General features: G+C 46.0%; 5 protein-coding genes across 7 annotated transcripts; 1 reads left to right on the top strand and 4 right to left on the bottom strand.

Annotated features, from left to right (window-relative positions):
• Positions 1 to 23879: 23879 nt before the first annotated feature.
• LOC103187980 (coiled-coil domain-containing protein 39) lies at positions 23880 to 49800 on the top strand. Its single transcript, XM_042339021.1, has 20 exons — positions 23880 to 24114; positions 26817 to 26936; positions 27653 to 27799; positions 28843 to 29001; positions 29653 to 29745; positions 30471 to 30599; positions 32471 to 32662; positions 33761 to 33864; positions 35908 to 36040; positions 37189 to 37383; positions 37776 to 37940; positions 38649 to 38786; positions 40194 to 40402; positions 41372 to 41495; positions 44172 to 44331; positions 45315 to 45421; positions 45887 to 46027; positions 46601 to 46780; positions 48862 to 48950; positions 49439 to 49800. The coding sequence occupies exons 1-20, from the start codon at positions 24025 to 24027 to the stop codon at positions 49602 to 49604; spliced, it is 2841 nt and encodes a 946-aa protein (XP_042194955.1). The 5' UTR covers positions 23880 to 24024; the 3' UTR covers positions 49605 to 49800.
• A 516-nt stretch (positions 49801 to 50316) lies between these two features.
• On the bottom strand, positions 50317 to 66027 carry ttc14 (tetratricopeptide repeat domain 14). Its single transcript, XM_042339022.1, is given in 13 exon segments — positions 50317 to 52327; positions 52330 to 52375; positions 53830 to 53930; positions 55659 to 55776; positions 56156 to 56278; positions 57080 to 57199; positions 58275 to 58346; positions 58938 to 59093; positions 60180 to 60309; positions 60876 to 60960; positions 61534 to 61733; positions 62872 to 62993; positions 65855 to 66027. Coding segments are annotated over 13 exon segments (2379 nt in total). The 5' UTR covers positions 65992 to 66027; the 3' UTR covers positions 50317 to 51358.
• Positions 66028 to 68498: 2471 nt separating this feature from the next.
• On the bottom strand, positions 68499 to 77839 carry LOC103187978 (matrix metalloproteinase-23-like). Its single transcript, XM_007907757.2, has 7 exons — positions 77535 to 77839; positions 74580 to 74722; positions 73528 to 73664; positions 72580 to 72747; positions 71072 to 71236; positions 69542 to 69652; positions 68499 to 68678 (listed from the first exon to the last, which is right to left on the bottom strand). Exons 1-6 carry the CDS (start codon positions 77670 to 77672, stop codon positions 69543 to 69545), a joined length of 861 nt encoding a protein of 286 aa, XP_007905948.1. The 5' UTR covers positions 77673 to 77839; the 3' UTR covers positions 68499 to 68678; position 69542.
• Positions 77840 to 81480: 3641 nt separating this feature from the next.
• ap2m1 (adaptor related protein complex 2 subunit mu 1) lies at positions 81481 to 111454 on the bottom strand. Of its 3 annotated transcripts, XM_007907759.2 has the most exons (13): positions 111369 to 111454; positions 109638 to 109754; positions 103592 to 103702; positions 98608 to 98873; positions 97822 to 97904; positions 93958 to 93963; positions 93428 to 93563; positions 92344 to 92485; positions 90993 to 91112; positions 90299 to 90434; positions 86117 to 86214; positions 85159 to 85270; positions 81481 to 82918 (listed from the first exon to the last, which is right to left on the bottom strand). In XM_007907759.2, the coding sequence occupies exons 3-13, from the start codon at positions 103663 to 103665 to the stop codon at positions 82784 to 82786; spliced, it is 1308 nt and encodes a 435-aa protein (XP_007905950.1). In that variant the 5' UTR covers positions 103666 to 103702; positions 109638 to 109754; positions 111369 to 111454; the 3' UTR covers positions 81481 to 82783.
• Positions 111455 to 114734: 3280 nt separating this feature from the next.
• Positions 114735 to 133381, bottom strand: LOC103187995 (segment polarity protein dishevelled homolog DVL-3). Its single transcript, XM_042339177.1, has 14 exons — positions 133216 to 133381; positions 130431 to 130552; positions 129334 to 129440; positions 127106 to 127241; positions 126661 to 126754; positions 125925 to 125994; positions 124789 to 124928; positions 124228 to 124304; positions 122247 to 122314; positions 121418 to 121567; positions 120267 to 120398; positions 119192 to 119359; positions 118026 to 118244; positions 114735 to 117576 (listed from the first exon to the last, which is right to left on the bottom strand). Exons 1-14 carry the CDS (start codon positions 133321 to 133323, stop codon positions 117128 to 117130), a joined length of 2040 nt encoding a protein of 679 aa, XP_042195111.1. The 5' UTR covers positions 133324 to 133381; the 3' UTR covers positions 114735 to 117127.
• Between the last annotated feature and the right edge of the window lie 10798 nt (positions 133382 to 144179).

Below are 144179 nucleotides of genomic sequence, written 5' to 3'. Positions count from 1 at the left end.
GGAGTTCGAAAGTGTGGGGGCAAAGAGGCTGAAAGCCCGACCACCGATGGTAGGGCAGGTTGGATGGGAGACATGGAGCAGGCCAGAGCCTGCTGAGCGGAGGGACCGGACAGGTTGACAGCAGGGGTTAACAGGTCAGAGAGGTAGAAGGGGGCAAGTCCGTGAAGGGGCTTGAAAGTGAGGACGAGGATTTTGAATTCTATCCTCTGAGGGATGGGGAGCCAGTGGAACTGGGGGTGAGGGTGATGGGGTCACGGAGCCTGGTGCAGGAGAGGACACAAGCCGCAGAGTTCTGGATGATCTGCAGCTTGTGAGGGAAGAGTTGGGGAGGCCGACAAGCAGGGAGAAAGATGAATTGACTGTATATTTGTGGGCGAACGCGGCAGCCAATTGCGCACAGCAATGTCCCACAAACAGTCGTGGATTGAAGATGACCAATTTATTATTGTTTTTTTTTTTGGAGGGATTATTATTAGGCTCTGTGTGGAGTAAGGAAACTTGCCCAAGGTTTCGCCCCTGCCGGGAATTGAACTCAGGTCTCTCGCTTAAATAGCGATAGATAGCGAGAGAGACGGAAACATTAACATATCACTCCATCTCTTGAACCTTTCTCTTTACTTTCCCATCTCATCTCTCCTCATCAAAAGAAAAATGGAATAAATACTTCCCGGGAGGTAAATGTATTAGTGGACACGAGAAAGAGCTTTATCTCAGAAAAGCATGATGTAAGCTCTCCGGGTCGCTAGCCCGCATGAAGGGCACTATATAAATGCAAGTTGTTGGTGTTGTTGTAACACTGATAGCACGGGCCGAGTGGCCTCCTTCCAGCTGAAAATTTCTAGGTTTAAAAAAACACACAATAGTAATCCTTATATTTGATGTTGCACAGTTCATGCCACGAGGATGTTTCAAAGCACTTCACAGGAAACATTGCAAAGAGTCGTGAGCGAAGACAGGGGAACCTGCTCTCCATTCACTCTGACAAGAGGCAAGGCAACAGCCCCTGTTAATTACTGCAGTAATTAGCTGCTAAATGGTAATTGCAATTAAGATACCGAGTTGCATTAGCAGAGGGATGGAGTCCAAAATAAAGTGGTTATCTTGTTACTGAGCAAACTCATCTGGAGCACTGTGCACAGCTTCTGGTTGCCTTATTACTCTCGAGGCGAGCGACCTAGAGCATTTGGTCGCCATGAATTTAAGTCACGTTGTGAGATAATAATAATAATAATCCTCGCGGTTGATATAGCACCTTATCACTCTATTCAGACGTCTCAAAGCGCTTCACAGATGACATTGTAAAGTGAATTGACTGTATATTTTGTGGGCGAAACGCAGCAGCCAATTGCACACAGCAGCGTCCCACAAATAGTCGTGGATTGAGTGACCAAATGATCATGTTTTTTGAAGGGATTATTACCCCCGGAAAGCGATCCTAACAACCAGGTTCCTGCTTGCTGTTAGGTAAACAGAGGCATGTGGGTAAGGAAATTTGCCTAGGGTTAGCCCCACCTGGGAATCAATCCTCGATCCTTTCGCTTGTGAGGCGAGTGCTCTAACTCCTACGCTACAGGACTCCAGTGGAGATAAGTGAACTCGACTCCGGGATGGAGACAAGAAAAAATAACTCATTGTAATAGCGTGTCAAAGCACTTCACAGGTCAAATTATAGTGGATCTGAAACATCTGTGTGAGAACAGTCAGACATGATATACAGTACATAAATAATTTGAGACGCGAGTCTCAAAGTGTAGTATGGCTTGGAAGAAACAGGCTACTTTGGATCTAAGGTTCCCAAAGCTTTCTACTCTGTTATAGACTAATCCGCACAGAATTAATTGCTATCAACATCTCCATTATTGTAGCAAGCGACTACCAGGATGGTAGGAGGTGAAAGAGATAGACCTTGGTCTTCTTTCGTCCAGCAATTCCCATGATCTTGTTTCGGAACTCTCTTCCAAAACGGCCAACCCGTTGAATACAAACAGTTACTACATTGACAGCAATTGCTTGTGAAATGCCTCGAGATGTTCCAGCATCATAAGGCACTAATATCAATTGCAAGGACTGAAATATGGTCCCACTTGGACCGTGGGCTGTACATCCTTGGGTTTTCTTTCATGTAACCTCGGTACCTTGATCTTTTACAGTCAAAGACTCCATATGAAATACTCAGCCATGCGTGGTTAAACTATACTACATGTCGCTGGCTGAAGGAAATTCACTGATTTGTTAGCTGATGGCAGTGACTAAAAATACATTTATTTTTCTCTCCTAATGACAGGCAATGTATAATTACCCACTGAGTCATGCTCCAATGTTCCACAATGCCTTTCTTGCACACCAGACTGCCTTTCATCTGATCATTTACCAATTGAGACAAAAGGAGCGATAAATCTCAAATCAGCTTCGGCTCCCACTCAGTCTTTGCCGAGCGCTTTGAGTGATTCTCCCTACAAGGAAAAAATGCAAGTTTGATGCTGCTCTGCTGGCTGGCAATGAGAACTGGAATTAAAAAGTCACTTTTATTCGCTTGTGTATTTTCTTTCTGTTTAGGTTTATTCTATTATTCAGGTTGATAATAATCCTTACATTTGATATTATTCCTTCAGGATATCTCAAAGCGTTTCAACAATAACTTCGATGACAACTTGCATTTATATAGCGTCTTTCACATGGGGTAGAGTCCTGATATGCTGTAAAGATATGCATACATGATACTCTATAAAGTTTAGTGACTGTATTTTGTAGGCAGACGTTGGAGCCAATTTGTGCACAGCAATGTCCCACAAATAGCCAATTAAGTGAATTACAAAATATAATATAATTCAGCCACAAAATACACAGTCAATTCACTTTACAATATATTCTGAGAAACACTTTGAGTCGTCTTAACGTGATAAGGCGCAATATCAAATGCAAGGATTATTATTATTATTACCAATTATATCTGGGGGATTGTTGGGCAGGTCACCAGGAGAAAATCCCTTCTTTTTCAGATAGCACTACCAAATCTTTAACATCCACCTTAACAGGCACAGTAAGGACCTTGGTTTAAACATCTCATCTGAAGGACAGCACCTCTGACAATGCCTTGATTCTACTCTTTTTATTGAGAGAGTGTTTGGTTGTGCTAACCATGTGCTGCCCTCATTTATATAATTAATCACAGAATATAATTACAGAATCATGAATGCTAATCACATAATTAAGAGTACCTGTAAGTTACTCTTTACACACAGTTTTCACATGGTTGGAAGGATCAATTGATTGGTAAATAAAAGAGCCAACAGTGGAGTGACCTTGTTAATTCTACGATATTTCAGTCTGTTCACCCTAGACTATTACATGTAGAATCATAGAATTACAGCACAGAACGAGGCCATTTGGCCCATCGTGCCTGTGCCAGCTCTTTGGAAGAGCTACCCAATCAGTCCCACTCCCCACTCTTTCCCCATATCCTTGCAAATGTTTCCTTTTCAAGTCCCTATCCAATTCCCTTTTGAAAGTTGTTACTGAATTTGTTTCCACCGACTTTCAGACTGTGCGTTCCAGACCGTCACAACTCTCTGTGTAAAAGAAATTGTCTCCTCATCTCCCCTCTAGTTGTTTTGCCAATTATCTTAAATCTATGTGCCCTGGTTAGCAGTTTCTCCATATCTATTCTGTCAAAACACCTCATAATTTTGAACACCTCTTTTAAATCTCCCCTTAACCTTCTCTGCTCTAAGGAGAATAATCCTTAATAATATTTTTTAAAAAACATTACACAGAAAATAAACTGATTTCACTATCAGCATCAAAAAACTGATTATCTCAGGCGACAATCTGGCTCAGTCGATAGGGTTCTGGGCTCTGGGTCAGAAGGTTGTGGTTCAAACCAGTGACACAGAGCTCACACTGCAGGGGAGTGCTGGGGGAAAACAGCCCGTGCTCCATCTATGGATGAGATGTAAAACCAAGGTCACCATCTGCCTGTTCAGGTGGACATTAAAGATCAGCTGACAATTGGAAATAGAGAACATAGTCCATTCAGCCCTTCGAGCCTGTTCCGCCATTCTATTAGATCATGGTTGATTTGTACCTCAATTGTATTTACCCATCTTTGCTCCATCCCTCGATAATCATATCAAACACAACTCTCCCTCAATCCCTCCGCCTTGCCCCCTCTCTCCCCTTTTTCAAGTCCTGCCTGAAAACCTTCCTTTTCGACCTTCCCCACCCCAACCCCCAGCTCGGAGTCACCCTCTACCATTGTTAAGCGCTCTGAGACCTTACACTGTGTGGAGGGCGCTGTCCCGTATAAGAGAAAGCTGTTATTGCTGTTGTATCTATTGGTCGTTACCTAACAAAAAGGTGAGAAAGGAAGTCTCCTCGACGCAAAATGACTGCTGTATTTGCCTATGTGTACACAGTCACTGCACTGTGCCGGCAATTAGCTGTAAAGAGTTTAAGTGTTATAATTGAAAGCAAAGCATGGCTGTGCTCAACCTAAACCATTGGATATAATAATAATCCTTGCATTTGATACAGCGCCTTATTCCATCATTGAGACGTCTCAAAGCGCTTCACAGAATATACTGTAAAGTGGAGTGACTGTACATTTTTGTGGACGAAACACAGCAGCTAATTGCGCACAGCAGCGTCCCACAAACAGTCATGGATTGAGTGACCAAATCATTATTTTATTCTTGTGTTTTTTTTAAGGTATTATTACGCCCGAAAGCAATGGAGGGAATGTGTGTATGGGGGTGTGTATGACTGTTTTGTGTGTGTGTATGGAGGGAGAGTGTGTGTGTGTATGTGTGTGGAGGGAGAGTTGGATAACAGAGATAAGTAAATCTGTTGAAATGGAACATATTTAAGGGACACTGAAAATTTCACGGGGAAGATCCTAGCAAGCCTATAAAGATCATCATGACATTTGCATTATGAGCCATGAAATGTAAGCCCGTCTTCTCGACAGGAAATAAAAATAGCAATGTAATTCAGAACGCTGAGAAACAGAGCCACCAAACACTCTGTCCTACCACGCTCAACAACATTTACCAGAGTATTTGTCTTATTCACAAGTAAATTTCATAACATACAGCCAACCTGCTTAACAAAGCACACCCATCATCTCTCTGGACACTCATCTGGAGAACTATTTACTCCCTAGATGATTGCTTCAGTTAAGCAATTAAAAGAAAACATTTATTATTATTTCAAAAACATTTCCCTCCTTTCCCTCCCTCCTCATCTTCCCCCGAGAGTGAGAACTCCACATACATTTCCCTCGCCAGCCTTGTATTGTAGTGGTTAGCACACTCGCCTCGCAAGCGAGAGGACCTGGGTTCGATTCCCAGGCGGTGCAAACCATTAGGTAAGTTTTCTTACTCCGCACACCTCTGTTTACCTAGCGTAGGTAGGAACCCGCTTATTAGTCGATTGGCGGATCGCTTTTCTTGGGATAATAATCGCTTCAAAAATAATAAATTTAAATTTGGTCATTCAATCCATGACTGTTTGTGGGACACACTGCTATGCGCAATTGGCTGTGCATTTCTCCCACAAAATATATATACAGCCAATTCAATCTATAGTATATTCTGTGAAGCGCTTTGAGACGTCTCGAAGACGTGATAAGGCGCTATATCCAATGCACGGATTATTATTATTATTTCTGGGAGCACTGGATAATTGTGCAAGATATAATGCGAGAATCAACAATAACTGCGAGAAGGTGCCACTGGCCTATATTTACACAGCCCGTATGAAGCCACGGAAAATTCTAATCTCGGGTTATTATTTTGACATAATGCGAAAGTGCGAGCCCCACTCCTGAGAGGATTAATTCAATGAATAAATATGTAGAAGCGGCTGCTATTATTACCCAAGTTCCTACTACTTATCTCGGGTTGTGAATTTCCATACTAAAATGCCTCGCAACGCTTCCTAACTTTGTAACCTAGCTGTGTTTATGAAAATGATGATGCTCGACCTCCCGCCTTCACCCCACGCCACTCTTTTCCCCTAAATTTATATTGCATTTTGTGGGTAATGTAAAAGAAACCTATGGGTCAGCCTGGCTCAGTCGGTAGCACTTTTTCCTCTTGAGTCAGAAGTTTGTGGGTTCAAGCCCCCACGTCGGGTCTTTGAACTTGCATAGTCTGGTCTGACAATGCATTGCTTGATCCTTTGGATGAGAGGTTAAACTGAGGCCCCTTCTGTGCCTGTACATGTGGACCATAAAGATTCCACCGCGCTATTGGAAAAGATAAGGGAGTTTCTGTCTCCTGGTGTCCTGACCGACAATCCCCAGATAAAATAAAATACCATTCATATGATAAGGTGCTATATCAAAGGCAAGGATTATTATTGTTGTTGCTTTTATTAAACGCCTGCTATCTTCTCCCTCATTTTTCTTCTGACAACCCTGAGATTGTGTCCCATCTCCCCGTCACCAATTAAAGGAAATCATTTTTTCCTCCTTATGAGCCTTTAGAATCTTTTCTTGGCTCCCAGTGCGGTGAGGGAAATTCTGATATTATGGATTACATAGACTTACGGAAACAGGTCATTCAGTCCAACTAATCCACGGTGGTGTTTATAGGTTGTAGGTCCCGAGGCATAGTGGTTAGAGCGCTCGCCTCAAGTGAGAGGACACGGGTTCGATTCCTGGACAGGGTGAAACCTTAGGCAGGTTTCCTTACTCCACACACATGTCTCTGTTTACCGAGCAGTAACTAGGAACCCGGTTGTTAGTCGACTGGCAGATTGCTTTCTGGGGGTAATAATCCCTTCAAAAGAAAATATGGTCACTCAATCCACAACTGTTTGTGGGACACTGCTGTGTGCAATTGGTTGCCGCGTTTTGCCCAGAAAATACACAGTCAATCCACCTTTAGAATATATACTGTGAAGCACTTTGAGACGTCTCTAATATCTAATAATATTAATAATAATCTTTGCATTTGATACGGCACCTTATCACGTCATTGAGACATCTCAAAGCGCTGTATTTTGTGGGCAAAACGGGCAACCAAGGCACTATATCAAATGCAAGGATTATTATTACTATATTACCACCCCTCCTAATCCCGCTCCTAAACCCCTCTATTCCCCTCTCCTGCATGTTTGTATCACATTTCCTCTCAAACACTTTGATGCTTTCTGCTCTGACCCCACCTTCCGGCACCGAGTTCCACACTCTCACCACCCTCTGGGTGAAGAACCTCGGTTATACACCCTACATACAATGCAATTGAACATTATTATCATTATCTTATTTATTATTTTTTAAGACAATCGGTATCGCAATTTCATTTAGTGAACGTCTCCAATGAAAAAAGAACGATTTGTTGGTTCGCTATACCGGAGTTTATCAAGTGCATTATTTTACCCAAAAGACACATTTCGATAATAATAATAATAATAGTCCTTGCATTTGATACAGCGCCTTATCACATCATCAAGACATCTCAAAATGCTTCACAGTATATACGGTAAAGTGGATTGACTGTGTATTTTGTGGGCGAAACACGGCAGCTAATTGCGCACAGCAGCGTCCCACAAACAGTAACCAAATTATTATTATTGCTTTTATATTTTTGAAAAGATTATTAGCCCCCCCACCCCAGAAAAGCACTCCCCAGGCAATTTGAACTCACATTTTGTACTCTGGGGTGTGTCGAGTGCTTTGTGCCACGTTTCAAGGCTTGTGGCAGCAGAATACACAGTGTCACTGCTGCCATCTACGGAGATGTTTTAGAATTGGTTTCAAAAGAAACCTGATTTGTACAGTGAGCGGGTTTCCGAATGCAGAGTCGATCTCACAACATTTTACTTCGGGAAATCTGGCTTGCTACATACGGAGACAAACCTCACTCTGATCACTGTGCGCGCTTCAACATCTGTAGATAAAACATTTCAGATGAAGGTATTATTAATGTTGTTGCCGAGATATTTTTGACGTTTCTTATAGGCTAAAAAAGTAGAGTTAAGTTAGCCCTCTTAAGACTGACCCCAAATATTACTTACACCTCCTGCAATCGTTATATCACATTCTATTCAATGTCTGTCAAAACTGTAATTATAATAATAATCCTTGCATTTGATACAGCGCCTTATCACGTGGTTGAGATGTCTCAAAGCGCTTCACAGGGTATACTGTAAAGTGGAGTGACTGTGTCTTTTGTGGGCGAATAATATTACTTACACCCATTGGATTTGTTATATCACAATCTATTAAATTATAAAATTATAATAGCATTTTAAAAGGATTTTTTTTAACCAGAGGATTAATAATCTTTACATTTAGACTATGGAAATGCTTCCCCACAATGATTGTTGAAGCCAAATTTATAGTGATATTTGAAAGGAAATTAGGTCAATAAATAATTATTAGCTAAAAGACAGAAGAAAAATAATAACCCATACATTTTGATTTAGGTCTTTCACGTCAGGAGGACGTCTCAAAGTGCTTCACAAGATATACTATAAAATGTAGTGACTGCGTATTTTGTAGGCGTACTTTGTATTAAAGTGTACGGGGAAGGGCTGGGGAAGGGGAATAGAGAATTCCAGTGGGGTAATGAGTACCTACATAGAAACCCCATTGTTTCTGTTTACTTAGCAGTAGGTAGGAACTCGGTTGTTAATCGATTTCCGGGGGTAATAATCTCTTTAAAAAAAATAACAGTTTGGTCACTCAATTTTTTGCCCACAACATATACAGTCACTCCACTTTACAGTGTGCATTTTTCTAGAAACGAAATGGCAATTTTTTGTGGAATCGGTTACGAAGAGAAAGCGACACGAAGATTGAGAAAAGGTGAAGGTGAAATGATTCACCAGCAACAAGAATGTTGTTAAGAACAACAATAATAATGATAATGATGAGAATAATAATCTGTGTGACTGACACAGCACCCTGTAAAGTTGAAACGTCCCACCGCGCGCTCTTCATGGGGAAATCGCCATCAAGTGTAGTGACTGTGTATTTGCGGTCGAGTTGACTTTCCTCTTTGTATGATCCAGCGGGAGCCAGGCTTACTCCCTCTCCTCCCCTCCCCTGGCCTCCCCAAGTTCCATCAACGCCCCCCCCCCCCGCACCCCCATTAGAAAGAGCATCACTTAAGGCAGGCAGGCAGGTAGCGAAGAAATTTCATTAAAATAAACTCTCCACATATCAAAAATTATGCGTTTCGAGCTGTTAGCGCGGCCCACAAAAAAAAATGACAGTCTCCTCTCATTACAGGAGGCGAAATAGTGGAATTAGCAAGAATCTAATTACAAGCCCCTCTATCTAACGTAAAAACATGTCCGTTTTTTTCTTCTCTCGCTCTCATTCATTTTGACTAGTAATTAGTTTTGGCCTGTAAAATGCCACCCTTTAATCATCCAAACACAGATGTGATTTTGCTGTGCAATTTAATCTGGCTTTAATGAAGGACTAATAATGGACGCTGTGCAAATTACTTTCCTCTGTTGGGGAGGGGAAGGTTGGGGGGCGGGCGGGTGCGGGGGTGGGGTTGCGGAATTCTATTTCCCGCTTTTCAAATAAAAAAAAAGATCAAGAGTATCTTTGATAATAACACGAGCGGCTCTGGCAGCTTTGTCGAGCCAAGCGAATGCGTTCTCATTCTCGCTCCGCTCACAATTCAATAGAAAGAGGCTACAATTAGCGACAAAGCAGCAGAAACCCACCAACACAGCAGAAGTACTTTCCGTGTCGCAAAGCAAGCAAGCATAGCCTTGTTAGCGTCAAGGCTTAAGTGTCAGCGATGAACAATGCGCTGTGATAAATTACTCTCCGAAACAGCTGTACCGCTAATTTTCAATTATACCCTATAAATGGCTTGTAGATTGGGGAGGGGGTGAAAATGGAGTGTGTGTGATGCAGGGGCTGGGGGTGTCTGTGGGTAGTGTTGAATTCAGACCAGCATGGTTTTTTTTTGTGACACTGTGTTGGAAGTGACAGCTAACTGGCACCGTTAATCTCACCGAAGCTCGCTTCACATTTTATGAAGATTGAGACTAATTCTAAACTGGAACCATTCTGCTAATTGTCCACCTGCCTGCCTGACTTCAGCAGTTCCGTTTAATGGGATTCCTGGCTAACTCTTAAGTCCTTTTCTGTAAGGAAAGGGACGCGGGTTTTTGAGACAATAATAGCGAGATGTGGCAAAGGTTCTTTCATTTAAACTCTCTCATTTTTTTTTATTCTTCTTGGCTTTCTTGTAGCCCCTGTGTCAAGCAGGTTTGCCATCAATTATAGTAATAATTCAATTGACCACTTGGATTAACTATTACCACAAGAGTTGGGGGGAAAAAAATAGAATGAACGCTCAGAAAATATACTTAACAACCATAAATGCTTTTTCATCATAAGTCTTGCAAATTAATAATAATAATAATTCTTGCATTTGATAGAGCGCCTTATCACGCCGTTCAGACGTCTCAAAGCGCTTCACTGTAAAGTAGATTGACTGAGTATTTTGTAGCTGAAACGCAGCAGCCAATTGCGCACAGCAGTGGCCCACAAACAGTCGTGGATTGAGTGATCAATTTTTTTGAGAGATTATTACCCCCGGAAAGCAATTTGCCAATCGACTAACAACCAGATTCCAATTTACTGCATAAACAGAGGCATGTAGAGTAAGGAAAATTGCTTACGGTTTCACCCTGCCTGGGAATCGAACCCAGGTCCACTCGCTTGCAAGGCAAGTGCTCTAACCAATTCACTACAGGACTCCTCAATCACAATAATAAATACTGCAGGACAGCAGTTTAATTAACATTAATAATAATAATAGTCCTGCTCAATAATACAGAGAATTAAAATGACTGCAGTCCAGTTTTTTTTGGTAACCAATGCCTTTGTGTCTGACATTTTGTGGAGGGGAGGGGAGAGGGGAAATAACATACTTCTGACACAATTATACATGAAAAAATGAACTGCCTTTTGTTATTCTCTGTTTGCAGGGCTCTGGTTGCCAATGACCCCAGTTAAATGTCAGCACCTACTTTGTCTGCTCTTAAAATAAAGGTAACAGCATAATTAGCAATGATTCAGAAACGCACCCACTCGGCAAGTCCTGACCTGGTACAAACCAGGTGAACGTGAAGTTAATGCTGAACCCCCTCCTCTTCCTTCAACCCTCCCCACCCCCCACCCACCTGGTAAACTGTGTCTGCATCTTATTTACTGTGCTAAAATTGGCTGCTGCGTTTCGCCCATAAAATACACAGCTAATCCCCTTTCCAGTATGTTCCGTGAAGCGTTTGAGACATCTCAATGACGTGATAAGGCGCTGTATCAAATGCAAGGATTACTATTATAGTTTGGCATGACGAGGGCTGAAAAGTTTCAACCCGAAGTGTAACAAATGTCGGGCTCTCCCCACCTCCTCCTCTCTCGCTCACTCTCTGCTGACACCCCACCTCCCCAGGTATTGCACTGGGCTGCCAGACCAAGTCCCGGCCACAGTGCTCTAACCCGCTACCTTCCGACTCGCAGACCTTTCCGACAAAGCAGTGAGAAATGCAGATGGTTTTGCACTCCCGGTGGTGTTAAGATACCAGCAGCAAATCTGGTTCAGGGTAATTTGTCTTCCCGTCTTAATCTGTTGCCTCGCAGTGACCACGTTTCGATATGTTATACAATTCTATTGTGACTGATGGTTTGGCATGTATATATCCCTTAGATCCTTTGCCTTATAAATACTGAGTATGATTTGCTGAGGAGCCTTTAGATAGGAATATCACTGCCAGCCATTGTTGGCAGGAACTTTCAATGAATTTCTTGTTGTCGACCCAATAAGACACATTGTCTGTTGTCCATTAATATACAAACCAGACGTCACTGTCTACCTATAGTGTGGTGACAATGATCATTCTTAAATCAATTTGGTCTAAAGATACAATAAACCAAATGATGGGGTCAATTTAGCACTCCAACAATTTGCCCTTAAACATTGCCCCAGTGGAGCTCTCTACTCTAACCCCATTCCCTGCACTCTCTCCCCCCATGGTGTCTGTGCTGGGGCTCGCTCCCCCACTGGAGCTCTCTACTCTAACCCCATTCCCTGCGCTCTCTCTCCCCATGGTGTCTGTGCTGGGGCTGGCTCCCCCACTGGAGCTCTCTACTCTAACCTCATTCCCTGCGCTCTCTCTCCCCATGGTGTCTGTGCTGGGGCTCGCTCCCCCACTGAAGCTTTCTACTGTAATACCGTTCTTTTAAATGTAAATTAAGAAATTATTATGTTTATTTTAATTAAAATAAATGTAATAATTTAATAATTAATGTATTGATTAATTAATGTATGTATTAAGTAATGTATTTATTCACCAATGTATTAATTAATACATATATTAATTAAATCTTTATATTTTCCAAACTGTATATGCTGCGAAGGTGAGGATTTCTTGGCCTGCAAACCCCCGCAAGTAAAATTGGCCGTTCATTTCATGGCTGTTTGTAAGATGCAGCTTAGGGCAAATTGGCTGCCGTGTTCGCCTACAAAACACGTTTAAAATAAATTAAAATAAATAATACATTTTAAATAAATGTATTTTAAATTTAATGTAATTTATTTTTAAAATAGATTTAACCCCTTTTGTATCCTTCTTGGAGTCCTGTAGCAAAGTGGTTAGGTTGGGTGGAGAGTAGGGCAAGTTTCCTTACTCCACACACCTCTGTTTACCAGCAGTAAGTAGGAACCCAGTTGTTAGTCGATTAGCAGATCGCTTTTCCAGGGGTAATAATCCCTTCAAAAAAAAATAATAATTTGGTCAACCAATCCACAATTGGCTGCCGTGTTTCGACCACAAAATATACAATCAATTCACTTTACAGTATATTCTGTGAAGCGCTTTGAGACGTCTCAAAGACGTGATGAGGCGCTATATCAAATGCAAGATGTCCCCACTTGTGCAAGTGCTCCATCAAATGGAAGGATGATTGTTATTATTAATAATAATCTCTGGTCTGCGTGTCGTTCACTCCTAGTGAAATTGCTCACCACGTATGGGAGGAGAGCAGTTGCCTCGGTCCATTATTTCAGAGTTTATTATCTCATCATGAACTGGGGGAAAATGTGCGACTTCCTGGTATTGGGTTACTGTTTATGCTTTCTTTTAGTCAGCGACGCCACTTCCTGCGTATAGTGTACATGTGCAACATGCAGGAAGTGAGGTCAGCAGTGATCTGCTAAGCAGGAAATCAGCCTTTCTGTAAGGGATAGAAGCCGTCTTTCAGTACCAGAAGCCAGTTGTACCGCACCTCAGATATAGCACAGGTCCACCATAGACCCACGCTCTATGCAGAGCCATTCTCCCTTTTTAACTACTTAGGTGCTTATGGAGCCCTATGGTTCAGTGGTTAGAGCGCTCGCCTCGCAAGCGAGAGGACCCAGGTTTGATTCCCAGTCGGGGCGAAACCTTAGGCAAGTTTCCTTACTCCACATGCCTCTGTTTACCCAGTAACTGGGAACCCATTTGTTAGTCGATTGGCGGATCACTTTCCGGTTGTAATTATATCCCTCCTCCACCAACAAAAAAAAATTGGTCACTCAATCCACGAGTGTTTGTGGGACGCTGCTGTGCATAATTGGCTGCCACGTTTCGCCCACAAAATACGCAGTCAATCCACTTTACAGTATATTCCGTGAAGCGCTTTGCGACATCTCAACAACATGATAAGGCGCTGTATCAAATGCAAGGATTATTATTATTGTAGTATATTATTATTATCTAATTCCCTTTTGAACCATTCTATCAATCCAGACTCAATCGTCACTTGTGATAATGAACCTCACGCCCAGACATTCTGATTGCCGAAAACATTAAACTACATGATTTTCAGCCTTGTTCGATGTGGCCACTTTGATATTTCAGAGCACCTTACAATTATTAAATGTCTTTTTCTTTGATGCGCTAGAAAAAATGACCTCCTTCCCCACTCCTCCCCCCCCCCCCCGACCCCCAACTCCCCCCCCCCCCACACCTCCGCCTCATCCTCACAAGTTCTAGCTATGAAGTTTACTCGCCTTTTCAAGGAAAAGAAGTCCATTAAAAAAATTGCATAAAAATATTCCGCACTGCACAAAGTAAATTGGATACCCACGGTGAGAGGTTTAAGTGAAGCAGAGAAACTTGAAGGAGTTTTACCATGAGGTGACCTGCAACATTTACACAGCAATGCTGTATCAGTCTCTGGGTTATGTATACCTTGACTTCTATGCTTGTTACAGCAAATTGCACAGGCAAATTCCAGCAAAATTGATACAGCAGTATTAAAGTTTTATGATTAGAGACACTACATTTTTTGCTGAATTAGGATTTCTCTTTGCAGTTTACGATCGCTGCAGAAATTCAAACCTCATCCCGTTTCAACCAAAGCTTATAATAAGCTTGTTAGCATTTCTTGATGCTTCTGGTGATAGTGATACCGTATTACCATAAATCAGCGGAATTAGCTGGAATCTTGCACAGCGCGCTTAAAAGTGGGCAACAGAAGTCCAGAATTTTCCGCACTGAATATTACGATAACATTCCTAAATAATTTTTTTTCTAATCTACTAAAAGCTGACGTAAAGCTACTTCACATATTTATATGCCATACACCCTTGCACCCTGCAAGCAATGTGTTGCTTCGTCAAGCCACTGAGCAGAATTATTATTAATAATAATAATAATCCTTGCATTTGATATAGCGCCTTATCACGTCTTCGAGACGTCTCAAAGCGCTTCACAGAATACACTGTGAAGTGAATTGACTGTGTATTTTGTGGGGCAAAGCGAATTATTTTTCATGTTTAATATTAATTCCAAATTCTGTAGATAAATATCATATATATATACATAAAGAGCCTTCACGCAGGTTAGAAATAATATAAAACAGGAGATGTTTAAATTGAAGTAAAGTAATGACTTGCATTTCACTGCACTGGGCTCAGATTAGAAAATGTGATACTTTTAAGTATTTGTGTTAAGCGTTTTTTTAAGGGGGGCGGGAGAGGAAGAGAGAGAGAGAGATTTTCTGTTAGTTCAGCAGAGGCAGGGATAAAAAAAAGGAGCACGAATATTAAGGGAAACATGTAAAATAATTACTGCCTCTGAGATAAACTTTGCTGCCTCGCTTGGCAAAAAAAAGTGTAATCTGTTCATTTTTTAACCTCAGAGAGAAAAAAAGGAGTAGTTAGGAATGAATTCCAATGGCACATTTAATGGTAATGGAAAAAAAAAGTATCTGCTGACCATTAAAAAGTGAGAAATCTCTTGAGTACACTGGAAAATAATATTAAATAGAACAGAATTTACATCTGAGTTGATAGGTAGGCAGCATGCCTTGGGATATTGGCCGCCACGCTAATGATATTAAAGACTGCAACTGGGTTTCAGAATGTGTGTTAGTAAGATTCCTAATGTCACTTATGTCAGTCTCTAATGCAAACGAAATGAGACTTGCTTGTAATAAGAGGCTTCACGGAATTAGTTTCCGTTCGCAGAAAATTGCAAAAAAAAAAGCAGACACTTTTATCTAAAAAATTCATTCGCGTATAAGCAAAACCTCATATATTATTTGGTTACATTCCATCAGAAGCAAGGAATAACATTGTGTGAATTCTATGCATGTTAATGATGTATAGAATCGGACTTGCTTTCAGATAAAAATGAGTTTAATTTTCCGTTGCCCATTGCCTGCTTGGCCTTTTGAAAAAAAAATTACTTATGCACAGCTATTATTAAAAGAGAGAGAGGGGAAAAAACCAAATTAGAAAACTCTTCATATCTCTTCGCTGGATTTAGGCAACCCGTTGCTTTGGTTGCTGTAGTCAGCATTAAGGGGAGGTGTGTGTGTGTGTGAAAACCTTTCTTGCATTACTATGTGTGTTTTTTTTCCTATTCCCACCTCCCCCCCCACCACCACCACCACTTTATTGTTATGAATTTGCCTACCCGAATTTCTATAAAATTATCTTCGCTCGTCTCTCTGAGGTTGACGAGGAAAATCAGGCGGTCGATTGTATTAGATTTGGATTTTTAAAAAAATATATTTTAGTGTTTTGTTTCACATAGAGAGAGAGGGGAGGGGAACGGGGGATTGTTACACTTAAATTCTCATGTTTTAGTGCATTATAATAGTAAGAAGAATCGTTTGATACAGTGCCTTATGACATCTTCTAGACGTCTCAAAGCGCTTCACAGAATATACTGTAAAGTGAATTAACTGTATGTTTTGTGGGCGAAATGCGGCAACCAATTGCACACAGCAGCGTCCCACAAACAGTTGTGGATTAAAGGACCAAATTATTATTTATTTATCTATTTTGAAGGGATTATTACCCCCAGAAAAGCAATCTGCCAAACGACTAATAACCGGGTTCCTACTTACTGCTAGATAAGCAGAGGCATGTGGAGTAAGGGAACTTGCCTAACGTTTCGCCCTGTCTGGGAATCAAACCCAGGTCCTTCCGCTTGTGAGGCGAGTGCTCTAACCACTGAGATACAGGACTCCATTATACTGTGTTGCCCTCTGGAGACTTTGCTCTTGTGATAGCTAAGGCTTAGAGAAATGAATCAACATTTATTCACCATTAAATAAGATCCTTGGGTGCTTGATTAAATACACCAAAGCCGCTGCTTAATATATTTGACCTTATGGTTAAACAAATTCCTGATTGTCCGATTTTTTTTCTTTTGTGCGCGCGTGTGTGTGTGGTGGGGTGGGGGGAGGGGGATATCATGTGTTACAGTTATTATTTTTGCTTAATCAATGGGCCGAGTTCATCTCGTTTCTTTGTGCTTTAATATCATTGTGATTAAATTTTGAAAATAAAAGGGCTTTCATCCTTCTCCTCCCTCCCATACAAAGCAACAGGAGTAGGTCATTCAGCTCCTCGAGCCTGTTCCACTATTTTATTATCAGGGCTGATCTAATAATAATAATAATAATCCTTGCATTTGACATAGCGCTTTTCACGTCGGGAGGACGTCCCAAAGCGCTTCACAGAACACACTGTAAAGTGAATTGACTGTATATTTGTGGGTGAACGCGGCAGCCAATTATGCACAGCAATGTCCCACAAACAGTCATGGATTGAAAATGACCAATTTATTGTTGTTTTTAGTTTTTGGAGGGATTATTATTAGGCGTGTGGAGAAAGGAAACTTGCCCAAGGTTTACCCTGCCCTGCCTGGAATTGAACTCATGTCTCTCGCTTGCAAAGCGACTAACCACTGAGCTACAGGACTCCATCTGTACCTCAACTCCAATTACCTGCCTTTTCCCCATACCCCCTGACCTAACAAACAGTTATCACCTCAGGCTTGTGAATGTGAATGGATCTAGCCATAATCCACAGCCTTTTGGGGGTGAGAGTTCCACATTCCCACTACCCTTTGGGTGAAAAAATGCTCCCTGATTTATCTCCTAAACGGCCTAGCTCTAATTTTAAGCTCATGTCCCCTTGTTCATACACATACACAGACCACTAGCCCAAGGTTTTGCATTAACGAGAAACCAAGTATTTTGTGCGTGAAAGAACAGTTTGTGAGTCACAAAAAGAGCACCTGGGTTCAGAATAGTGAAGCTCAGACACCAGGAAGTATTTTTTTGCACAGAGGTGAATCAAATGCTGGAAGGTGGGGAGTGGGGGGGTAAATAATAATAATAATAATAATCTTGCATTTGATAAAGTGCCTTATCATGTCTTCGAGACGTCTCAAAACGCTTCACAGAATATATTGTAAAGTGGATTGACTGTATATTTTGTGGGCGAAACGCGGCAGCCAATTGCACACAGCAGCGTCCCACAAACAGTCGTGGATTGAGTGACCACATTATTATTATTATTTTTTTAAAGGAATTATTACCCCCGAAAAAGCGATCCGCCAATCAACTAACAACTGGGTTTCTACCTACTGCTAGGTAAACATTGGCGTGTGGATTAAGGAAACTTGTCCAACATTTCGCCCTGCCCGGGAATCGAACCCATGTCTCTGGCTTGTGAGGCGAGTGCTCTAACCACTGAGCTACAGGACTCCACTGAAGGAAGGCCGATGTCAGGTTTCTGATTTGTTTAAGAAACGCAGGTTAGTTTTGATGGTGCAAAGGGAAGATAATAATAATAATAATAATAATCCTTGTGTCTGTTATAGCGTCTTATCACGTCTTCGAGACGTCTCAAAGCGCTCCACAGGATATACTGTAAAGTGAATTAACTGTATATTTTGCGGGAAAAATGGTGGTTGCGTTCGGTTGGGATTCTGGAAGGATGGGGTAAGATTAAGATGAAATCTTCACCTCAACCTCTGATGTGATCTTTCGAGACTAAAAACATCCTTTTTTCCATCATTTGACTCGCTGATGCCAGTCCAGTGCACCCTCTGGTGGCCAGATACAGAATGACCTTGACCAAAGTTTGGGGGAAAATGGTCATGTTTTTAAGCGGGAAATAATAATAATAAATTATAATATTCCTTGCATTTGATGCCTCACCTCATCATGTCATCGAGGCGTCTCAAAGCGCTTCGCAGAATATACTGACTGTGTGTTTTGTGGATGAAACGCGGCAGCCAATTGCGCACAGGAGCGTCCCGCAAGTCCTGGGTGGATTGAGTGACCGGATCTTTCTTTAGGAATGGTTTGAAGGGAACCTGAAACCTTCATCTTGTGAATGTATGGGCAAAGTGAGAAATGAATCAAATTTAAGGGCATATCAGCAAGGAAAGCAATTAAATTATTTGGATTAAAAATTGCAAACAGCTATAAACGTCTGTTTTACTTTTATGAATTTTTACAACGACAACCTGCATTTACATAGTGCCCTTGAGGCTGGGTCACTGAGCACTTGACAGCGGCGGAGCCTGACACCGAATCAGTTAGAGAGGAGGGGAGGTGGCCGTTGCCACAGTCAAAGAGCAAGGTCTTTAGGTGTGATGTGAACATGGGCAAGGAGGGGGCAAGAGCAGAGGGATTCTAGGGATTCGATTGAAAAGGACGATTTTCTTTTTCCTCATTTGCAATGCAGAATCAGCTCCCTATATTTGGCAGAGGCATTTACAGGCAGCTAGAGAGGCAGAACTGAGGGGAAATTGAATGAATTGTCAGTCGATTATAAAACGTCAAATCGTTCTTACACATCATAAAATTGGAGAAAATAATTTATATCAAATCGTTTCATTCTGACTCTGACCCATTATTTAATGTGAAGTGTCTTCAACAGGACGGACACATTTGCTCAGAGTGACTGGTTGATAAACCTATTTGTTTAATGATGGATTATAATCCATTAAAATGCACTCGCTCTTCATCAGCCACAGCACTTGAAGAGCAAACAGCAGGCTTTCCGTGCACCGATGTAAAGGATACGGTACAAAGAACAACTAAAGAGAATTTCATCTGCGTATCTGATAATATTTGGCAACAGGCCAAGGAGAGCTATCGTGAGGTCTGGGAATAAGGCAGAATAATTCACGAAATGGCTCAACACTATAATACTATGATGAAGTCCCACGTAGCGTAATGGTTAGAGTGCTCGCCTTGCAAGCAAGAGGACCCAGATTTGATTCCCAGGCAGGGTGAAACCTTACTCCAAATTTCCTTACTCCGCGTGCCCCTGTTTACCTAGCAGTAAGTAGGAACCCACTTGTTAGTCATTTAGTGGATCGCTTTCCAGGGGTAATAAAAATCCCTCCAAACAAACAGACAAAACAATGTGGTCACTGAACCCACGAGTGTTTGTGGGACACTACTGTGCGCAATTGGCTGCTGCGTTTTACCCACAAAATACACAGTCAATACACTTTACAGGTTAATCTGTGAAGCGTTTTGAGATGTCTCAATAACGTGATAAGGCGCTATATTAAATGCAAGGATTGTTATTTTTATTTTATTGTATAGATGATAGAGTGGGGAGTCTGGAAGGATGAGATCAAATGGGTCAATTTGCCCTCTCTTGCCTTCTGCGGGTTGAAGCCCCCACGTTGGGATTTTGAACTCACAGTCCAGGCTGATACTCCAATTCAGTGCTGGGGGGAGAGGGTTGCTTTGACAGTGGTGCCAGCCTTTGGACAAGACTGGAAACCGAGAACCCGTCTGTGCCCTGTTCAGGTGGATGTTAAAGATCCCGCAGTTCTATTCAAAAAGAGAAGGTACTTTACTCCTGGTGTCCTGGCCAACAATCCCCCAGATAAAATCCCTCGCCATTCATTTTGTGGTTGTTTGTGGACGTTCCAAATTGCTACATAAATAGAGTAAAATCTGGACCCCCGATGGCATTTCGGCCAGAAAATACACAGTCACTACACTTTACGGTATATTCTGTGAAGGCTTTGAGACGTTATAAGGCGCTACATCCAACGCAAGGATTATTATTAATTTCTTCCCCAATAATCTGTAGTAATTAATTATCCAGTTGTCTCAGAACACCAGCGATGTTATTCATTTAGCGACAGGAGACTGTCAGCAGCTTGTTGTGAGTAAGTGCCAGATAAATTATAATGGATGTCACCTTGCTTGCGTGAGTCAACTCGCTATTGGATTGTAATTGTCTCTCTCTGCCATTGTTTCATCGCCAGCCAATAAAACAATCAATGTAAACTTTTGTGTCAATGACTTTCAGTCAAACTCATGAGCAATCTTTGGTCAGCAACAACGCCACTTGCTGTCTGTAACCAAGGAACTGTTCACAAGAGTTACTCAAGTACCTTATGTGGGTTCCTCTGGTTTACTGCCATAACCACCTACAGATCATCATGTAATTTTGTGATTCATGTCCAATGGTTACATAGAGTGATACAGCAGGGAACCAGGGTGTTTAGCCCAACTGGTCCATGCCGTGAATGACCCGTCACTTTGGGTGCTCATTTCCACTGTGTGACCCCTTTCAGTTATCCTCCTGACCTGATAAGGTGCTCTATAATAATAATCGTTGCCTTATCATGTTATTGAGACGTCTCAAAACGCTTCACGGAACATACTTTCAAGTGGTTTGTCTGTATGTTTTATGGGCGAAACAAGACAGCCAATTGCACACAGCAGATTCCCACAAACAGTGGTTGAGTAACCAAATTTATTTGGAGGGGGGAAAGTGATCCGCCAATTGACTGACAACAGGGTTCCTACTTACTACTAGGTAAACAGAGGCGTGTGGAGTAAGGAAACATGTCCAACATTCTGCCCTGCCCGGGAATCAAACCTGGGTCCTCGTTTGCGAGACGAGTGCTCCAACCAATACAGGTGTCTACTTGTGTTTACAAAGAGCCATTCACATCTCGGAGCACTTCACAAAGTGTTGTTTGGGTTTGGTGTAGTGCATAGAGGAAAGCAGTGAGTGGGTAGAGGGAGGGGAGGAGATACACAGTCACTACACTTTACAGTATATTCCGTGAAGCGATTTCAGACGTCTGAACGATGTGATAAGGCGCTATATCAATTGCAAGGATTATTATTATTACCATAGGCACGGTCAAAGAGGTTTTAAGGTGGGATTTAAAGACAGTTGGAGAGAAAAAGGAAGGAAAAAAATAATACTTTTACAAAATTTGTTTGGCTTCAATATTGTTACAGCAACTTTGCTTTCAAAGTCAAACATTTTTACAACCAAAGGTCAGGACTTTCATCAAGGTGTTTCAGAACTCTTTTTCTTTTCGCGGGGGGGATTACATTTATTCAGAAAAGGGAGACAAAAACAGTAAGTGGCTGCAGTTTGTCACGTAAAGCCCAACAACAATGGTACTGTATGCAACGGAGCTTTCAAGCATTCAGAGGCCACACACACTGACATCCATCGATTGAAACCCCCCTTTTGTGTCCGACTTAATGGGATTTTTTTTAAAAAAAGAGAAACCTTTTGTCTTTATTAGTGAGAAAAATACCCAATAATGTGGCCTGATCCCTGGGGAAGCTTGTTCTCTTAATGCTTTGAAGATGCTTGACCTTTGGACTTGTGAAAAATGAGGGAGACAGAGGGGGGGGCAGCAATTGTTGTGGAATTATTTACATTGATCAGAACATCTTTGTCGCAAGCCAAACACTCACTTGTGTGTGCAGGTGTTGAGGGGGAGGCTGCTGTGATTATTTGGGGCTGGTAGGGTTTGCGGCCGGTTGGGGGTGTGTGTGGGGTTTGGTGTTTGGGGAGCTTGCGATTGGGGTTGGATGGTGAGACTGGGGGGGTTGGGTTGGTTGAGGTAGGGGGATGTGTGGTTGGGATTGGGGTGGGTTGGGGGTGTGTGGTTGGGGGATGGGTTGGTTAGGGTGGAGTGTGTATGTGTGGTTGGGGATTTGGGGTGTGGTTGGAGAGGGTATGGTGGGGGGGTGGGGTAGGGTGTGTGCGGTTGGGGTAGGGTGTGTGTGTGTGGTTGGGGGGATGGGTTGGTTGGGGTACGTGTGTGTGTGGGGGGGATTTGGGGGGTGGCGTAGGGTGTGTGAGTGGGGTTTGGGGTAGGGTGTGTGTATGGGGGGTTGGGTAGGGCATGTGTGGAGTTGGGAGGGTTGGGGTAGGGTGTGTGTGTTGGGGTAGGGTGTGTGTTGGGGGGTTGGGGTAGGGTGTGTGTGGTTGGGGGATGGGATAGGGTGTGTGTGTGTGGTGGGGGGTTGGAGGGGTTGTGGTAGGGTGTGTGGGATTGGGGTTGGGGGATGGGTTGGTTGGGGGAGGTGTGTGTGGTTGGGGGATTTGAGGGGTGTGTGAGTGGAGTTTGGGGGTTTGGGGTAGGGTGTGTGTATGGAGGGGATTGGGGTAGGGTTTGTGTGTGGGGGTTGGGTAGGGGGTGTGTGGGGTTGTGGGAGTTGCGTTAGGGTGTGTGTGGGTGTGTGGGGGGAGGGGTTGGAGTAGGGTGTGTGTGGAGTTGGTGTGTGGGGCGAAGGAGTTTGGGGGTTGAAGTGTGTGGGGTTGTTGTGGTGGTGGGAGGAGTTTGGGGAGTGGGGGTGTGTGGGGTTGTGATGAGTGGCGAGGGGTTGGGGGTGTAGGGTTTCGTGGGAGGGGTGTGGGGTTGGGGTGTGTGGGGTTGGTGTTGGGGGTGTGGAGAGGATGGGGTTGGTGTGGGGGGAGGGATATGTGGTGTGGGAAGGGGTATGTGGTGGGGGAGGGGTTTGGTGTGTGGGGTGAGGTGTTTGGAGTGTGGTTGGGGAATGGGGTTGGTGTGGGGGGGGAGGGGTTGGTGTGGGGAGGCACGGTTTGGGGGGTTGGTTTGGGAGGTTGGTGTTTGGTGGGGGGTTGGGGTGTGGGGTTGGTGTTTGGGGGTGTGGGGGGTTGGTGTTGGGGTGTTGGGGTTGGTGTTGGGGTGTGGGGGTGTGGGGTTGGTGTTGGGGTGTGGGGGGTTGGTGTGTGGGGTGGAGGTGTGGGGGTGTTGGTGTGTGGGGTTGGGGTGTGGGGGTGTTGGTGTGGGGTTGGGGTGTGGGGGGTTGGTGTGGGGGGTTTGGTGTTGGGGTGTGGAGGTTTGGGGTGTGGGGTTGGTGTTGGGGTGTGGGGGGTTGGTGTGTGGGGTGGAGGTGTGGGGGGTTGGTGTGTGGGGGATTGGTGTGTGGGGTTGGGGTGTGGGGGGGTTGGTGTTGGGGTGGTGTTTGGGGTGTGTGGGGGTTGGAGTTGGGGTGGTGTTTGGGGTGTGGGGGGGGGTGGGGGGGGTGGGGGGTTGGGGTGTGGGTGTGGGGGTGTGTGTGGGGGTGGGGGTGTGTGGGGTGTGGGGGGTTGGGGTGTGGGTGTGGGGGTGTGTGTGGGGTGTGGGGGGTTGGGGTGTGGGTGTGGGGGTGTGTGTGGGGGGTGGGGGGTTGGGGTGTGGGTGTGGGGGTGTGTGTGGGGGGTGGGGGTGTGTGGGGTGTGGGGGGTTGGGGTGTGGGTGTGGGGTGTGTGTGGGGTGTGGGGGTTGGGGTGTGGGTGTGGGGGTGTGTGTGGGGGGTGGGGGTTGCTGTGGGGGTCGGAGCTGTGGTTGGAGGCGGCGTTACCGGAAGCGCGGTTGCGGGCCCGGAAGCGCGCGTTGCCAGGGTGGTTGCTAAGGCCGCGGCAGCAGAGCAGAGCAGAGCAGCCCCGAGCCCGAGCCATGGCCCGGGGAATCCTGTGCGACATCAACTGGGACAATGGCTTCGCCATCCCCGTGGCCAACACTGAGAACAAGGACCTGGAGGCGAATGTGAGTGACCCCGGGGGGGGAGTGAGGGGGGAGGGGTGTGTGAGGGGAGGAGCGAGGGAGTGAGGAGGAGGTGGGGGGGGAGAGTGAGGGGGCGAGGGGGAGAGGGAGGGGAGGGGGGAGAGGGAGGGGAGGGGGGCGAGGGGGGGGGGGGGGCGAGGGGGAGAGGGAGGGAGTGGGGTGGTGTGGAGGGTGGAGAGCGAGGGGATTGAGTGAAGGGGTGGAGTGAACCGGGAGAGGGGAGGGGAGGGAGCGAGACGGGGAGGGAGGGAGGGAGGGAGGGGGGGTTAGTGTGGAGTGAGAGTGAGTAGAGTGAGGGGCGGTGTGTGAGTGGGGTGGCAGTGTGTGTGTGTGCGGGCGGGTATATAGGGGGGCAGCGAGTGGTGGGGGGGAGTGAGTGGGTGGAGGGCGCAGTGAGTGGGTGTGTGGGGGCAGGTGTGTAGGAGGGCATTGAGTGGTGGGGGAGTGTGTGTGGGGGTTGCAGTGTATGTGGGGGAGGGCAGTGTGTCTGGGGGTGGGGGGGGGCAGTGAGTGGTGGAGGAGTGAGTGGGGGTGGGGTTCAACTTGGGTCCTGATGAAAGCTCATCGACCTGAAACGTTAACTCATTTTCCTCTCTCCATAAGTGCTGCAGTGCCTTCTGTCTTTAATACTGTAAAGTGAATTGTTGGCGAATGGTGGCAGCCGGTTGCGCACAGCGGTGTCCCACAAACCGCCGTGGATTGAGTGACCAAATTAATGTTATTATTTTGTTTTTTGAAGGGATCATTACCCCCAGGAAAGCTGTCCGCCAGTTGACTAACAAACGGGTTCCTAAACGAACTCTCCAACCACTAAGCTACAGGGCAACAGCTAATATCCATTGAACTATTTGGCTGTTTAGGAGGGGAGAGAGCAAGAGAGCCACCATTCTGTGTAAGCCTCATCGCGGGGGTGGGGGGATGCAGTTAGGAGGTTAGCAGAAATAATCAGTTATGTGACAATTTTTTCATTTGTCCCCAAGAATGGATTTTATCACTTGGGAAAAGTATTTATGGGTTTTGAATAAGGCGACTTCAGCTTAATTTATGCACCTATCCAATTTATTTAACAATCAAGCAACATTATTTGAAAAGATAAGTACACCGTGGAGACAATTTGCGAACACGTCATGCTAAAACCTACGGATTGAAAATAAATTGTAAAGAACTACAGTATTGAGCAAGTACAGTGCCCACCTTATCTGTAGTAATAAATCAGTCGAAGATAAATTTATTTCAGTTGTGCAATGGCTTCCAGGCACTTGTATGTGGAGCCATTTGCATTGAAATCTGTTTCTGTTCAGCCCTTTGAGAAACTTGAAATCCCTCTGTAAACCTGCAAGGACGGCAGCGGAATCTGTCTGGTAGTATTTTTACAACGTTATTCACAGCTGCAAAGCACCACGTAGATAGGGAGGACTGAGGTACTAAATTGAAGGGTAGGAAAGCTGTAACCTCACACATTGACAGATACACAGGATGGCAGTGCAGAAGGGCCATGGATCAGGGTGGCGAACGGGCAATGGAGTCCTGTATCTTCTTGGTTAGAGCACTTGCCTCGCAAGCGAGAAGACCTAGGTTCGATTCCTGGGCAGTTTCCTTACTCCACAGGCCTATGGTTACCTAGCAGTAAGTAGGAACCTGGCTGTTAGTGGATTGACGGATCGCTTTTCCGGAGGTAATAATCTCTTCAAAACAATTTTGATAAAAATAATAATTTGGTCACTCAATCCACGATTATTTGTGGGACGCTGCTATGTGCAATTGGCTGCCGTGTTTTGTCCCATAAAATATACAGTCAATTCACTTTACACTATATTTTGTGAAGTAATTTGAGATGTCTCAAAGATGTAATAAGGATTAAGATTAGGACAGGTGCCAGGAAGTACGTTTTTACATAGAGCCATGTATGTAATGAACAGCTAGAATGAGATTACAGGCAATGGGGGTTGATGCAAAGCCACCGGATTAATTTAAGAAACTGATAGACATTGCACTGGGATTGGTATTCTATTAGAATTAAATCAAATGGGTCACAGGGCTTCATTGTCCGAATCTCTCCTGTGATGAATAAACTAATTACAACCGGTTTGGGAACTATTTAATTGGTTGAAAAGTACCTAGTGTGATTGGGAAAGAAGTAATAATATTAATCCTCGCATTTGATTTAGCGCCTTGTCACGTCTTCTAGACGTCACCTTCAAAGCCCTCCACAGTCTTGCTTCTCTCTGCCTCTTTGACCTCCTAAACCCCTAACAACCTATCTGTTCCCTCCGCTCAGACATCCCCCGCACTGCCCGCCCCACCAATGACGGATGGGCCTTCAGCCTCTCTGCCCCCACCCTCTTAATCTCTATCCAGTCGTGGATTGGGCGACCAGATTATTTTGTTTTTGGAGGGTTTATTATCCCCGGACTTTCAACTCGATATTTAAAATATTTTAAAATAAAATAGATTTGAAAAATGATTAATAATAAAAATTGGTCAAATTGGACTGTTTGTGAAACACTGCTGTGTTTCACCCATAAAATATACAGTCAATTCATTTTATAGTATATTGTGTGAAGCGCTTTGAGACGTCTTGAAGATGTGATAAGGCACTGTATGAAATGCAAGGATTATTATTTATTATTATAAAATTGAAAATATTGTACAGTACAAAACAACCCAGTCCTTTCCCAATTTAGGTACAAAAGATGGAGAAGGAGAAAATTCATCTGCAGAACAAGCTGGCTGAATTTAAGGATCGCATCCACGCTCTGACACAGCATCTGAAGAATGTAAAGCAGGAGTTAAATTATACCCAGGTACCTGTTACTGATGAGAGAAGTTGATTCTTTGCTATGCATCCAACAACAACAACAACTTGGATTTATATAGTGCCCCTCATGCAGGGTAGCATCTCCGAGCGGTTCACATCAGGAGGGAATCTCAAACTGCTCACTGAACCTGATTGGGAGCCCAACCTGAGGCAGGATGAGGATGAGGATGGGAGGAGTGAGGAGGTGGCTGATCTTGCAGGTGAAAAGATAGGTCTTACAGTGGGTTTTAAAGGGGGCTTGGGGAGAGGGAGAGTGGGGGGTAAGGCAGAGAGACATGAATAAATACTGATACTAGGGTCCTAAGACACGTGTGTAAATAACATGATTAAAGATGTAAAATCAAATTATGCTGAGAGTTAAGAGAGAGAGAATTCTAAGTGGAATTGGTCACACAGAGCAGAACAGCCCCAGTGTGTTCAAAAACAAATCCATGAGGTAAACTGAGTCACGTTTCTAATGTAATTTAGCGTCCTGTAACTATGGCAGTGGCCGAGACGTTACACACAGACCTGCTCTTCCAAGTGTATAAACATTATATCTGGAGCACGTAGAACCTGTCATCTTATCCTGCCATTAAATTATGGGACGTCCTCCTGATGTGGAAGGCGCTATACAAATGTAATCTTGTCGTTGTTGTTGCTAAAGGGGGAAATTGATCTTGAAACAGAAGCAAAACAACCACTGGTTAATTTTCCTCACAGTCTCTACAACAGGCACGGGAAAAAGAGATTGAAAGTGAGACACACTTTAAGATCCTGGCAGAGCGGGAGATCGAACGCCTGAACCAGGAGATGCTGCGGCTGGAGAATGAGCTCGTTGGACTGAAGGAGAGGAAGAATATCATGGAGGTAAGGTCAACGGCTGATCACTAACGCACAGTCTGACAATTAAACAGCGATGTTTTCTGAGTATTTGTAGACACTGTAGGTGAAATCTGAGGCATTATGTGACGGCTAAATTAGAACTGTGGTCACGATGAGCCGGGCGAGAGATTTGCAAACTGCACTATGTTGAATCGTCGAGGGGAATATATTGGAGAGTATGGGGGTATCATCTGGATTCCGACTGAGGTGCCATCAAATCAACATCTGCAATGCCACAACAAAGGCACTTAAGAAAAGAGCATCTAATGTCAAATTATCTCGAGTAATTCTAGTCAAATGCAGTTTTTGTGACTTTTTAAAGACAAATATGATAGCCATTTTGTGGTCCGACAAACAAATATGAGGAGAATGATTCATTAATCTGGATAATTGTTTGTTAGGACACCAAGAAAAAGTACCTTTCTTTTCTAATAGTGTCACGGGATCTCTAACATCCACCTGAATGGGCATAAATAGGAGATAGAGTTACACAGATACAGTGTTTTGAAGTCTCACCTGAATAGAATCCAGTAGATTATTGGTTAGCATGCTTACCTCACAAGCGAGAGGACTCAGGTTTGATTCCTGGGCGGGTCGAAACCTTAGGCTAGTTTTCCGAGTTTGATTCCTCTGTTTACCCAGCGGTAAGTGGGAACCCAGTTATCAGTTGATTGGCAGATCCCTTTATGCGGGTAATAATTTTTTTAAAAAAAATTAGTCACTCAATTCACGACTGTTTGTGAGACAATGCTGTTCACAATTATCAGATAAAGCACAAAACATACAATCAATTCACTTCACAGTATATTCTGTGACGTGCTTTGAGGCGTCTCAAAGACTTGATAAAGCGCTATATCAAATTATTATTATTAGAAATACGGCACGACCGACAATGTAGCTGCGCCTGAGTACTGTGTTAGAGTATCGACCTAGACTGCGAGCTCAAGTCCCAGTTTACAAATGAGCCTGTTGGTCATTACATAACGACACCACGTATTTGTATTCCCATTTATTTTGCCTCTCATTAGAATAACATCTTCAGGTCCACCCAGAGGATTGAGGGCTTGAAGTGCCAGCTGAATTGGGACAAGCAAGCCCTGGAGGCCTGGCTGGAGGAATCAGCCAGAACTGATGAGGATGCGATCACCATTGAAAAGTACTCGCAGAGAGACGAAGGCAAGATAAGGGTATGTTTCGCCTTCAAAGCCCTCCACAGGTTGCTCCTTCCTACCTGCTAACCCCATATCAATCTGTCCGCTCCCTCTGCTCAGCAGGCTCCAAACTGCTCTATCAGGTCTTCAATCTCTCTGTCCCCACCCTTTGGAACTCCATCGTACAGTTCCTTTGCCTCGCAACCTCCCTTGTCTCCTTCAAGACCGTGCCACTCTCTTTTGGCCACTCTCATTCCCCGACCCTCCCTGCCTCCCACCCCTCCTGATCCCAACACCCTTCTCGGCTTCAAATCTCTGGCTGTACAGTGCTTTGAGATGTCCTCCTGACGTGAAAGGCCCTGTGTAATTGTAATGTCTTTCAAAGAACAGGCACAGGCACGATGGCCCAAATGCCCTTCTTCTGTGCTGTAAGATTCTATAAAATGGTTTTAGAGGTTGAGACTGGGTAGAATTGTGAGGCCCAAATGTGTTGCCTCTCCTGGTTGAGGCAAGTCCACCATTGTTCATTCTCTCGGCGGAACGGGGACGTGGTGGGTGGGTTCAGTGATTGCTGACATCCCTGAGACGGTCCTGAGCTGCTCATTGACAGGAGAAAGAAGAAAGTTGAAGAAGGGGACCCAGATTCTATCACTACATATATACCTAGTTAGCTTCCTTTCATCGCAGGATCTTATGATTCGAATGGAGAGGATGACTGACGATGCCAACAAGAAGAGGAAGCAACTTGACAACGAAATGACTGAGACTATTGCAGCCCAGGTAATGGACACTGCTCCTTGCATTTGATATGGTGCCTTATGATGTCGTTGAGATATCTCAAAGTGCTTCGCAGAATACACGGAAGTTACACAGCAGCTGTAAGGTGAATTAACTGAGTAACCAATTTTTTTTTTTCGGCGGAGCGATTATTACCCCAGGAAAGCAATCCACCAATTAACTATTCAGCACAGAAAGAGACCATTCGGCCCGCCCTGTCTACACCACTGCCACCTGCACTTTCTGCTTCAATAAGTCCCACTTCCCAGCTTTTCCCTTTAGCCTTCAATATTTTTCCATCTCTGTGCTCGGCATCCCAAATATCAAGTGTCCTGGTTAAGCACGGCTCTGCTAAGAGTGTGGGAATACCCTGCGGACCCGTGCTGTGTCATAGGTACAGTCCACCCAGACTGTGGGTCCAGCACTGCCTGTCAGGTGGCTTTCTCACTGATTTCACTTAATGTCGCTTTCAATCTCCTCAGCCCAACCTTGTTCCGTCGAAGACCTTCCTCTTCGACTGTGCCTAAGTTCACCTCCCAAATTTTCGGTGTCGTGCACCATGACTGTCAAGGGCTCTGGGATGCTACCCTGCCTGAGGGGCCCTATATAAATGCAACTTGTTGTTGTTGCAATCTTTGAAGTGCTATCATAATAATCCTTGCATTTAATATAGAGCCTTTTACTTACAGAAGAGCAAAATAATAATGTTCCATTTCTCCTCTTGTTAGATGGAATTGGATAAAACAGCGCAAGACTTCCGCAGAGCCCAGAGAGAGAGACAGGATCTGATCAAGCAATGGCAGAATACGATTGAACAGATGCAGAAGCGAGATCAAGACATGGATCAGTGTGCTCTGGTGAGTGGCTTCATAGGAACATAGGAATTGCTAGACAAAAAAAGACCAAGGCCCATCTAGTTCACCCTCTACCATCCTAGTAGTCGCATGCTACAATAATGGACATCTTGATAGAAATTCTATACGGATTGGTGTACCATCACAGCGGAAATCTTTGAGAACCGTTGATCCAAAGTTGCCTGTTTCTTCCAAGCTTAACTACACTTACTATATGTTATAGTATATAGTAAATCCAAGAGCTCTGGGACGCTACCATGCGTGAGGAGTGCTATATAAATGCAAGCTTTTGTTGTAGTATGTCTCAAATTACTCATATACTGTATCCCCAAATATTATTTTCTAAAATAAATCTATCTAATTTGTATTTGAATGAATCGACAAGTCACAGCGGTGGTCAGACTCTCAGTATTACCAGGAAGGAAATTGGACGTACATCACATACACCCCTTCCTTGCACAAAATCACAAGAGAGCTTTGAGTAAAGACGACCCTTCAGAACATGTAATGTCTTCCAGAATATCCACCCTACACTCTCTCTCTCAATCTCTCCCTTTTTTTCAAGTCCCGCCTGAAAACCTTCCTCTTCGACCGCGCTTACAGCCACCACTCCCTCCCCACACCCCACCGGCTCCAAGTCAGGCTCCGCCACTTTCAAGTGCTCTGAGACACTACTCCTGCGTGGAGGGAGCTACATAAGTGCAAAATGTTGTTGATGCTGTTCCTGTTACAGCATTGAGCTGCTTCTTAAATAAATTCCCAGGTCCTGACCTCAACCACCCTTTTTCATACCCTGTTCCAGCTGTTGACTAACCTCTGTGTAAAGAAACACTTCCCTGGTTTCTGTGCTCTTTCCTCCCCTCACTTTCTGCAGAACCCAAAAAGAACTGCTTCCATAAAAAAATCAGTTCCAAATTAAGGCTTAACCTTGTTTTACAAAATTCTACACAATCTTACATTTTAAGACAATAACCTAAAGCAACTGGGGGATCTTTGGTAGAATTAATGAACCGTGTGTTGTGCAAGGTGTGTTTGCTTTCTGCATCTCCGCATTACAAAGTGCAATAAGTTACTTTGGCCAGATGATGGTGCAAAGTTCTCTCATTCTTTTTGAGGCGCAGTTTGTGATAGAGTTTAGCAAACGCAAGTGATGTTTAACTCCTATTATTGTTAAATTTTGGAATGTTTGTAAGGATCCGTAAATGATAAAAGAGGAAAAAATACTCGTTTGGCACACGTAAGGAGTTCATTTTCAAGAAATTATGTTACATTTTATATTTTTGTTGGAACAAATCTCTGCAATAACTGTTTTATGAGATGAGTGCAGAATACAACACATTACAATTTCAAGGAGTTTTTCAGCTAAAATTAATAAATACTTTCCTGTGAGCTGCACACAACGGGTCCATTATGCACTGTTTTCTTCTTCTTTCGTCAGGCAAGAGGAGTGATTAGCAATGATAATAATAATCCTGATATAGTAATTTGATATAGCGCTTCATCAAAAGTGTTTCGCAGAATATATTGAAAGTGAATTGACTGTAATTTGTGGGCGAAATGCTGCAGCCAATTGTGATTGCGTGATTTATTTATTTCGGGGGGATTATTACTCCCGGAAAGCGATCCGCCAATCGACTAATCTGCTAATCCGCAATTTAACAAATGAATCTGCGCTGGGACAGCGTCTTACACAATGATGAGACGAATGACCACATTTTTTTGTCACGGGTGGGTGGGGGGCAGTTATAGTGACTTAAAGCTACATGTCTAGGGAAAATTTGTATGATTTTATCATGAATTTAATTTGTGAAACACGTCGTTCATTACATCGCTCGGGATCCCAAAATAACTAACTCACTGCTTCTGCCTACCAGCAAATGGCCGAACTGAAACAACAGATCCGGGAGAGGGAGGCGGTCATCAAGGAGAAAGCTCAATTTCTTAAGAACGAGGCTGACAACAACAATGAGTTTGAGAAGAAGATCTCCAGCAGTGAGCGGCAGGCCGCTAAATTGAGGTCGGAGTACCAAACTTACGAGACCAACCGCATTCAACTGGAAAATGAGGTAACGCCACACACACACTGAGTTAAGCCAATATTGGACAAGTCTGAGTTAAGCCAGTATTGGACAAACCAACACTGAAATTCAAGCAGCCTTTGGGCCAAACTATTTTCATGAAGCCCAGAGGGGGTCTTCACCAGTCATTGGCTGGGACAGAAATTCTGACCTCTTGCCATATCCAAAGTCACATTTTTCTGTTACCTAATTCCGGAGAATATTAAGCGCAGGTTGGCAAGAGCCAAGGCTTGCGGATCCCAGGGTATGCTTGGCGTAACTGCTGGCGTCTAACCAGCTGAAACCACATAGCTTGCCATTGATATCGCTCTCTGGCAAGCTTTACCACTGCTTATCCAATTAGGACCACCATACCCGTTAGGGTTTCTGCAGTGTTAACAGGAGCTGAGTGGGAGGATTCCGAGCCCCCAGTGGCAGGTCTGCCATTCCAGCTCCTGTCGATGAGCCAGGCTGTCTGGGATCACCCAGTGGTCAAATAGCCTGCTGTCACTCACTGTCTAGGCTTCCATATAAACAATAACTGCTTGGGAGAGGTACCAAAAGGTGCCACACACCTGTATCTAGTGAAAATTTATCTAAATTGTATTTTGGATACAATATAAATATACATTGCATGTTTAATTATTTGTAGTGTTGCACATTGAAGGATTATTTGTAAAGAGCTTGACAGTTTGTTACACACAAGAGTTTTAGAGTTTTTAAGGCCAAATAAAGAATCTGGGTTAGAATGTAGGAAGATTCTCTCAACTCTGTTTGACCTGGTATCTGCACTTCAAATAGCTGTTGAGATAGAAACGTAGGAACAGGAGGAGGCCATTCAGCCCCTCAAGCCTGTTCTGCCATTCTATAAGATAATGGGTGATCTGTACTACAACTCCAATTACCCACCTTTGCCCCATATCCCTTGATACCTTGACCTAACAAAATCCTATCCACCTCAGTCTTGAAATTGTGAATGGATCCAGCATTCACAGCCTTCTATGAGAGAGAGTTCCAGATTTCCACTACCCTTTGGGTGAAAAACTGCCTCTTGATTTTACTCCTTTTGATGAAATTTTGTATAGGTTCTCCTTTTGACATTTACAGTTTGAGAACTTGAAAAAACGAGTGAACAGGACTGCTTTCGCTCTGGAGTCGTTAAGGACCGAATTGAAGAATATCAAGAAGGAAATCCAGCTCAAGAACCAAGGGTGAGGTTTGAAACCAAACTTTATATTTGGAGCTGGTAGTGGTTTTATCTCTGGTTCAACCAAAAGAAACCGATTCAATAACAACTTTCAAAAGAGAATTGGATAAGGAAAAATAAAAAGTTGCAAGGATATTTGCGCTCCATGACTGTTTTTGAACACTGCTGTGTGCAATTGTCTGCCATGTTTAGCCCACAACATGCAATCATAGAATTATACAGCATAGAAGGAGGCCGTTTGGCCCATTGTGTCTGTGCGGCTCTTTGAAAAGAGCTTCCAAATGAACCCTACTCCCCCACTCTCTCCCCATAGCCCTGATCAACCCCACTCCCCTGCTCTCCCCATAGCCCTGCAAACTTGTCCTTCCCAAATAATTATCTACTCTCTTAAAATTTGTTATCGAATCAGCTTCCACCAACTTTTCAAGCAATGCTTTCCTGATCTGAACAACTCGCTATGTGAAAACATTTCTCCTCACCTCCCATCTGTTTCTTTTAACAACTATGTTAAATCGGTGTCCTCGGGTTACCGACCAACCCGCCAGTGGAAGTAGTTTCTCCTTGTTCACCCTATCAAATCCCCTCACAATTTTCAAAACTTCTATTAAGTCTCCTTTTAACCTTCTCTGCTCAAAGAAGAATAATCCCAGCTTCTCTCGCCTCTCCTGATAACTGAAGTCCCTCATTCCTGGTACCATCCTGGTAAATCTCCTTTGCACCCTCTCCAATGCCTTGACATCCTTCCTAAAATGTGGGGCCCAGAACTGAACACAGTCTCTCGCTGAGCCCTAACCAGTGTTTTATATAAAGGTTCATCATAACTTCCTGACTTTTGTATTCTACGTTCCTATTTATAAAGCCAGTATCCCATATGCTTTTTTAACAGCTTTATCTACCTGTCCGGCCACCTTCAAAGATTTACTTATATGAACCCCCAGGTCTCTCTGTTCCTTCACCCCCTTTAAGATTGTACCATCAGTGTATATTGTCTCTCCTCATTCTTCCTCCCAAAATGCATCACTTTGCATTTCTTCACATTAAACTTCATCTGCCACGTGTCTGCCCATGTTACCAGTCTGTCAATGACCTCTTGCAGTCTGTTACTATCCTCCTCACCATTTACTACTTTTCCAAGCTTAATATCATCCTCAAACTTGGAAATTGTACGCCCTATACCCAAGTCCAGGTCATTTATACAGATCAAAAAGCAGTGGTCCCAATACCAACACCACTGCACACTTCCCTCCAGTCAGAAAAATAACCGTTCACCACCATCTCTGCTTTCTGTCTCCCAGCCAGTTCTGTGCAACAACAATAACAATTTGGATTTATATAACGCCCTCCACGCTGGAGAGCGTCTCAGAGCGCTTCACAGTAACGGATCCCAGGGGCCATGCTGTATCCATGCTGCCACTGTCCCTTTAATACCGTAGGCTTCTATCCTGCTTACAAGTCTCTTATGTGGCACTTTATCAAACGCCTTTTGAAAATCCATATAAACTGCATCAACTGCACTACCTTCATTCACCCTCTCTGTTACTTCATCAAAAAACTCTTTATCAAGTTTGTTAGACATGATTTGCCTTTAACAAATCCATGTTGCCTGTCCTTTATTAACCCATATTTTTCTAAGTGAAAATTTATTTTCATACACTGTCACTTTACAATATATTCTGTGAAGTGAGTGAGTAGTAAACGAGCTCTTAGGGAGACTGTGGAAGCAGAAAATGTCATTTATTTCAAGAACAAATTAGATAGATTTCTGCTAGAAAATAATATCTCGGGATATAGTATATAGTTTGGAATATAAAATGTCAAGCGACTGTCAGGATGGTGGAAGGCGAACTAGATGGACTTTATGGTCTTAAGCGCTTTGAGATGTCTCAATGACGTGATAAAGCACTATATCAAATGCAAGGATTATTATTATTACAACTGGCTATCCCTGCTTGATGGTGGATTATTGAGTCATGCTTAGACAGAGCAGTGGAAATGCACTTTATTGATCAGAATTTTAATTTTCCCATTAATTCCTCGCCGAACTCAGTCTGACCCACAGTAAAAACATCCACGACTCTCTCACCCAAAAACTGAAAGATATGACAGAGAACCTGCTGAGCTCTGAGGAACAGGCCACACGAATGGAGAAGATGCTAAAAGACGAGGAGAAAAATATGAAGGTGAGATACCAGTAGGTAAAGTGAAGGGAATGTTAAAACTCCATTATATTTTTTGGGTCAGCCGGATGTCTGACACATGTGGAAACCCATCACCGTGCTTCAGAGTCTCCAAACCAAATTGAGAATTCCACACTTCCCACCTACACATGGAAATCTCAGAGGTAGATTGTTGGAATGGAATGCTCACACTCTCTTACTGGAGGGACCAATCTTGCTTACTTAAGTGTTAGGCGCAGGTTGGCAAGAATCAAGGCTTGTGGACCCCAGAGTGTGCGTTGGGGTAATTGCTAGAGTCCATTGCTATAAAATGGGATCTCATTGTGAGTGTGTGCAGGTTTCTAAATGTCAAGCACTACATGTCCTGGGATGTGTTTTACAATAAAACGTCAATCTCTTTACAACGAGGCCAGTGAATCTGAACAGAATGGAATCCAATCTGTAGCCCGATTATCAGCTGCTCACTGTATCTCTCTTTATCCTTTGCCCGGAGCTAAAATGTATATTTTATACAACCCTCCTATATATGGAGCTATAATGCTGAATCTTTGCATTTTCAAATGCAAGAATTATATCCTTATTATACTTCATTCACTTTGGCTTTGGGAGGATATAGAATCATAGAATCTTGCAGCACAGGAGGAGGCCATTTGGCCCATTTTGCCTGTGCTAGGTCTTTGAAAGAGCTATCCAAATAGTCCCACTCCCCCGCTCTTACTCCCTAGCCCTTACAGCATATTATTGTATGTTGTAATAGGAGTTTAACAGTGGGTCTTCTGGCTGGATCTTTATTGTGAAATAGAATGACTATTTTTCATGTATACATTAAAAAAAAGGTCCAAAGTTTAAAGGATCTGTTTTTATTATTAAGGCAAAAAATCCCTTCAGAGAGAACAGATGTGTGTAGAAGCTGCATCATTCTTCAATTAACTTAAATTTAATTAAAAAATAATAATAATTTGGTCACTCAATCCATGCCTGTTTGTGGTTGTTTGTGGTTTGTGGGCCACTGCTGTGCGCAATTGGCTGCTGTGTTTCGCCCACAAAATATACAATCAATTCACTTTGCAGTATATTCTGTGAAGTGTTTTGAAAAATTTCAAAGATGTCGTAAAGCACAATATCAAATACAAGGATTGTTATTACTTTAGGAAATTGAGGCACAAATGAAGTACCTGGGAGACCTGAAGTTCAGGAAGACCGAGGAGTTGACCATTTTGGAAAACACAGAGAAGACAGTTTTGGGCCAGCTGTCGGGGAACAGGGCCACCCTCCGAAACCTCAACAGCCAAATCACCAAACTGGACCACGAGGCTCTCAAGCAACAGGAAGTGATATACAATCAGGTGGGAAACGGGCATCCATTCTTCTTTGTTTCATAGTGCGAATCGGAAGTCAACAACAACAAATTACATCTGTATAGCGCCTTGTATAGTTTCATTACTCCACATACCTTTGTTTACCTAGCAGTTAGTAGGAATCTGGTTGTCAGTCGATTGGTGGATCGCTTTTTCAGGGTTAATAATCCTTCAAATCCATAAAATAAAAATTTCGTCACTCAATCCACGACTGTTTGTGGCACACTGCTGGCTGCCATGTTTTGCCCACAAAATACACAGTTACTGCACTTTACAGTATATTCTGTGAGGCTCTTTGAGACGTCTCGACGACGTGAAAGGCTGCTATATCAAATGCAAGGATTATTATTAAAATATAATGTCACTTGTGCGTTGGGCAGGACTTTCAGATTATGCGGCTGGAGAGGAAGCTGGCGAAGCTGGAAGGAGATTTGAACAGCAATGAGAAGGATGTGCTGGAGCTGAGGGTAGCGGAGCTCACAAAGAACTTGGAGGAGAAGAAAATGACCAAAAATCTGCTGGAAGGGCAGCTGAAAAAACTGCAGGTAAAGAGGCCCCAGTGAATCAGCAAAGCCAAGTACATCCGTTAGTAAAGCCGATAGAATCTCGGTTTATCCAGCCTGTTCCCAATTGAGAGGAGAAACTGAGGAGAGTTTTGCTTACGCTAAAGTAGTAATAATAGTAAATAACATTGCATTTGCCTCTAACATTGAAGAGGCGACCTCTAACGTTGTTTACCTAGCAGTAAGTAGGAACCCAGTTGTTAGTCGATTGCCAGATCACTTTCCGGGGGTAATAATCCCTCCCAAAAAAATTTGGTCACTCAATTCTTGACTGTTTGTAGGACACTGCTGTGTGCAATTGGCTGTCGCATTTTGCCCACAAAATACATAGTCAATCCACTTTCAGTATGTTCTGTGAAGAGCTTTGAGACGTCTCAACGACGTGATAAGCGCAATATCAAATGCAAGGATTGTTATGATTACAATAATAACATTTTAAAATATTTCATTCTTGGGCTGTTTATCAGCCATTCAAGAACCTTCAGAGCTTCCCTGACGTTACAAAACTGAGACCCAGATTCTGACAGTCGCATGTTCGATGTCTGGCCTGTACTCTTGTTAGTTGATCTCAGTCGGAGATTGGGGTGGGTGGAGGGGGAAAATAAACATTGTCGATCACATGATCCACATTCTGACCAGGGATGAAGTGGAGGACATTCTGATCAATTCTGTGTGTTTCTTCTTCTGCAGAACGATCTCCGGCATTTGGTGAAACACCTGGACAAGGGCAACGAGGAGAAAGCTGACCTGAATCATAAAATAGAAGACATCCACCATTACCTCGACTCCTCAGAGAAGGAGCTGAAAAGGAAGAGATTTGAGAAACAGGTAAGACACGAGTGGACTCAAAGTATTGTCCCAGCGCTTTGGGACATCCTTCCAACAAGAAAGGGGCTACACAAAATGTAACGTGGAGTCCTGTAGCTCAGTGGTTAGAGCACTCGCCTTGCAAGCGAAACACCTGGGTTCAATTCCAGGCAGAGGGCGAAACCTTGGGCAAGTTTCCTTACTCCACACAGAGCCTAATAATAATCCCTCCAAAAACAAAACAATAATAAATTGGTCATTTTCAATCCATGACTGTTTGTGGGACACTGCTGTGCGCAATTGGTTGCCGCGTTTCGCCCACAAATATACAATCAATTCACTTCACAGTATATTCTGTGAAGCGCTTTGAGACGTCTCGAAGATGTGAAAAGCGTTATATCAATTGCGAGGATTATTATTATTATTATTTGTTGTTACTGTTGTTAATGTTGCATTGTGTCACCCTGTGGTATAAGGTCACAAGAGAGGTTTGGATGAAGAAGACCTTTTGGCCCATTTGATCTCATCCTTAACTCCTGGTAGTCAACCCAGGCTAAGTTGCAGTGTATAAGCCAGGGTATAACTAGGCTTCCCAGGTCTCATCAATATACTGAGATGATAAGTGCTGAAAGATGATTCCTGCTCGTTGGTAAATCGAGAGAGAGGGGACATGATATCATGGTTGTTACTGGATGAGCGAAGGGCAGGCTGGAAAAAGATTTTTCTTGTCCAGGGTTATTAGAACATGGAAATGTTCTACAGATGTTTATTGGGACTGGGGAGAAGAACACTTGGATGGGAATTGGATGAGTATTTGAAAAGAAGAATATACTGTAAAAGGGGACTGTGAAAGAAGAGGCAATAAGGTGTAGATGGCTCCAGTGGAAGTGCTAGCACCAGCATAGGCTTGACGGCCTGAGTGGTGTCCTACTGTGCTGTCGTTCCTCTGATTCGACACAGCTTTTCACAGCTGTTCTGACCTTTCTTTTGCTCTCATGTCGTGGAGTCCTGTAGGTAGTGGTTAATGCGCTCACCTCACAAGCGAGTAGACCCAGGCTAGCTTCCTGGGCGGGACGAAACCTTAAGCAAGTTTCCTTACTCTACTTGCCTCTGTTTACCTAGCAGTAAGTGGGAATCTGGTTGTTGGGCGATTGCTAGATCGCTTTCTGGGGGTAATAATCCCTTCAAAAAAAATTAAATAAATAATAATAATTTGGTCATTCAATCTGCTACTGTTAGTGGGAGGCTGCTGTGCGCAATTGGCTGCTGCGTTTCGCCCACAAAATACACAGTGAATCCTCTCTACAATATATTCTGCAAAGCGCTGAGACATCTCAACAATGTGGTAAGGCGCAATATCAAATGCAAAGATTATTCAAATGAGTTTTTCACAGCAGTTTTGTCCTTTCTTTCACTCTCGCGTTGTAGGAATTAATGATAGAGGATAACCTGCTGAAGCTGTCTGTGAAGCGCCTAAGGGACATGCTACACCATAAAGCGGACAATGTGCTATCCCTGGAGAAACGCAAACTTCAGCTGCAGACTGCCATGAAAGAGCGGACAGAAGAAATCAAGCTTCACATGGACATGCTGCACATTCAACTCAAGCAAACTGAGCAGGAACGGCAGGCCATCAGGTCAGTGTCCTTACAATCACCTCAGAGTCTGAACCCTGGTGCCTCGTCAGGCTCAGACACTTTTCAGCGCTCCGAGACACTGCCTCAAGTGAAGAACGCTATATAAATGCGTGATGTTGGGTTGTACATGCGTACGAAATACGCAATTTTGGTGTGACGTGTGTGGCCACTAAATCGGCAGATCACATTTGGATGAGGAAGAGTAGGAGGAAGCAGCAGATACTGGAAACCTGAAAGAAAAGCACTGGGAATCCACATCAAGTCAATAATGTTGGCATTTCAGGTGTTAGCTCTTTGTCAGAACTGAAACACTGGGCTGAACCATGCCCCCAAATCTTGCCCTGCTCTATCCCATGAGGAAGAACTCCCTCTCACCCTGTTGTTTGTTCTGATGAAGGGGTGTCATGATTCCCAATGAGGGCTCACGTTTCGCACTGAGACTTTGGTTGAACTTCAGCCTTAACTATTGGTCTGTTTCACCATCACGGGCACAGTGACTGCCCCAAGTCAGACAGAGAATGCACTGATACACGGCACTCGAGAAACCCATTTGTGGAGTCTCGTAGCTCAGTGGTTAGAGCACTCGCCTCGCAAGTGAGAGAACCCAGAACCCGAGTTTGATTCCTGGGCAGGGCAAAACGTTAGGCAAGTTTCCTTATTCCACACGTTTCAGCTTACCGAACAGTCAGTAGGAACCCAGTTGTTAGTTGATTGGTGGATCGCTTTTACGGGGGTAATAAACCCTTCAAAAAATAGATAAATAAATAATTTGGTCATTCAATCCACAACTGTTTGTGGGACGTTTCTGTGCGCAATTGACTTCTGTGTTACTCCCACAAAATATATAGTCAATTTATTTTACAGTATATTCTGTGAAGCACTTTGAGACGTCTCAATGACGTAATGAGGCGCCGTTTCAAATGCAAGGATTATTATTATTATCACATGAGTTTATATGTTTTGAATCAGTGCTGAATTGCATGAACGGTTGTCAAAGATTGACAAGTTGAAGAAGAGATACGAGCTGCTGATGGTTTCCATGGCACCACCTGAGGGGCAGGAGGACCGATCTCAAGCTTACTATGTCATCAAGGTAACGGCCACTGATTCTCCTCTACGTGTTACTTTGAGGAGGAAAAACAACAACGCAAATGACATTTATATAGCACCTTTTACAGCCGAAGGACGTCCTAAGGTGCAAAAGCGGAGTTCATTAAAAGCCACGATATTTTCAGTGTTATCACCCAACTCTGACACTCTGGTTTAAATGCTCTGTGACGCTACCCTGCCTGAGGGGCGCTGTATATTCCAAGTTTTTGTTGTTGTTTGACCTGATAAGTGCTGATATAGTGCTTGTGCTGCATTTATACAGGACTAGGATTTATGCCGGATGAGTTTAATAAGTAGATGTGGAGTGAGCAGCAATAGCGCAGTTATTAGAACATTTGCTATACGTGTCTATTCAAGCTGAGGCCACAGCAACATTTTGAAAGGGAATTGGGCAAGAATCTGAAGGAGGACAGTGTAAATGGTACAGGGGAAATAGAAGGCACTTGGCGTTGTCAAAAGATTGATTTGGATGAAAAAGGCCCTGTGCTCCTGTTGACCTCATCATTTCAGTATACACACCTGACCATCTGCCCCTCACAGTATCGAGCTGTTGTTTTTAATTGAATCCAGTATTCCCACCTCAACAATCCTACTTGGTAAACTTCCACTGATTAAGTACCCAGTGGGGAAAGGAACACTTGTGTTCTCGACACTCTTGCCCCCATCACCTCCGGTACTGTCTCTTAATCTCGATCCTCCCCCTGGTTCACCACCCACCTCCGCTCATTGAAGAGCCAGGTGCGGGCTACTGAATGCATCTGCCTCAAATCTGGCCTAACGGTCCACCGACAAATCTGGCTGGACCTCCTCAAAACCTACCGCTCCACTCTAGCCTCGGCCAAGTCATCCTTCAAAGAAGGATGCAAAGAACAACCCCAGGCTACTGTTTTCTACCACATCCCGACTACTCCGTCCCCCCCGCCACCCCGCGCAGGTCATCTCCTCCAACCTTCACTGCGAGGAGATGCTGGATTTCCTTGAATCCAAAATCAAGGGAATTCGCTCTGCAGTCACTTCCCCCACCAACATCCACCCACCCCCCACCCCCTCCCTCCCACACTACGACTCCTACCCATCCTCCCCTACACACTTTCGTACCCGTTTCTCCACCCTCTGTCACCAAACTCATCCTATCCCTGAAACCTACCACCTTCTCCCTTGACCCCATCCCCACTCCACTCCTTATCTCCCAGCTCCACGTCCTTGCCCCACATATCACAGACATCGTCAACCTGTCCCTCTCCTCTGGCTCTGTTCCCATTCCCCTAAAAACTGCCACCATCACTCCCACTTTGAAAAAACCCTCCCTTGATGCATCGGCCCATCTCCAACCTCCCCTTCCTGTCCAAGGTCCTTGAAGGAGTTGTCACCTCCCAGCTGCGCTCTTTCCTCTCCACCCATTCATTATTCGAACCCCTTCAGTCGGGTTTCCGTGCTGCCCATAGCACAGAAACCGCCCTGGTCAAGGTCACTAATAACATCATGACCATCTGCAACCAGGGCTCCCTCGTCCTCCTCGACCTATCGGCCGCATTTGATACAGTCGACCACTCTATCCTCCTCCACCACTGAAACACTGGTCCACTTCTTTATCACCTCAAGGCTGGACTATGGAAACTCTTCCTCACCGGCCTTCCTGGCACCTCCCTCCACAAGCTGCAGGTCATTCAGAACTCTGCAGCTCGTGTACTGTCCCGCACCAGGCTTCGCGACCACATCACTCCCACCCTCGCTCGCCTCTACTGGCTCCCCATCCCCTAGAGGATCGAATTCAAGATCCTCATCATCACCTACAAGGCCATTCACCGCCTGGCTCCCTCCTACCTCTCCGACCTACTATCCCCCTACTTACCTGCCCGTACCCTCCGTTCCTTTGGCTCCGGTCTGCTCCACATCCCCCGCCCCAACCGCCCTACCATCGGTGGCCGGGCCTTCAGCCTCTCAGCCCCGAGGCTCTAGAACTCCATCCCCCAGTGCCTTCGCCTTGCTTCCTCCCTTTCCTCCTTCAAGGCCGGTCTCAAGACCTTTCTCTTTGACCGTACCTTCAGCTCTCCTCTCAACTCTCTACCCCCTCCTCGCTCCCTCCCTTCCCTCACCCTGACCATTTCCCCCCTTCTCGGGTCCCGACCCAACTGTCCAGCGCCTTGGGATGTCCTCCCGACATGAAAGGCTCTCTATAAATGAAATCTTGTTGTTGTTGTCTAACTGTTGCTCTCAACATTGCGACATCTTTGTTGCTCTCCTTCTGCACGGCCTCTAATGGCGAGGTAGCTCTCTTATAGAATCATCGAATCCTACAGCACAGAAGGAGACCACGGTGGACTCCTGTAACTCAGTGGTTAGACACTCGCCTCGCAATCGAGAGACCTGGTTTCAATTCCCGGCAGGCGAAACCCTGGGACAGTTTCCACACACCTGATAATAATCCCTCAAGAAAAAAAAACAATAATAAATTGGTCACTTCAATCCACAATTATTTGTGGGACACTGCTGTGTGCAATTGGCTGCTGAGTTTTGCCCACAAAATATACTGTCAATTGACTTTACAGTATATCCTGTGAAGAGCTTTGAGACGTCTCGAAGACATGTTAAGATGCTATATCAAATGCAAGGATTATTATTATTACTAGGATTATTATTGTTGTCCTCGCTGATTTAGGCTGCCCAGGAAAAGGAGGAGCTTCAGAATGACGGCGATGAGCTGGACGCTAAAATCTGCAAGGCTGAGAAAGAACTGAGAGCTCTGGAGAACACGCTTCACTTGCTGAAGACCCAGAACGACACCTATCACAAGTCCTTCAGCAGAATCACTGAGACAAGTAAGCACTTTGCTTTGCTGTTGGTTTTACACTGGGAGACACTTGTACTTAGGAGTCACCGAGCCATTGTTGTTGAGGGGTAACAGGAGACGTTATACTGAGGTCCCACTCACCCCTCTGCCATTCAAAACGAAAATTAGTTTCTCCTGGTCTCCTGGGCAAGAGTACTCCAGGACCTTTACCTCGTGACTTTGCAGTGTGCAAAACGGCTGCCATATTTGGCCTCAAAAACATATCGCCTAATTTCTTTTGAAGCACTTTAAGATGTTTTGACATCGAGAAGGTGTAACAAAACTGCAAGTTTCTTCCAATCAAGTCAAAATTCCCAATTCCCAATGGCAATTCGCCCACAAAACATGCAGTCACTCACTTTACAGTGTGAAGCGCTTTGAGACGTCTTGAAGATGTGATAAGGCACTATATCAAATCCAAGGATTATGTGTGGAGTCCTGTAGTGTTTAGAGCACTCGCCTCGCAAGTGAGAGACCTGGGTTTGATTCCCGGCAGAGAGCGAAACCTTGGCAAGTTTCCTTACTCCACACGCCTGATAATAATCCCTCAAGAAAAAAGTAAAATAAACAATGATTTGGTCACTCAATCCACACTGTTTGTGGGACACTGTTGTGCGCAATTGGCTGCCGTGTTTGGCCCACAAATATAATCAATTCACTTAGCAGTCTATTCTGTGAAGCGCTATATCAAATGTGAGGATTACTATTATTATTTGGTTGACACAGTGCATCTTCAGGGGCAGAATGAGATCTATTCAATTGACAGCTAGACTTTAGCTGCAAATCAATTTGCTTACGTTATCACAGTTGTCTTTGCTGGGTACCATTTTCTTCCTAATATTTATAGGAGAACCAAATTCAAGATGTTCCTGGAGCATGTTTATGGCCAGTGTGCAACTGTTTGAAGGTAGACTTACCTATTGATTTCCCCCCCCCTCCCCACCCCTCCTCCTCCTCGTGTGACCTGGTCAGGTCAGGAGTATGAAGACAAACAAAAGGTAGAAGAACAAAAGCGGTCTATTGATGAAAAGTACAGATACAAGCGAAGGCAGATACGGGAGCTTCAGGAAGACATTGAGGTAACGTCAGTGTGGCCGGGAACACTGCGCATCCATACACAGTATTCCTGAGATTGCTGCCTCATTCTTTGCTATAATACAACAACAAATTACATTTGTATAGCGCCTTCCACATCAGAACAATAGGTCCTAATCACCACCTCTTCATTTCACCCCGTGTTCTAGCAAACCAGTGACTTTTACATGCATGCGTTATAATCATAATAATAGTAATAATCTTTGCATTTGATAGAGTGCATCATCACATCTTCGAGACGTTCTCAACGCGCTTCACAGGATATACTGTAAAGTGAATTGACTGTCAATTTTGTGAGTGAAACGTCAAATCTAAAGGTCAAATATTGGCGAAATCCTCGAGTAATGAATTTACCCGTGGCGTCGTGTCCAGCAAGCGATTTCCTCCTAAAAAAATTCTTTACCAAAAACGCAGCCCCTTCACAAGCTTTGTGGCTCGTTTCTCTCCAGAGCATGAACGTCAGGGTGAAAACCTTAAACAAGGAGGATTATGACTTCAACATGATGGTGCACGGGAAAGAAAAACAGATCATGAAGCTCAATCAGGATTTGGATGATCAGAAACTGAAACTGAACAGGGCGGTGAAGCAGGTGTGTAAGCAGGAAAGGTGTGGCTATATCCTCCCCTCCTTCCTCTGCACTCCACTCACCAGTTCCCCATTCCTTCCCCACAAGCCCAGCGTGCGACAGACATTTCTCTCCCTTTTTATTGAAGGTTTGATTACAAAGGTTATTGTGCATTATTTATAATAATAATCTTGCATTTGATAGAGCGCCTTATCACGTCATTGAGACGTCCCAAAGTACTTCGCAGGATATACTGCAAAGTGAATTCACTGTGTATTTTATGGGCAACAGCTGAATGCGCACAGTAGTGTCCCACAAACAGTCGGGGACTGATTGACCAAATTATAATTATTTTTTAAAAAATTTGGAGGGATTATTACCCGTGGAAAGTGATCCGCCATTCAAATAACAACTGGTTCCTATTTACTGCTAGGTAAACATGTGCAGGTGGAGTAAGGAAACTTGCTAAACGTTTTGACCCACCCGGGAATAAAACCCAGGTCCTCTCGTTTGCGAGGCGAGTGCTGTAACCACACTACAGGACTCCACTTATGGTATTTGTTGTGCTGAAACATTTGACATTTTTTTTTAAAAAAGTGCTCAAAACTGGTCAAAGAAATCCGTTTTGCCAAGAGGCTGGACGTTGAGTCACATGAGGAGCAGGATATCAACATCCATGAGCTGCGAGAATTTAACAAGTCATTGAACAAGATGCTGAGGGAAGCCATGGACGATTGTGAAAGCCTGACTGAAGATGTCGAACATTTCTTTCAACAGGTCAGTCCCATGAATGCAATTGAGGGATTTTCTTTTTTTTTTGGGTCAGCCGGGTGTCCGAGACACACGGAAGCCCATTAACATGCCTTAAGAGTATCCAAACCAAGCTAAAAATTCTATTACCACCTACACATGGTAATTCCAGAGAGAGACAGAGAGGGCTAGTGGGAGGATTTCCTTTCCCCCTGAGCGAGGTTGAAAAGAGTGATCATTTATAAGTGGAAGCAGATGCTTATTTTTGGACGATAACATTTTTAAGATTTCTGTAAATAAGATTTGCTCGACAAAGGAAGACCAAGGTCCATCCAGTTCGCCTTCCCCCATCCTGGTAGTCGCTTGCACACGTCTCGCCCCAAACCATAAACTGTATGCCACGATATTAATGTTATGGTATTTGTTGGGGGAGGAAACCTTTGAACTTTTTTTAAAAAAAGTATAGTTTTATTTTAATGTGTCTGGCAATAATTAGGTTTACAGTGTAACAATAGTAGTAAACCAACACACACGCATAAACTGGTGCTCTGCAGATCCTGGTCATCAACGATCTCATCCTTGATGAGAGCGTTGACATCATGGCCTTAACTGAAACCTGGCTCACCCCAGGTGACACCTTCCCCCTCACGGAGGCCACACCACCCGGCTACACCTCCCACCACATCCCTCGCCCCAACCACCATAGCGGTGGTGTAGCCCTTATCACAAGGACACCACTTGCCCTATCCCCCTACTCCTCTGGCTCGTTCCCCTCTTTTGAGCACCTCACCCTCTCCCACCCCTCCTTCCTCTCACTCAAAATCCTCCTCCTCTACCGGCCCCCTAAAACCTCTCCCACCTTCATCTCCGATATTTCTACCGTACTTACATCTCTCTGCCTCTGCTTTGATCGCCTCATCATCCTGGGCGACTGCAACCTGCACTTCAACCCCTCATGCTCCATCTCCTCGGACTTCTCCTCCCTGCTCTCCTCACTCAACCTCTCCTTCCACATCAACTCTGGTACTCACAGTCACGGCCACCCACTCGATTTGGTGATCACCCGGGGCCTCAGTGTCTCGGATGACACCATTACCGACAAGGCTGTCTCCGACCACCACTTCATCTCCTTCACCACCTCCACCCCCCTCCCCACCTCCACCAGACCCACCACCATTTTCTACCGCGCCTGGAAGAAGTTACCCCCACAATCCCTAACCTCTGAACTCCTCTCCCTCTGGCCTTCAACACTCACTGACCCCTCTTCTGCTCTCACCCTCCTCCACATCACCCTCTCCTCCACACTCAACACTCTTGCCCCCATCACCTCCCGTACCGTCTCCTACTCTTGCTCCTCCCCCGGTTCACCACCCACCTCCGCTCACTGAAGAGCCAGGTGCGGGGCCGCTGAACGCACTTGCCTCAAATCTGGCCTAACGGTCCACCGACACTGTCCCGCACCAGGCTTCGTGACCACATCACTCCCACCCTCGCTCGCCTCCACTGGCTCCCCATCCCCCAGAGGATCGAATTCAAGATCCTCATCCTCACCTACAAGGCCATTCACGGCCTTGCTCCCTCCTACCTCTTACTATCCCCCTACTTACCTGCCCGTACCCTCCATTCCTCTGGCTCCGGTCTGCTCCACATCCCCCTCCCTTCCCTTCCCTCCCCTCACCCTGACCATTTCCCCCCATGCTCGGGTCCTGACCCAACTGTCCAGCGCCTTGGGACGTCCTCCCGACGTGAAAGGCGCTCTATAAATGGAATCTTGTTGTTGTTGTTGTTGCCAAACTCCACTGCACACAGGGCTTGTGTATTTTAAATAAACTTTCTTTCATAAATTCAAAGCGATGAAAGGTTGATCCAGCGCTTGTGCTCAACTCCCAATCTCCAATAATTGTATGTACATTTAATTGGTTAAAAAGATACCTACTAATTCTATGCTATAATGTGCACTAGGGTAATTGGATTAACATGCATGAACATTGGGAAAATAAAAGTGCTTAAGTACATAATGTAATGGGAAGCCAGCTGTGCAGAGATCCTAAATTGCTATTAAGAACCACTTGAACCGTGTAGCCCTAATTGCAGATTTTTTGATGCAGGCTTCCTTGCCGTTGCCATCGGTCTCATTGTTGCCTGGCAGTCAGCGCAGTTCCAGAACATCTTTGCGTGGCGCTGCACCATCTGGGAGGTTAGTTGGCACTCAAATCGAACAGGGCTCATCTTATGGAGTCCTGTAGCTCGGCGGTTAGAGGACTCACCTCGCAAGTGAGGACCTGGGTTTAATTCCCGCCAGGGCAAAATGTTGGGCAAGTTTCCTCAATCCACGACTGTTTGTGCGGACACTGCTGTGTGCAATTGGCTGTCGCATTTTGCCCACAAATTAGTCAATCCACTTTACAGTATATTCTGTGAAGCGCTTTGAGACGTCTAGACTATGTGATAAGGTGCTATATCAAATGCAAGTATTATTATTATTATTAAAGAGAATTAGCGAGCTCCAGCACAAACACAATGGGGAAAGATCAGGCGAAAAGGGAATTAGATATCTCCAATAGAGGAGTTAGCACCAGCAGTGCCTTGATGGGCCAAATGTTTTTTCCTTGACGTTCCATGATGTTGGATAGTTTGACTTATGGATCCACAGTAAGAATGATTGTTTTTGTTGTTTGTTTTCAGCCCCATCTGTTCACTGAGCAGTTCCATGTCACTGAGTGGGGACATTCCAAAGGTCATTGATCTGGGGCTGGGACTGACTGTGACATCCCCGACGCTCGGAATGTCTTCAGGCGGACCCAGCTGCCGAACTAGTGCTCCCTCCAGCGCCAGGAGCCAGCCCAAGTAACTCCCACCAGAGAGCCGCGAGTCACCCATAGGGTCAAATAGCTGCTCAATTCAATACACGACGTGCTGAAGGAAATACAGCATCATTTATTGAAATTCCTATATATGTCGCATTTAATAGTGAATTGTGGCACAACACACCAGTGATTAACACTGAAAATTATATTGAATGTTTCTTTAAAAAATTCAATACTGTATTTCCTGAAATAAATAAAATAATTTTGTGGGGTTAAAAGGCTGTCTCAATGCTTAATGTCTCTCCTGACGCCTCGTCCTTTGTTCAGAAATCCATTCATCTCCTCCTTTGTGCTGTAATTGGGGGGGAGCAGGGAAGATAGACAGTTCTATCAGAGATCCAGCAGACACGATGGGCAGAATAGTTTTCAATTCTATAAGAATCCATGACTGTTTGTGGGACACCTCTGCACGCAATCAGCTGCCACGTTTTGCCCACAAAATACAATCAATTCATTTTACAGTACATTCTGTGAAATGCTTTGGGACGTCTCAATTATGTGATAAGGCGCTGTAACAAATGCAAAGATTATTATTGTATTATATATTCATTCAATAAGACCAATTGGCCTTCAATCACAACGCAACCTATAACTAATAGAAGGATTATTATATAACTAATTCTACAAAGGAGGCCACCTTGTGATATACATTTGAAACAGTGGTGATGTGAAATACACAGAAATAACACAATTTAGTTATTTTTGCACTTTTATTTTCACAAAGTTGTCTTTGATCCAACAGTCCGTTTTGGCAAGTAATTTAACACCACGAAAGTAATCCCCAGCAATGCACTAAAGTGCATCATTGGTCAGTGACAATACACTGTGACAGGCTTAGAACTGAATGGAACCGATGTATTTAGAAGTACAGTTAGCATTTTCAAGTATGCACATTTAGAGGAGATAATGATATTTGTGACACAATTTATCCGAGAGAATGTAGGAAAAGGTGTGCAATGGACAGGGGCTGTCACACAGGTAACAGCCATCTCAACTAGTGGCTCATAAATAGAAAATGGCCCAGTGGTTTGGGTTGATATTATATTTTCTTCAACCCTTTCTCCCCACCCCAATGCTGTTGACAGACAGACAGCCCCTCCCCAAGGTCCTCTCTATCCTGTGTCCTCAAATAGAATGAAATACGCACTACTAACATGGCAACTTTGTTCCCTTTGCACTTTGTAAGTGTATGCAGACGCTTGCACACTCAATCAAACACAACAGATTCTCTTGAATGGCTTCATTAAATCTCCTATTATCCCTCACTGCATTCCTATCTACTAGCTACCTTCTACTGATCCAAAACTGTGCCAAATTTAGATGAGTTGCCTCGTTTGTAAAGATTCTGGGGGGGGGGGGTTGCATGCCCTAACGGACACTATAAAAGGTCCCAGAACAAGACTGGCGATCAGACTTGCACTCATTGTAACCACCGAATCCAACGCTAAATAACACAAACACAGGCCGTTAGCCAAATCAAAGGAAAACGTGCAAACCCTTTGAATGAATACTAACCTTTTCTTACTGGCGGTCACAATGGCTGACAAGCCACACCACCGTGGAAAAGAGAATGAGGCAATTTGGATGTGGTGGCAGCTTTAGCAGGAGCGAGTAAACCCAGATCTGTGCCGCGAGCGCTCAGATTATAATCAGATGATTCGTGCATTTAACACAAAAGCCCATCTCCCTCTATCTTTCTGTAATTGGTTTCATATTGAAGCTACCCCACTATGCTCAGTTACTTGTATTTTTGTTTGCATTTCCCTCCTTGCCCTTTCCCTTTCTCAAACTCCGCGATCTGATTAAATATCTCCAGCAGGTTTTGAGGCATGTTTTTGTCGGGCTGCTCTGCTGTCACATCACTGCTGCCACGCACTTCCTTCTCAATCGCCCTTTGACCTTCCCTCCATTGCTTACTTCCAACGCTCTCTCCTCTACTGTCCTTGTCACCCTCATCACTTCCATACCCATAGCCCTTTCTGCCATCCCCACCTTCCATGGACCTTTGTCCACACATTTCCTCTTTGCTATTGGATTTGTAGGAGCAGGAATTCTCTCTCACATGCTGCCCAACAGCTGCTAAATGTGAATGATCAGACTCTGCTGAAGATATTGAATAACTCCTGTTGCTCCTTTCATACCTTTTGTTGTTAAATTCTTTGCTCATTCTGGGATCCTGAACCTCTCTCCTCCATCTGTCATGATTGTTGGATTTTTTGTCACAAGCCATCCAGCCTATATCAGCTTTGTACCACTTGTCACTGCTATTGGCCTCAGTTCTGGAATTATTGAAAGAGCCTCTGTTATCTTCAGACCTACCTCCGTGAAGATCTAAGATTTCGACCGATGACGATGATGAAGACAGTGAGCGAGACCTCTGCTTCTCCATTATCTCTGACCACTGGTCCTCTGAGCACTCATTCCTCTCCAGCAGCTTCGCCACCTCCTGCTTCTGGTTCAGGAAGGAAGCAGAGGTGTCAGCGGGAGGAGGGTACCACTCCTTACTGCCGTGCGGGAGCTGGGCACTCCCCTCACCCGACCTCCTCCCCGCACGGCTCTTTTGAGAGTGTGAGGACTCCGAGCGGGACCGCTGGCGTTTCTTTGCGGATTTGTGCTTCCTTGAATGCTCGGAGGCAGAGGAAGAAACTAACAGTGAAGACTCCGATGATGAGGAGTCTGCTGAAGATGGGTCGGTTGAAGACAATTAGCTGAAGACGAGGAGGACGAAGTTGACCGCTTTCTCTTTTTCTTCATCCTTAAAGAAATGCAGGAAGATCAGAAATGTCCCAACGTTTCAATTTCAATAATTAAAACTACATCTTTAGTCGCTGTTTTCTCCCAAAGCTTTTGGATCCTAGTTCGGTGTTAATATTTGCATCAAAGAAGTATTTAACACACGCCAAAACCAAGAACGATGTAAAGTGAGCTCGATTTCACACAATGGCATCTTCAAAAAGAGGATCTAGTTGTACATTTTAGTGCAAATCCACTATTCAAATAACCAACAAGACACTTAAAAAGTCAAAGGCAGAGAATGGAGGGAATTTAAACCTCTGGCAACTTATTGGCAATTCTATACACAAGAAACTTTTTATTGAAATCCACGACTTACTCGCAAGCTACTGAGCAAATAATACATGCCCCCCCACTCCACACACCCCCATGTCCCAAGTCAAAAGAACAAGTGACACCCCCCACATCCTGAGTCAAACAAAGTCATTAAGACTTAATCTAGTGCAAATTAAAAACTACGGTTCCTTATAAATTCTTACCATCTGTCAAACGGGTTCAGCGCATTACCGTTCCATCCCTACGATTCAGTCACCCGACTTCCCGCTCCGAAAGACGCCACAAGGAGTCAGTGACTGAAACGCAATCGGCTCTTTAACAATGTTAAAAAGCGGCCTCACAGTGGGAGGGCCGAGTGCGGGTGTATAACCAGTGTATACCAGCGGTGAATATGCCATTTTGTGAGAATGGTTTGTCATGAGTAAGGGACACAAGAAGAAAGCCAGGAAATGGGAGCCTTTCAAGGATATATCCTTTCCAGGTAGGTCAACGAAAGGCTGGTCAGCTAATATTTAGGTATGGATAACATAACCAATTACGATGGCTTCATTTTCTTCCATCGGTGAATGGCTCGGCTTCCCCAACAGCACCATAGTTAAGTGCTCTGGGTTGTTACTCTGCGTGAGGGGCGTTATATAAATGCAAGTTGTTGCGATGTGCAACATCTTAAGTGAGACCTGGTACAAACACCCAGTTCAAAGGCAAGTCTTAAAACCATGGCTTTCATCTCAGGTTCCAACAGAGCCACAGATGGGGAATCAGAGGCTTATCAGAGGCCTTGATTTGGAAACCAGTTTTCTACTGTCCTTAAAAAAGAACCAACTTTGAAATTGAAAGCAAATTGGTGAATTTTCCACCTTTTCTTTATAAAAATAACTTCCGAAAGGGAATTCAATATACAGTTGAAAAGGAAAAAAATTGCAAAGGCTATGGAGAAAGAGCGGGGGAGTGGGATAGCTCTTTCAAAGAGTTGGATAGCTCTTTCAAAGAACTGGAATAGGTATGATGGGCTCCTTCTTTGCTGCAAGATTCTATGACTCTGCAATTTTAAGATTCGGTGGAGTTCCGACCTCTAATACTTTACCTCATGTCCCAGCAGAGTATTGACATGTAACTATGCACTCGATGAAAACACGTTACCTCTTTTCTTCTTTCAACAGCTTACGCAATTTCTCCGCGCTCGACGCCTCGGTTTTTTTGGTGTCTTTTCTCGTTTCCTTGTCTTTCTGTTCCAGTGATTTCTTTTTAATAACCCAGTCACCAAGTGTGTGGGTTCCAAATTGGCATGTGCCAGGGACGGTTTTGGGGGCCGTCACCATCACCAATCACCAGCGCAAAACAGAGGGGCCGAGTTTTCAAAGATCACCAAAAGGGTCAGACACGTTGTGGCGCGAAAACCGAAACGTTTGCAGTTGTTTTTATATATTTCAATAAAGCAAAATGTTGCCAAATAATTCAGGAGGAAAGGGATAGGGGGAAGGAACGAGCGAAGGAAAGCATGTGGTCGATTCGATGGAAGCGAGCGATTTGATTTTCCCGCAAAGTTTGCCCACCGTTTATTGCAGTAAAAAATACACCCGTTAAAAAGACATATGGATGTGAGGCAGCGACACACAAACACAGTTAATGACCAGATGGGAGAAACAATTTAAAATGGGAAAGGGCAAATGGTGAAAAGGTCAGGGAATGGGGACGAGTGTAGGAGGGCGTTCCAACATCACACGACAGAACGCGAGGCAAGACAAGCCGTAAAGTAGTAGCCAGACGTACAAAGGCACGTAGAGAGGTGGTCACCGGTAACACAGTGCAGGCAGGAATAAAGTACAAGGTGGCAAGGAAGGCAAAGCAATTGATCGACCCAGCGAAATCAGGCAATCGGCAGCCACAAATGTAACCGCCGCCACATCCAAACGTTTGCAGGAATTTATATATTATATATATATATACATATAAAAGTTTGATCCGCGATCGCCATGCATTTCCAAGTGGGTTGTGTGTTTGTTTTAATTCCCCCCCCAAGCCCCATCCATCCCAGCCCCAGCCCATAGGCAAAGTACAAACCGGGTTGGTGCAGCGCAGCCCAGGGTGGATCGCAGGAAGTGGGAATATATCGGGTCGCCATCCAGCAGCAGAGGTTCCCCGTAAGGATATGCACCAAAGAGACACAGAAGAGAGAGAAAAAAACAATCAGCAATGCGTAAAACATAACACTTTGTCACGTATTCAATCACATTCACAGGAAAACACAGGAATGTGGTCTAACCATCCCAGAGTAATGATAATAATAATAATCCTTGCATTTGATACAGCAACTTATCACATCATTGAGACTGCTCAAAGAGCTTCACTGTAAAGTGGAATAGCTGTATATTTTGTTGGTGAAGCACATCAGGTTTGTCCCACAAACAGTTGTGGATTGAGTTTGGGGGATTGTTGGCCAGGACACCGGGAGAGAGAAACTCTTTTTGAATAGCATCGCAGGATCTTTAACATCTACCTGAACAGACACTCTTATCCAATTGCCTCCTTGCATCTGGCTTCACGCATCTCCCTGTGAAACCCATTCCTCACATCCACCTGCTGACTGCCGTCCCTCTTCCAAGTCATTATAAAGTACCCAGCTCATGAGGATTTTGGTTGGGGGGGGTGTCAGGGAGACACAGTGAATTTGGAACAAGGAGAGAAAATAAGGCAGGAAAGATATAATAATAATTCTCGCATTTGATACAGAACCTTATCACATCTTCCGAGACTTCTCAAAGCCCTTCACAGGACACTGTAAAGTGTGGTGACTGTGTATTTTGTGGGTGAAATGCAGCAGCCAATTGCCCTCAGCAATATCTGTACTTTGTGGTTGGTGAACCGCAGGTCTGTGTATCTCTCCACCACTCACTGTGACAAACACCATCACACAGAGACACCCGGCAACACTTTTGTTCGAGTGGCGCTGCTGAAGCCAGTTAAATCACCTGCATGAATTTCCTGAGTCTCTGCAAAGCCGCCTCTGCCTCGTGGAACGTCTTGTCCAGAATCAAGGCTCGTTTGTAACAGTTCTCAGCGCTCACCAGCTTCTCCTCCTCCTCCAACCTGTTCAACGTTTCGCCGCGAGAGAAAGGAGCTGTTAAGGAGTGGCTGGAATTTGCCTCTTTTCTGCTCAGAGAATGAGACAAAACCAGAAGCCAGTTGAAAGTGCCCCCAATGCATTCTTTAAACGTTGTCGTTCCAGCTGCATAACAACTTGCATTTACACAGCGTCCTTCACGTGGGGCAACATCTCAAAGGTTTAACAGTGGCAGAGCCTGACGCCGAGCTGAGGGGGTGGGGTGGGGGAGGAGATGACCGTAAGCACCGTCGTTAGTTGTGATGTAAAAGAAGGCAAGGAGGGGACAAGACGGAGGGATTGAGGGAGAGAGCTCCTAAGCTTCGAGGCGTAGTGAGAGCAGATCACATGGGTCACGACACTTACTGGCCTCCTCTTTCCACTAGTGTTTGACAAAGATATTTCCTTGCGTTCCTGTGCGTTGGGCAGGCATCCAAAGCCAAGTCAAAGTCCGAGATAGCTTTACTTAAGCTTCCCTTCGTTGCGTAACTGCAAAAGGGAAAAAAAGTTGCAATTGGTGCCTAGGAAGTCTATGTAAACAGACATCACCTTCACACTGATTCAGCTCAGAACTGAAGAGTTCAAATCATTCAAACGCTGCGTTGGGAGCTATGAACCAGACAGCCATTTCTGTGCCTTCAGTCTTCCTGTCAGTTTGGTTTGGTTTGTAGCTCTCTTGCCTTTGGTCCGTAAAATTTCAACCTGCTTATAACCAACCACCAGCTTTCCCTATCGTCAGGTCACCCAATGCCTGCAGGATGAAGCCACCGTGCACACACCCAAACTGTGCACATGACACTCTCTAAATTGCCCCCCGGCACATTTCGAAACGCAACATCCGGATTTGAAGCATGTAGATGGGTGTCCCAAACTCTCAGCCAGTATCGTGACCTTTGTAGCCTGCTCACTCTCCACTGACCTGCTCACTGCCTCCGCTTGGCTGGCTCCGGCCTCCTCCTTGCCCCTCATCCCCTCTGTTCTACCATTGGAGGCCGCGCTTTCAGCCACTACGCCCTGAAGCTTTGGAGCTCTCTCCCTCAATCCCTCCACTATCGCGGGGCGAGCTTTCAGTCACTTTGGTCACACCCTCTGGAAACACATCCTGACGTGTGTCCACCTCTGACTCCCTCCCTCTCCACATTCAAGCCCCCGTCAAGACGTACCTCCGTGCCCACAATTGCAGTCACCATTACCCTCAACTCCCTGTCCCAGCTCAGCGGGGGGTACAGCCAATTGCTGTTACAAACAAGCCAGCGCCACGAAGGTGGTGTGTGTGGTGTGTCTACTCACAGAGCCCCTCGAGCCACCAGAGCTTCAACATTGTTGCTGTCGATTTCCAGAGCCTTGTTGTACTCGTTCATGGCTTCCACGTGTCGCCCTGCTTTGAAGTGGTCCACGCCAGCCTTCACACTGCAGAGAGAGGAAGCCAGTGAGCTCACACAGCCCACCATTACACTCGCCAGTTCATTACCAACCTCCACCATTCAAACATCTTAGTATTGTTGCTGATAATCAAGCATTGAATCTATGGCCACAGACAATTATGTACAAAAGACAGTTTATCCTACAGTATACGTTACTATATCTCGAGGAACGAACAAAAGACAGTATATCCTACAGTGTATATTACTGTATCTCGAGGAACCAACAGAAGGAATCATATATATTTTTTAAAAGGCAAACTACTGCAGATGCTGGAAATCTGAAATAAAAACAGAAGTGTCTGGGAACATGCAGCAGGTCAGGCAGCATCTATGGAGAGAGGAAAATGAGTTAATGTTTCAGGCAGATAACGTTTTGTCAGAAAGGTCATCAACCTGAAATATTAACTAATTTTTCTGCTGCGTGTTCCCAGAAGGAAGCATATCATGGCTTAAACGTGGCATCCCGTCATCTGGGAACGCTTGGAATCGGAGCATCATAAGGTTTATGTTCCACCTTTATAAACCCTTTGAATCCCATTTCATATTAATGGCAGAAGTGTCAGACCTTGGCAAGCTCTCAAACACAGCAGTGGACAACTAAGGCACAGCCATGGTATTACAGACATTCTTCTCCTTTAACAGTACAGCCAATTCATAAATAATAATAATAATCCTTGCATTTGATACAGTGCCTTATCATGTCGTTGAGACATCTCAAAGCGCTTCACAGAATATACTGTAAAGTGGAGTGACTGTGTATTTTGTGGGCGAAACCAGCAGCCAATTGCGCACAGCAGTGTGTGTGTGCGATGAACACACTCCCTTCAGATAGTCTAGACTAGGGCTCAGCTCAAAGTTAACCAGAACGTTAGGTGAAGGGAAAAAAACAAATCTTTTGGTAAAATAATATTATTACTTTGTATTTGCGTTAGCCGATCATCAGAGCGACAAATTACGTTACTTTTAAACAATGAAGGAAAACTTCCTGGACTGACATCCGTGGACGGTTAGTGACCTCTACCCTGGTTACGGTGATTGTAAATAATTAGCGAGTTAGTTACCACTTCAGTGCCCACGAGGCTGATTGTTTTTTTCTTAAGGCTGCGGCGTAATCGTCCCCCGTAAAGTTTTTGCTGTTGAGAAAAATCAGAAAAGCTTGCGATCAGCGGTCAATAATAATAATCATCCTTACATTTAATATAGCGCCTTATAACGTTGCTGAGATGTCTCAAAGCGCTTCACAGAATACACCGCAAAGTGAACTGTGTATGTTGTGGGCGAAACGCGACAGCCAATTGCACACAGCAGCGTCCCACAAACATGGAGCGAGTGACCAAACTATTCTTTTGTAAAAAAGTTTTTTTTTAGGAGGGATTATTGCCCCCAGAAAGCGATCCACCAATCAACTAACGACCGGGTTCCTACTTGCTGCTAGGTAAACAGAGATGTGTGGAGCAAAGAAACTTGTGCAGGGATAGAACCCAGGTCCTCTTGCGTGCAAGGCGAGCACTAACCACTATGCTGTGGGACTCGCCAAAAATGCTGGCGCTCACACTGATCCTCTAGACGTCTCAATACAGTTAAGCACTTGTACTGACTACAATTAAGTTATCAGTCATTGCTCCACGTTTCAGTCGTTGGCCAGCAAACTGCAGAAAAACAAAACCTGGGGGATAACAGGACTTTGTGGACGCCATGTACCACTCTCTCGCTGATTTGCTCACCTTTGCAGACCTCGCATTAATGAAGGGGATTCCACCTCGCTGATGCCCAGTTTGCCCAGCAAAAAATCCACAGTGGACGGGTTGGCGAATCCAAGCGTGCGATGCAACACTTTGTCGTACGTCTCGGCACTGGGACTGCCCAGAGTGGAATTCCGTCTGGAAACACAAAGCAAAGGCTTTTTTGTTAAAATAAAAGGATTTTTAAGGCAGCGACAGAGATATTTATTCCTCAAAATAATAATAATAAATTGGTCACTCAATCCATGACTGTTTGTGGGATGCTGCTGTGCGCAATTGGCTGCCGCGTTTCAACCACAAAATATACAGTCAATTCACTTTACCGTATATTAGCAGTACAGCACAGCTCGTGTACTGTCCCGCACCAGGCTTCGCAACCACATCACTCCCACCCTCGCTCGCCTCCACTGGCTCCCCATCCCCCAGAGGATCGAATTCAAGATCCTCATCCTCACCTACAAGGCCATTCACGGCCTTGCTCCCTCCTACCTCTCCGACCTACTATCCCCCTATCTACCTGCCCGTACCCTCCATTCGTCTGGCTCCGGTCTGCTCCACATCCCCCGCCCCATCCGCCCTACCATCGGTGGCCGGGCCTTCAGCCTCTCAGCCCCGAGGCTCTGGAACTCTATCCCCCAGTGCCTTCGCCGCTTCCTCCCTTTCCTCCTTCAAGGCTGGTCTCAAGACCTTTATCTTTGACTGTGCCTTCAGCTCCCCTCTTGACTCTCTACCCCCCCCTCGCTCCCTCCCTTCCCTCCCCTTACCCTGACCATTTCCCCCCCAGCTCGGGTCCTGACCCAACTGTCCAGCGCCTTGGGACGTCCTCCCGACGTGAAAGGCGCTCTATAAATGAAATCTTGTTGTTCTATTCTGCGAAGCGCTTTGAGACATCTTGAAGATCTGATAAGGAGCTGTGTCAATTGCAAGGATTATTACTAGTATAGAGAGAAAGAGAGAGTGTACAAGTTACCGCTAAGCCAGCCTGACACACAAGAGCGGCTCAACACAAGGGATAGAGGGAGGGATTTGAAGTTCGGAACAAGGATCTTAAAAGTCAATCCACGGGGGCCATTGGGAGCCAGTGAGCCTGACGAGGACGTGTGGGGGGTGTGGGAGGTCTATGGAACCCGATGAAGGAAAGACCAGAGATCTGAATGAGTTAGACCTCATGGAGAGTGGAGCTCGGGAGGCTGGCGAGGTGAGGTGAGGCTGCATTAACCTTACCTGTAATAGGAAGGCAGGTCCTCGCTGCTGATAACACCCAACTTCAGATGAGAAAGACGAGTGGGCAGAGCGGAGGGGTAGAGCGTGACTGCAAGCTTTTCATGGTAACGATCGACATCCTTCAAGGCAGCTGGAAAACACAGCAAATATCCATCAGCAGATGCCTTGAGTTCCCCCAATCAATGCCAAAGGCTTGGAGTCCTGTAACGTAATGGTAAGAACACTCGCCTCACAAGCGAGAGGCCCCAGGTTTGATTCCCAGGCGGGGCGAAACCTTAGGCAAGTTTCCCTACTCCACATACCTCCGTTTACCGAGCAGTAAGTAGGAACCCGATTGTTAGTTGATTGGTGGATCAATTTCCGGGGGTAATAATCCCTTCAAAAATAAATAATTTGGTCACCCAATCAACGACTGTTTGTGGGACGCTGCTGTGCACAATTGGCTGTCACGTTTCGCCCACAAAATATAAAATCAATTCACTTTACAGTATATATTCTGTGAAGCACTTTGAGACGTCTCGAAGACGAGATAAGGCGCTAAATCAAAAAGGTAAGGATTATTTATTATTATTAAGTTTTAATGGGTAAATTCAGCTCACAATCCTCACAGGTTAAGTACGTCTTTTGTTATCTGGCATCCAGACACTAAATATCAAATTGAAGTATTATTATTATTATTATCATAACCACCTTTACCTCTTAAAAGATCTCCCACTTGGTAGTAAGACAAAGGGTCTTCATGTTTCCCATGAGAAGGCACATCTCTCACAGGACACAGCGCCTGCAACCAGAGAGAACAAAATGTTGAGCACACAATAAATACATCAAGTTGTAATATGTGTGACTTTCCCCGCATCGAGCGCCGCACGCACGCTGCACTGTTTCAGAAGGGCCGAGCTAATTACAGTGTGTAACAGTGAGATTGTTGGATACTTGGGAAGTAAGGGAGTTTTAAGGAGTGTGGAGAAAAGGCAACAACAACAAATTATATTTACCCGGCGCTTTTCACACCAGGAAAACGTCCCAAGGCGCGGACAGTCAAGGAATTGTACCCGAGCAAGGAGTTGGATCAGGCGGTGTGGATGGTAGGGAGGGTACGGGTCGGAGAGGTAGAGCGCCAGGGCGGGTGGGCTGGGGACGCGGAGCAGGCCAGAATCCGCTGAGCGGAATGAGTGGACAGGTTCGTATGGAATTAGCAGGTCGCCAAGATAGGGAGATTAATGGAATTAATAGATCTGCCACAATCTAATAAAATGTCAGAACAAGTTTAAACAGCACAGCAGTACTCGCCTGCCCTGCCTGAGTTAATAAGCAAGGCTTCACGTCTGCAAACAAATACAATAAAATGGCTTACTGTGATTTCTAAAGCTTCTATATCTCTGCTGAGACCTCCCCCGAGACAGATCAGCTTGATGAAGAAGCCAAAATCCCGAATGGAGGTGATTCTTCCGATCACTACATCCCCGCGCTCAATGTCACGGAAAAAATACTGTCTTTTCTCATCGTCTGGAATCTCCATGAATTGTTCCATCGGGGGCATGATGGCGTAATACTCTGTGACAGCCAGAATAGGAACAATGTGTAACAGGAAGGATTTATTGGTGCAAGATATTTCATAATAATAATAAAAAATACTTCCGCTTGATACAGTGCCTTATCACGTCATCGAGATGTCTCAAAGCACTTCACAGAATACTGTAAAATGAATTCACTGTATATTAGGGGAGCGAAATGCGGCAGCTGATTACGCACAGCACCGTCCCACAAACAGTCGTGCATTGAGTGACCACTTTTTTTTAAAAGAGATTATTACCTCCGGAAAGCGATCCTCCAATCGACTAACAACCAGGTTCCTACTTACAGCTGGTAAACAGAGGCGGGTGAAGTAAGGAAACTTGCCGAAAGTTTTGCACCACCCGGGAATTGTGAGCGAGGCGAGTGCTCTAACCACTATGCTTCGGGCCTCTACAACTTGGGGCCTTTCACACATCTTATGGAGCAATTAACAATATTAGTTATTGCTAATTTTTTCTCAACAATATTAATCCTCTTAACAATGTTAGGGGATTACGTCACTTTACGTAGTCAGCAACAGACCTGTGACGTGCAGATACAGCAGCAACAGAGATCAAAGGTCATTAGCAAAACTAAGGAAGAAGTTAGGAGTATTTCTGCCGAGAGGAATCTTTTTTGGCAGCCTGGTTTCTGACACAGGCGGAACCCATCACCGTGCTAAAGAGTTTCCAAACCAAGCTGAGAATTCCATGCATCTCACCTACTCATGGAAACCCCAGAGATATTGTTGGAATGGAATGTGCACTCTCTCTCTCTCTCTCCCCTCCTGGAGAGACACCTCTTGCTTACCTGATTCTGGAGAGTATTAGGCGTAGGTTGGCTGGGCGTGGGCTGGGACTAAATGGAGAGTTCTTTCTGGCTTCACAGAACAAGATTCATTTGTGATGAAACAAATGAATGTTTTTACGGAAGCAAAAGTGACTGCTGATCAACACCCAGCAAATAACAGTGAGATGAGCAGCCAACTTTTTTTAGGGGCGGAGGGGGGGGGAATTGTAATAAAGAAGGAATAAATGCAAACCATGATTATCAGAAGGAAAATTCTCATCAAAAAGCAGATACACTAAATCAGGGCAACTTCCCCGACTGACTGGCTGGAGCGACAGTAATCAATCACCTTCCGCCTCGTCATCATTGACCTCAGTGACAGGGGCCGATCTCCACGACTGAGCAAACAGCAGGTCTGCCTTCCTGGCGATGAACTGCTGCACGGCCCTGTTCTCCACTCTCCTGTCCTTTCTGCAAACACACACACAGCAGTCACGCGTCAAGGCACGTTTACACCACACCATTCCAGCGTCCTTCCCAAAATCAAACTGCTACAGTGACAAGAGACAACAACAAATTACATTTGTACGTAATTTGGTGACGAGGCGAAGGGACTGTGGGATGGAGCAGAGAGGCTGAGACCCAACCACCGATGGTGGGGCCGGCCGGGCGGGGGACACGGAGCAGGCCAGAGCCCGCTGAGCGGACAAGTCGATAAGGAGTTAGCAGGTCACAGGGTAGGGATGGGCCAGGCCGTGGAGGGCTTTGAAAGCCACGATGCGGATTTTGTACTGTATCCTCTGGAGGGTGGGGAGCCAGTGGAGACCTAATACACTTCCATCTAAAGTGGACCGTGTCAAATATGACCCTTATATTTGATACAGCGCCTTATCACATCTGGAGGACATCTCAAAGCGCTTCACATGAATTTAATGTAAAGTGTAATGAATGTGTACTTGCTTATAGCGAGCAAACACGACAGACAACTTGCGCACAGCAATGTCTCACAAATAGCCATGACATGATTGATAATAATAATCCTTGCATTTGATAAGAGCACCTTATCGTGTCTTTGAGACGTGTGAGAGCCCGTCACAGGATACACTGTAAAGTGAAGTGGCTGAGTAGTTTGGGTGTGAAGTTTTGTACAATAACCTCTGTTAATACATTGCTATAAATTAATTTTAAAATAATTAAAAGCTGATCAATTTAGTTTGGGGGATTGTTGGCCAGGATTCCGGGAGAGAGAAAAGCTCCCTTCACTTTTCGAATGGGACCTTTAAGGTGTGGGTGAACCCCGAAGGTAAACGGCCCACAGCAAAAGTGCTGAGATACAATAATTCCCAGGAGCTCGTCAAACAGCAGAAAAATTATTCAAAATCTTTAACTGTGAAGGCAAGAAAATCCACACAAATAATATCCGTCAGATAACCCGCTGTCCATCCAAAACACTGATTGTTTCACCTGGATTTGTTTCAATATAATCCCCCATACTTTATATCACACCCATAACATCCAACAGCCTCGAAGCACACCTCTTCTAATTGTTGTCAAGTGTAGTGACTGTGCATTTGCACGCAAATCCAGCATCCAATTTGCACACAGCAAGGTCCCACACATAATTACTCCCCTTCAGATAGTCGGTCGTTAACTTATAGTAATAATCCTTGCGTTTGATATAACGCCTTATCACGTCTTCGAGACGTCTCAAAGCGCTTCACAGGACATACTGTAAAGTGAATTGACTCTATATGTTGCGGGCGAAACGCGGCAGCCAATTGCGCACAGGAGCGTCCCACCAACTTCACTGCCGTTTGGGGCCGTTGCTGTGCACAAACGGGCTGCCACGTTCACTTGTTAAACACACAGTCAGTCACTACACTTTACACTAAATCCCGTGAGGTGCTTTGAGATGACGTTAGGAGGCCGAGCTTTCAGTCAATACGCCTCGAAACGCTGGAACTCTCTCCTCTCGCCCTCCTCCCCCACTTTCAGATCTTCCTCTTCAATCAGTCACCTCCTCCCCCTCTCCCCCGGGTCAACTGCCGTTAACCGCTGTGGGACCCCCACGTGAAGGGCACCGTATAAATGCAGTTTGTTGTTGGCGCTGTGTCAGGAAGTGAAAGATCAAATTAACCTTCAGACCAGCGGTGGCCAACCCGTGGCCCACCAACAAGTGCACCCCCCCACCCCCCACCTCGCTCCCCCCAGCCCCCGCCTCGCTCCCCCCGCCCCCCCCCGCCTCGCTCCCCCCCGCCCCCCCGCCTCGCTCCCCCCGCCCCCCCGCCTCGCTCCCCCCCCCGCCCCCCGCCTCGCCCCCCCGCCTCGCCCCCCCGCCTCGCTCCCCCCGCCTCGCTCCCCCCGCCCCCGCCTCGCTCCCCCGGCCCCCGCCTCGCTCCCCCCGGCCCCCGCCTCGCTCCCCCCGGCCCCCGCCTCGCTCCCCCCGGCCCCCGCCTCGCTCCCCCGGCCCCCGCCTCGCTCCCCCCGCCCCCGCCTCGCTCCCCCCGCCCCCCGCCTCGCTCCCCCCGCCCCCCCCGCCTCGCTCCCCCCCCCGCCTCGCTCCCCCCGCCCCCCGCCTCGCTCCCCCCACCCCCCCGCCTCGCTCCCCCACCCCCCACCCCCCGCCTCGCTCCCCCACCCCCCGCCTCGCTCCCCCCGCCCCCCGCCTCGCTCCCCCCCCCCCCCGCCTCGCTCCCCCCGCCCCCCCCCGCCTCGCTCCCCCGCCCCCCGCCTCGCTCCCCCCGCCTCGCTCCCCCGCCTCGCTCCCCCCGCCTCGCTCCCCCCGCCCCCCCGCTTCGCTCCCCCCGCCCCGCCTCGCTCCCCCCCCCCCCGCCTCGCTCCCCCCGCTCCCCACGCCCCCCGCCTCGCTCCCCCCAGCCCCCGCCTCGCTCCCCCCGCCTCGCTCCCCCCGCCTCGCTCCCCCCGCCCCCGCCTCGCTCCCCCCGCCTCGCTCCCCCCGCCTCGCTCCCCCCGCCTCGCTTCCCCCGCCCCCCCGCCTCGCTCCCCCCGCCCCCCGACTCGCTCCCCCGCCCCCCGTTCCTGGTGCTGATGCGCTCTCGGGGGCTGATCCCGATTCTTGGGTTTATGCCACAAATCAAGAAATATTCAATCCCCAAAACTTTATATTGTTGGGGGCGACCGTCAAAGAGGGTCGTGTCAGCAGCCGTCTGTCTGCGGCCGTCAGGGCCCAGGGGTCTGAGCCCGGGCTCAGGCTGGGGCAGAGAATTGGTGGGTGGGTGGTGGGGGGGGGGGGGGGGAGTGTGGCCCGCGGGCCGCAGTTGCTGGCCCGCGGGCCGGAGCAGCTGGCCCGCGGGCCGGAGGCGGCGGTGTACCTGTGGTGCGGTTTCAGGAGCTGCGCCGAGAGGCTCTGGATGTCGGGGTTGTCGAACTGTTCGCATTTGAGGAGCGTCACGAGCTCAGGCCCGTGATAGGCCGCCGCCTGGCGCAACAGCTCCCGGTCCATGGCCATGGCGATGGCGCCGCTGCCGCCTGGCCCGCGCAGGCGCACTCCGCGCCTGTGCGCGCACGTAAAGCCACGTCGGCACGGCGGCTCTTACGTCACGTCACGTGAGGTGACGTTGCGCTCACCGCGCCTCTCCTCTCTGCTGCCCCCCTGCGGACGGCGGGGAAGCAACGAGCGACACGAGCCGCCAGAGGGCGCTCGGCCACAACTTAAACTGATTACCACCTCTTTTTTTTTAAATGATGAGCCTCACACATTTGCTCCAATCGGTCACCACCGTCTGTGAGACGCCTCAAAGCGCTTCACAGGAGACGCCGCAAAGTCAACGCACCGTACATTTTGTGGGCGAAGCGGAGGCGGCGTCCGCGAGGGGTCGGGGAACTCGGCCAACGGTTCGCCCGGACCCGCCCGGGAATCGAACCCCGGACCCCACCGCTCCCGGGACGAGCGCCCGAACCGCTGAGCTACGGACACCGATACCATCCAATACTAATAACATTACTGATGTGACCTTTCTTACTCTTTCAATTCATCAATCAATATTATCCTTATTTTTTTTTCCTTTTCTTTTTCATTTTAGGATCTCGTCCCCTCCTCCGGGTCTTTGCTGTTGGTTAAATCCTGGGATTTAGTTTTCTTCCGTCCCTACACCCACCACATCCCCCCTACACATCCCCCCCACACACCCCCCACCCCCCCACACACCCCCCACCCCCCCCCCCCCCCACACCCACACACACCCCCCACACCCCCCATCCCCCCACACCGCCCCCCACATCCCCCCCACACACCCCCCACACCACCCCACCACATCCCCACCCACACCCCCCACCCCCACACACACCCCCACCCACATCCCCCCACACACCCCCCACACCACCCCACCACATCCCCACCCCCCCCCCCCCCACACACACCCCCACCCCCACACACACCCCCACCCACATCCCCCCCACACACCCCCCACACCACCCCACCACATCCCCACCCACACCCCCCCCCACACACCCCCCCACCACATCCCCCCCACACACCCCCCACCCCACCACATCCCCACCCACACCCCCCCCACACACACCCCCCACCCCCACACACACCCCCACCCACATCCCCCCACACCGCCCCCCCACACACCCCCCACACCCCCCCCCACACACACCCACCCACACACCCCACACCCCCACACACACCCCCACCCACATCCCCCCACACCGCCCCCCCACACACCCCCCACACCCCACCACACACACCCACCCACACACCCCACACCCCCACACACACCCCCACCCACATCCCCCCACACCGCCCCCCACACACCCCCCACACCCCACCACACACACCCCCCACACCCCCCCACACACACCCACCCACACACCCCTCCACATCGCCTCACACCGCCCCACACACATCCCCTCACACCGCCCCACACACATCCCCTCACACCGCCCCACACACATCCCCTCACACCGCCCCACACACATCCCCTCACACCGCCCCACACACCCCCCACACACACCCCCCATCCACATCCCCCCACACCGCCCACCCACCCACCCACACACCCCCACATCCCCCCATACTCCATTTGTAATTTTGTTTTAAGTTTTGATACGATTTTCTTTTAAATACTCATTTTAGTTACCCCGGAAGCTTTTATTTCCTTCTGGAGGAGTCGATGTTTATTTTCCAAGAAATATTCATTTTTCCGCAATTATAAAGGGAAGTGGATACTGTTCTCAGGTTTCATTTGAAATCTCAGTACTCGTTATTTTTTTATAAATCGGTAAAATAATCCGTGCGTTTGATATGACCTCTTTCTCATCTGCAGGAAATATCAAAGGGCTTCACAGGTTATAATAACAATTATAACAACTACTTGCATTTCTTTTTTAGACCAACGTGACCGCCAACTTGCACAAAGTCACGTCCCACAAACAGCGATGAAGTGAGTGACCAATTTTATTTATTATATTTGTGTTATTTATTTTCGTCGGCCGGGACACCGGGAAATAGAAACTCCCTTCTCTTTTCATATAGCACCATGGGATCTTTAACGTCCACCTGAACAGGTAGATGGGCCCCTCGGTTTAAGGTCTTATCCGAAGGACGCCACCTCCGACAATGCAAACACCTCCCCCCGCCCCTCATCATTCCACGGGAGCATCGGAAATATTAAATTAATGCATGAGTGCAATGTATTTTCTCGTCATATATTTTGACTTTACTGAGACTTCCAGGTTTTAATTGGAGAATTTTAATATCATTTGAAGATGTTTTGTACGGACACACAAAATAGAAATGATTAGCAAACAACAACAACAACAACAAGATTTCATTTATAGAGCGCCTTTCAAGTCTGGAGGACGTCCCAAGGCCCTGCACAGTTAGGTCGGGACCCGAGTAGGGGGGACATGGTCAGGGTGAGGGGAGGGAAGGAACGAGGAGGGGGGTAGAGAGTCGAGAGGGGAGCTGAAGGCACGGTCGAAGAGAAAGGTCTTGAGACCGGCCTTGAAGGAGGAAAGGGAGGAAGCGAGGTGAGAGTGGAAGAAATATTTTTGATACAACAGATAAAATCCACGAGACTCCAGGCAGAGAGCAAGGAACCATGAGAAATCTAAGGAAAGCCTCTGCAAACAGCACCAAATCAGTCTCTGATTGTCAGTCAACACTGTGTTATTAGAATCTGTCATATCCTGGAATGGGCAGAGAGAAAAAGAGCGTTAACAGAATGAATAATCCTTACGTTTCATACATCACGTCAAACACAAGCATTATTCATTGACTCGCAGGGAAATTTCTTTCAAGTGTAGGCAAATGCAGCAGCCATTTTGCTCCCAGCAATGCCCCATAAACAGCCATGAACTGAATGACTTATTTATCTGGTAGATTGTTGGCCAGACTCCGGCAGGAACTCCTTTCTCTTTTTGAACATTGTCGCGATATTTTCAATGTCCGCTGGAACTGAGCCAGGAACCTTGGATTAACGTCTCAGATGAAGAAATTCCACCTGAACAGGCAGACGAGACCTCGGTTTAACGTCTCATCCGAAAAACAGCACTTCCGACAATGCAACACCCCCTCCTCCCCCCCCCCCTCACAATGAACTGGAGCGTCAGCTTAGACTTTGTGATTCCGAGGTCCGAAGTGGGCATTTGAACCCACAACCTTCTGACTCAAAGGCAAGAGTGTTATCGCTGAGCCAGGCTGACACACATATCAAAGAAGCATAGAATTATACAGCACAGAAGGAGGCCATTCGGCCCATCGTGTCTGCGCCGGCTCGTTGAAAAGAGCTTCCAAATCAATCCCACTCCCCCCGCTCTCTCCCCATAGCCCTGCAAACTTGTCCTCCACAAAAATAATTATCTAATTACAGTCATTCAGTCTGATTATGTGTCTGATTATCAGAATAACTCGACCCTGAGATCTTCATTGTGTAATAGTTGTCTATCGTCAGGCTAGTATCTGCCACACTATATATCCAATCACTAGGAACCCAGAGAACTCCGTGCTGAGCCAGAAACCAGGGCAGCGAGCGAGGTGGACGGACACTCACCTTAACACACGTTGCAAGATTTTGGACAATTATCCTTCATAAAGGTCTGGCGCCGCTCGCAGAAGCCAACTCTAGCCCAAGAGCCACAAAACCGTCTTTTATCATGGCAGGCTGATAATAATATAATAAAATATTAGTAATACAGCGCCTTAAAACCGAGGCCCTCCTGATTGGCTCACGTCAGCGCCTCCGCACCTCAGGCGCCGACACCATCAGCATCCAAGGCTGCACTCTCCACCTCTCAAAGCCAGTCAGGAACCTCGGCGTTTTGTTTGACCCTGAGCTGTCCTTTCTCCCTCACATCCGCACCACAACTGGCACCGCCTTCCATCACCTCCGGAACATCGCCAGACTACGGCACTACCTCACCCCTCACGCTGCTGAAACTCTGGTCCACGCCTTTGTCACCTCAAGGCTGGACTATGGGAACTCTCTCCTCGCCGGCCTTCCCGCCACCTCCCTCCACACTGCAGGTCATTCAGAACTCTGCAGCTCGTGTACTGTCCCGCACCAGACACCGCGACCACATCACTCCCACCCTCGCTCGCCTCCACTGGCTCCCCATCCCCCAGAGGATTGATTTCAAGATCCTCATCCTCACCTATAAGGCCATCCACGGCCTTGCTCCCTCCTACCTCTCTGACCTACTATCCCCCTACCTACCTGCCCGTACCCTCCGTTCCTCCGGCTCCGGTCTGCTCCACATCCCCCGCCCCAACCGCCCTACCATCGGTGGTCGGGCCTTCAGCCTCTCAGCCCCGAGGCTCTGGAACTCCATCCCCCAGTGCCTTCGCCGCTTCCTCCCTCTCCTCCTTCAAGGCCGGTCTCAAAACCTTTCTCTTTGACCGAGCCTTCAGCTCCCCTCTCGACTCTCTTCCCCTCCTCGCTCCCTCCCTTCCCTCCCCTCACCCTGACCATTTCCCCCCTCCTCGCTCCCTCCCTTCCCTCCCCTCACCCTGACCATTTCCCCCCTCCTCTCTCCCTCCCTTCCCTCCCCTCACCCTGACCATTTCCCCCCTGCTCGGGTCCTGACCCAACTGTGCAGCGCCTTGGGATGTCCTCCTGACGTGAAAGGCGCTTTATAAATGGAATCTTGTTGTTGTTGTTGTTATCATGTTGTATATACTGTGAAGCGGACTGACTGTATTTATATGGGCGAAACATGGCTCCCAATTGCACACAGCAGTGTCCCACGAACAGTTGTGGATTGATTGAGTGACCAATTTTTTTTTGAGGGATGGTTACCCCCAGAAAGTGATCCACCAATCGACTAACAACCGGGGTCCTACTTACAAGCAGGATGTAAGCTTGGCTGTAAGCAGGGTGTGGCACTCCGGGGAGAGAGAGCACATTCCATCCAACAATCTTATTTCTGGGATTTCCACGTGTAGGTGGGAGGTATGGAATTCTCAGCTTGGTTTGGAGAATTTTAAGCAAAGAATTTTAAGCAACAGTGATGGGTTTCCGCAGGTGTCGGACACCCGGCTGGGCAAAATAACCCAACAAAAAATACGCAGAGACCGCTCTTACCGTACAGTTGCTGTATCCCACTGATGTCGTCCTGGGTGACGTCCCGCTGGCCTGTGTACGTGATGCTGGGGTGCATGAGCGAATTCTGGTTCTGGGAGTGCATGAGCCCCAATGCATGGCCAATTTCATGAGCCGCCACTTGTATTAAATCATTCAGCCAAACCCCTGACAACAGAGCAACAGCAAAGCTCAGTGATAGGCTTGTGCGGGCGGACACAGGCCCAAATCAGACACCATACCAAAGTACGGTTGGTATCAACGACAACTTGCATTTATATAGCGCATTGATCCAGGGCAGCGTCTCGGAGCAATGGCAGAGCCTGACGCCGAGCCAGGGGGAGGGAGGAGGTGACCGTAAGCACGGTTGAAGAGGAAGGTATTCAGTCGTGATGTAAAGGGGAAGGGGGGGGTCGGTGGGGGAGGAGGGAGCAAGGCAGAGGGATTGGGGGAGAGATTTCCAAAGCAAATCTGAAGGCATGGTCGTGATGGTGGAGCGGAGTGGACGCGAAGGAGGCCAGAGCCAGACAAGCGAAGGCAGTGGTAGTGGAGTGGGGAGAAAAAGCAGGTCGGAGAGGTAGGGAGGTGCCAGGATATGAAGGGATTTTTAGACGAGTGAGAAGATTTGATTCCAGCTCCAATTTGAAAGCATGTTCTTCGGACTATCTCATTAACATTCCCCAATCTGTACCTATTTCAGGCTCCCAGATCAAGGCTCCTGTGGATGCTAATTGCAGTAGGTATGAGCTATTACCACCTATATATTACAGTAAAGCTTTTAAAACCAGGAATTTTGCAGCATGCCTGAAATTTTCAGTAAAATTGTGAAACCGTGGAAAACAGCCTCGCTTGTAAACCCAGCTCAATCGTTTACTCTCACGTTTAGAAAATTGCAGTGGCTTTGAACCTCTGGGTTCCTAGCAACCAGATATACAGTACAGTTAGGGGCAGCTAGAAAGTGTCTGACAGATTATACTATAACCTGCCTGTGTGGGTGTAAGCTGGGGTTGGAGAATTTGAGATGGACGGCACAGCTGGGAGCCAGTCAGTGGATTAAATATCACACAGTCGTAAAATTCAACACATGTGTTAATCAGGCTCAACTGTGTAAATTAACGCAGAGAATTATTAGGTTGTGGAGAGCCCAGCCAAAAGGGTCTGTATGGAATGAAATGCACGAGAGCTTTACAAAGTAATTAGGCAAATATTTGAGAAAAAAATGATAATATAATAGGAATAATAATAATCCTTGCATTTGATACAGAGCCTTATCACGTCTTCGAGATGTCTCAAAACGCTTCACAGAATATATTGTAAAGTGGATTGACTGTATTTTGTGGGCGAAATGTAGCAGCAATTGCGCACAGCAGCGACCCACATACAGTCGTGTGGAGTAAGGAAACTTGCCCACGGTTTTGTCCCTGACCAGGAATCGAAGCCAGGTCCTCTCGCATGCGAGTTGAGCGCTCTAACCACTCAGTGGCTAGAGTGTTGCTGGAGCCCCTGGTTACCTTGGTTCCTGTCGAATCGTGCCTTGCCCAGGATCCAGGCATCGTGGTTATCAAAGTGAATCTCCCCCACGGGCGGCAGGAAGGCATGAGCCAGCTCACCATTTCGGCCATCAAAGCAGGGGTGAAGCATTGTCGACCAGCAGTCAGAGTGTTCAAAGGTGTAAAATCCTGGGAAAGGTACAAGGGCTGATATTCCCACTGCCACGAGCAACAATTGCAATCCCAACCATCTGCTGTGCGCGATTGGCTGCCGTGTTTCGCCCGCAAATTACACAGTCACTCCACTTTACACTGTATTCTGTGAAGCGCTTTGAGACGTCTCGAAGATGTGATAAGGCGTTATATCAAATGCAAGGATTATTTTTATTATCTCCCTATTTTATTCATAGAATATTACAGCACAGAAGGAGGCCATTCGGCCCATCGTGCCTGTGCTGGCTCTTTGGAAAAGCTACCAACTGACCCCACTCCTCACCTCATTCCCCATAGTCTTGCAAATCTTTCCTTTTCCAGTATCTATCTAATTCCCTTATGAAAGTTGTTATCAAATCTGTTTCCATCATCCTTTCAGGCAACGCATTCCAGACCATAACAACTCTGTGCAAAAAAAATCACACACAGACAGACACAGACAAACACACACAGACAGACAGACACACAGACAGACACACAACTGCACTACCCACCCCCTATAAAAATAATAATAGTCCTTGCATTGATACAGCGCCTTAGCATGTTGTTGAGGCATCTCAAAGCGCTTCACAGAATATACTGTAGAGTGACTTGACTGCATATTTTGTGGGCGAAACGCGGCAACCAATTGCGTACATCAGCGTCCCACAAACAGTCATGGATTGAGTGACCAAATAATAATTATTTTGTTTTTATTGTTATTGTTTGTGTTAGCTCAGGGCGCGCAGACACGGACAGAGACGTTTAGTTTCTCACCCAGTTTGATGTCGGCGTTTCTTCGCCCGTGAACCTCGGCAAACGTCAGTGGAGAGACGTTGCTCCATATGCCAAAGGCCGTGCTGATGCCTTTCCTGGTGTCATACTTGCTCAGCGTGCTGGGGAACTGGACAATCCTGGGTGGAGAGACCCCGGAGAGAGTCAGTTAACAACAACGACAACTTGAAGTTACACAGCGCCTTTCACATAGGTCTTAGGGGATACAATATATAGCTTGGAGTTGGATGCTTGAATGCGAACTGGATGGACCTTGGTTACCTAGCAAATTCTTGTGTTCTTATAGGTGATGTAAGTCTCAGAGAGCTTATTTTTTGTTGTTGGTTGGGGGTGTGGGGTGGGGGAGGGGGTCAGCCAGGTGTCTGACACATGTGGAAACCCATCACCATTGCTTAAGAGTCTCCAAACCAAACTAAGAATTCCATGCACCCCGTCTACACATGGAAATCCCAGAGATCACAGTGACGGGGATGAGGTGGGGGGTATATATTAGACCCCGAGTGAGAAGGCAGGGAGGGAGAGCTGACCATAGGGACAGCGGAATAGGGCTTTAAGGCATGATTTAAAGATAGAGAGAGAGAGAGAGAGAGCGACAAGGCAAGGGGTGGAAGGAGGGAGGTCCAGAGGTTTTATCAACGGTGGCTGAACTTTCAGCCGCGACACCCCCAAAACGCTGGACCACTCTCCCTCTATCCCTCCGTCTTGCCCCTTCCTTCTTTCCTCCCCCCCCAACCCCCCACCCATCTTCAGGTCATGCCTGAAGACCTTCCTGTTCGACCGTGCCTGCCGTCACCAGCCCCTCCCCCCGGCTCGGTGTTGTGCTCCGCCACTGTCAAGCGCTCTGGGACATTGCCCTGCGTGAGGGGTTCTGTGTAAATGCAAGTTGTTGTTGTTAAGGGCATAGTATCTGAAGGCTTGTGGAGGGAGGCTGGAACTCACAGCAGGAAAGCGTGGGAGGGAGGGAGGGAGGGAGATGGGGGGGCGCGTAGACAGGTACTGATTAGCAATTATCTTGTTTTTCTGAGGATGTTTACTTGTAGGTGATGTTGAAATGGTTCCACTTGTGTCCCATGGGATTAATGATGTAACGTTTCCTTCGAATAAGAGAACTATTGACGAGTTCTTCTCGATATGGAGTAAACTGACAGGATTTTCTCAAAGGGACTGCGCTCACTTCCTAAAAGCAAAGAACAACATGATAATAATAATAATCTTTGCATTTGACATAACGACATCACTTCATTGAGGTATCTCAAAGCGCTTCACAGGATACACTGTAAAGTGGTTTGACTGTATACTTTGTGAACGAAACGCAGCAGCCAATTACACACATCAGTGTCCCACAAACAGTCGAGGATGAGTGACTAAATTATTATTATTTATTTTGAAGGGATTATTATACCCAGAAAAGCGATCCACCAATCAACTACCAACCAGGTTCTTACTTACTGCTAGGTAAACAGAAGTGTGTGGAATAAGGAAACTTTCCGAAGGTTTCGCCCCAACCGGGAATCGAACCTGGGTCCTCTTGCTTGCGAGGCGAGAGCTCTAACCAATGCTGTACAGAATGCCACTACAAGGTGCAACAACAGGGAAATAATCAGACTTGATTTTGTGCTGGGAAGACAATAAGGTGGACATTCTGGATGAGATCGGAGTTGGTGCGACTCCAATCTTGTGAGGGAATTTGAGGCTAAAGATTTGCTCAGGTTTAGAAGATGTTCTTACCTTTGGCTTCTGTTTGCGCTGTCTACCATTAGGTGACGCTCTTAGAATTTGTAAAAATCCATTGCCAGTCCAAAACTCACACATTTGGGTTGAATTCTGCCGAGTCTGGATTCACCTCATCAGTGCACCATTTTGAAAGCGTCTAGAATTTGGCAAATTGTTGAATTCAGCCTTAACTTTGACGCCGATTTTCTGAAAGTTTCTTAAAATAGTTTGTCCAGAAAAACGATCTTAATTTGTACCCAAAATCCACAGTCAACTACACTTTACAGTGATTCCTGCAAAGTGTTTTGAGGCGTCCTTCCAACATGGATGGTTTTGTATTAAATACAAGGATCATGATTATTATTATTATTACACAAGTAGCATAAATCTAGACTCAGATGGAATTTCTTCCCAGTCTCTGTTAGAGTCAATGACTGGCTTTGAGAAGAGAACCAAAAAAATTACAGGAATGTTGCACATCATGTGTGTGGTAGTGGGGGTGGGGGGGTGTGGTGGGGTCAAAGGCAAGAGTTCTCGGCTAAATACAATCATCTCTAGGAACCTCCGAGAGTTTTTCTGTGGGCCCCATGTGGAATCCCAGCAAGGCACAGACTGCTTTGGCTCACAGAAAGGCTAAGACCCCCTCTCCCTCCCCCCACACACATACTCCCATTCTTTGACCAGGTGGATGAGCCAGTTGGAGAAGGAAGAAAAAAAAAAGGAAGATAAGATGTTCACACAGAACCTTGCATCTGGTTCTGAACCTACTGAGTGTAAGTCAAGTTGGCAGGTGATAAAGCTGAGTGTAAAGAATTATTAGTTTCCTCTGCCATTTATATTAGACCCTGTCTGATCCACAACTCATGTAGTCCACTTGAACCGGCACAGACGGGACCTCAGTTTAACATCTCATCCGAAGGATGGCGCCTCTGACAATGCAGCATTCTCCCAGCACTGCACTGGAGTGTCAGCTCAGCCTGTGCGAGTTTGAAGTGCAGATGCTTAGACATACTCTATTTTCTTAGCATTTTCTGAAATTTCAGCTTTTGAGCAAACATAGGAACAGGAGGAGGCCATTCAGCCCTTTGAGCCTGTTTCCGCCATTCTATTAGATCATGACTGATCTGCACCTGAACTCAATTTACCCGCCTTTGCCCCATATCCCATGATACCCTGACGTAACAAAAATAAAAACAAACCTCACTTTCTGACCGCGGTTTATATCTCTCTCTCTCCTTCACTCGGCCCACCCCACCCTCCCATTTCTTCATCAGATTTCAATTCAAGTATTAAGATACTTAAAAAAAAATACTTTAAGGGAATTTTTTTTAAATACTGAAAAAAATCTGAAAATAAAAGTATTCATTTATCGTTCTAAAATGTGATGAATTTAATGCGTCCACCAGGACGAAAGCACTCAAGCCGATCTGTCGGTCTGCTGGAACACTTTTAATGTGAAATTACAAACGTTTTGTGTGATGTTAAGTGGGTTTCACCTTAACATCAAGGGGCAAAAGTGAATGATGTGGTTAGAACAAAAGTAAGAATCTGCACAGCACTGAACTGAAGTGTCAGCTTAGACTGTGCAAGTTCAAAGTCCAGATGCCTAGATGAATAAGTAATTAAATTATTTATTATAAATCATACTTGCATTCAATATAGCGCCTTATCATGTCTTCGAGATGTCTCAAAGCAATTCGCAGTATACTGTAAAGTGCATTGACTATGTATTTTGTGGGAGAAACGCAGCAGCCAATTGCGCACGGCAGCGTCCCACAAACAGTCGTGGGTTGAATGACCAAATTATTCTTATTGTTTTCTGGGGGAGGGACTACTGCTAGGTAAACAGGCGTGCGGCGTAAGGAAACTTGAGTAAAATTTCATCCCAACCCGCCCAACGCCTACATGATTAAGTAATGTATTTATTAACTATTATTAAATTATTGTTTTAAATTTCACCTAAATTTATTTGAGTGAGTAAAATTCTGACATTTTGGATCTGGGTCTCGACCTTTCAAATACTCTTTTCTCTCTCTCTGACGAGGATAATCCCACAACAAAATTGTTTTAAAAAAGTATTTGGTCACTCAATCCACGACTGTTTATGGGACGCTACTGTGCGCAATTGGCTGCCACGTTTCGCCCACAAAATATACAGTCAATCAACTCAACGGTATATTTTGTGAAGCGCTTTGAGACGTCTCAACGACATATAAGGTGCTGTGCCCACCAGTTAGGTTAGTTAACATTTCAAACAGAATCAGTCAATATCTTACCACCTCAATCCTCCCTGTCGGAAAAGCTTCGGCCGTATCGTGGCTTAGGAGCCAAGTCCAGAGCAAGGGGAGCAAAGAAAGACATGGAAAGACACCACATCTCCCCTCCAAACCCCCCGCATTCTGCCAGCGCAGCATTATTGAGGGAGTGTCCAGGTTCCTTTATCCATTGAAACTCACTGAGACAATTGCAATCAATAGTCACACACTAACACTTTGGGGGGAGATGGTCTTTGTGCAACAACACGGTGCTGTTAAAAACTAGCTTCTGACTAGTCTTGCCGATTGTTTCTGAAAGGGAATAAAATGATAACAGTCTCCAGGCTGATTTACACTCAGCCTCTCAGCTCAAACCCCGCCCTCCCTCTCTCCCTGGCCACTGATTGAAGTTAGTTGGAAGGAATTGGAGGAGAGAGGTGTGGACACACAGCTATAAACCCTTCATGTGGCGTCCTGTAGCTCAGTGGTTGGAGCACTTGCTTTGCAAGCGAGAGACTTGGGTTCAATTTCAGGCAGGTCAAAACCTTGGGCAAGTTTCCTTACTCCACACGCCTGATAATAATCTCTCCAAAATACAAAACAATAATAAATTGATCATTTTCAATCCGCAATTGTTTGTGGGACACTGCTGTGTGAAATTGGCTGCCGCGTTTCACCCACAAATATAGTCAATTCACTTTACAGCATATTCTGTGAAGCGCTTTGAGACGTCTAGAAAAGGTGAAAATGCTATATCAAATGTGAGGATTATTATTATTATTATATTCGTTAATTTCACATGTGCCTCTCAGGTCTACTCTCAGCCTGATCAGGTGAAAATCAACCATTTTTGCCCACTTACACTGTATTAAATGGTGTAAGTTTGGTCAGATAAGTGGAAAGTGGTCCTCAATTTCTGACAATGTCCTGCCTCTGTGTGTGTGTGTGTGTGTGTGTGTGAGAGAGGGGCAGAACTATATTTACTGTCTACATGCCAGATAATAAGACACACTTATCTGCGAGCATTGTAAGCCGAATTTACCCATTCAACCTTAATAATAATAATCTTTGCATTTTTGATACAGCGCCTTATCACGTCTTCGAAACAAATCAAAGCGCTTCACAGAATACACTGTGAAGTGAATTGATTGTATATTTTGTGGGCAAAGTGCGGCAGCCAATTGCGCTCAGCACAGCAGTGTCCACAAAATTGGAGTGACCAATTTTTTTTGTAAACGTCGCAGAAATTATCAGCATCATAAATCACCTTTATTAATAATCTCACTTCCTCCCTTCTCCCCAAATTGGCTCTTACATTTGCCTATAAAACGCACAGTCACGAGCCGTCTTCCTGACATGATGAGGCGCTGTATCAAATACAAGATTTATTATCATTATAATTGCAGAAACTCAGTACAAACTAATCCACATTAAATCTCAACTGTCACATTTTGTTTTAAATAAAATAATAAAAATTAAATTGATTGTGAGGAATATTAGATACCATGATCTCGGGAGCTAAAAAAGCTCCTTTCGATCAATTGTTTTGTTGCAGTCTCAATCGCCACCCGCAGTAATGTAAATTTTAACTGTTGTCACGGATTATATGTATTCATTTCTCTGTTCTGTTTATGCATCCATGAAAAGGCTTTTCTTCTCGCATTTTCTCGCATATAAAACTCTCAGCACACTTTCGGGGTCAAACTGCAGACTGATTTTGTGCACAAATCATTTTACACTTAATTTTTCACAAATAGTCATTAGTCATGGAGTCCTGTAGCTCAACGGTTAGAGTGCTCGCCTCGCAAGCGAGAGAACTGGGTTCAATTCCCGGGAAGGGCGAAACCTTAGGCAAGTTTCCTTACTTCACACGCCTGTTTACCTCGCAGTAAGTAGGTCGATTGGTGGATCGTTTTTCCGGGGGTAATAATTCCTTCAAAAAAAAGAAGTCACTTCGATCCACGACTGTTTGTGGGACGCTGTTGTACGCAATTGGCTGCTGCGTTTCGCCCACAAAATATACAGTCAATTCACTTTACAGTATACTCTGTGAAGCGATTTGAGACGTCTTGAAGATGTGGTAAGGCGCTAAATGCAAGGATTATTATTATTATTATTATTATATCAAATGCAAGGATTGTTATTATTATTAAGCAAGCGACCAATTCACCAATGCGATCGGCGGCCAAAATATCATTAGAAACTCCCTTCTTTTTTCCCCCCAGCAACTCCAGCATTTCGTAATGTCCACTTGAAACGGGTGCATACAAGACCAGTTTAGTAATAATTCTTGCATTTGATATAGTGCCTTATCACATTGTTGAGACATCTCAAAGCGCTTCACTGGAAAGTGAATTGACTGTATATTTTTGTGGGTGAAATGCTGCAGCCAATCACGCACAGATTGAGTCAGCAATTTTTTTTTAAGGGATTACCACCCTTGAGATCTCGTGTCCCAAACTACAACAACAACAAGATTCCATTTATAGAGCGCCTTTCACGTCGGGAGGATGTCCCAAAGCGCTGGACAATTGGGTCAGGACCCGAGCAGGGGGGAAATGGTCAGGGTGAGGGGAGGGAAGGAGCGAGGAGGGGGGGGGGGGGGAGGGGGGGGGGGGGAGGGGGGGGGGGGAGAAATGGTCAGGGGGAGGGGAGGGAAGGGAGGGAGCGAGGAGGGGGGAAATGGTCAGGGTGAGGGGAGGGAAGGAGCGAGGAGGGGGGAAATGGTCAGGGGGAGGGGAGGGAAGGGAGGGAGCGAGGAGGGGGGAAATGGTCAGGGGGAGGGAAGGGAGGGAGCGAGAAGGGGGGAAATGGTCAGGGTAAGGGGAGGGAAGGGAGGGGGCGAGGAGGGGATAGAGAGTTGAGAGGGGAGCTGAAGGCACAGTCAAAGAGAAAGGTCTTGAGACCGGCCTTGAAGGAGGAAAGGGAGGAAGCGGCGAAGGCACTGGGGGATAGAGTTCCAGAGCCTAGTTCCAGAAACTACACACGGTTGCGAGACGCTGCTCAAATGCCAATTTGAAAAGCAATCCACGAATCGACTAACAATTGGGATCCTATTTACTGCTCGGCATGTGGAGTAAGGAAACTTGCCCAACGTATCGCCTGCCCTGGGAATCGAACCCAGATCCTCCTGCTTGCGAAGCGAGTGCTCTAACCACTACAGAACTTCATTTATTATTTATAATATAAACTTATATATTTCTATAACAAGCCACCTGTTCACGTCACTTACCTGAAGCAAAGGTCACTGGTTATACTGCACTGAATTACAAAGAGAACTTTTCAGGCTTAAAATAATCCCATTGTTGCCGCCCAAGTCTTGGGAGTTGAATCCTTTTGCTCCGAAAATCTTGAAAGACACTCAGTGTGGCCTGCTCCACCGCTTTCACTATATACATCACCCGAGACACACCTCCTCCCCTCCACCTGTAGCATGATTCACAGCCACCAGTGACAGGAAGCCAACCCAAACTTCTCTCTGAGAAACCCAATGCCAGCCTTTGGCTGCCTGCTATTACCAGTAGAGGGATCAACCAATGTTTGGATGACTTGCCCTGTCCTGTGTGAGACATTTCAGCAGCTTCTCAGAACTGTACTTACAGTATAGTTTGGGACACGAGATGTCATGCAACTGCCAAGATGGTGGAAGGCAAGCTGGATGGACATCGGTCTTTTCACCTCCCGACGTGAAAGGCGCTATACAAATGTAATTTGTTGTTATGTTCTTAGTTGGGGGTGGACAAGTTATTTGCAGTGTTGTCACTAGGGTTGCATATAGATCTAACCAATTCAATGTTGAGAGCCAAGAGGCAATTGGTAACTTTATTTGATTAGTTTTCTCCCCCCCCCTTCTCCCAATTGCCGTTCCAATGTCCCTCCCCGTTGAGAGGCGTGGGAAGCCGCTCGTTATGGTCTGCCCAGCCACAGGGGCTTCCTTCCGCGCTTCAAAAAAAGCGTTCAGTCTCCACAGGTTCTTAATGGTTTATTAGGATTAACTGGACGATCACAAAGTTACCAAAGAGATTACACTATCAAGCAAAGGATTTACAGGTCAGAATCTCTTCCCAACTCCTGCTCCTCCCTCCCTACCCACCAGGTTCATCCTTCAGAAAGCCTTTTATCTTCTCTAAACTGGTGCAGGAACCGGTCACTGACTGCCCTATTGCCATGATCACAGACTCACAGAACACAGGCCTGCGGGGGCACGCAGAAACACTCCACTTTCATGCCTTAAGAGTTATGTGCACATCTAGGGAAACCAGATCCACCAAACCTTAACATGGAATTAAAAAGGCCTTAAAATGCATCACTCGGTCACGAGATCTTGAGCAAAATCCATCCTCGACAACAGTTGTGCTAGCCTGGCTCGTAGTTTGGTTATTTCCTTCTCCTGATGATGGCTCTGACCCACCGCAGTGGTGGGGGTGGGGTTTAGCGAGGAACACGCATTGCTTGCTCTTAGGTATGGGGAGAAGGGAATAAAGTAAGGCCCGCCCCACGCAACCCACCACCCTCACAGATCTGTATCCTCACATCACCAATCCCTGCCACCAACAGTTTCCTCCTTCCCCTCCCCTCACAAGTACTTAAGATATTTATGAAGTCTGTGTGGGCGTCTATCAATTATCCACCCAGTGACCCCCCCCTCCCCCTCTGCCGTTTAATATGACGGCTTGTTTAAAAAACAAAGGCCAGCCAGTGACCGGCTATCTGCACACACACACACCACAAAAAGCACATTTATATATTCTTTTTCCTCTTTTTTTTCTTAAAAAAAACACTGACGAGTAATTTCTTTTGGTCACAAAAAAATCCACTGTAGCAAACTGAACCACAGCTCAGAGGAAGGACCCGAGCGCCTTATCAGGCCTCTGATTGCACAGAACACTCATGACAACATTGCTATCGGTATACATTAGTTCAATCTCTAGCGGGCAAGTCCAGTTACATTCTATCTTCTATGGGACTACAATACGTGTACATAGTCGGAAAATACATTGGAGATCAGCTGAATGTAATGTAGACATATAATAGGAGCTGCTTTTGAACATAGGGCATCATCTAAAGGGAGTACAATAAAACCAACTGAAAAGGAGGGCAAAAGAACAGGATCTTGTGTTGCCCAGCTCCCCTCTGCTGGTATGTGCAGCAGTCTGATGGGCACAGCTGCCACCGGCTTCTGGCAACATGAAGTGCAAGGTGTAGTTTGCCAACAACGGAGAGCGAGTCTGATGTGTTTCGATGGGTATCACAGGGCCAGCTGGGCGGTCTCAGCACCTGGTCTCGTAAATCCCGCTCCGGCCAATGTACCTGACCCATTTTATCACATCATGGTCGCTGTAGTTCAGCTTGGGCTCAAAGACCTTCAGATAACGCACCTTCAGTCCGGACGGAGCAAATGGGACCTGCAAGAGTTCAGTGAGTTGATGTAGGTTATTGAGTAACTATGCAAACAACAGAAATTTTCTAGATCAGCGAGAACAAGAATAACTTGGATTTATATAGCGCCCTCTACACCGGTCGGCCTCTCAGAGCGCTTCACAGTAACGGATCCCAGGTCCGAGAACAAAGGAGAGAGTCCACTGTTTGTCCAGCTAGGACCACCCCACCCTTTAGGGCTTTGGCTTGCAGGGTTAACAGTAACTGAGTGGGAGAAGTCCCTGCCCCTATCGACTGGTCTGCCCTTCCAGGTCCTGCTGATGAGCCAGGTTGGGTTGTGTTGTCATCAGCAGTGCCCTGGAATACTGTGGACCCGCCTGGCTCAGTAATCGGACTACCGAGACAGACACAGAGGGCTGGCTTGATTCTGACATTCCAACATGTCACCTCGGAGCCAGTTTAGACGTGTACATCAACCAGAGAACAAAAGGACCTTTTCTCTCCCCAAACCCACCCCTCCACCCAGATCTTTTTTGCTGAGTGATTTACCCCCAGTTTTTGGTAGCAAAAAGACCAAGTCCGAGCGATGACCTATAAATAGGAAGCTTAACAGATATTAGTGCATGGCGTTTCCACCTGACGAGCAACGACAACAACATTACATTTGTACAGCGCCTTTCAAGTCAGGATGAGCAGCAGATTTGATTCGATTTTAAGGACAAACACCGCTGCCTGACACGAGTCGAGTCTGGAGATGATGAACCAGACAACGCACACGCTCTGTTGCTTTCCACAGAGAACCTTGCGGGGAAAAGCAGACCTTGAAACAAGATGATGACCATCAAGACGAAGCCCGCTGACCCCAGAATTCAAAACAACTGTTAAGTTTGCAAACCATGTAAACTTGTTACTGTGGCTGGAAATTTAAGTGTACAAAACATACACTTAATAAGGGGTTGCACACTGCCAACTCCAACCTGGCGCTTTCCCTCTCTCGCCCTCTCCTCCCTCCCAGGATGACAGCCTAGACACTTGAAGGCTGAACAAAGGAAGCATGTTACCCAGGGAGAACTGAAGGCCAGGAAAGTACAAACACACCCCATGCTGCTCTCGCCTGAGTACAGTTTATAATTTAGTGCCAATTACAGCACACCTCTGGTAATATGGACATCAGTCAAGTGAGACAGACTGGTATTCTGAAGCCAGGCCAATGGCGTTTAATAATAACCCTTGCATTTGATATAGCGCTTTTCACCTCTTCTAGACATCTCAAAGCGCTTCACAGAATATGCTGTAAAGTGAATTGACTGTATATTTGTGGGCAAAACTGTATATTTGTGGGCGAAACACACAATTTTAATGGTTAAGGTCACATTGCTAGCGTTTTAATAACACAATGATGCTTGGACCTGTCTGGTTTAGATTAATAGAATTGGAGATCGACAGACAGACAGTAGTCCTGAACACTTTTGACTTTGCTTGACCTGGTTGTGTCTGCAAACCTGTCTTTTGACCAGCAGATGAGGACTATTGTCTTCAGGCTAGGATAAGAGCCAAAGCAAACTTACAGAATCAATTCAAAATAATCACCAAGAACATCAAAGATTAATAATAATCCTTGCATTTGATATAGTGCCCTATTACATCTTTAAGACGTCTCACAGCACTTCATAGAATATACTGTAAAGTGGATTGACTGTACATTTTGTGGGCGATACGCAGCAGCCATTTGCTCACAGCAGTGTCCCACAAACAAGTCGTGGATTGAAGTGACTAACTTACTATTTATTTGAAGGCATTATTACCCCCGAAAAGCGATCCTCCAATCAACTAACAACTGCATTCGTTCCTATTTACTGCAAGGTAACTTACTGCAATTGACCAAATTATTATTAGGGGAAGTTACTTTTTTTTTAATATAAAAAACAACGTATGAAGCAAATACCATAATAGCTGGTAAAAAGGGAACTGGACACATATTTGAAAAATAAAATGAAACAGGGTAAGTAAGGGCAGGAGAGTGGGATTAAATTGAGTGTTTTAAGAAAGCCGGCACAGATATAAAGAGTGAATGGTCTCCTTCTGTACTGTAAAATTCTGCCATTCTAAGCCTACCATTACATTCAAGCGCTCTGGGACGCTAGCCTGCGTGAGGAGCATGATATAAATGCAAGTTGTTGTTGCTGAACAAGCTGCGAGGGATCCTGTATTTGGGTTTGTGCTGGCAGCGCGCACGCACACACACACACCACAAGACTCCACTCACCTCAAAGTTCATAGAGATGGGCGGACGAGCCCATTTCTTTTTATCATTAGTAGGTAAAAGCTCGATCTCCGCACTAATCTGAGACTCCTTCATTCCCGCCATTCGCTTAATTCTACAGAGGGGAGAGGATAAAAGTTCATTAGCGACCAGCAACCTCCCCACCCATCCGGGCAGCCCAAATAGTGAGATTTCAAAGTCGCATTTAAAAAATTTAATTGACACTAGAACATTAAACACTGGGTCAAAAACAGAGAGAGCTGGGAACACTCAGCAGGTCAGGCAACATCTATGGAGAAAGGAAAGTGAGTCAACGTTTCAGGTCCACAACCCTTCGTCAGAACTGGGGCATGTTGGGACGGAGAGGTCTTTAAGGACAAGTGGAGAGGGGGAGGCAGGACAAGGAAGACAAAAAAGACAAAGGAGAGAATGTGTTAGTTGATGGGTTAGAGTGATAGCGGCGTAAAACAAAAGGGGAGGGGTTTGAAACAAAACTAGGGAGAAGAGGTGTTAATAGTACAGAACAGGCAACACACCACAGAGAGGCAGAGTGTCTGGGGTGATGACTGTAACGATAACAGAAGATAACTCTTCTGGTAACATAAAGAGGGGGAGGGGTGCTGTTATAGTTTGAAGTGGTTGAAATCAATATTAAGGCCAGAGGCCTGTAGGGTCCCTAGCAGATAGATAGATCTATGGCAGAGGTGCGGGAAATAGGGCGGACACGGTCAAGGGCCTTGGCTGGTACCATCGTTGGGAATCCTCGGTCGAGGAAAAATGAAAACATCTTGGTTGCTCTGGCGTGGAAGGTTGATCGCAGATGCAGATTGCTCACATGTCCCATACAACTTAACTATACTGTACTGTTAGCACCTTTCTTTCAACACCCCCTCCCTGAATCATCCTGCACATGGCCTGTGAGAGGGAAGAGACTCGGTTTGGCTTCACAAAGGCCACTTACTTCCACACAATGGCGTTTTCACTGGCCTTGTACTTGGCTTTTCCCTTCATACAGATGACCTGCACCCCACTGGTATTGAGCGGGGTCGGAATACGCACCTGGAAGAGAGAGAGCACAGGCGCATTAGAAGCCAGCGCTAAGAGTCGGGAGCGGAGGAAAGAGAGAGAAGCATTAATGGAAGAATAATGACATATCCCAGTGGGTGCTGTGCTGTGTAGAGCTCAGGGGTTTTGGGGCACACCGGGCTGCTCCTACCTAGTGGCAAACCTCAAACTCTACATTTCATAGTTAAAAAAAACATTTTTATAACCAATCATTTTTCAATTAAGCCACTTTGAACAGATGTTAAAGCGGGGTATTTTAAACAAGATGTTCTCTTCCCTCCCACACACCTTTTCCCTCCTCCCATCCCCAATTAATTTTACAGTGGCCCTGACTTTAGTGGTTAAGCTTCTGTTGTGTTCTCTAGCCCAGAAGCACTGATTGTTCTGGCTCCTAACACATGCAATATTGTCTTTATGTGAAATTTATCCGAGGGACCCCGAGGAAGATTTCTCAAAGCGCAGATAAGTGTCCCAATGGGTGGCCTTAATCCCATGCCACGTGGAAGGAAGTTGTGCGAATAATGAAGCAACTTTTTCTCTACAGTTGGGGCCATGGATAATCCTATATATTCTATGGCCATAAAACTTACTTCCACCCAACTGCAGGAGCTGTGGATTGTTTTTTTTTGGGGGGGTGGGGGGGGGGGACATGGGGGAGGGAGAGAGAACAATCTACAGCAAAGCAGCAGTTTCCATCAATGGAAAATGGCTCACTGTTCAAAACCAATTCATAAATTTAAGTATTTTATTCGAGAACAACATTTAGACATTTGTATAAGTGTGGGATTGAACAATAAGCTGTGTGTTCAATTATTTCCTAATACAATACAGATCCTCTGTGCATATGGTTGATAGCCTCTGTTTTCTAACACTAGGCCAGCTTGTGTTAATCTTATTCTAAATCCTCGGGATCCACAATTCAGGAAACCTTCCTTTGGGGGTCCTGAATTGAATTCTCAGTTTGGTTGGGATATTCTTAAGTAAGGTTATGGGTTTCTGCATGTGTCAGATACCCGACTGTCCAAACAAAAATAAATGGGTTACTGTCCAGGAGCTTTAATGTACAGTATACTTGTATAGTATACAATGTGAATTAAAAAATCTAATAAAAACTAAACTGAATGCATCTAAAAATGAAAAGCTTTTCCAAAAACTTGAAACATCGAAAGCCGAGTGTCAGTTTTGGAGACTAGCTGGATGGTGTGCCGAGTCTTTCCTGCACATTCCTGGAGTCCGAAATCTTTGATAGGATATGTTTGAAACCTCTTACATCTCAATTCTGCTGTTAAGACAGAATCTATAAAGTCTTTTAAAAGAGAACTGGATAGGAGTTTGAAAGGTGGTAAGTGCAGAGAGCCAGTAAGGAGAATGGGGGTTAGATGAGGTGGACCACACATGGACACAATCACCAGTGCACACTTGATCGCCCGAATGGCTGGTTTCCATGCTCGCAGGAAAGCGATCCGCCAATCGACTAAGAACCAGGTTCCCACTTACTGCCAAGTAAACAGAGGCCCGTGGAGTAAGCAAACTTGCCTAAGATTTCACCCTACCCGGGAATCGTACCCGGGTCCTCTTGCTTGATCTTAACCAACACACTACAGGACTCCATGAGTTTGCTGGGTGTAGTGCAAATCCAAAATGCGAGTGAAGGCCAGCTTTTATATAGCTGACTGCCCTTGACCTTCTGCTATAAAAGGTTACGATTCTACAACACTGATTAACCATCACTACTATTGGCAACGAGTACTTTCTGCACACAGGAAGTCCTATCTGATACACCTCGTAATGCTTTTACATCACATCGTTCAAGTAACAGAGTGAACAATAAAGTAGCTGTTGCTTGAGTGAGCAGCAAAACTTTACTTGGCCAAAAAAAACCAATTGGGTAAGAATGTTACTTCCATAGTGAAGTTGGAACGTAAACTCTGTAAAGTATGCCAAATTACTCAGCCCTTGCCAGCCCATGTAATCCAGCAATGCTGAGCTTTACTGCTGTACCGTAAAGAAACAGGAGGAGGCCATTCAGCCCCTCAAGCCTGGTCCACCATTCTGTAAGATTATGGTTGATCTGCACCTGAACTTTAATTACCCGCCCTTGCCCTGTATCCCTTGATACCCTGACCTGACAAATATCTATCCACCTCAGTTTTGAAAACATGAATGGATCCAGCATCCACAGCCATTTGGGGGAAGAGAGTTCCAGATTTCCACTACCCTTTAGATGAAAAAATGCCTCCTAATTTCACTCCTAAATGGCCTAGCTCTAATCTGGATTTCCCCTACCACAGGAAATAGGTGCTTTCTGCATCTACCATGTCAAATTCCTGTATTATTGAAATACGTTGGAGTGATGGTAGTGAGTTTGTGTCACTGCTGTTCAAGAATTGTCTTTGATTCTGATGGCATCCTTGGAGACATACCCTGAAGAAGGCTGAATTCAATGGCTGATGCTGACGGCAAGCGAATCAATAACTGTCAAATTATTTCACAAGGTAGTGAAGCAAGGTGTACGCGAGGTGTCCAAGAGCAGCTTTCAGGAGTCCATGGAGTTCATAGCAGCAGTACAATTATTGGGTACCACATTACCTGAGACTTCAACTTCTTTCCCCCATCACACCTGCCCAGTTAAGAGAACACTTGTGCTTTATTGGGGGTGGGTAGGAGAGAAAGATTACAGGAGTCTACAAAATCATACAACAGTGGCGTTTTGTCCAAACCTTAAATATTTAAGGGCCAGTTAGGGCAGGGATGAAGTCAGTCGTTTGGTGGCAACACAAAGAGGAGCATTCAGGATTGACAGCTCTGGTTGTTCCAGACCAGGTCCGGGCCAATGTAATGTATACAAGTCACGGCAATATGGCTTCAGTCTAAAACCTGCTCACCTGCCAAAACAAGGCTGGCTGCAGCCCTCGCCTCAGCAGATGTGGATTCCCACATGACAAGGCATATGGAACACATAACTAGCTATCATTTCAAATGTTTAGTGTTAAAAGACAGCCAAGCACTGTTGGCTTCCAAAACATTCAGAGATTTTGGAATGCAGCTAGAATCTCCACGGTGGGGTCAGGACACAAGTGACAGCTGCACCAATAAGGAGAATTTACCACCGTGTAGCTGTGCTTTTCTAGTGGAGGGAATTCTGCGTGGATTCCACTCTCCTGCAAGTAATCGTGGTGAAAGGTTCTTTGTAGAATGGAGTTTTTTGGGTTTTTTTGCGTACAGAATAACCCAACTCGGAAAAAAAAATCCCACACTAATGTCTTCGCCCTTTCCAGCTGTGGCTTTAATACCAATATATCCGTGGGTGCAGGGTAAATCTAAACCATACCTTGGCATTAGCTGGATCCCAGGCTTCAAGGGCCGACAGCAAAAAGGCAAATTATACTGGGGGCGCTTTTACAAGCCTGCCGGTGGGTAGAGACAAAATAGATTCCACTGACCTCCCCACACACACCCACAGCTTTACTTTTAACATCCTTCGACCATTGCGTGCAAATTAGGTGTGGATAGAAAATGAAAAGAGCAGCACATCTGCAAGCACAGTATGCGTGTGAAGTTTCCGTCTGCTAGTTCTCCCCACCCCCATACCCTCCCACTTGAGGTATGTAGTGGATCTGGGTCAATACAGTTGCGTTGAGTTGCTTTGAGTTAACGGGGAAAGGAGTGAAAAACAGACCCTTGCAGCAGAGATCCTAGTTTGGAAAAACACTGCTTGTGTGCATGGCGTCAAACCGCTTTTGTCCGCAACAACATTACAGCTGTGGAAATGCCACCTAGATCGCATCCACCCCATACCGCCCATGTTCTGGTGAGGCCATTGCCAACCCAGCTGCTAACTGAATGGTGGTGTGAGTCAGGCTCCGCCAATGTTAAGCGCAATGAGACACTACGCTGTGTGGAGGGTGCTATGTAAGTGCAAGAAGTTGTTGTGAGGGCCAGCTGATTGTTCACCACAACCATAAACTCGCTGCTCATCACACGCCCCATATTCATCGCAATTGCAGGCAAGTGCAATGACATTGAGATGCTAATGTGAGCTCTTCTCTGTACTCAAAGCGGGTGAATAAACATTTACCTCTATCTTCTGAGCCAGCAGCGAGGGCTTGAAGTTTGATTTAATCACAACTTTCACTTCCAGTTTAGTGCGTCCCACTTCCCTGACCAAAGGGATTACACGAAAGGGCAGGATGATGTCTTTAGTGGTTCGGTACCTTAAAGAGAAGAAGCCAAATTTTTACAAACAGAGCGTCCAGCTCTGAGATCCTACTGACGCTAAATAAGAGTCACATTCATCTCCAAAAGCCACACTCAAGCGATTATCAGTCTGAATGCAGTGCTAAGACTCTTCAACTTTAAAAACTTTCTAGAGCCATACAAGATGCTAGATGGAACTGAGATAATAAACTCACAACAGATACACCAAGCCAGCAATACAAGGATGTCAAAGGCAATTTCAGGACAGACATCAGGAAGGATTTGTTTGCACAGAGGGCAATCAAAATCTGGGTCAGATTACCACCAGGTTGAGGTTACCACATTAGACTCATTTAACAGGTTAACACCAGAGTCAGCATTCTGGAAGGACATGAACAAATGGACTGAAACGCCTTCTTCATCTGAACCCTTCCGTTATCACTTCACCCACAGATAATTCTACATCAATTGTCGTCCAGCTTCCAAATACCTAACCTCACACAAGATGAAACAGAGCCTGGAAAATACAAAGGACCATCCATGTCTGACCTCTCCACTCCCCGCTGACAACTTGCCTCATGAGCTCGTACTCTCCATCGGGGGGAATGAAGCTGATGCTCCTCTCAGACTCAAACTTGCTGAGCCGCACGCATTGATGGAAAGTGCAGTCATCGATCGCTATAGATTGTTTTCCACTGCAGAAAGAGCACACCGTGGAGGTCAAGGAAAGAGGTTTGCTGTGAGATTAATTGACTGCATTTATTCAGCTTCCATACTTAATTAAAAACATTATACTTTTAAATGTGTTTACTCGATCCATCACTGTTTGTGGGACACTGCTACCCGCAATTGGCTGCCGTGTTTCGCCCACATATACAGTTAATTCACTTTACAGTATACTCTGTCAAGTACTTTGAGACGTCTCGATGACGTGATGAGGCGCTAGATCAAGTGCAAGGATTATTATTTAAGGGCCCATTTGTTTTGTCCATAACACACCTGGTTACACTTCTGGCAGCATAAGAGCCCTGTAACCCAGTATGATCACCCTATCCCTCACCAATCCTTCCACCTAGCATTAAAACAGCACCAGACAGACCAGGAGAGTCTCAGAATCAATCGCTGGATTGTGTTGAATTTAGCACAATCAAATCTGAGACACGACTGGTGAGTCCGGTTAGTCAGGAGGAAGAGGATGTGGAGAGGGTGGCAGTAAAGAGTACAGCTAGATCTTGCCTGACTCTCCCTTTGAATAGGCAATCCTGCTCTAGGATCGAGAACATACAGTCAATTTGCTTTACTGCATATCCTGTGAAGCGCTTTGAGATGTCTCGAAGACCAGATAATGCAAGAATTATTATTAAACCTCAATAGCACAGAATGTTCACTCAATTCTTCTTCCTTCGCAGGAGTAATTTTTGCTACTAGATGGGAATGGGGTGTAGGCAATGCTGACACCTTGTGGCAAAACCACCACACTTGCAGCATTCAACTGCAATTGGTTAAAAAACAATTACCCCCCAACACACACGTGTTATCAAATTAGAAGGAAGAAATGGTTTGGGAGGGGTAGGAGGGGAGTACTTCAGAGAAAGCCTGGTAATTCCAACATGGTGGCCGTTTACTCTCCATTACCAGTCATGAGGTTCTGTACCTAACTGTGCCCAGGTCAGGTCATTCGGGAAGTCAGAATCTTAGCTAAATGCCTATCTTAACAGCAGAAGCACTGACTGGCTACTTGGTGCTGCACTTAAATGCCAATTTATATCAAATGCTAGCGTGGGATCCCAACCAAAAGGTGATAGTGTGAACAACTGAGCAACTCCACATTTTAACAAAGGACCACAATAACAACAACTTGCTTTCACATAGCCTCCCAGAGCACTTAGTGAGATTCAGACTGCTGAAGAAGTTGCACACCCTCACCTTTTGGCTGTCTCGTCGGCTGTTCCTTTGCCTTGTTTCTCGATCACAATCTTGTCATTCATCCCAAACTTGCACTCCGGCATCCCACTCAGATAACTCTTCATCACCACCCGGCCTGAGACATGTGCACTGAGCACCTGACCTGCAACACAAAGATGTGTCCTATATCAGAGCAGAAGCAAGTTTCCTTACTCTACACGCACGCCTCTGTTTACCTAGCACTAAGTAGGAACTCGGTTGTTAGTCGATTAGTGAATCACTTGTCCGGAGGTAATAATCACTCCAAAAAACTATAATTTGGTCACTCAGCTCACAACTGTTTGTGGGACACCTCTGTGCTTAATTGGCTGCCTGATTAACCCACAAAATATACAATCAATTCACTTTACAATATATTCTGTGAAGCGCTTTGAGACGTCTCGAAGACGTGATAAGGTGCTATATCAAATATAAGGATCATTTGAAACCACTGTCGTCGATTATAAAGCGAGCAAAGGTCCTTGTGTCAACACTGAGCAATTTATGATAGTATGAAGATAAGCTGCTTACACTTCCTTCCACCCAATCTGGGTAAATGTTCACCAAGTCAATTAACAATTGATGGTTCTCCCTTTATAAAGAAACTGTAATATTGTGACATCTCAACACACGTTCTTGCCTGAATGTGCAAGGTTTTGCAGTAGTCAATTTACGCATAGTGAGAACCCACAGAAAGGCCACAAACTGAACAACTAATCTGGAGGCCTGTTGCCTAGGACTGTGTGAAATGCTTCATCTTTCTTTTCCAATGGTGTCATGGAACCTTCAACATTCAGCTGAATTGACATAGTGAATCCACTTTACAGTATATCCTGTGAAGCGCTTTGAGACGTCTCTACGACGTGATAAGGCACTTTACCAAATGCAGGCATTATTATTATTATACATTGTAAATGGCAGGTAGGACCCTCATTCAAACTCATCTGAATTATTGCGCTTCCAACAGTACTGCACTGGAGCATTAGCCTAGACGTGAGCTTGAGTCCCTGTCACAGCTGTGCAGAAAATGGAGTTGGAATGCAATAGAACGCCACGGGCCACGCACCTTGAGGTGACATCAGTAAATTGACGCTCTCCAGCACATCCAAGAAGAGCTCGTTACGACGGTATTTAATCCCTTCACGTCGCCATCCAATCTGTCCAGTTACTTGACTTGTGATCTGCGATTGTTCCTCCTTGGTCTGAAGGAGATGGTGGGGGGAGGGAGTTATATTGATCTGAATTCAAGCATTACATGATGACTTCTTCAAAGTCAGGTAACTAAATCAATAATACATGTGCTAATTAACTGATTATAAACTGAACATCTCATCATGACACACATTACACCGTAGAAACATTAAACATGTTACATCCTATGAGATAGGAATAAACAGTTTAGTTGGTTTCTCTGCAAAAAACTTGGAACTGGATTGTTCACAGCGAGTGTATAGAGGTTTACGGATTACAAAAATAAGATAGGTTTCCTGGGAAAAAAAAAGTCTAAAGGATAGTCAGATTGGCACTTCAAATGAACATTTCCACAGCCTGCAAAAATTTCCAGTAGGCAAAGTGGAAGCAGGCAGATGATCCTACCTGGTGCTATAAGCAGGGTCCCAGTCACAGGTGCAGAAAGAGAAAGCATTACAGCAGCATTAGATACACCAACACCACACAGAAGATTAGTGGGCAAGTAGTCAGTACAACAGAGGTTTATAGAAAAAGAAGAGAAAAGAGTTAGCCACAGTAGGAGGACAGCAGCTCTAATTATAGCAGAGTTAGGCTTCTCAATTGCATCAGAAGGCTCAGTCCAGAGTTACGACTTACACCATCAAGTGCTTAACTCAAAAGCAAAACCAAATGCAAAGGAAAGTGGACAAGACAAAGTTGCGCAATTTCTTTTGACATTCAGAAATAAGTCCTCAGTATTATTTTCATTGATTACATAACAGTATTGTACTTTTAAACCCCCCACTCCTAGAATATTGGCATGACTACATTAAACACACAAACAACAGTCTTTAGTAGCTTGAATTTTGAACTATCTGCTAAATAAGCTATTGGCTGAACTGTCTCCTCTTGTTCCTATACTGTAAGTGCTGCTTTTCCAGTTTTGAGAGCTTCAGTTGACCTAAACCTTTAACAGAAATCATTCCTCCTTGTTTACTCAACCTCCAAATACAAATAAATGACACAAACTACTGCAAACAATCCAAAATGATGAAAACCACAGAGAGCTTTCCTTGGCATCACAGTGAAGAGAACTGGCATTGGCAAAGGAAAGATGATGCCCTTCAGTAAGGCTTTTGCCACAAATGTGGGAAAAGGGAAGGAAAAAGTCTAATATTCCCTCCACCCACTTAGATAGGAGCTTTGACAGTTGAACAAATGAGAAAAATTCTCATCACATCTTTTACCAAGAAGGTTGCCTGTGCACTAGGTGGCGATGTTCACGCATTAAAAGCTGTGATTTATCCATTCTTTTCAGTAATACTCACTCCAATTTACACATTTAAACCCTCTTAAAAAATGAGCACAATTTACACAACTGTTTGTAGTGATCAAAATATTCAGTAAACACAAAGGTTTGCCATTATATTCAAGACTCCGTGGTTGTGAAGTAAGGAACATGAGCCAAGCTACCAATGAGAAGCCTAACCCTGTTCTTCTAGGACACACAAAAGGCTACACTCTATGCTGAAAGTTCCCATTTTGAAATCTCTCTCCTTGCACCCACCCGCCCAACCCCCACCCCACCTATCCCCAGCCAGAGCTGGTCACAGAGCAACACAGACAAAGTGGAGTCCATTTAAGTTACCTTCAAACACACTGCTTCCAGTGACCAATAAACAATACATTCCAGCAACTCACAAACACCACTGAAGTCTCTAATATTTAATGGCTTGATTCTACACTGCAAAATAGCAGGGTTCTGACCGCTATGCGCTTCAACAAGGGGAGATAAAGCCAGATCACATTCCAGCCCAGCAATGGGTGTGCATATCTATGCCGGTCAGGCTTCACTAAACAGGAACTGTTATGAACTGTTAAGAACAGCACCAACATCCATCGTTACCTAAGGCTTCCTAAGGAACTGCTTGTATGGCACTTAGTTCCTAGTGTATAAACACGCTGCACTGTTCATGGCCCTGGTTCAATAGAAAGTGGAAATTGTGAAAGATTCATTTCAACAACCACTGCCAACAGAAGCCACGCAGTAAATCTGTCATCAACTTCTTGAATGCAAGAGTAAACCCGATAGCTTTTAATGCTTTCCGTAAGGTTTACTTATTTGGGCAGTGCGGAACGTACTCATCAGCAACATTTTAAGGATAGCTCTAGTGGGTGAGAAAACGCCAGCATAGACATGGGAACATAGGAACAGGAGTAGGCCATTCAGTCCTTTGAGCTTGTTGCGTCATTTAATTAGATCATGGCTGATCTGTACTTCAACTAATTCTTTTCAATTCCAATTTCCTGCTTTCTCCCCAAATCCATTAATGCCTTAACCTACCAAAAATCTATCAACCTCACTCTTGAAGGTGTGGATGGATCCAGCATCCACAGCCTTTTGGGAAGGGGAGAATTCCAGATTTCTACTACCCATTTGAGTGAAAAAATGCTTCCTGATTTCACTCTTAAATGGCCTGGTTCTAATTTTAAGACTATACCCCTAGTTTTGGATTCCCTACCAGAGGAAATTACTTCTTTGTATCTACCTTATCAAATTCCTTTATCATCTTAAAACCTCAATCAAATCACACCTCAACCTTCTAACCTCAAGGGAATACAATCCAAGTCTATGCAGCTTTTCCTCATAACTTAACTCTTTTAGGCCTGGTAACATTCTGGTGATGTGCTGCACCCCCTCCAGGGCCAATATATCTTTCCTGAGGTGTGGTGCCCAAAACTGAACGCAGTACTCCAGATGGGGTCTAACTAACTCTCTATGCAGAGGTGAAGCACTTGAGATAAAGGCCCAACATTCCATTCATCTTTTTGATTATGTTTTGCATCTGGGAACTAGTTTTTGGTGATTTGTGGATATGGACACCCAAATCACTTTGCTCCTCCACAGTTCTTAATTTCTCCCCATTAAGAAAATATTCTAGTTAATCTTTTTTTGGTCCATAGTGGATGACCTTGCACTTCCTATATTGAACTCCATCTGCCACAGCTTTGCCCATTCACATAATCTGTCATGAAGGGGAGAGAAGGGGAATGGGTATCGAGCAGAAAGGCAGAGTGGGAGAATTCCCCGACTGGTGGGCTAGACTATTGGTTTAGTGGTTGTATTCTAAGGGCAGGGATATAATTTTATGTGTTGAGTAAAAAAAGTTTACTCAACAAATCGCTGATGACGAGATAGCAAATGTTCCAATTTCAAGGCAGCTTTGATCAAATGCCTTCTTGTAATGACAACTTACTTCAAAAGGATTCTGGCAGTAAATGGCATCTTCTTTTACGGAACACTTAAGTTCAGTTTACGGAAGTGATCTATAATTTCAAGTTCTACACTTACTTTGGCCAATCTTCCAATTTCCCAGATGCTATTTAAGTGAAGGATTAAAATAAATATCTGGCTGACAGAAAGCACCATTGTGCCAAATTAAAGGACCAAGATACCAAAGGAAAATATGGGGTTACTTTCAGAAAAGAGACAACACACCATTTTAAGCAGAGGGGATTTGTAAAACTACCAATAAGCTGAATAGGAATGCACCTTGACAAACAATACATTGAAAGGTTTGTTCATCTGTAGGCTATTAAGAGTTTTGCACAATCACTAAACAAATAAAAATTAATATGCTGTATAGTACTTGTCCAGCTAAAACTGCAGCATCCATGCCCTGAGCGTTCAAACGAGTAGGGATCGGGATTGGGGAGGGTGGAGGCCAGGGGGAGAAGGAGGGTGACTGAAGGCATGGTTGAAGAGGAGGTCTTGAAGGAGACGAGGCAGAGGGACTGCGGGATGGATTCCAGAGAGTGGGGGCAGAGTTCTTGAAGGCCTGCACACCAATGGTGGGGCAGGCGAGGCTTGGGAGGTGAAGCAGGCCGGAGCCCACTGAGCGGAGAGAGCAAAGGTAGAGGGGAGCAAAGCCATGGAGGGCTTTGAAGGTGAGGACTAGGATTTTGAACTGTGTCCTCTGTGTGATGGGAAGCCAATGGATTCCGGTGAGAGTGGGGTTGATAGGGAAGCAGAGCCTGGTGAGGCAGAGGACAGGAGCTGCAGATGATTTCCGGATGATTCGCAGCCTATGGAGGGAGGGGTTGGGGAGGCCGACAAACAAGGAGTTTGGGTACCCTTTAACCCTACATGGATAATTCTTTAGACAGTGGATCCATTGACTGCCTTTTCACACCCAGACGTTTCTGCACCTTTAACACCAATGTAACTTTAATTGCATCACACAACTTGCAAATAAAGCCGCTTCAATGAACCAGTTCCCTGCCCCTTACCTGGCTTTTAATTCCTTGCTGTGTGATGAATGTTTTCAGTGCCCCAGTCTCAGAGTTCTGTGGGTAGCCAAAATCCAGGATTTCTACAGAGAAACAAAACTCTCAACTACAGCTTCCGCATTAACTGTATACACAGAGACGAGGAATAAATCTGCACCCCCCCACACCCACCCAACAACTGATTAGCTGAACACAGCTGAACTGGTAGCTGGAAACACGTTATTCTCAGCACGAGTGATTTAATGAGCTTTGAATTTTAGATTGATAAGGCAACTGAAATATTAATGCTCCAGAGTTCTGTAATTAGTTATTCTATGAAGTTGAACAGGCAGACATTATGCAAAGCAGAAATACAAATTCTAAAACATACAGAAACTTTATAAGATTACCACAGAGCCTCAAAACATTGAGAAAAAGAATAGAAATACTTGCATTCACACAACTACAATTCCACGACCCTTTGTGAATTAACTACATAAAACTAAACCTAATTTGAATCAAGATGTAATGTTCTATCAAGTCTAGGAGCCTCTAGATAAGACAGATTTGTTGGGATCTTTACTTGTTTCCTTGCTCCAAATTTATTATATCCTCAGCTAAGTTATTCACAGCATATTTCGTATACAGGCAGGTGGCAACCTTGACCAAGTTACAGGGAATCACTGAAAACCGTGAGTTAATAGGAATATTAGGAATTATTATTCGGAAACAAATCTACATGATGGAACAATTCATGCTGTTTCAAACCAGGCTAATGCTGAAATCTCACCCCTTAAAAGCACTTACCGTCCAGAAGCTCGTAGATGAGGACAAAATTGTTCTTGATATTCTCCTCGCTGATCTTCCCAAAGTAGGAAGTCATGACGTCGCACATCTTGTAGAGGAACTCAAACACCATGGCGGCGTTGACATTCTGCTTGGTGACAGCAGCGAGCCAGATATTGGAACGCTTCACGTGGAAGAAGCTGGTGCGGGCGATGTTCGTCACCGGAGAGCGCACCTGTTGCCTAGCGTGGATGACATTGACGCGGAAGGCATCAACTGCATTCCGCCTAAAAATAACAACAGTCAGCCACTTTAGACAAACTTTCGCTTCATTTCATTCGATGGTTAAAAAAAAGGGGAAGCAATAGAACTCGATATGCAAAGGTCCTGGCACACAACGTGCAGACCACAACACAGGTTGGGAAAGCCTTGTGCCTACCAGGATTCAAACCCCACCATCCTCCCACGATAGATAGCACTGTGCTCTTTCTTAAATGGGGTCGCTACCCTGGCCTCACCCACCTTTCCTGGTAATCCACTCCAGCTGCGTCAAGAAAGAGTTCCTGCTCTTTCAAAACCTTAACCTGTGCCCAATCGAGTGCAGCTTGGGGCATCTGAAAGTATTGTTGACGGGTTTATGGACTTATTTAGTAATTTACCAAAGCACTCAATTTCTGCCAGGCTCAATCGCAATCTGTGCTGGGTTAGCTGATCTCAGCCAGGGGAGCAGGAGGATTGTGGGGCAGGAAAGCAAGACAATCTGTTTCTGGTCTTTATGCAGAGACCCTGCTGGAATATATATATCTGTTGATATTGGAGGACAGTCAAATAACCTCAATCTTCACTGGGCAAGATGATCTCAACAGTGTTTCAATGCTTTGTGGTCTGTTAACCAAAATACTATCAGAAAAGGATTCCATTCGGCACCCAAACTTATCTAAATTTCTAAGATCAGCTATGAGGACATACCAAGAATCCATAAAACTCCCAAAAAGAGAAGAGGCTCAGTGATGTTTAATTTTCATCACTTCTTACTTTACTCAATTATTAAAAAAAGTGTAAGCAAAATTAATTAAGAGTGAGGTTTGCTGACGTCAGTAACAGAGTGGTTGCCTTGCAAATTACAGCTGTGATGATTTCAACTGCAGTCAGTATCAATATGGAGTCCTGTAGCTCAGTGGTTAGAGCACTCGCTTTGCAAGCGAGAGACCCGAGTTCAATTCCAGGCAGGTCAGGGCGAAACCTTGGGCAAGTTTCCTTACTCCACACAGAGCCTAATAATAATCCCTCCAAAACCCAAAACAATAATAAATTGGTCATTTTCATTCTACGACTGTTTGTGGGACATTGCTGTGCGCAATTGGCTGCCGCGTTCGTCCACAAATATACAGTCAATTCACTTTACAGTGTGATCTGTGAAGCGCTTTGGGATGTCCTCCTGACACGAAAAGCGCTATATCAAATGCAAGGATTATTATTATTATTATTATTAATATGAGCACAAAGCAATGAAAAGCCTGGGTATACCAAACCCAATACAATACATTCTGAAGCGAAGCTATTGCACGTCACTCACTTCAGGATGTGCATGAAGATGTCGGGTCAACACTCACCAATCCGCTGCAAGGACAAAATGTATACAGTGGGGCAGGTTGATGATGCATACATTTAAAAAAAGCAGCAGCAGTTGGGAAGTTTATAATAATAATCCTTGTTTTTGATGTAGTGCATTGTCACATCGTTGAGATGTCTCAAAGAGACAGAATATACTTATGTGAAGTATATTTAATGTGAATTTATTGTAAATTTTGTAGGCAAAACACAGCAGCCAATTGTGCACAGCAGTGTCCCATACTCAGTTGTGATTTTAATTTAGCTTTCTTTTTTTTATTATTTATTTTTCTTTCTGAACGGCTTGCTGCAGAACCAACATGTGGGTAAACTCACACAGTCAAACACTCTGGAGACAATCTCTGACATCCCAGTAATCAATATAAAAAAGTGTTCCATTATACTATTAGAAAAATACAGCAACTGGTGAGTGACGCAACCCACTACAATCTTAAAATAACATTTGCACTTTTTTGAACAAAGACTTACCTTCTTTGTGGATATCTTAGTTAAGATTTTGAATATTTGTTATTCCACCAGCTAGCATTTCTTCCCTCCCCCACCTCACATGAAGAGGGATACAGAATAAAGATAGTAGCAAATAGGATAATAAGCTGAACAGATCCTCCCCATATTACACAGTGCCAAAAAACAGGGAGACGGTAGTTGGAGCAGGAGATTGGAGTTCATTGTCCCCTTGGTCTCAAACCACAGCTAGCGTGAGAATATTAAGAGAAGAACAGCTATATGGAAATCAGCTTCAATAGAAGATCCAAAGTAATTGGCTGTCAACTCTAAAATACATTTATCTTGATCTCTACTAATTTGAATGCTGTAAATTTATCCCCGCAAATTCCTAAATAATTTGACACTGTCTGTGGGAAGTTGCTGGTCCCAAATTAGCTGCTGCTTGTGCCTCCATAGTAGTCACTTCATTTTGAATTAATCTCCCTTCTGTAAAATGCTTTGCAAAATCTCAATGTGTTAGAAACATCAATATAATTTATTATCTTGTGCACAGAGAAAAGCCAGCCTCATAACAGAAAGAGCGATTGGGGTAACTGAGGAACAGAACCAATACAATTTCACTTTGTCACAAAAGAAAATTCATTTTAAAGCACATTCATTCAAAGCCAGTCATGCAAACATTTTGAAGGGAACATTGATCCTGCAATCTTAAACACAAGGTTATATTTCAGCCTTCTGCAGCCTTATTTTAATGGACTAAAGATCAAACCATGCCATTCTAATCTGATCCTTGACGTTGTAAGCCTTGAAAACTGGTTCATCAAGCCTGCAATATTAGTTCAGTGAACACAAAAGTGAAAAGAGGGAGGGAAAAAAGCTCACAGGAAAGTCTATAGAGTTAAGATAGGAATGGGTGCGCCTGATGCATGAAATTTCCTCATGGAGTTTAGATTCACTCCTGCCCATCTGTACTTGTCTCCAACTACTGCCTTTGGGCAGAAGAAAGGAGCAAGACAGTGCAGTTACTGAACCTATTCCAGCAATGAGGGAAACAATTCCTACAAGAAAATCGCATGCTAACGTAAGAGACTCCACCTTGCACTACAGTTGAAGCCTGCAAACTTGGCAGGACAAGGCAAGAGGTGGCATTAATCTCAATGGTCTCTCCACTCAAGAAATGGGAGTAATGGGTTTCCTTCTATTCTGTATACAAAACAAAGATAACCTTTGCAAGACAGAGGCGTAGCTATAGAAAGCTGAATATGTGCCATTTGTAATCAGAACTCTTCTTGACTAGCATGTGATTGTTTTTGAGTTTGTCTTTTTTGGGAGTTCATGGGCTTAAAACAGCTCCATTAAGCAAAGCAAATCATACTGCAAATTGATCGCTACCTCACAGTTATTGGCTTCAACTGTTTTTCAGTTTTATAACCAATCCAATGGCACCAAACTGAAATGGCACTCAAGGTGTTACCATCCGTTAAAACAGACCACAATGTGACGAATGGCCCTTACCTATTCCTAGTGCAGCCAATCAGCACAAGACGATGAGATGAGGAAAAATGAGACGCCAGCAGGAAGGGGGAGGTGACAGACCAACGAGAGAGAGGGTTAGAATAAACAGAAGCTTAGAAAGAAAAAAACAAATGAGAAATGCAAAGGAACAATTCACACAAACATCCACAAAATAATGGACGTAATGGAGAGATGCAAGTCACTACAGTGCATACATATGCAAGAACATTTCGGAACAGTCTTTTGAATCCCTTTCACGATCATTTTGTAAAACTGTTCATAAGGCTTTCCTCACCACTTTGCAAATGAAGAGGCAGCAATAATAAGGTTATTATAAAGATCAGCTGAGATCAGCAAAGATTTAGCTTAGATAGACAGAGCTGAACCTGGAATGGATCACAGATGATCTTGTAACCAGTACAAGAACTAGTAGGTATCATTATTACTAATTAATATTTATTTAGTGCCTCAAAGTGTACTCTGTGTATTCTGCACTTATATGAAAATTTATTTGTATATTGGTATTGATTTATGATTCCTTAATAGAAATTTACATTAAAACATCAATTTACATGTAATTTATCAGAAAAGGCTACACCAGGCCATACAGACCACAAGGTCACAAATGGAACTGTGTTGACTTATCCCATCAAGAAAGGGCAACAGTAGAGGTGATTTGTTCCTTTTCAATTGTCTACTTATAATCTATTTAAGACTATTAACTACTTTGGTTCAATAAAAACCTGGGAACCCACTTGAATGCACAGTGGAAAACACTGAATGTAGCAGTCTAAGAATGAATATCCAAGAGTAATTTTCATTTAAACCAGAGAGGTAATGCTGAAACAAGACAGCTTCACTACTCAAAAAACTACAACAATGTATTAAAAGTGAACTGCAGTGAAACTTCAGAGCTTTAAAATGTGTGCCCACTTCTATACTTTGGGTTAAACACAGAATTAACAATTTTCAATTGAACTGACCCTACTTGTCAACCTTCATTTTACAATTAAACACTCAACAATTTGGACCTCTTGAAAAACTTGAGGCAGAGATTTTCGAATTCCCACCACAGTCCAAGATCAACACATGGTTTACAGTGATTGGGGGGGGGGGGTGGGGGAGAGAAGAGGGGTGAAAAAAAGGAAAGGAAGCGGCAAGAATACTAAGGCACACCAGTACAAAACTGCAGATTTGAGGACCATGGCATCATCTTGTCACGGAAGAGTTGCATTTCTCTTTTCGCTGAATAAAATTGAACGTAACAGTGTCCTGCATTGGAAATGATAAAATGTCCAAACGTTGAGACGCTACTCATGTCCCATATGGTTAGTTAACATTCCGAGTGAAAACAAATAATTTTGAGTACAAAAGCAGTTCATCACAGTTATCATGTGGGAACAACACTTACCCAATGTCATCTCTGTAGACCCGGGAGATGAGAACTTCTCCCTTGTGGTTGTAAATGAATAAGCCACCAATCATTATGCAATGCTGGTTACTCCTCTCTTCCCATGTTGATCTAAAGTTTAAAAGAAAGTCATCAAATGTTTAATTATAAATAAAAGTTGATCTTTACACCTTAAGTTTATATTAAGATGTCAAATGCAATTGATTAATAAGCATACGGTTTAGAATTTACTCATTTCAATTCACAGTAGAAGGCCTTTTATAAGGTTTATTGTGGCTCCAATACAATATTATCAATACAATGCTTGGATTTTATACTTGTAGGAAAACAATAAAGGCAATTGTGATTGCCTTAGCTTCTTCTCCAGAAACTGAATCATTTGCAACAATCTCCTTACAGTGAAATATTATGCAGTTTGTAAGTCAATGTATTGGTTTACAGACTTTAGTGGTGTGACCAAACCAGAGTTACAGTACAGCCGTATTCATTCAAGACAGGAGATGCTGCAGTAGAACTGGTTATTGAGACTCTAGTGATGAGGTTTTAACATGCACTTTATGTTATTCGTCACCCGGATTAATCATTCCTAATTGTTCAGCTTACAAAATCAATAGGACAAGATTCTGCCCCTAAAGAGATCCCAGAAATGTACTGTAATACAAAAATGAAGATGACACTAAATGACGATAAAGATAATAACAATCCTTGCGTTTGATATAGCGCCTTTTCACATCTTTGAGATGTATCAAAGCGCTTCAGAATATACTGTAAAGTGATTATAGATTTTGTGGGCGAAACGAAAAAAGGAGAAAATAGGCAAAATGAAGGCCACTTCTCTCAGGAACGCAAGATCATTCATTTGAAATAGGGCAATAGCAGCGAGCCAGATTTCTCAACAATGTCCTGAGTGATGAGGACACTGTCTGGTCCTGTCGATAGAGGGGCTGTGCCGATGGCTTTTTTCACCCGCTTTTACTGCTCTGATGTTTGGGCGTTGGCTGGTCTGAAGAGATACAACAATCTACCAAAGCACAGCTTCCTTTCAAAGACACATATCACAATCCCTTCCCAAAATTGGGGGGGGGGGGGGGGGGGGGGTGGGGTGTCCATGAAAAGTAAACGAACGAAATTTCAGTGGGGGTTACCATAGTATTTAGTAAATACACAGACTACCCACTGTAGTTATCAGCCCTACATGTTTAAGGTGTGAATATTACATTTAAATTATTCAGTAAAACGAAAGAGGAATCCCTTTGCCAGCTTCTAAAAGTCTGCAAGGCAACCTGGCATTGATGACAGTGGCTCAAGGAGATAGAAAAAAATAAGACTAATGGACAAGGTGACTGGGCATGTTATGACTGTAAAACATTTAACACGCTGAACACAAGATAATTAAGCGACTCAACACAGCTGAAGAGAATTCGACAGCCTCCATACACAGAATGGAAAGGACGGATCTGATAACAGGCAGGTCAGATTTCAAAGTTGGAACAGTCGCTCTATTCTCAGGCATTAATAGTTTACTTTTTTTAATATAAAGTATACATTAATTGCGACTGAGATTATTTAGTCTTGCAGCATATTGGGGTGCCCATTCAGTACTGGTACCAACCGAAAGTGCACTCTCTCAGCACAGCACATTGGCAAATGATTTTGGAAACACCGTAGGCTTCTCTAGAAATAATTTACAGCCAAATTACAAGGAAATAACATATCCAGCTTTGTAATCTTCATCTATGTAAGTGCTGCTTACATAGCAGCATAGGTCAGTATCAATGACCTATTTTATAATCGTCTATTCACTAAAAACACTTTAAAATACAGACAAGCTGAGTTATACAGCTGTTTTGATTCAATGCTTTTCTTCAAAATGCATTTTATTTGAATGAATGCTCACAATTGTGGTTTCATTTTACGCTTCAGATGTAAACCAGTGCACACAATATTGATGGGCATTTGATGGCCAAAGCAAAATGCTATATAATAATAATATTCCTTGCATTTGATATATTGCCTTATGCACAACAACTTTTCAGCTGCTATTGATCCAAAATATAGGCTAGAGTATAATTCAAACGATGATACCAGACTGTACAGCAGAAACACCAGGAAACACAAAAAAAACTCAAGAAAAGTACCAACGACCCTCAAAAACGGTAACTGAAAAATAAGACCATAGATTACAAAATCAAATAAAGATATTTCATAAATCTTACACAACCTGGCATCTTACTTTTTTTTAAAAAATTGAATGAAGCATGAAGTGCTTTTGCTGGGAATAAACTTAATAAAATCTGTAAAAATATTCTTTGGTGTTTGAAGGGGAAAAAGGGGTGTGTGTCTAATCTGCCCTAGTTAATCTGTAATTGCTTCGCCCACAAAATACAGTGAATTCACTTTACAGTATATTCTGTGAAGCGCTTTAAGATACATCGAATACGTGATAAGGCACTATATCAAATGCAAGGATTATCAAATTAAGTACTAGTGGGCCTTAGTTCTGCATCAAATTAGTTGTCACATTTGCCTACATAACATTCATTTTATTCCTAATGAAATTCATTTGGTAAAGTAAATTGCGTCATTTCGTTTAACTGAGAAGTTCGGTATAAATGTAAATTTCTCTTCCGAGAAAGTTTAAACAGCCTGTTAACTTAAGCATCTACTCATACTGTACCCCCAAAACATCGACACTATCGAAAAATCAGGTTGCATCACATTAACTGGATAGCAGAGAAATCTCGAATGTTGCTGTCCAAATGGGTATTTTGGAAAGTTTTTCCTCCACAAGATAATATTTTACTAGGTATAGGTCAAAGATTAAGGTTCCCCTCTCTTCTCCCTCCCTGACCCCAGCTCGGGTCTGAAATGCTGTACACTGTCCAGCGCCTTAGGACATCCTCCCGCAGTTTAAAGGCCCTATACAAATGTAATCTTGTTGTTGTTGAGAATGCATTGCACAATTTGAGACCATTCCTGAAAGAATTCTACTAGGTGTTTTAGAATGGGTTCAGATAGCTTGGATAGTTGTTTCATTTTACTCAAGGTATCTAGCAATAAGTCAATTGCCAGCCACCACAAGATAATATTTTAGAAGGTATAGGTCAAAGATTAAAGTCCGCCACAACCAATTTTCAGCTAGGATCAGGTAGGTCAGCATAGAAATCACTGTGAGCTTTACAGCATAGGTCATGCCAGCACAAATGGCAATAGAATAAAACTCAAGACCAATTTTCAATTTCGAGGGCATATACTCAAGCAACCCACAATCAATTTACATTTATATAACACGTTTCACATTGAGAGGATACCTCAAAGTGCTTCACTCAACTGACTGGGAGCCGGGGGGGTGAGGGGTAAGAGAAATACAACAACCTGGATTTATATAGCGCCCTTCACGACGGACGGCGTCTCAGAGCGCTTAAAAATGTGAAATGTGGTGAAAGTACAGTCAAAGAGATAGGTTTCAAGGGGGGAAGTGGAGAGGGATAGGTGGTAGAACTTAGGGACAGAATTCCAGAGAGTGGATACAGAATGGCTGAAAGCTCATCCAAGTGTTTGCTGACCCAATTCACTAGTGGTTCCGAACTGGACCAGGCTGAAGTAATGATAGGGCAATACATCAACAACAAATTCCACTTGAATAGCGCCCTTCACGTTGGAAAGATGTACCCGGGTACTGGACATTCAGGGGTTTTTAGACCCAAGCTGAGAGTTGTGGTCAAGAGGGGTGTAGGGCGGTAGTGGGGAGAAAGGTGGTTAAAGGCACGGTCGAAGAGGAAAGTCTCTAGACGGGACTTGAAGAAGGCAAGAGGGGGAGAGGCGGAGGGATTGCGGGACAGAGTTCCAGAGTGTGGGGGCAGAGATGCTGAATGTCCAACTCACCACCAATTGTGGGGCGGGAAGCGCGGGTGTTCGCAAAGCGGAAGGAGCGCTCGGGCTGATATAGGATTAAGAGGTTGGAGTGGTAGAAGGGAGCAAGACCGTGGTGGGCAATGAATCTAGAGTTCAGAAATTGTGGTACACTGATACTCGGATTGATGGTAAAATGAATTTGACCTCCAAGGTTTTTTATTAAATTGTTGTCTCCCACAAAATTACAGTTTTAGTATGTTTTTACTACTTGCAGTGCAAACTGAGGTTGTAACAGACTGTATCAGAAACTCCTGATTCAGCATTTATAGAGCCTACAAACAGAATGATACAATGGTTGTGTAAACAAGTTACCCAAGTATTGGGAGTAGTTTATCTCCAGCTAATATATTACCTCCAAACAGGTTTTCCTGGACTGCATTGCAAAAATTAACTCATAAATCACCAAATGGCCCATGTCCGTGCTGTATAATCTAATTACCCAATATTCCAACTGTGAACTCAGGAGGTAGTCTAGAATTCACTACTGCCCACATAACCACAGAAGCTATGTAGTAGTTCTGTATATGGGTATCGGTCACCAAAGGACATCTGGAAAGTACATTTTTTTTAGGATGCTGATTGACAAATTTAGGCCTCATATAAAGACTTTAATCATTAATCTTCAAACATTAAGATTTGTACATCTGCCGATATTAGTGTCATCATCTTGAAATGAAATGAAATTAGCACATTCCTATTATTCCTGTAGTGGACATTCCTGGTAGTAACAGGCCAGCTTCTCATCTGGCTCTAAAGAAATGTTACAGTTTGGCATTATTAGAAACTTTCTTCACAGAATAATTGATTAATAAAACTGTCTGTCTAGAACTAGCACAAGAACAGAATTTTAAATTCTGTGGGAGGCTACATTTTAATGATGAACCTTGGAGGGCAAATTGAAGAGAATGAGCTGACACGTGGCCTTTTGACTCCTCAGATTTAACTTGAATCCGATTAAAAGCTTTTACTGTCAGTTGCAAGACTCCTATATTGACAACACTATTAGTGTTCAAGGACTAACAGTCTCTGAACAGAACTATTTCATTACATCAACTAAATAAATATTAAATATTGATATTATCAAAACAAATCAGCCTTTAATCAGTGAAACCTTTCAAGCATCTTTAAAAGGCTTCTTCCCCACTGGTTAATGTTCACGTAAATCCTTAAAAGGAATTTACATAATCTATTTACATAATATATAATCTATATTGAGCCCCTACTTTCTCACTCAGAAAAATGCAGTAAATACTAAATCCTATTAGTCTACATCTTGTGAAGATATAATCCAGGGGCAAGTCAACTGTTTGGATGCAACATTCTTTTCAAAATACTTAAATGCACACATTGGAAAACTGATCAGAAATCAGGATATCATAAATCTATACGTCTGAATGTCTTTATTCAATGTGTTGGTACACACCTCCAATAGACTTGAATGGGTTATAGGCAAATTAGTTGCAGACCAGAAATAAAATATACATCCATTGTTTTACAGTAGATATGTTTGAATATTGCAAATTAAATTCTTACATACACAATTTAATATTTCCTGTACAAACTACAGTAACTTAGTTCCATGTAAATTAATTTAAAATGCTCTGTGTCCAGATAGAATTAGGAGGGCAATGGCTGCACAGGAGGTTAAAGCACAATCTTCATTCACCTCTGGGACCCTAGTTTAAATCTGTGTCAAACTAATTGGATGATAGCCTTCCTGCCAGTTAACTGCAAGGATCTAAATCAACCAAGCCCAAAGCAACTTGCACCTCATTCTTAATAGGTTCAGACTGACTAGAAAGTCCAAGACTGCTAAAGATTTCTGCACTCGACCACCAGAGCAGAAATTTTCATTTCATCAATCTGGTCCAGATCCCACCTAGTTAAACCTCAACCTCTGAAATGCAATCAATTAATTGTGTTGTAACATGTACCATGGTATCTGCATTACCATCAGTGATAGATTATACAATACAGAATAGATTTAGACCAGCATTAAAGAGCAGAGTTGAAAGACATGTATGGCCTTGCCTTCGGGAATACATTTGGTTAAATTATATAGAAAATGACACAAGGACAAGTAACAATAATAAAATAGTGTAAGAACCATCTGAATCAAACCATTACTCACTTTTTCTAGGCCAAATTGTAATGCTCACAATTCTGCTCTGCTTGCAATTAAGCAACTCAGCACAGTCGCACAAGATTGAAGCGAAGACCCAACAGATCTTCACAGCTCAGCGTAATACTATGTAAGGCAGGAAACAAAACTGCTGTGTCAAACATCCTTATTACTGCAAATCCCAAGAAAAGGAAATGCCAACTGAAGATTGATTCCACACAAGGTCAGGGAGGTCAAATTATCCTAGAATGCTCTTGCTTACCTTCAAGGTGAACAGATCAAAAAGAGCATTGCCGTATATGTTACAGTAGACTGTGTAAGAACAATATCAAGCCTGGATGTGAGCACTTCCTCCAATATTGTGTCAAACCTCCCATAAAAAAATAGGCAAGCAACCAATCCTACTATGCCTGAAACCGTACTGTAGAATATCGAGTGTCCTTTCCCAGATTTTCCAGCTATTTGAGGGTGTGCAGAAGGAGCAATACTTTCAATCTTCAGGTACATTTCTCATTATTAAAAACAGTGACAGTGAATCATATTCACCTGCTAGGTAGTCACTACACTTTACAGTAAATCCTATAAAGCATTTTCAGACATCAACTTAACATGAGAGGCAGTATATGCAAGGATTAATATCACAACATCACAAATCCTCAATAACAACTATGCCATTAATCATCGACGCGCTAAGACAGCGCGCATCAAAACAGGCTGTTTGACTGGAAATGGGGCAGGAGGGGTGAGAGAGGGCCATCGCAATCAAATCTGATAATTTTAACTACGTGAAGCCTACAATTTCAACTCGGGTCAGTGGGGAAACGGGGCAGGTACTCGGAAAAGGAACCTGGATGATCGTAACCAAAGGGGGGACGGGGTTGAGCTTAACTGCAGCACTACAGTAACGGTCCACATCTGAGGATGTTCTCCCGACGTGAAAGGCGCTATGGCGCATGAATGCAATTTGCTGTTGTGCACGGGCTGCGACCAGCTGTGACCGCAGGAGGAAGGAGCGGTTGCCAACATAACCCCGAGAGGGGGGCGGGGGGGCAAGAAAGAACATGGGGAAAACCTGCAGCTTTTAATAAAATGATCCTTGCATTTGATCTGGTACCGCTAACTGGGTCCGACCGGCACATCGCACCGCTCTTTGCGGGCGATCGCTGCTGCCAGGTGTAGTGACTGTGCGTGTGAAGGTGAATGAATCAGAACAGCAAGGAGGGGTGGGGGGGGGGGGGGTGGGCAGCGAGTGCTGACTCCACCCGCACGGCCCCCCCCCAGAGGGGAGCATCTCCGCGCCTGGTTATTGCGGTGCCGGGCAAGCCTGTCACACCCTCTCCCCCACCCCAGGGGGGCTCTGCTGACCGCACCCAGCGTTCTCCCTCCCTCCCTCCCTCCCTGCGGCCAACGCAGGCCGGTGCCGCGGCCTCCGCTCTGCCTGCCCGCCCCACGGGAGAAGCTGCAGTGGATCACCTTGACCGACCCCTCCCTCACCCGCTGGCACAAAATGTCTCCGGGGGCCGGGTGCGGCCCGCGGGCTTCCCTTTGCCTCAGCGGCGCCCGGCCCGGGGTCACGGCAGCCAGGCCCAAGCCGGGGGCTCGCACCGCCGTCTGCCCGCTCCTCTCCCCCATGGAGTCGGCCGCCATTTCCCTCCTTCCTTCCTAACCACCAGACCCCGCCTGAAGCTCAGCTTTCGCCTCCTCTGTCTGTCTGTCTGTCTGTCTGCCTCACTCACTCACCCGCCCCGCCGGCCACCTCTCGCCGCTCCTCACACAAAATGTCCGCCGCCGCCTCCTCCCCGCCCTCAGCTGACAGCCCGCACTCACGTGACCTACTCTCCTCTCCCGCCCACTGACGTCACCAATCTCCGCCCCCCGCCACTGACGTCACCAGCCTGCGTCTCCCGAATAGACCGCTTTCACCCCCACCACGTGATCTGCCGCCGCCATCTTACCTAGTGCCCGGATGCAACCCCTCCCCCCCCCCCTCCCATGTTAAAATCCTCCAGGTTTCAACGTGTTGGTGGACAACAACAAGTTGCACTTCTATGGAGCCCCTCACGCAGGTTAGCGCCTCACAGCAGATCCCTGGATGGTGATACTCCGCCTCGTTGAGCCAGTCCGGAGCCTTGGCGTCTTGTTTCAGTGCCTTGGGACGTCCTCCTGACGTGAAAGGCGCTTTATAAATGGAATCTTGTTGTTGTTGTTGTTGTTTGACCCTCAGCCACCCTTTATACCCCACATCCGTGCCATGACCCGCTCTGCCTCCCCCCACCTCCGCAGCACGGCCCGGCTCCGGCCCCGGTGCTCCCCCTCAGGCCGCCGAGACCCTCATCTCCACTACGCCAACTCCCTGCTTGTCGGCCTCCCCATCTCTTCCCTCTCCGCAGCTCGTGTCCTCTCCTGCACCCGGCTCCGTGACCCTATCTCCCCTGCCATCGCCCGGCTCCGCTGCTCTCCATTCCCCAGAGGATAGAGTTCAAGGTCCTCGTCGTCGCCTCCACCGCTTTGCTCCTTCCTACCTCTGCCACCTGCTACATACAACAAGTCGCATTTATACAGCGCTCTTCACACCGGACGGACAGCATCTCGGAGCTCTTAAATCCTGTATCAACCTGTCCACTATCTCCGCTCAGCAGGCTGTGTCCTGCTCCACGTCCCCCGCTCAGCCTGCCCCACCGTTAGCAGTTGTGCCTTCAGCCCCTCTACCCCCATCCTTTGGAACTCCATCCCACAGTCCCTTTGTGTCGCTCCCTCCCTTGGCTCCTTCAAGACATGTCTCAAGATCCTCCTCTTCGACTGCACCTTTGGCTACCCTTGCTGCCCACCACCCTCCCTGATCCCAAATCAAATCCCAAATCCTTCCTGGGTCTAAATCCCTGACTGTCCAGTTCCTTGGGATGTGAAAGGTACTATACAAATATAATTGTATATTGTATCACATCTTCGAGACATCTCAGAGCACTTCACAGAATATACTGTTAAGTGAATTGACTATTTTGTGGGAGAAACGTGGCAGCCAGTATCCCAATCTCTGGGGAGAAATCAAACAGACGTCCTGTCGCTTTCGAGGCGAGTACTCTAACCACTGAGCTACAGGACTCATATCCTAATCTAGTGAGGTCAGCTAACTCCACATAGGCTAGGGGACTGAACCTGGGACTAACCTGATTTGCCTGTTTGCTCGCATTATTTAACCACAGGATCCAGCAGAGCTCTGTGCAGTGACCTCTTACACCCAACGCAAACACAAAGCTAAATACCTTGTGACCTTAGGTTGGTGTTATTAAGGCCGCACTTTGAGAAGTCTGACCGGTGAAAGAGAAAAAAAACTTTATTTGCACATATCCTTTCCTTAAAATACAATTCCAACTATACAACACCTCCTAATCCAAACAATTCAAATAACTACAAAATTTGCTTCCCCCATAGATATTCACATGCTGGAATATTTGGACTTGCACATTCATGCTGATTAACCATTTCAAGGGCACTTCCCAGTGTTATTTGACCTTGAGATGGGCACAAAAGAGCTTGCTTCACTTTTTCAAGCTTATACTACTATATCCACTGTCTTTTAGAGCCAGCACCATTCATTTGCCACTGCTACTAAGCTCTCCAAAGACACAACCCTGTTTGTAAGGCGCCATATTAAATGCAAGTCATTGTTGATGTACATTGAATAAAAATGGGATGTTTTTGGGTACTGGCCGGCAAGTGTCTATTTAAAAGAGAAAAAAGTTATAGAATACAGTACAATACAATTTCCAGTAATATAGCACCTTTCATGTCAGGAAGATTTCCCAGAGTCCCTTTATTGAGCTTTATCTCACTGAAACATTAGCAAACTCCCACAAGCAGCCATGTGGTGAATGACGAATCAATCTGGAAGGTTGTTGACTGGAACACTGGGAGATTCATCACATTTGGTAGCATTGCGACATCTTTTAATGTCCAGCAAAGCAGGCAGACGTGAGGTCCGTTTCCTCACACCCATCAGCCGACTACTGAAAGGAAAAGATCCTTTGCACTTCCTATTCCCTTCTGCCGTTGTTTGCTTTCCTATTTATCTTTAGGGATCTCCTTGCATTTGGTATCGCAGCTTTCACCTCAGGATACCTCAAGGTCTTTACTCGATTGACTGTAAGGTGTAGTGACTGTGTATTTTGTATTACAATGCCTAGTTACCCTACGGAGGTTGACGATATGCAGCTCTAAGCTCCCACACTCCATTTCATAACAGTGGCTAGTTTTGATTAACTGAGCTTCAACTTCTCTCAGTTGTACATTAACAAAACTGAAGCCCTCGTGTTTGGTTCGGTTTGCAACAGCATCTCATGTCTGCCTCTAATCACTCTGGCTTCTCTCTGAGCTCCACCAGCCACATAAGCGCAGGAAGAGTATCAGGGCGTAACACTCTATTTGTTACACTCTAAATTCCTTTGATGTTAGAAACCTCAGTTGCATTAATATCCTCCCAAAGGCAAAATGAATGCAGTACGTTAATAATAATCCTTGCATTTAAAACAATAGCACCTTATTATGTTAAGATATTTCAAAGCACTTCATAAGATATAGTCAATTTATTTTACAGTACACTCCCTGAAATGCTTTGAGATTCTCGATGCTGTGATGCAAGGATTATTATAATTTATTAAACTGCAAAGTGAATTGACTATATTTTGGGGGGGGTAGAGGAGGGGAGAAACACGGCATCTAATTGCGCACAGCAGTGTCTCACAAACAGTCGTGGATTGAGCGACCAAAATATATATTTTCTGAAGGGATTATTATCCCTGGAAAGTGATCCACCAATCGACTAACAACTGGGTTCCTACTTATTGCTGGGTAAACAGAGGTGTGTGGAGTAAGGAAACTTGCCTGTTTCACCCTGTCCAGGAATTGAACCCGGGTCCTCTCGCTTGCGAGGTGAGTGCTCTAACCAATAGTTATTATTAATAATAACAATAATCCTTGCATTTGATACAGCACCTTTCATGGCTTAACTGGAATCATTGCGGAGCGAAGCAACTGTAGGTGAACGCCTAGATGATATAGCGACAGAAACAAAGATCACCAAACGGGTACAAGTCAACAGGCAACAGGTTAAATATAAATAAGATCACTTCGATTTTAATAAATATGTACAAAATGAAGCATTCAGAGCACGACAGGCTTGGAGAAATCCCCAGAATTTAACGCCATCTGATGCAAAAGAGTTTGACGTGAGGCAGCTGAAGTGTGTGAGAGAACTGTATTTCATTCTGAACCAAACAGCTGTGTGAAATGCTTGTCTTCAGTACGCTGTTAGAACTTTTGATCGAAGGAGGAAACCGGGGCGATTGTGAGGGATGGGTTGGGATGTGGGCTGGAAGGAGTGGGTCGGTGGGAAAGAATGGGGATGTAAGGGTGCTTCAACAAAATCAAATCAGACTTGTTTCACCCCCACTTCCAATAAGAGTTGGGAATCTTGTGGATTAGTTTTGTGGTTTGGCAGAGAATGGGACGGCTCAAGATCTTTGTGTCTTGGGCACAAAGTTCCCAACCCAACAACAGGGAGTAAGAACGACCTTGAGTTGGAGTTTGCTGAAGCTCTCAAGGCTTGAGGTTGAACAACGTGGGTTGGTTTTGTGCCACTTGAGCACTCGACACAAAGATGTAACAAAACAAATGGCTATTTTTCGAGCCTTTAGCCAGTGGGCTTGTGGGTTATGCCAAGTCTAGAAGTAATCAGGCCTGACAGTTGTTACTGATCTCAGTCAGGGTAGGCATTAACCTTAGCACCTGAGTTGGGGAAGAGATCAGGATTCTCACTGCTGATCACTAACTAGATATTCCCTTCCACTCTCACTCATTGTGTATGTGTGTGGGCATGAGGTACAGAGGAGGGAGTCAGATTATAGCAGCATAAGAAAAGGGCCCATTCATCCTTCAAGTCTCCAATGGCTCCCAGAACAAGCTTTTGTTTAATCCCACCATTTTACTCTATCCACATAGCTCAATACAAGATTAAACTGGAAGGGGACAGGGGAAGGAGATGAATGAGGATAGGATTGGATTTAGCTGTGAGCGTTACCATCAAGGATCAAATATAACTATAAAACTGATCAGGCGGGAGGTGTCGGAGAACTTGTGGACTCCCCCCAGAGAAGAAGAAAACAGAAACCTTCAGAAAAGGAGGAGAGAATGGGGGGTGAAGAGAACAATGATATTTAAAGATGGGGTAAATTAGTCCCCAATTGGAAGAGTAGATCAGGTCAGGAGGTTGCAAATTCAGTGTCAATGGCATAGGTGACAATGTCAAGGTCAAACCATCCCTTTCAGATCTTAGGTTGAGACATATAATACCTACAATTCCCCACACAGTTAATGTCAGAGCTTAACCATCAGTGAGTTGGGCAAAGAAATGAACCAGGACTATTTTATTAAAGCAACAAAAGCAACTTCCGGCTACAAAAAAAAAGATCATTTTCAGAACCTCACGTTGCTCTCTCTCTCCCACATGATATATTTCTTTCTTGACTTAAGATTCAATATGATTCTGGACCAAATGGTCGGTAAGTGATTAGTGCAGTTTGTCTCCTAGAACGAAGCCCAGGTCAGTCATTGACTGTTGGCATAACCAAAGCATGTTATCTCTCCCAACGTCCAGTCCTCTTACGCCAGCGAGAGAGAAACATTGTACCTTTATGTACTGGAAGGGAACCTGTTTCACGCTTTGACCATTGGCATACTCCACCCCTCTCTCCCCTTCCTGAAGTGGTTTTACTGTTGAGCCACTGGACAAAATGATCATCATGTCACACTGCCTGTGTCACACACAAGTTTCTGTAGCTCCGCAACGTGAATCCAATGTCGTGCTGTGTCCCCGCCCTCCCCCCCCACTTTGTTTCTCGCTACATGAAATATAAGGCTTGCGGTGTTTCTTCAAGGCTTTGTTGAACGGCGGTCTGAGTGTTTTTCCGGGGATTGGGGAATCCTAAAATTCTTCCAACTCTTCCTCTCCCCCTTCTCTTCTCCCTGATCCTCCCCCTGAAATCCTTCCCACACACAATGGGGGTGGGGAGGTGGAGGGGGGAGGGGGGAGACACAAGACACAAATCGCTTACAGTCTCGAGTTCTACCAAGTGTTTCTCAATAGAATTTTTTTTTTCTCCAACTCCCTACCCCCCAAAAGTTACAATGGGAAGGGTGGGGGTGGGGGGGCGAGGAGGGGATTGGGGGTTAAACGGCGGGAGGAGTGGGGGAATAACGACGACAAGACAGATCCGAACATATCCACCTCCCGGGACAGTTAGTGCTGAATAAATAGTCTGGTTGACACTCTCCATCAGTGGTGATCCATATTGTCCATCCATAATCGCACAAGGTGCCAAGTCAGTTGTTACTTCCTTCTGTATTAGTACAATAGACATAGGAGGAGTGGGTGTGGATGTGTGTGTGTTGTGATGGTGGGGGCAGAGGCGGATTGTTTGGGGGGGGGAATAAAATTAAGAAGGTCACATGACGTCCACAAAGAACTCACTAGGGTTCCCCATGGCCATTCGAAAGGACTGTCTGCTGGCTGTAAGTTCTGGGGGGACTGAGGCCAGGTCTCGGACAGGTGGGGCACCAGGGGGCGCCATGGCAGACTGTGGGGGCATCATCATCACGGGCGGGGTGTAGAGGGGGGGCAGGCCGGGGGCACCGTAGGACTGGTGGGTGTGATGGCTCCTCACGCTGCCCGCCAGAGAGTGGTGACTGCGGACGCTCATGTTGCCGTGGTGACTGTGCTCGCTGGGCGCCCGCTCTCGCCGCACGCTGCCCCGTGTGGTGTGGTCAGACTCGCTGCCGCTGCCCCCGGACTTGCATTCGCCCGGCTTGGGGTCTCGCTCCTTCCCCCCACCGCCTCCTCCTCCGCCTCCTCGCCGCTCACTGCCACTGCGGTTCGACCCGCTGCTCTTACTCCCTGCGAAAGAGAGGGAGAGTGAGAGATCGAGACTGAGATAGACAGACAGACAGAGAGAGGATGAGAGCGCAAGAAAGAGGGAGAGAGATAGAGAGAATGAGGGAGAGGAAGAGTAAGAGAGAAAGTGAGAGTGAGAACGAGAGAGAGCGAGAAAGTGATTGAGAGAAAGCGAACGAGAGAGAGCGCATGAGCGAACCGGACAGACAGAGAGAGAGCGAGAGAGAGAGAGAAAGAGAGATAGAGAGAGAGTGACAGGAGAAGAATGTAAGAGAGAGAGAAAGAAAGAGAAGGGCACAGAGGTTACAAATAACGTCCTCTCACCCATTACATGCACACACACTCCCTCACCCCTTGCCCCGCCCTGCACATACTCTGCTCCCCCCTCCCCCAACCCCCCGCGTCTCCCGTAACCATTCCCCCGGATTGCAGGTTGGGAATGTCGCTGTTACCTTCGCTGTGCTGGCTGCCGGCGCTGCCCCCTCCATACGTGTATCCGGTGACATCGTGGTACCCGGGTGGGTGTGGGTTATAGGGGTGCTGGGGGGGGTACTGATAGGGGAAAGCGATTGGCCAGGGAGCTGCCCCGGGGTGGGGGAGGGGTGCCAGGGTGTCCTGGTCAGATGCCCCGCTCGATCCATCGTGATCGTTTAGAGTTAGATTGGCCATGTCTGCAGGCGGAGCAGAGCAAACACACACACACAGTTATCATCTGTCATTAGCTTGGCATCAGCCGTGTGCTCACACACACTCACACTCACTCACACAGAGCCACTCACATACACTCAACAGAACCACTCACACACACTCACACAGAACCACTCACACAGAACCACTCACACAGAGCCACTCACATACACTCAACAGAACCACTCACACACACTCACCCACCACCCAGCCACTCACACACACTCACACAGAACCACTCACACTCACTCACACAGAGCCACTCACACAGAGCCACTCACATACACTCAACAGAACCACTCACACACACTCACTCAGAACCACTCACACAGAACCACTCACCCAGAGCCACTCATACAGAACCACTCACACTCACTCACACAGAGCCACTCACACAGAGCCACTCACATACACTCAACAGAACCACTCACACACACTCACACAGAACCACTCACACAGAACCAGTCACACAGAGCCACTCACACACACTCACACAGAACCACTCACACAGAGCCACTCACACAGAGCCACTCACATACACTCAACAGAACCACTCACACACACTCACACAGAACCACTCACACACACTCACACAGAACCACTCACACAGAGCCACTCACATACACTCAACAGAACCACTCACACACTCACACAGAGCCACTCACACATGCTCACATACACACACACAGAACCACTCAAATAGCCACTCACATATACTCACACAGAACTACTCACACAGAGCCACTCACACAGAGTCACTCACAGTCACATACACTCCCACAGAACCACTCACATACACTCACACAAGAGTCACTCACACACAATCACATACACTCACACAGAGCCACTCACACACACTCAAGAAGGCGAGAGTGCGAGCGACTGAACCACAGGCTGTGATGTGACAGAGAGGCGTCTGGCGAATACTCACTGCCGCACACGTCCCCGAATATGTAGTAACACTGCTCTGAGAAGGTGATCTTGTTGACGGTGTGCCGGATGTAGCCGGCTTTCAGGAGGTTGCTGGCATATTTCCGAGCTTCCCGGCGGTCCGGGAATCCCTCCACGTGGTTGTAGAGCCAATCCACAACGTCGGAGCCTAATGGGAATGAGTCGAGAGGGAATTGGATTCAGGGAACTGGTCTTTGAGAGAGATATTGTCCTTCCTCAGTTACGATGTGTGAACAGCGCCTCCTGGTGGCCGAGTGGCTAAAAGCGCCGCCTGATACAACACCGTTCACACTCTCTCTCCCGCACTCTCCTCAGGCCAGCGAGCCAGCCCAGGAGGGTCCTGGGTTCCAATCCCAGGCGCTGCTGGGCTAGGTGATCTGGGCTGGGGCAGCGTACTGCCCTCAGCTTCCCTTATGTACATCAGGGAGGGAGAAAATCAGAGCCTTGGTCAGACCACAACTGGAGTTGAGGTACAGATCAGCCATAATCTAATAGAATGGTGGAACGGGGCTGAATGGGGGTGGGCGGGGAGGAGGGCAGGATTTGGGCTGCAGATTGGGGTTAACCCCCTCACTGATCAATAACCTGCCAATGCTCGCCCCCCACCCCCAGCATCACAAATAATTCTGGAGGTTTGTGGGGAGCGTCTGGAGGGAGCTTGTCATTTGGCATCCCGAGTCAGACACCTCGAGGAGAGAATTAGTGACCATCTTACAGGAAGAGAGAAAGAGAGAGAGAGAGAGAGAAGAGAGGGTGAGCGACAGACTTAGGGAGAGAGACAGATTGAACAAGTGAGGAAAGAGAGAGAGGGGGAAGAGAGAGTGAGGGAAGAGAGAGAGAGAGCGGGAAGAGAGAGAGAGAATGAGGGAGAGAGAAGAGTGAGAGAGAGACACTGTGAATGAGAGAACGAGGGAGAGACAGAGATTGAACAAGAGGGTGAGTGAGTGATAAGAGAGGGGGAGAGGAAAGAAAGGAGGGTTGACTAAACGGTGTGGTATCAGTCTCCTGTGCGGAGAGCAGTGGTCAGGCTAAGCCACACTCAGACGCCCACGTACCTATGAACGCATTGGGAATGGTGATTTTCAGCCACATCCTGTCCCGCACCTCTAGGCCGGACTCGGGAGACATCATCGCCCTGACGATGGTGGCCATCTCGCTGTGGATGGACAGGTGAAAATCGTCGAACCCTGGAACAGAGACCAGAAGCGTGGACCCCAATTTGAACCAACTCGGAGACGAGGAGAGGCTCCGAGGGGCACAACGCACAACAACATCATCAACTTGCATTTACACATGGCCCCTCATGCAGGGTAGTGTCCCAGAGCGCTTGATAGTAGCGCAGCACGACGCTGAGCCAGTGGAGGGGAGGGTGGGGGGTGTGGGGTGTGGGAATGGGATTGACGGAGGTGGCCAAAGATACAGTGAAGAGGAAGGTGTTCAGGTGCGACCTGAAGATGGGGAAGAAACGGGCAAGACGGAGGGATTGAAGGAAAGAGTTCAAGTATTTCAGGGCATAACCCACCAGCCAACAGTTAATCTACACAACTTGGTCACCGGCTGACCTAAACATAGCTTTCTAACTAAAAATAAACTCTTGGATTTAAAATTCTAAACCAACAAAACCAATCTGGACTCTTACACCTCATCATCTCACCGGAGGTACATTTTAGTAATATTGGTCACAAAATAATCACAATGCAGTTCCCTGTGTTTGCCACTAGGTGCCGCTAGTGACGGTATTAACTGCAACACCATGTAGGCGATGGTAGTGACCTCCAGTGTTGAGAAACGAATAGTGCAACACATTAATACAGACAGATACAACAATGTCCCTCCCACAAACAGCCATGGAGTGAGCGACCAATGTCAAACCGAACATCAGACCATTCAGTCTCTTAACTTCACTGAACAGTATATACTAATAATCCTAGACGTCTCAAAGCATTCACAGAATATACTGTAATATAAACAGAGGCGTGTGTGTGGAGTAAGGAAACTTGCCTTAGGTTTTGTCCTGCCTAGGAATCAAACCCAGGTCCTCTCGTTTGCGAGGTGAATGCTCTAACCCCTGAGCTACAGGACTCCATGTATTCACTGAAATATCAGAGACATGTAGAAGGATGGCAGGGAAGGGAAGGGAAGGGAAGGAAGCATGGGGATGATGGTGATGTTGGACACGGCATGGACAGCGAGCGGTAGGACTTACGTTCGGTTTCTGGGATGGAGCTGGTGATGGAGGAGCTGGTGGAGGTGATGGTGCTCATGGAGGGACTCAAACCGTATGGCTGATAGGCTCCAGTCATGGCCGCTGTGTGGGATACCCAGGCTGCTGGGTCGATTGGACGTATGGGCTCACCTCGAAAACACAAATTAATAATAATTAATAATAATAACATTTAATAATAATCCTTGCATTTGATACAGCGCCTTATCACTTCTTCGAGACATCTCAAAGCGCTTCACTGAATACAATGTAAAGTGAATTGACTGTATATTTTGTGGGTGAAACGCGGCAGCCAATTGCACACAGCAGCATCTCACAAACAGTCATGAGTTGAGTGACCAAATTATTATTATTACTTTTTTCCCCCCAGAAAAGCGATCCGCCAATCGACTAACAACCGGATTCTTACTTACTGCTGGGTAAACAGAGGCGTGTGTGTGCAGTAAGGAAATTTGCTAACATTTGGCCCTGCTCAGGAATCAAACCCAGGTTCTCTCGCTTGTGAGGTGAGTGCTCTAACCACTGAGCTACAGGAGTCCACAAGAGCTTGTGAGAACTTTCAACCGCCCATTCAATTGCCTGAAATTTGGGACACTGTCTCGAAGCACTTAATAGTAGCGGAGCCTGACCCTGAGTCGGGGGGAAGGAGGAGTTGACCGTAAGTGCGATCAAAGAGGAAGGTCTTCATTCCAGAGACATGCGGACAATTCATTTGGATTTTAGGGGGAAAATTGGCATGCAAAATTTTGACCGCCATCTTAGATTCTCGCTTAATGGAGATGGGTGTTTACGGGGAGGCAATGTCACTTACTCCGGGGGAGGGTGAAGCAGGTGCGTGGAGTGGGGTCCCAGCATTTGGCGACTGTCAGCGTGATGGGGCTGTGAGGAGGAAAGAGAAACAGTTAGAACAACAACAATAGAAGACATTTACGCAGCGCCTTTCACGTCAGGAGGACGTCCCAAGGGGCTGGACTGTCAGAAATTTGGACCCGAGCTTGGGGTTGGGATCTGGAGGGGGTGGAGGGCACATGGAGTGGATGGGGTTAGGAGAGTGACCGAAGGTGCAGTTGAAGAGGAGTGTCTTGAGATGTGCCTTAAAGGAGGCAAGGGAGGGAGCGAGGTGAAGGGACTTTGGGATGGAGTTCCAAAGGGTGGGGTCGGAGCGGCTGAAGGCTGATGGTGGACTGTGCCAGGCAGGGGACATGGAGCAGGCTGGAGCCATGTCATCACACAAAGGAAGCGATTCAACAGAGTTATTGAAACTCAATCACGAAACGGCTCCATGCTGGAATGGTAAGCCAGAAGCACAGGATCAAATGGACTGTAAAATCCCTCTCATTATATCCTTTCTTATCCTCACTCCCCCACTGGAGCTCTCTACTCTAACCCCATTCCCTGCTCTCTCCTTATACACCTGAACAACAACAACAACAACTTGGGTTTACATAGCGCCCTCCACGCCGGACGGCGTCTCAGAGCGCTTCACAGTAACGGATCCCGGGGCCGAGCCAGGGGGAGGAGCCAGGGGAAGAGCAGGGGGAGGAGCCGGGGGAAGGGGGAAGAGCCAGGTGGAGGGGGAGGGGGAGGAGCTGGGGGAGGGGGAGGGGGGGAGGAGGGGGAGGAGCTGGGGGGGGGAGGGGGAGGAGCTGGGGGGAGGGGGAGGAGCTGGGGGGGGGGGGAGCTGGGGGAGGGGGAGGGGGAGGAGCTGGGGGAGGGGGAGGGGAGGAGCTGGGGGAGGGGGAGGAGCTGGGGGGGAGGGGGAGGAGCTGGGGGAGGGGAGGGGGAGGAGCTGGGGGGGGAGGAGCTGGGGGGAGGGGGGGGGGGAGGAGCTGGGGGGAGGGGGAGGAGCTGGGGGTAGGGGGAGGGAGAGGAGCTGGGGGAGGGGATGGGGAGGAGCTAGGGGGAGGGGGAGGAGCTGGGGGGAGGGGGAGGAGCTGGGGGAGGGGGAGGGGCCAGGGGAGGGGGAGGAGCTGGGAGAGGGGAGGAGCCAGGGGAAGGGGAGGAGCTGGGGGAGGGGGAGGAGCCAGGGGAAGGGGAGGAGCTAGGGGGAGGGGGAGGGGGAGGAAGGTGACCAAAGACGCGGTCGAAACAATGTTTAAAATGTGAAATTGGACAAATAATTGAGAAGGAAGTTAACATTAAACATTTGGCTTCAACAGTTATTTATGTAAAAGCAATAATAATAATCATTGCATTTGATTTAAGCTCCGTATCACGTCGTTGAGACGGCCCTAAATGCTTCACAGAATATACTGTAAAATAAATTGGCGATATTTTGTGGGTGAAACGTGGCAGCCAACTGCACACAGCAGTGTCCCACAAATTATTTTTATTTATTTTTTATTTATTTAAAAGCGATCGCTTTTATTATTAAAAGCGATCTGTCAATCGACTTAAGAACCGGGTTCCTACTGACTGTGAGGCAAACAGAGGCGTGTGGAGTAAGGAAACCCGCCCAACCTTTCAATCAAACCCAGGTCCTCTCGCTCTAACCGTTAAGCTACAGGACTCCACAAGCCAACTGTACACAACAGTGGTGTCCCACAAACATTTGTAGATTGAGTGACCCAATTATTCTAATTTTTATTTATCTTTTGAATGGATTATTACCGCCAGAAAGCGATCCACCAATCGACTATCATTCCACAATCTAACAACCTCTGTCTGAAAAATAAACTTCTCACCAGTTTTTTGCTGAGGATTCTCCTCAACTGATAGATATCCTTTTGTGAGTGTCTGACTGATCAGCGTTAAGTGTCCGTGTGAACCGTTGAGAGGTTGGAATCTCTTACCCTGGTTTGTGGACAATCTCTCTCAGCACTCGCACAGCATCATCATTGCTCATATTCTCAAAGTTTATATCGTTGACCTGCCAGGGGAAGAGAGGTCACAATGTGCAAGTTACTGGATGCTCAGAGCTCCAATTGCTCCGTACCCCACCCACCCAACACCCAATCTCTACCCAATACACACCCACCCACTGCCCCACAACACACACTCACTTACCCACTGTCCCACACCGCACAACACCCAACACCTCCCAAATTTTCAAGACTGAGGTGGATAGATATCTGTTAGGTCAGGGAAGTAGGGGATATGGAACAAACGCGGGCAAATGGAGTTGATGTAGTGATCAGCTATGATCTAATAGAATAGAATGGTGGAAGAGGCTCGAGGGGCTGAATGGCCTCCTCCTGTTCCTGTGTTCCAGCTCCGCACGTCACCCACCGATAGAATGCCATTGGCTCACAGAAAAGCAGCAAGCGCCTGGCTGGGGAGTGGGGAGGAGTGTGTGTGGGGGAGCGGGGGTTGGGGGGAGCGTGGTGCCTGGCTGGGGGGGTGGGGGCAGGTACCTGCAGCAGCATGTCTCCCGGCTCGATCCTGCCGTCGGCGGCCACGGCCCCCCCCTTCATGATGGAGCCGATGTAGATGCCGCCGTCTCCGCGCTCGTTGCTCTGCCCCACGATGCTGATCCCCAGGAAGTTGTATTTTTCTGCGGAACAACGTGCAAACAAGACCGGAGAGTGATTGACTGATCGGGAGGGTGGGTGGTGGGGGGACAATGTCAGCAGAGGGGGGAGTCCGCTCCCAAGCCTCTACCTCACTCCAGCCCCCACCTGAAAGCAACTTACCCCTGTACCTATTCCCCGCTCATGCCTGTCCCACCACCAATGGCCGAGCCTGTGACCAGCTTGTCTCAACTCGCTCCTAAAATCCATTCTACTGGCTCCTTCTCTCCCCACCTTCAAAACCCTTTGAAAGGGCAATCTCTTTTGACCGTGTATTTAATAATATACAAATAATAATCCTTGCATTGATATGGCGCCGTATCACGTTGTTAAGACGTCTCAAAGCACTTCACAGAATATCCTGTAAAATGAATTGACTGTGTATTTTGTGGGCGAAACGCGGCAGCCAATTGTGCACAGCAGCGTCCCACAAACAGTCGTGGATTGAGTGACCAAATTATTATTCTTTTGGAGGGATTATTAGCCCTGGAAATTGATCCGCCAATTGACTAACAACCAGGTTCCTACTTACTGCTGGGTAAAGAGAGGTGTGTGGACTAAGGACACCTGCCTAAGGTTTCACCCCACAGAACCCGGGTCCTCTCGCTTGCGAGGAGAGCGCGCTAACCAATGAGTTACAGGACTCCACACCTCTCTGCTTCTCTGCACCAAGCTCAGTGACTTCCAACATCACATTGAGACATTCATCCTATAAGTGCATGTTGTTGTTGTCTTTAATTCCCCTCCTTCCTCCTCCCACTCCCTCCTGCCCATTCAGGTCCACCTCTGAGACATTGGTTGGTTCAGTCCAATTTCCCAACCCCTCCCGCCCACTGTCACACAGGTTCATGACCCCGAGAACCGCAATCCCTCTCCCCCAGGGGTTTGGGTTCACGACGCACGACTAACCTTCACAACTCCCCCCCCCAACAAGAGAACCTCCCGCCATTACCCCCCCTCCCCCATTGCAAGCCGCTTACCCATGTTGAGAGTGACGGTGATGATGTTGAGAGACATGGTGGAGTCGGTGATGCTGCTGAAAGACGAAGACTGAAAGAGAAGAGACGGCGGTGATTACTGGAAACTCAGATAGTGAGTAACTGGTCTGTTACCAGTCATTCCAACCACTGTGTTACATCAACATCAGATCGTGGTGAGCGAGCCCCAGCACAGATACCATGGGGAGGGAGAGAGAGAGAGAGAGAGAGAGAGGGAATGGAGATAGAGTAGACAGCTCTAGTGGGGGAGCGAGCCCCAGCACAGACACGATGGGGAGAGAGAGAGAGAGAGAGTGGGGGAATGGAGATAGAGTAGAGAGCTTCAGTGGGGGAGCGAGCCCCAGCACAGACACGATGGGGAGAGAGAGAGAGAGAGAGAGAGAGAGAGGAGGAATGGAGATTGAGTAGAGAGCTCCAGTGGGGGAGTGAGCCCCAGCACAGACACGATGGGGCGAGAGAGAGAGAGAGAGAGAGAGAGAGAGAGAGAGAGAGCGGGGGAATGGAGATAGAGTAGAGAGCTCCAGTGGGGGAGCGAGTCCCATCATTGCCTTTTAAGGGTTCAATGTTTTTTGCCGCGATTTAATTCCGACGATGCTATGATATCACTGGAGAGCTCTGTCACTCTGTCGCTCACACAAACCGGCAGAGGGTTGCGATCGGATCACAATCGCACGAGGGATTTCGGACCGAACACTCGCCGACTCAGCGACACACGTACCCGCTCGATGCGCGGGATCCTCGGTTTCCGCCTCCGCCGTTTGTGTCGTCGCATGAGCTTGGAGGAGCTGCTCTGCTCCGTGGAGCTGCTGAACCTGAGGACAAACAGCGGCCATGAGACAAACACCATGCCAGGCCCCACAGCCACCACCAGGAGGCGCAACAGCACAGCACCCCAATCTCAGAATCACGCAGTGTCCCGCAGCGTAGTGGTTACAGCACGCGCCTCGCTAACGAGAGGACCCGGGTTCTATTCCCGGGCGGGGAGGCCAGATGCCTTGCTCCACAATCCTCTGTTCACCTAACAGTCAGTAGGAACCCAGTTGTTAAGTCGATTGGTGGATGGTTTTTCAAGGGTAATAATCCAACCCCCAAAAAAAGGTCATTCAATCTACAACTGTTTGTGCAATTGCCCACCCCCCCACCCCACTGCCCCCCCCAAGTACCTGCTGGTCGAATCATCTTCATCGGAGTCGAAGAAGCTGGTAGACTCCAGTTCGCTGCTCATCAGTGTGGACGAGCTGTCGTAGCCGCCCACCTCGTGTCTCCTCTCCATCTTGGTGTGGCCATTCACCCTGGGCACTGCGGGACAGAGAGGGCACATGTCAGCCAGTAATAATAAATAAATAATAATAATAATCCCAGCATTTGATATAGCGCCTTATCGCTCACAAATATACAGTCAATTCACTTTACAATATATCTGTGAAGCGCTTTGAGACGTCTAGAAGACGTGAAAAGTGCTATATCAAATGCAAGGATTATTATTATTATCATTATTATTATCACGTCTTCGAGACGTCTCAAAGTGCTTCACAGGATATACTGTAAAGTGAAGTGACTGTATATTTTGTGGGCGAAACCCAGCAGCCAATTGCACACAGCAGCGTCCCACAAACAAGTCATGGATTGAGTGACCAAATTTTTATTATTTTTAATTTTTTAATTTATTTTTTGAAGGGATTATTACCCCCGGAATCCTTCACCCTTGACTACACTCTCCCCCTGCTCACCCATTCTCATAATACAACACCAAGATAAATTTTTAAACCTTCCCAGCCCCCCACTTGTCCAAAGACAGGCTTTAAGGCTATGATTTCAGGGCAGAGCTGGGTGGGTGAATGGAGCTGAGACTTTGCTCACAGTCACTCTCTGTTCACATCACTCTCCCCTCATGCTCCTCCGCCCCAACCTGTCACAGTTTGAGTGAGCATGTGTATATGTACATGTATGAGCGCGTGTGTATGTGCACGTGTGTGAGTGCAGAAACACTAATCCCACTGCGTATTACTATTATTGCATTATTATTAATAACATTATTATTAACAGAGACCATAATCTGGTAGAAAATTAATTTTCACTTAGAAAAACATAAGTTAATTAATGACAGTCAACACGGATTTGTTAAAGGCAAATCGTGTCTGACAAACTTAATTGAGTTGTTTGATGATATAATGGAGGATTGATGAACTTTCAGAAGGTGTTTGATAAGGTGCCACATAATAGACAAGTTAGTAAAATTGAAGCCCATGTGATAAAAGGGACGGTGGCATACAAAATCGGCTGGGAGACAGAAAGCAGAGGGTGGTGGTGAATGGTTGTTTTTCAGACGAGCGGGAAGTATACAGTGGTGTCCCCGAGGGGTCAATATTAGGTCCACTGTTCTTTTTGATACGTACATGACTTGGACTCGGGTATAGAGAACAACATTTTAAAGTTTGCAGATGACACAAAACTTGAGAATGTAGTAAACAGTGAGGAGGATATTAATAATAATCCTTGCGATTGCCTTATGTCTTTGAGATATGTCAAAGCGCTTCTGTAAAGTGAATTGACTGTATATTTTGTGGGAGAAGCAATGGTAGCAGACTCCAGGAGGAAATAGATAGACTGGTGATATGGGCAGACATATGGCAGATGAAGCTTAATGCAGAGAACTGTGAGGTGATGCAATTTAGGAAGAAGAATGAGGAGAGGCAATATACACTACAGTTTTAAAGGGGGACCAGAGAGACCTGGGGCTTCACATACACAGGTGTTTGGAGGTGGCAGGGCAGGTTGATAGAGCTGTTAAAAAAACATATGTCATCCTTGGCTTTATAAACAGAGGCACAGCGTACAAAGCAAGGAAGGTCTGCTAAACCTTTATAAGTCACTGGTTAGACATCATATCTTATAATGTCTTGTCATCTGCTCCAGCCCACACACACGTGTACATACACACACATGTGTACATACACACACGTGTACATACATACACATACAAAGATGTGTACACACGTACAAATACACACACACACACACGTGTACTGACACACACATACACATGTACATACACACACGTGTACATACACACCCATCTCGAAGACATGATAAGGTGCTATATCAAATGCAAGGATTAGTATTATTATGTGTACACACACAAACACATATTCACACACACACTTGGGCAAACATTCAGACACACTCACATGTACACTGCTGTGCGCAATTGGCTGCTGCGTTTCTCCCACAAAACACAGTCAATTCACTTTACAGTATATTCTGTGAAGCACTTTGAGACGTCTAGAAGACGTGATAAGGGTTTATATCAAATGCAAGGATTATTATTATTATATACACACATTCACTCATATGTACACACACATTCAAACGTGTACATACACACACATACCGTGTTCGTGCACCTCTTTCCGCCGGGGCCGTTCCCTTCTCGATGACACGACGGACTCGGTCTCCGTCTCATTGTCCAGGTTGTCCTGACTGCCCGCCACGTTAGCGCTGCACAGGATCCAAGACACAGAGCTTCAGGTACAGACCCTCATGCACAGAATCCGCGCTCTCCCCACCACCCCCCACAAGCACACACACAGGAGGACCCAACCCCCACGCACGCCCTGCTCCCCCCCCACCACCTGCCCCACTGTGGTCCAAAGACTCGTTGAGTTGATGTACTGAAAATAAATTGCCACAAAGGGGCGCTGTGGTCCTACACAACTCAACTCCCGGACACCTGAGATACTGGGGGGGGGGGGAACGGGGGGGGGGACATTATTTAACTGAACGATGTCAAACTAGGGACCAAGACCATTTTCTGAAGAACGTCAGAAAGTGTGGCACCGAACATTATCTGCCATGAAAACAATGGCACTCACACACACACTCACTCATATACACTCACACGCGCGCACACACACATCACACACACACCACACGCGCACACACACTCACACACTCGCTCACACACACTCACACACTCGCTCACACACACTCACTCGGTCAACACACACACTCACTCATACACACACACACACACTCGCCCGCTCACACACACTCACCCGCTCACACACACACTCGCCCGCTCACACACACACTCGCCCGCTCACACACACACTCGCCCGCTCACACACTCATTCACTCACTCATACAAACACACTCACTCATACAAACACACACATACTCACTTACACACACACTCACTCACTCACACACTCACTCATACACAAACATACACTCACACACTCACTGATCCTCTGGACATCTAAATACAGTTAAAGACTTGTATTGAATACAATGATCATCATTCTTCCACGTTTCAATTGTTGATCAATGCGCTGCAGGAGGAAAACGTGGGGGTAACGGGACTGTGTGAACACCCTGTATATGAATCACAGTATAAGTGCAAATTTTGGTTGTTGCTTTTAACCCCAGACTCCCTGCCTCCCTCCGCACCACCCCCACCCCCTCCCCCACCCAGACCCAAATACTCACTGAAAGGATGGGGGTCGGGAATCCCCAATTCCACCCGTTCGTTCAATGGGGGGCGGGAGGTCAGACTGACTGTCTGCGCAGGTGGAGCCAGTGTCGGAGTGTGAACCCTCTGCTGAAACCAGCTGTAAAACATCAGTCAATAATAATAATAATCCTCGCATTTGATACAACGGCTCATCGCCTCGTTGAGACGTCCTCAAAGCGCTTCACAGAATATACTGTCAAGTGTAGCGACTGTGTGTATTGTGGGCGAAACCAACAACTGGGTTTCTGTTTACTCCTGGGTAAACAGAGGCGTGTGGAGTAAGGAAACTTGCCTAAGGTTTTGACCCTCCCGGGAGTTGAACCTGGGTCCTCTGGTTTGCGAGGCGAGGGTGCTGACCACTACCCTACAGGACTCCACATTATCAGAGCTCAGCACGGCCATAATCCCTGGGGTCAGCGCTCGAGGAATCAGCAGCCAGAGGAGAAGCGACAAACATAGGAAGCGACGGGTATGGTTTACCAGGACAATAAACAGTCTTTACACAGACGGTGACTTGAATGTAGAATTCACAGCCACTGACTTCTGCTGAGAGAATTAGAGACACGCTTGATGAGGAGTAACATCGAAGGCGGTGGGTGTGCGAGAGAGACAGAGAGACAGACAGAATCAGGCTATGTGTGCGTGAGAGACCGAGAAAGAGAGATAGGCTGTGTGTATGAGAGAGAGAGAGATACAGCCAATGCTTCCCAGTGAGTCCATCTCTCACCCATTCAAAGAATCAGCTCACAGTTGCTCTCTCCCCATGTGCTGGGGCTCACTCCCGCACTGGAGCTCTCTACTCTAACCCCATTCCCTACTCTCTCTCTCTCTCCGCCCATGGTGTCTGTGCTGGGGCTCGCTCCCCCACTGGAGCTCTCTACTCTAACCCCATTCCCTGCTCTCTCTCTCCCCATGGTGTCTGTGCTGGGGCTCACTCCCGCACTGGAGCTCTCTACTCTAACCCCATTCCCTACTCTCTCTCTCTCTCTCCGCCCATGGTGTCTGTGCTGGGGCTCGCTCCCCCACTGGAGCTCTCTACTCTAACCCCATTCCCTGCTCTCTCTCTCCCCATGGTGTCTGTGCTGGGGCTCGCTCCCGCACTGGAGCTCTCTACTCTAACCCCATTCCCTGCTCTCTCTCTCTCTCCCCATGGTGTCTGCGCTGGTGCTCACTCCCCCACTGGAGCTCTCTACTCTAACCCCATTCCCTGCTCTCTCCCCATCGTGCCCATTCCCCTGCTCTCTCCTCACACCAATTAATATAAATTTCCCTATTAAATATTGTGACTAACTCAGTTTTAACATGATTCTGTGATCCTAACAACCCTTGGCATTATATAAAACACACTCATTATTCTTGTTATTGTGTTATCTTGTTGGGCACATTCTCCCTTGACGTGAGACATTACCCAGAGTGGCAGTGTGAAGGGAAAGCCTATTTACCCGATGGTTTTCACAGCCAATCGTGACCTGCCGGCATCACTGTGATCAAACTGCCACAACCGACAGCCCAGAATCTCCCAGTTCACCCTCCATTTTCACCATCTCACTAACTCCAGTTCTGGGACAGAATAGCTTTGTTTATCTGAGCTCTAACACTCGTCTCTCTCTCTGTCTCCCTCTCTGATCCCACTGCAAATTATAAAGGAAATGGGTATTTAGGAGCCAAAGGTTGTGTCCTTTACCTCCAAGTGATGCAATTTTGAGCTTCATGTCACTTTGGGAACGTGTGTCCACTTTAGGTAAATGCACTGTGGGATATCGTGGAGCCAAGTGAGGATCAAACTTCACCCACAGAATACACAGTCACTACACTTTACAGTATATTCTGTGAAGCGTTTTGAGACGTCTCTACGACGTCATAAGGATTATTATTATTAAAGTACACCCATGTTGTCAGACTGCTGTCCTTCAGATAAGAGGTTAAAATAAACTTCTGTCTGTGCCTGTTCAGGTAGATGTACAACATGCAGACGTGGATTGAGTGACCAAACAATTCTTCTAAAAAAATTGGGGGGGGAACATTACCCCCGAAAGCGATCCGCCAATCGACTAACAACAGAGCTCTACTTACTGCCAGGTAAACAGAAGCGTGTGGATTAAGGAAACTTGCCTGAGGTTTTGCCCCAACACATAAAACATACACGGATCTGTCAGACAAACCCCGAGGTCACATTTCACTCAGTTTCAGCCCATGAAACCATTTTCTCTTAAAATTTAAGATCCGGGAGAAAAAAAATTGTGAAAAAAATCTTTCAATTTTCACCATCAGTTTTGGAAGCCATTTCTTTTTTTTAGGAATTGGGAAAAAATCAGCTTCCGAATCAAGGCGGCATTGAAGGATATTCCACCGACCTGCTTCAGATTTTAAGATGGAGCGAAATTGTGCTGTGTTCATCCTGGGCAGCGCAAAACCTTAGGCAAGTTTCCTTACCCCACACACCTCTGGTTACTTAGCAGAAAGTAGGAATCGGTTGTTGGTCGAATGGCGGATCACTTTCCGGGTATTAATCCCTCAAAAAAAATATTTGGCCACTCAATCCACGAACTGTTTGTGGGACGCTGCTGCGCGCATTTAATTGACTGCTGCGTTTCGCCCACAAAATACACATTCAATCCGCTTTACAATATATTCTGTGAAGCGCTTTGAGACGTCTCAACGACTTGATGAGGCGCTGCATCAAATGCAAGGCTTATTATTATTATAAGTAAGCATTATAATTCTCGTTCTCTCTCTCTCCCCACTGAGAATTGTACTCACCCAAGAGACGACTCTGCCATTGAAGCAAGGAAGTGTGGCATTGTCATCGGAAATCTCCTCTTTCACAACCCTGGGAGAGAATAACAGGAGGTGTGAGATCCATTTCATGTCACAAAATTACTAATCCAACATTCTATATGGAATGGAGGCCAGAGGCGTCCGCACAGGAATCCGGTCACCAGCCCATCATTGAGGCTCTTACTGTGTCCACGCTGGTGCCTGGTGCACAAAAAATATCTATCCGGTAGCGTATTAGTTTGAGCACTCGCCTCGCAAGCGAGAGGCCCCGCGTTTGGTTCTTCGACAGGGCCAAACCTTCGGCAGGTTTCTTTCTCCACACGCCTCCGTTTACCGAGCGGTAAGTAGGAACCCGCATGTTAGTTGATTAGCGGATGGCTTTCCGGGGTAATAGTCCCTCAAAAATAGAAAGAGAGAGAGAGCGAGGGCTGAGAGAGAGAGAGAGGGAGAGAGGGAGTGTGTAGACAGAGGAGGATGGATACAGAGGTCTGTAATGACAGCTCAGTAACCTGCCCCCACCCTGGCATGTGGCTGAACAGGCTATTGGTGACAGTGATCACACACAGAGCTGTGCTAACAACAGCAATCCTGAGGCTTCAGTTTGCGACAGAGAGCGATAGGAACACACACACAGGCAGCACCTCAACGACACACACCAGGTTGTGTACTTTTGATGGTCTTTAGTGGCCACCTCCCCTCTTCCCCCACCCCACCCAGCTCAGCGTCAGGCTCCACCACTGTTAAGCGCTCCGAGACACTGCCCCACGTGAAGGGCGTTGTGTAAATGCAAGTTTTGCTGTTGCCCGAAGCGAGAAAAAGAGATACGACATTTTACATTGCCGGGCGTCTGAATTGTGATATTTCTTAATGATTCCGAGTCGTGAGAAAGGTCTGGTTTATTATAAAAGTAATAACAATAATCCTTGCATTTGACACAGCGCCTTATCACCTCACTGAGATATCTCAAAGCGTTTCACAGAATATACTGTAATTGTAGTGACTGTGTGGTTTGGTCGGAAACATGGCTTTAAATATAAATTTAAAATATAAATTGACAGCATTTTATAAACACCATAATCCTTGCATTTGATATAGCAATTTATCACATCAGTATTGTTCCCTTCCCCCTCCCCAACGCCCCCCATCCCGCTCCCCCCCCAGCCCCTCCTTCCACCCACCATCTGCCTCCTCACACATCAATTAATGTTACAGTTCTGATGAATCTATCGATGGGAGATGTCAGGGCTCAGAGCTCTCGCTCCGCACCCCACCCCCGGGCTGGGCTGGGCTGGGCTGTACCGGCTGTGCTGCCCCGGGGGGAAAAGTGACAGACAGAGCAGCTGCTCGCAACCCAGAGCGGCCGCTAATGTCACCGCGGGGAGGGGGAGGGGAAGGGGAGGGGGAAGGGGAGGGAGAAGGGGAGGGGGGTGGAAGGGGAGGGGAGGGAAGGGAGAAGGGGAGGGGGAGGGGAAGGGGAAGGGGAGGGGGAGGGGGAAGGGGAGGGGGTTGGAACCCAAAGCAAAATGTGTCTCCCTGGAAATGAAATATTAGTGTGCAGATCAGTGTGTGTCTTTGTGTGTGTGTCTGTCAGTATCAGTGTGTGTGTGTGCGTGTCAATGTGTGTGTGTCAATGTGTGTGTGTGTGTCAATGTGTGTGTGCGTGTCAATGTGTGTGTCAATGTGTGTGTGTCAATGTGAGTGTCAATGTGTGTGTGTGTGAATGTATGCGTGTGTCAGTGTGTGTGTGTGTGTCAGTGTGCGTGTGTATGTGTCAATGTCCCCGTATATGTGGGGGGTGTGGGGGGGGGTTCCATGGAGCTCCTCTGGTATCTCAAACCGTAGCTGAATGTCAGGCAAGTGGAGCGCCACCTCCCCCCCCCCCCCCCCCCCCACCCCACAATTAATCTGTAGAAACCCTCCAGAGACAGGGTTCCCTGGTGTGCCCAGAGCAGGGCAGTTACAGCTCAGATGGTGCAGTCTCTACTCTGAGGGGAAATGTAGTGTTAATTACTATTTACATTCCCTAAAGCCCAGCCCCGCAGCCCAGAGCAGAGCCGAGCCGAGCGCGGCACCAGGGCCCGACACCGCCAGACTGCAGCTCCGCGCGTGTTCGTGTGGGAGGTGCACTGTGATCACGTCCGTACCACAGGAGACATCACAGCCCAACCCCAGCGCCGCATCTGCGAGGACTGTCAGTCAGAATACAGGGCGGGGGAGAGGGAGGGAAAGAAATCACCCATTCTCTTTTTCAAACAGCTCTTTAACGTAACATTTTACAACACTAATAATCTTTGCATTTGATACGACATAACATAACATGTAGGAGCAGGAGTAGTCCATTCAGCCCTCCGAGCCGGCCCCGCCATTCAATCATGGCTGATCTGCTAATCTACCTCCAGCTAATAGCGCCTTATCACGTTGTCATTGCATCTAAAAGCGATTCATGCAATACGCTGTAAAGAGTAGTGACTGTGTATTTTGCGGACGGAACACGGCGGCCAATTGCGCACAGCAGTGCATCACAAGCAGTCGTGGATTGAGTGACCAAATTATCATTTTTTTGGGGGGGGGAGGAAGTGGTGGGAGTGGGGGGTGGGAGGGGATTACTACCCCCAGAACGCGATCCGCCAGTTGACTACCAACGATGTTCATACTCACTGCTGGGTGCACAGAGGTGTGTGGAGTAAGGACATTTACTCAACGTTTTGCCCTGCCCGGGAATTGAACCCAGGTCTTCTCGCGTGCGAGGCGAGTGCTCTAACCACTGAGCTACAAAATCTGCCTGTCAGTTTGACGTCGATCTGAAAGGACGTTGCCATAGATAACACAGCGTTCTTTCCCCCCCAGCACTGGGCTGGAGCGTCAGCCTGGACTGTGAGCTGATGTATGTGTTTGTGGGGGTGGGGGGGGTGGGGGGCTCGAACCTGATGAATCCTCGGTACAGATTCCAGCGGGAGGGGTGGGGGAATGAACGACTCGAAGGTACACATCTGGGACACTAACATCTGGGATGAGCCTGGCTGTTGGCAGGAGCGATGTGTGAGTGGGCTGAGCCTGGACAGAGGTGGGTGGGTGGGCCACAGTTCGGATTTTTTGAAGAGGCAGCACATTCTTCGGGACGGGTCAAAAGGCCACGATTGATGCTGAGCAAACAGCCCCTCACACACCAGATGTTCCCAGCGAGAGATTGCAAGATCCAAGCGTGAGGCAAGAGACTCGGGAAAGGGGTGGGGGGGGGGGAGCAGGAAAAATCACCTGGTACTAGGAATCATCCGGCAGTGAGGATTCTGAATAATAATAATAATCCTTGCATTTGATATAATGCCTTATCACGTTGTTGAGACGTCTCAAAGCGCTTCACAGAGTATACTATACTGTAAAGTGCAGTGACTGTGTATTTTGGGGGTGAAACGCGGCAGCCAGCTTGAACACACCAACAACAACAACAAGATTCCATTAAGAGAGCACCTTTCACGTCGGGAGGACGTCCCGAGGCGCTATACAGTTGGGTCAGGACCCGAGCATTGGGAGGAATGGTCAGGGTGAGGGGAGGGAAGGGAGGGAGCGAGGAGGGGGGAAATGGTCAGGGTGAGGGGAGGGAAGTGTCCCACTAACAGCCAGGGAGTGAGTGACCCATTTTATTTTGGAGGATTGGTGGCCAGGACACCTGGAGAGAGAAACCCCCTTCTTTTTGTTTCGAACAGCGCCGCAGGATCTTTAATCTCCTCCTGGACAGGCAGATGGGACCTCGGTTTAACGTCTCATTCGAAGTCCTGGAGGAGGAGTCCTGTAGCTCAGTGGTTAGAGCACTCTCTTTGCAAGTGAGAGACCTGAGTTCAATTCCAGGCAGAGGGTGAAACCTTGGGCAAGTTTCCTTACTCCACACAGAGCCTAATAATAATCCCTCCAAAACCAAAAACAATAATAAATTGGTCATTTTCAATCTACGACTGTTTGTGGGACATTGCTGTGCGCAATTGGCTGCCGCGTTCGCCCACAAATATACAGTCAATTCACTTTACAGTATATTCTGTGAAGCCCTTTGGGACGTCCTCCCGACATGAAAAGCGCTATATCAAATGCAAGGATTATTATTATTAAGGATGGGGCCCCCGACAATGTGTGCTTCCCCCAGCCCCGCATTGGAGGCTCCGTTTATACTACAGTATGTGATTCCAAGTTGCGACGTGGGGGCTTGAACCCACAACCTTCTGTCTCAGAGGTGAGAGCGCTACCACTGAGCCAGGCTGACACACACAACCGTTTCCCACTGGTCACTCAATCCGCAACTGTTTGTGGGAGACTGCTGTGCGCAATTGGCTACCGGGTTTCGCCCACAAAATATACAGTCACTACACTTTACAGCATATTCCGTGAAGCGCTTTGACACGTCTCCACGACGTGATGAAGTGTTGCTATACAATACAAAATTACATTTGTAAAGCGTCTTTCACATCCGGAGGGCGTTCCAAGGCTCTGAACAGTCAGGGATTAGGATGAATTGCTATATCAAATGCAAGGATTATTATTATTATTATTAGAGTATTCTCTAATCCTGGCCGGTGACTTGCTGAGCCGGTCGGCAGACGTGGCTTTCGCTCGGCTCCGCAGAGCAGTCGCGAGCTCACCGCAGCTCGAGTGCAGGGCCAAATTCCCAATGTGTTGGCCATTAGCTGTGTGTAAGGGGCTGGCATCTATCCCAGTGACTGCATGGAACAGGCTGGGAAATCTCTGTACACATACATAAAGCACAGGAGCACAGGAACCCCCCCCCACCCACCCCCACCGCAACATAAACACTCTTAGTACGGTTACCCCCTCCCATCAGTAAGGTTAGACACAGAGAAACACTCCTCTTTCTATTCATTATTCCTCTACACACACACTCAACATACATCCAACACACACACACAACACCCCCCCACACACACACCCCCACACACACACACACACACAAGCCCAACACACACTCACACTCGTGCAAAACTGGGATCTTTTTCTAACCCAAATAATGGCCGCAATGGTTTGATAAAACCGCTGTACCTCCAAGCATCTCAAAGTGTGTTGCACAACAAGTGACTTTGTGACGTAGTGACTAGTGACATCTGTTCCCCTCCCCTAAACAATGACCAGTGTCTTGCTTAGTGACTGGCCTCTGACAGACACCCCCCACCCGCGCTCTCTCTTACCTTCTGTGGTCAGAGCTCCAGCGAGTGAGACCCTGCCCTGCATTACATACACCTTACTTTACTTTACACTTTACTTAAACTTCCTTATATAACAACAATAATAATCCTTGCAATTGATGTAGCGCCTTATCACGTCGTTGACACATCTCAAAGCGCTTCACAGAATATACCGTAAAGTGAATTGACTGTATGTTTTGTGGGCGAAACGCGGCAGCCAATTGCGCACAGCAGCGTCCCCGCAAACAGTCGGGGATTGAATGACCAAATAATTATTATTATTTTTGAAGGGATTATTAGCCCCGGAAAAGCGATCCGCCAATCGACTAACAACCGCGTTCCTACTTACTACTGGGTAAACAAGGCGTGTGGAGTAAGGAAACCTGCCTTACTTACCCGGGTCCTCTCGCTTGCGAGGCAAATGCACTAACCACTGAGCTACACTCCCTGGTCTCAGCCCGCGAGACAGGCTTTTATTTTAACATCAGGCTCTGGTGGAATTGCTCGTACTGTGAAAGCTCCTGAACCCGGTCTCAGTTTCGAAGCCATTTTTCCTGTGGATTTTATACAATAAAAGGAAACGGCTCCATATTAAGACGGGATTGAGGAATTTCCCACGCTTTCCTTGCGCGCCGTCTTTTAATGTGATGAGATCACGGCCCCACGGGCTGGGACGGGGTAGATTTCGGGGGTTGGTGGGGAAAGGGCTCCTGTTCACTTAGTGGGGGAAGATTACTGTGCGACATTCGAACGGTTACATCCTGTTTAATCTCCTTCCCGGTGTTTTGACAATGTTTCCCTGCTGTGCACAATTGGCTGCCACATTTCACCCACAAAATAGACAGTCACTGCACTTTACAGTATATCCCGTGAAGCGCTTTGCGGCGTCTTAATGACGTGATAAGGCGCTATATCAAATACAAGGATGATGATGATGATGCTGTGGTTCTTGTACATTCTTCTGCTGTTCCACAAGAAATGTTTCCGATAAAACTCTGCGTTTCCCTGCCCTCTGCAGCAATCGTTCGGTTTCAGCCTCACAGCTGTTTCACTGCAGACTCCAGAGGTGAATGTTATTTCCATTGATCCTCAAATCATCAATAATAATCATCATGATAATCCTTGCATCTGACACAGCTCCTTATCCTGACTTTGTGGTAGTGCTCTCTCGCCTCTGAGTCAGAACGTTGTGGGCTCAAGTCCTAGGTCTAGACTTGGAATCGCACAGTCTAAGCTGACGCTCCATAGCAGCGCTGGAGGATGTGTTGCATTGTCTGAGATGCCGTCATTCAGAGACGTTAAACTGAGGCCACATCTGCCTGTTCAGGGGGACGTTAAAGATGCCACGGCGCTATTCGACAAAAGAAGGCAGTTTCTCTCTCCCGGTGTCCTGGCCAACAATCCCCCAAATAAAATTAGTCTCTCGCTCCACGACTGTTTGTGGGACAGGCCTGTGCATAATTGGCTGCTGCATTTTGCCTACAAAAAATAGACAGTCACTACACTTTACAATATATTCTGTGAAGTGCTTGGAGAGGTCTCGACGACGTGATTAGGTGTTATAACATCTACAAGGTGCTATAATTCAAGATCCTCATCCTCACCTACAAGGCCATTCCCGGCCTCGCTCCCTCCTACCTCTACGACCTACTATCCCCCTACCTACCTGCCCGTACCCTCATTCCTCTGGCTCCGGTCTGCTCCACATCCCCCGCCACAACCGCCCTATCATCGGTGGCCTTCAGCCTCTCAGCCCCGAGGCTCTGGAACTCCATCCCCAGTGCCTTCGCCGCTTCCTCCCTTTTCTCCTTCAAGGCCGGTCTCAAGACCTTTCTCTTTGACCTTCAGCCTTCAGCTCCCCTCTCGACTCTCTATCCCCTCCTCACTCCCTCCCTTCCCTCCCCTCACCCTGACCATTTCCCCCCTGCTCGGGTCCTGACCCAACTGTCCAGCGCCTTGGGATGTCCTTCCGACGTGAAAGGCGCTCTATAAATGGAATCTTGTTGTTGTTGTTGTTGTTGTTGTAATGTGCTGACTTCATGGCTGTTAATGGGACTTTACTGTGACACAAACTGACAGCCACACAGCAATGTCGCACAAACAGCTGCGAAGTGAATGAGTGATTTTATCCGGGAGATTGTTAATCAGGACACCGGAAGGAACTCCCTTTGCTTTTCAAACAGCGCTGCGAGATCTTTAGCGTTCACCTGGACAGTCAAACATGGGACCTCGGTTTAACATTTCATCTGAAGGATGTCACCTCTGACAATGCAACTCCTCCCAGTGCTATGCTGGAGCATCAACAGGGTCTGTATGGTTTAATATAATAATAATAATAATCCTTGTATTCAACATAGCAATGCAACACATCATTGAGACGTCTCAGAGTACTTTACAGAAAATACTGTAAAGTGAACTGACTGTATATTTTGTGGATGAAACGTGTGCAGGGTCCCAATGACAGGGGAGGGAATCCAGAACCCACAACATTCTGACTCAGAGGTGAGAGGGCTACCGACTGATCCAGGCTGACACAGGGAGCACCAACCCGGGAGTAGATATTAACACCATTGCCCAAAAGTGTGGCCGAAGAGCGAGGTTTATAGTAGAATCTCGTAGAGTAGTGGTTAGCCTCTCAAGCGAGATAACCTGGGTTCTATTCTCAGACAGGGCGAAACCTTAGACAAGTTTCCTTACTCGACACGTCTCTGTTTACCTCGCAGTGAGTAGGAACCCTGTTGGTAGTCATTTGGTGGATCACTTTCTAGGGGTAACAATCCCTTCAAAAAAATTAAAATAATAATAATTTGGTCACTCAATCCATGACTGTTAGTGGGACGCTGCTGTGCGCAATTGGCTGCCACGTTTCGCCCACAAAATATACAGTCAATTCACTTTACAGTAAATTCTGTGAAGCGCTTTGAGACGTCTCAATAATGTGATAAGGCGCTGTATCAAATGCAAGGATTATTATTATTATTATTTATTATTCTTACTATAGGAGCAATACCCAACGCAGGGCTTATCATTGCTGATTCTGAACTCAACGAAAGAAAATGGAAAGAGTGTTACGTGTTAGCGAGTGATTCCTCTTTATCACACGTTCATTCGTTCCTTACACTGAGAGTCCTTATCATAGAGCATTTGCCAAACCAGTTTGAACATGTTACAAGATCATAATGAGGTGACAAAGCCATGCAGATCACATCAAGTCAGATGTCTTGGTTGCTACTCTCCGCCCTCAGTCTTGTTCAGTTCGGCCCACTTAATGACATCAACTTTTGCATTTAACATAATGTCTCTCACACCAAACCTTCTCAAAGTGATTACCAGGGAATCCATCAGATAAGATCAGTCACTCACTTCACGGCTATTTTGCAGGACGTCGCTGTGCGCAATTTAATAATACTATCACTACTAATAATCCTTGCACTTGATGTAGCGTCTTATCACGTCATTGAGACGTCTCATCTCAAAAAGTTTCACAGAATATATAGAAGTGCAATGACTGTGTATTTTGTGGGCCAATCGCGGCAGCCAGTTACACACAACAGTGTCCCACAAACAATGCAACGCCCCCCAACGCTGTATTGGAGCATCAACTTAGAATATGTGATTCCAAGTCTCCGCCGTGGGGTTTGAACCCACAATCTTCTGACTCAGACGCGAGAGCACCAGGCTGCGTTTGCCAACAAATACAAAGTCACTACGCTTCACAATAAAATCCTGTGAAGTGCTTTAAAACATCTCGACTCGACATGAAACACAAGAATTATTATTCTATTTATTATTGGTATTATTACAATTGTGCACAATTGGCTGCTGTGCCTTTCGCCCACAAAATACACAGTCGCTCCTCTTTACAGTATATTCTGTGAAGCGCTTTTGAGACATCTTAATGCTGGGATAAAGCACTATATAAAAATTCAAGGATTATTCTTAATAATTATTATTACCAGCCGCAACAATAGAGGAGGCCAGTGCGAGCAAAGTTTTTATAATGAGCCTTCAGCCCATTTGATCACAAACCCTTTCCTTTAATTTTCCCATCATCACAGCACTGAGCTGGGGAGTGGGAGAGGACCTGATGGTTATGAATCCAGCTCATTACAAAGCACATTAACAATGTGCACACAAGTTCAATTAGGTTAAACTCTCCAGCAGGAAATATAATTAAGCGTCAGCCTGGCTCAGTCGCTCACGCTCTCGCCTCAGGGTCAGAAGGTTGTGGAGTCCCACAGCATAGTGGTTAGCACTCTCGCCTCGTGAACGAAAGGACTGGGTTTGATTCTCGGGCGTGGCAAAACCTTAGGCAAGTTTCCTTACTCCACACACCTGTGTTTACCCAGCAGTAAGTAGGAACCCAGTTGTCAGTCATTTGGCGGATCAATGTTTTGGGGAGTAATAATTCATCAAAATAACAATAATAATAATTTTTGCCCACAAAATACACAGTCAATATATTCTGTGAAGCGCTTTGAGACGATGTGGTAATACACTATATCAAATGCAAGGATTATTAATAATATTATTATTGTGGGTTCGAGCCCATCATTGACCTCCATTCTTATCTCTCTCCTTGCACACCAGTTTCACCTCCTTGCTTCTCTATTAACGCACATCATCAACCTCTCCTTGTCCACTGGCACCGTTCCACCCCCCAAAAAACAGCCATCGTCACTCCCATCCTAAAAAAAACCTTCCCTATAACCCTGATCCCAACCCCCAGCTCAAGTGCACATCCTGACTGTTCAGCAACCTCCCGACGTGAAAGGTGCTGTGTAAATGTAATTATCATCAAGGAATTACAGTGCGGAGTCGTGGGGAGGAACAAAGAAAATATACAAAGCCTTGACTCAGCAGGGTGAGGGGATGGCTTATAATAATAATAATCCTTGCATTTGATATTGCATCTTATCACGTCATTGAGACAAACGTCTGAAGTGCTTCACAGGATTTACTGTAAGGTGAATTGACTGTATATTTTTGGGGAAAAATGGGGCAGCCACTTACGCACTGCAGCGTCCCATAAACAGTCGTGGATTGAGTGACTTTTTTTGGCGTGAAGGGTTCATTACAGAAAACAATCTTCCAATTGACTAACAACCTAGTTCCTACTTACTGCGAGATAAACAGAGGGGTGTGGAGTAAGGAAACTTGCCTACGGTTTCACCCTGCCTTGGAATCGAACCCGGGTCCTCTCGCTTGGGAGGCGAGTGCTCTAACCACTACACTATGGCTTTGAGCACAACAGAAAATGTACCGAACACAGCCAGTGTGTGTGACAATGAACCCTCGCTCATGGCAGTTCAGGGCAAAGCGGGAATTACTGAAATAACTGGCCTTGTTGGTTAAAGAGGCACCATGCAATGTTATCCCAGGTAATCAGTCAGATTAATAATGGGGGATGGAACGTTTCCAACCTTTAGCCCAAAGGTTCAGTGTCCAATACTCCCCCGGGTCAGTTACAGTACGGGTTAGAGACACAGTAAAGCTCCCTCTACACTGTGCGTCCACACTCCCAGGTCAGGGTTAGTGACATAGTAAAGCTCCTCTACACTGTGCGTCCACACTCCCAGGTCAGGGTTAGTGACACAGTAAAGCTCCTCTACACTGTGCGTCCACACTCCCAGGTCAGGGTTAGAGACACCGTAAAGCTCTACACTGTGCGTCCACACTCCCAGGTCAGGGTTAGAGACACCGTAAAGCTCCCTCTACACTGTGCGTCCACACTCCCAGGTCAGGGTTAGAGACACCGTA

Source organism: Callorhinchus milii, unplaced genomic scaffold (genome assembly GCF_018977255.1).
Source record: "Callorhinchus milii isolate IMCB2004 unplaced genomic scaffold, IMCB_Cmil_1.0 Scaffold11, whole genome shotgun sequence".
Taxonomy (NCBI): Eukaryota; Metazoa; Chordata; class Chondrichthyes; order Chimaeriformes; family Callorhinchidae; genus Callorhinchus; species Callorhinchus milii.
The sequence above is the reverse complement of the archived record's forward strand: the minus strand, read 5'-3'. Positions and strand labels throughout refer to the sequence as shown.

Excerpts from the sequence above, each read along its gene's own strand:
- LOC103187995 (XM_042339177.1), bottom strand. The coding sequence starts at position 133,323 with ATGAAATGGATCTCACACCTCCTGTTATTCTCTCCCAGGGTTGTGAAA. Across the intron at positions 121,568-122,246 it reads CTGCTTCACCCTCCCCCGGA|GTGAGCCCATACGTCCAATC; the intron begins GTAAGTGACATT and ends TGTGTTTTCGAG. Across the intron at positions 119,360-120,266 it reads CATTCCCAATGCGTTCATAG|GCTCCGACGTTGTGGATTGG; the intron begins GTACGTGGGCGT and ends CATTCCCATTAG.
- LOC103187980 (XM_042339021.1), top strand. The coding sequence starts at position 24,025 with ATGGCCCGGGGAATCCTGTGCGACATCAACTGGGACAATGGCTTCGCC. Across the intron at positions 27,800-28,842 it reads AGAGGAAGAATATCATGGAG|AATAACATCTTCAGGTCCAC; the intron begins GTAAGGTCAACG and ends GCCTCTCATTAG. Across the intron at positions 37,384-37,775 it reads AGGAAGTGATATACAATCAG|GACTTTCAGATTATGCGGCT; the intron begins GTGGGAAACGGG and ends TGCGTTGGGCAG.
- ap2m1 (XM_007907759.2), bottom strand. The coding sequence starts at position 103,665 with ATGATTGGTGGCTTATTCATTTACAACCACAAGGGAGAAGTTCTCATC. Across the intron at positions 97,905-98,607 it reads CATCTACGAGCTTCTGGACG|AAATCCTGGATTTTGGCTAC; the intron begins GTAAGTGCTTTT and ends GTTTCTCTGTAG. Across the intron at positions 85,271-86,116 it reads GAAAACGCCATTGTGTGGAA|AATTAAGCGAATGGCGGGAA; the intron begins GTAAGTGGCCTT and ends TCCCCTCTGTAG.
- LOC103187978 (XM_007907757.2), bottom strand. The coding sequence starts at position 77,672 with ATGCTGCGCTGGCAGAATGCGGGGGGTTTGGAGGGGAGATGTGGTGTC. Across the intron at positions 72,748-73,527 it reads AAACGCCGACATCAAACTGG|GATTTTACACCTTTGAACAC; the intron begins GTGAGAAACTAA and ends TACCTTTCCCAG. Across the intron at positions 69,653-71,071 it reads TGGGATACAGCAACTGTACG|CCTGCCATGATAAAAGACGG; the intron begins GTAAGAGCGGTC and ends TATTATTATCAG.